Below are 117,814 nucleotides of genomic sequence, written 5' to 3'. Positions count from 1 at the left end.
ATTGGAGTTTAGTATTTAAACAATCGTATCGCCGTTCTAGTTCTAGCGATGCATAACTTCAATGCGAAACCATACAACAGTTCAGAGGAAATGAGAAAGCTCTCCTCCAAGCGATGAAGCTCAACTGGTTGGGGTATCCCACGAACAGAGAGCGCCACCAGCTTTTTGCTATTTTTAGAATGCATGAGTCGTTTGCCGTCTGCTAAACGAAGTCTTTCTATATGCCGTTTAGGTAGAGAACTTGAGTCGTTTAGAAGCCGTTTAGTGGTCGTTTAGTGGATTTGTGGCACTTGGGGTATTAATACGGTCATATGCAATTTTATCGGAAGGCCTGTCAAAATTTTATATGGAATTTGACAGATAACGTCGAACGTGCGATTTCGTCGTACGACGGAATCAAAAATTTTTGATTTCGTCGAAAGCCGCATCCGATTTTTTCTGTCAAACTAAATGTGTGGTATTTTGTAGAAACAATCTCAACTTAATTTGTCATAATCGTTAAACTATTAAAATCATCCAAATAATTGCAATATCATACGAAAAAGCGTTTTGCCGCACGTGCGATAAAATCGCATGAGATGAAGCACATACACGGCCCTTAAGGCACTGGTCTAATCTTGTTGCGCGCAACATTGTTGCTGTTAAAATGAATGGATTTTGACAGCTAGCGCAACTTTGTTGCCGGCCAAATTCAAACCAATTTGATTTTTATCTGGCAACATTTTCTATTTACCTTGGTCCTGATAATCGGGTGCAAGGTGTATGGATATTAGGTGGTGAAGTGCTTTAGAGCAAATTGACATTTCACGACCTGACATAACAATACTGGGTGCTCCGGTATTAAAAACAGGAAGGGCTGGAGGGGGTTATAGAAAATTGTATGCGATTTGACATAACAATACTCAATGATGGCGCCCGGCAAACGCGCTAATAATTCACCTTCTAAATAAACACACCTTGGTACAGTTACCCTGTATAACCTTGGTCACACCGCATTGTTTATCTGTCAAACACAAGGTGTTATAAATGACAAGGTGAAGTTGTTCAGAGCAAAATGACATTTCTCGACTTGACATTTCTCTTCCGGGGGCTCTGGTATAAAAATCGGGGAGGTCTGGTGCGGGATAATGATATTTGTATGCAGAGAGTGACAGATGTCCCCCACAATGTCGCCCAGCAAAAACGATAAAAATCAACCTTCTAAATACATTATCCTTGGTCAAACAGATGCCCAAGCGAGTGAAAAAGTCACTTTTCGGCTGAGTTTTCGATTGATATTTCGTGCACGATTTGACAAACGAAACAGTGTACGAGATTCAGACTTTTTTCGGCACATAACCACAACAGCGTGCAATGGCATATTTGCTATCTGCATTTCACGTTTAGCGTTAGACATTTTGAGGTTAAATAGTTTTTAAATTGTTGGTATTTATATGAATGATACGATACGAAAGAACACAACTGATTTAAATGCAAACTAAACATAGTAGTCAAAAAGAAATACACATAACCTGCTTCAACGCTTGGCTTGGAGAGCGAAATGTTACGAATGGAAGAACCACACATACAATCATATATTGCTTGTCAAATTATGAGAGTGTATGAGTTTTCGTCCGAAAATTTCCGCTTGGGTGATGTTGGCAGCTCTGTTATGGCAATCAGGATTATCAAGTGGATTAAAAATATCAGGTGGTAGATAAGGGCCTTTGGGGGGTCACCATAGTCGAGGGACTTTACGTCATTTTTGAACCGTTAACCATTGGTTTCCGCACACAAAGTTTAGCAAATAGAACAGATTTCTTTCTTATTATGTGCATTTTTGTGTGTCTATTGATTTTATCGAAAAAATGAGATATATTAACAAAAGATTTGATGATTTGTTTATGCAGGAAATTTAAAATCATGTGAGTATGAGTTCTAATCTCAAGTAAATTGTCCATGCGGCTCGTAGATAATAAGGAATCAATGTGAAAATTGAAAAAATAATGGTATTCTTAATTTTTATCTCCAAAAATTTCGAAAACACAATGAATTCTAGAATAAATTCAAGAATAACACAAAATAACACACTTTAATCGATGTTCTAATGTTTAATAAGAACTCTCAAAGTCCAAAATATATTTTTAAAGAATATTTTATCGAAAAAATGGGGTAGATAAATTATATGTGTTGCTACGGATGTAGCTATCTATTTATTATTAGTAGCTTGGTAGACGTTTTTAGAACTGGCTATGTATGTTTCTATTTATTGCGCAGTTTAAAAATTCGTCTGTCCTTTCTGGCTTAATATTTGCTACTAACTACGTTTGGCGATGGCGCCCTGTTCCTCGATCAGCTGTGCTATTTGACCCTATTTGACCTGCTCGCGAATTGGCCCTTATTTCGGAGATCTGGTTGTCGCACAATCTAATCGTGTTATCTCTCTTTGTGAATCTTGTACGCCATCTGCCGGGTATTTTGGATATTTGATCGAGTTGTCAAGTCAGCTTAATGTTTGTAAATAATGTTGTTCCCTGTCCGATCACACGCGGTCGATATCGTGCCAACACCAACACAAAATTGACGTGTCCACGACTGCTACTGTCGCAGGATTCACATTTACCATTTCGACGTTAGCGGGCTCACCAATTTCACCATCACTCACTGCTATCGTACACTGTTTCTGCTTGTGCTGTTGCTGTTGCTGATGCTGCTGCTGCTGTTGCTGCTGCTGCTGCTGCTGTTGCTGCTGCTGCTGCTGCTGATGCTTGATCCGTGCATCGGTCGCAGATCGAATTGATGCCTTTTTTCCTCGAGCTGAAGCCGAATCTTTAAATGTTCGAGCTTGAGGTTAGCCATTTTGAGCTCGTACTCTTTTATGGCCATCTCCCGTTCTTGCTGTTGCACTTCCATAAGCTTTTCGAGTGCCGCTTGCTTAGACCTTTTGTGTTGCGCTGTTGTCGGTGAATTTGCGGTAGGAGGCCTTTTTGCAGCATGGAATGTAGTGGGCTCTTTTTCCTCTGTAGCCAGCTTATTCGCCGAGGCTTCGCCCTCGCTATGTGCTACTCTTTTGGCTCTTTTGTCGCCTTCGCAGCTTTCAGCAGGCACCCCAGTCATCGCAATGGCTTCCTTAGAGGACTTTAGACGGCCCATCTCCTTAGCTTCGCATTTTGCCACCTTCATCACACACAAATTGCACCAAGATTTTAACATCACAGTGACGCCGACACACCCGTAATGGTACCACTTTCTGCACTTTTCGCAAGGCACCATATCTTCCACGGTGTTATGCCGCTCGCAGCCACCACAATCAAATGCGCGCTTGGTCATCGCGAACACTTTTATAACAAAAAACTTGCGTTAGAAAGTTTCGCACGAATTTTTAAATGTTGCTACGGATGTAGCTATCTATTTATTATTAGTAGCTTGGTAGACGTTTTTAGAACTGGCTATGTATGTTTCTATTTATTGCGCAGTTTAAAAATTCGTCTGTCCTTTCTGGCTTAATATTTGCTACTAACTACGTTTGGCGATGGCGCCCTGTTCCTCGATCAGCTGTGCTATTTGACCCTATTTGACCTGCTCGCGAATTGGCCCTTATTTCGGAGATCTGGTTGTCGCACAATCTAATCGTGTTATCTCTCTTTGTGAATCTTGTACGCCATCTGCCGGGTATTTTGGATATTTGATCGAGTTGTCAAGTCAGCTTAATGTTTGTAAATAATGTTGTTCCCTGTCCGATCACACGCGGTCGATATCGTGCCAACAATATGACCAAATTTAATAAATGTAAACAAAGTTTGAATCCTGGGGACCTTACGTCAAGTGACGAATTGTCAAAATGCACTAGAGTCCACCACCTGATATTTTTAAATCCACCTTGCAGGATTATGGCAAAGATCAGTTGATGTTGCAACAATTTTGACATCTAAAATTTAATAAGATTGATGGAAAAGATTCAGAATATTAGTTCAAGCTTTTTATTTCACACTTCACATATAGGTTAATGAGTCGAATGCAGAATACAAGGAATGACGTGGGTATAGAAAAGGACAGAACGTGACGCTACGAAAAGCGCGGACACACTTCTGTCAGTTTGAAGTCCGGTTGATAGTAGGTTTATGGAGTCGGGTTAAAGGATCGAACTGTAGGATATTGTCAATCCTAACACCCCCGCTCAATATCCGGAAGGTGCCAACCCCAGTTTGGCTCGATGCTTCTGGAACACACCGGACGACAAGCCCTTGGTCATCATGTCTGCAACTTGTTCACCGGTCGGGACATAACGAACAGCAACACGCCCCCGCTGAATCTCTTCACGGATGAATCGATGTCGAACATCGACATGCTTCAAGCGCGCTGTATCTCGCTCCTCCTCGACTACCCTTATCGTCGACTGGTTGTCTTCGTAGTAGACCACCGGACCCTCCGGTTCCATGGAAAGCTCCTTCAGTAAACGAACCAGCCAAACTCCATGGCAAACTGCGGTGCTCATGGCCACGAGCTCCGCTTCCGTCGAAGACAACGATATGGTGGACTGCTTCTTAGTCAACCAACTGACGGCACCGCCGCATACTCGGAAGACGTATCCAGTGATAGAGCGTCTATCCACCAGATCGTTCGCCCAATCTGCATCGGCAAATGCTTCCAGTACTGGTACCAGATCCTTCGCTGAAAACACCAAAGCCAAATCCAGCGTTCCTTTAATGTACTGCAGTATCCGTTTGGCATGTGTCCAATGCAGTTCCGTTGGACAGCTTTGAAACTGGTCAGGTCTTGAAGTTAGAGTTACGTACGTGTGAAACGACTAACTACTTTCTTTTTAAATAAATAAATTATTTTTTTTGATGTTACGCCAAACCAACTATAACTTTATTGCACGAGCCAAAACCACCACCAAACCACCTGATAACCGTTACCAAAAAGCCGCGTCTTTTTTTCGCCATCGCGCCGCAAAACCGCTCGATCATCGTACCGCTTCGTCCGATCGCTCGCTCTCCCGGTTTTCGGTTCGCTCGTTCTCCTCTCGCAACTATCCGCAATATTTATTCTCACGGCCGCCCCTTTAGCCGCAGCTACACGTAGCCTTATCGAAAACGGATCGTAGCGGGCAAGGTCGCTACACGTGAGACAGCCAACCAACTCTCGGTAAGGTTTCTCAGTACGCACAGCTTCTTCTCCTCTTTTTAAGTGCAGGCGACACTCCATCGGTGTAGATGCTGGTTTGCACTCAAGCATGTTGAAGCGACGAAGCAGGTTCTCTAGAAATCCCCTCTGGCTGATGCGAAGGATTCTCTCTTTAATTCTCATACCGAGAAATGTGCGTACCTCTCCGATGTCCGTCATTTCGAATTCCTTCGAAAAACATTTCTTGACGGCTTCTATTTGCTTCAGCTGACGACCGACAACAAGTAAGTCGTCCACGTACAGAACTAGGATAACCTGGCTGAATCCACGTGCCACAAGTCTCGCCTTGTTACGCTGCTCACCATTTGCCTCGTTTTGCTTTATTTTGAAAAGCCATTTGCATGTGATAGGTACACGCCCTTTAGGAAGTTTCACTAGTGTCCACGTTTCATTTCGCTCTAGAGAATCCACTTCTTCGCGAATAGCTGTTTCCCATAGATTCCAATAGATCCCATAGATTCATGGCATAACCAGTATATCCCATGTCATACTCCGCTTGCCAGCTGGGATGCTTTCGGTCTCGTTCCGATTTCCGAACTTCGACCATTTCGTCTTCAGCTTCATCTGAACCCTCTCCAGGATCAATTCTGTCTGCACAGCTGTCGAAGGTCTCATCCTCATCCGCATCGTTTGTCTCTGCATCATGTACAACGCCTGATGCCTCCGAGACGCCGCCTGAATCATCGGGAACATCCTCGTCGTTACTTCCTGCCTCGGACTCACTTTCGGATTCGTATCGCACTCTACGAATCGGGAACACATCAGGACTGCAGCTAGGCTTCGGACTATCTTCCAAAATAGTTGTTGTTTCACCTTCTAGGAAGACCACATCTCGAGCTACGACGATCTCCTTGCGATTAGGATTCCATACTCGATAACCATTACGAGCATACCCTACAAAAACCCCTTTCCAGGATTTTGCGTCTAGCTTCTTCCTTCGCTCCTTTGGAATGTGGACAAACACAGTTGATCCAAAAGCTCGCAAGCTTCGGACATTTGGTTTTCTTCCCTCCCACATTTCAAACGGTGTCTTACGCTGATCAAGCGCACTGGCAGGACTGCGGTTGGTCAAAAACGCTGCCGTCTCTATGGCAACTCCCCAAAATACTTTGCTGATGCTGCGGTCCTCTAACATGGATCGAACTTTCTCGACGGGATTCTGTTCATGCGCTCGCCCACGCCGTTTTGTTCAGGAGCATAGGGAACTGTCCACTCGATCTGGATTCCTTTTCGCTCGCAAAAACTCCTAAATTTGCGACTGATGTATTCTCCTCCATTGTCACAACGCAGGCGAGAAATACATGAACCAAACTTTGCGTTTACCAGCGCTTCATACTTACGGAAGTTGTCGAATACTTCTTCCTTTGACCGCAACAGAAACACCATCGTAAACCGACTCCAGTCGTCGACAAAAGTAACAAAATACTTTTCGCCTTCTAGCACTTCTGGCGTCACCGGGCCACATACGTCCGAATGAATCAATTCGAGCACTCGCGACGATTGTCGACCCTCGCGCGCGGAAAAGGGTTTACGCGTTTGTTTCCCGATGAGACACGGCTCACACACGAAATCGCCACCCGATCGTGAAATTTTCACATTTAATCCGCAAACCATGTCATTTCCGATTAACACCTGAAGATTTTTCGCACTGAGATGTCCATATCTACGATGCCACAATTCGAGATTCTTTGGCACTCGTCCACACGAATATAACGCTGTAGACGATGCTTCGTTAAGATGGAAATCTATCACGTATAGTTTCCCGCGACGCATCCCGATTGCTATAACCTCAGAATTTCGCTCGATCTTAACAACACCATCTGCGAAAACAACCTTCAAACCGGCCATCTCAATTTTCCGAACGGATAACAGATTTACCTGCGCTTCCGGAATGAACAACACATTCATTAACCTGATCGGAAACGACTCGCCATTCACTTCACTTTGCACACAAATATCACCACATTCCTTAGCGACAATGAACTGCCCTTCCTTCGCCACTGCGATGCGCATCGGTTCCTTCATCGGGTAAAGCTTCTCGAACAGCTTCCGATCGTTGGTCAGATGCTCTGACGAACTTTGTATATATACACTCGGATTTCAATAAAACTATGTAGTCGCATGCTAGCTGTTCTCGGTGTCACTTCATTTGATCACATATCACAACAGGTTATGGGCCCAGTCACCATGGAAAAAGTTATTCTTGGAATTCCGCGGTATAGCGGTGAAGGAAACTTCGACAATTGGTGTTTCCGTGTAAAAATGGTGATGGATGCAGAAAGTGTGTTACATACACTGACTGATGATGTTCCTGAAGACATAAAGAAAATGGAATTATTCGATGTTGCGGATCGAAAAGCAAAATGCCTGTTAGTGGGGTTTCTAGCTGATCAATGCTTAGAAACAGTGCGTGATGCTAACACTGCGAAGCAAATGTGGACGTGTTTAAATGAAGTGTATGCAAAGAAATCTGCGGTTAATCAGACAATTTTGCGAAAACAGCTTGGGCGACTCAGGATGCATGAAGGAAACTCCATGCGCGCGCATCTTCATAAATTTGAAGATTTGGTACGGTAGCTCCGAACAGCAGGTGCGAATTTGATAGAAGCGGATATCGTTTCGCAACTCTTTCTCAGCTTGCCGGACTCGTATGATCCATTGATCACAGCCTTGGAAAATCTTCCTGAAAAAGATTTAAGCGTTGATTTTGTGAAGCAACGTTTGTTGGCCTAAGAATGTAAAAGAAGTGAACGTCTTGTGAATAGTGACAGTGGGCCTTCGGCGGCGTTCGTCGGACGAAAGGATCAAAAACGATTTTCTGGAAAGTGTCACAAGTGCGGTAAAATAGGCCATATGAAAAAGGACTGTAGGGTCTCGAATGCGCGAGGAAATGAACGAAAAAGTGACGTAAAAAATGATGCGTGTTTCATAATTGGGACAATCAGTGATAGTGAGATAACCACATGGATTGTGGATTCGGGTGCTTCGGAGCACATTACGAATAATAAAGAAATTTTCACTGAGCTTAACAAAATGGAATTTCCCATGAATATTGCAGTGGCAAAAGAAGGAGCGTGCATTACAGCTACTCACCGCGGAAACATTTCGCGCTTAAAAAATGTGCACAGTAAAATTTCTGGTGCAATTAATTTAGAAAATGTATTATACATTCCGGAAGCAAGAGTAAACTTGTTATCGGTGTGAAAAATGGATAACGCAGGTTTTAAGGTCGTTTTCATGAAAGGGGAAATAAAAGTGTTCAGAAACTCCGAATTAGTTTTGGCCGGTGAAAATTGTGGAAATCTCTATAAAGTAGAGTTATATCAAGAAAAATCGAATCGTGCTTTGTTTAGTGGTAAAATTCCGGAAGAATACGATTTGTGGCATCGTCGGTACGGACACCTCAGTTCAAAAAATTTGCAAGTGCTCATGAAAAATAATATGGTGTTGGGGCTACCGATCAGTGCTGTTCCACGAAAAGAAGACAAAGTGTGTGAAGCGTGTATCACAGCAAAACAAACAAGAGAATCTTTTTTCTATGCGGAGTGGACAACAATCGTCAAGAATCCTGGAACTCGTGCACTCGGACGTGTGTGGTCCGATGCAGAACAATGGGGTTAACGGTGAACGATATTTTGTTTCGTTCATCGACGATTGCAGCAAATTCACTGTGGTGTACCTGATGAGAACAAAGGCGGAGGTTTACCAGAAATTCCGTGAGTATGAGGCCATGGTGTGTGCAAAGTTTGGAGTGCGCGTTTCCAAACTTCGATGCGACAACGGTGGCGAATACAAAAGTCGTGAATTTCAATTGTATTGCAAACAAAGAGGCATACAAATGGAATGGACCAACTCGTACACGCCTGAACAAAACGGTACAAGTGAGAGGATGAATAGGACTCTCGTGGAAAAAGCGCGCTCTATGTTGGAAGACAAAAGCCTTGACAAAAAGTTGTGGGGTGTGGCAGTTCAAACTGCAGCTTATTTAGTAAATCGAAGCCCTGCTGCTGCCATTGGAAAAACTCCTTATGAGTTGTGGAATAAACAGAAACCCAACGTTGCGAACCTAAAGATTTTTGGATCGGACGCTTTTGTGCATATACCGAAACAATTTCGTGGAAAGTTTGATGCAAAGTCATGGAAGGGAATATTTGTTGGATATTCCGCAAATGGTTATCGTATTTGGAATCCTCAGAAAAACTGTATTAGTTGCTCGCGTGATGTGATCTTTGTGGAGAATTCTAGTGGGCACTATCCTGACGAAAGTGAAGTGGTTATTCCAAAAGAAGTTAATCCCGTTGTTGTGCAAGATGATGAACAAGAAGAAGAGTTAGAAGCAGATTCTCTTGAAACTAGTTTCAACAGTGCTGATGAGACATTAGTGAACAACAATGAAGAATCTTTTGATGAAGAAGAGGTTTCTCGTCGTGAAATAAAACCTCCCAAGTGGCATGCAGATCTCGATATGAGTTATGCTGGTTATGTTTTCAATGCGCTGAGCTTCGTTAACGACATCCCAAGCTCAATTTCCGAGTTGAAGAAAAGAGATGACTGGGGACAATGGCAATCCGCCATGGACAGCGAGATGCAAGCGATGCAAAAAAACGACAGCTGGACACTGGTAAAGCCACCCAAAGGTAGGAAAATTATATCTTGCAAGTGGGTATTCAAAATGAAACGTGGGAATAATAATGAAATCATTTATAAAGCAAGATTGGTTGCTAGGGGTTTCACCCAGAAGCCAGGTATAGATTATACTGAAACCTATTCACCTGTTGCCAAGTTAGATACATTACGTATGGTTCTGGCATTAGCAAACGAAAAACGAATGCATATCCATCAGATGGATGTTAAAACTGCCTTTTTAAATGGTGATTTATCCGAGGAAATTTACATTATGCAGCCTGAAGGCTATGAGAAGGATAAAGGATTGGTTTGTCGATTGAATCGTTCAATCTATGGATTGAAACAGGCTTCTCAGGAACTCAGGAATGGATTGAAACAGGAACTATACAAATAATACTCGTTTTGTATGTTGACGAAATTTTGCTTGTGAGTGATTCATTAGATCCACAAATAAAACAAAAATGTTCAAAGAAATTCAAAATGAAAGATGATGGGGAAGTCAGCACGTTTTTAGGTACAATATCGGACATAAAGATAGAACCCTGGTGTTTTCAACGCACCATGCACCCGTTGGGCCAGGTTTATGTGTGATTTGTATGTGTTAGTGTGTGTGTGTGTGTGTGTGTGTGTGTGTGTGTGTGTGTGTGTGTGTGTGTGTGTGTGTGTGTGTGTGTGTGTGTGTGTGTGTGTGTGTGTGTGTGTGTGTGTGTGTGTGTGTGTGTGTGTGTGTGTGTGTGTGTGTGTGTGTGTGTGTGTGTGTGTGTGTGTGTGTGTGTGTGTGTGTGTGTGTGTGTGTGTGTGTGTGTGTGTGTATTGGTGTGTGTGTTTGTTTCACAAGTATGTCGTTTCGGATAGATTTGTTTGTGGTTTGTTTGTGTTTTGGGTTAGTTCTTTGTTGTAATTAGCAGGACCACCACCCTTGCAAGCAGTGATCCCTATTCAAAAATGCAATAAGCTCAGTTTTTGATCTTATTGCCGTCGCCCACGATGACATTTATCATGCGTTGACGCATCGACATCACCAGATTCTGGATCGTTTTAGGTGGAATTTTGCTCCACACCTCTTGCATGTGATCGAAGAGGTGATCCAGATCTTCCGGTATGTTTTTACCCAGCCTCTTCTTGAATATTGCCCAGAGGTTCTCAATGGGATTGAGATCCGGGCTAAGGGCAGGCCACTTCATTGTTTTGACATTGTTGTCAGCAAGCCAAGTTTGGACAGTCCCGGAAGTATGCTTAGAATCGTTGTCTTGCATAAACATCCAAGACCGAGGAAGGTTCTTCCTAGCATGCGATAGCAAATGAGTATCAAGAATGTCTCGATACCCAAAACGATTTAAATTACCGTGGATTCGAACCAACGGACCCATCCCATAGTAGGAGAAGCATCCCCACACCATGAGACTACCACCGCCATGCTTGAAAGTTTTGAAGCAGTACTTCGGATCAAGAGCACAATTAACACTTTGACCGCCAGCCTGACGTCACAGTTTTTGAGTGAGCACGTAGCGCATGGCAAGAGAGCGATGAGAGCGACAGTTTCTCGTGCGATTGTTATCACTCTTTTGTTTCATTGCGATAAGCGTCGTAGCACATGTCGTTCTCGTTCTCTCTTTCCTACCTCATTCGTTATCAAGAGAATTGGTGAGCGTCAGATACAGAGCTGAGCGGTGAACAAAGCCGTCATGCGAATTTATATGACACGGCGCTTAAAGTGTTAACAGGGCGCCGAACCAACCTGCGTCCGTCCGACCTCTGTCGATTGAATTTCGACTCGTCTGACCACAAAACCCTGCGCCAATCCTCCTCATCGAAGAACATGTGCTCAATTGCAAATAACACCCGTGCGTTTTTATGCGCAGGTGTTAAATTGGGCACTTTGCGTGGCACTCGCGCGAGTAGCCCGGCACTGACCAATCTTCGCTGAACTGTTCTCGGCGTCACCGCCAATTTCAGTCTGCCTCGGATCTCTGGTTCCGAGCTAAACGGATGTTTCTTCGATATGTTTACGATCTTACGGTCTTCCTCCGCCGTGGTCTTCCGAGGACGTCCGGGTGACTTGCGCGTTTCGGTTGTCCGAAGCGCGTTTGCCACAAACGTGCGCGATCGTTCCATCACGAAATCGATCGTTCTGCGCTTAATGCCAGCAGCCGCCATTCGCTTAATGATATGGCGCTGATAATCGGTACAATGTTTACCTCGACCCATTGTTACTAAAATTGCTTGCTTAGACCGTCAAGAACACACTGGTTAAAAACTTGGACACGACTGATGCCGTGCTCTGCCTGCATTCTGCTTCTATACGCGATGAATCACATCGTTGTCGAGCAGCAAAAAAGCGTATTGATAAAAACTATCAATGAGTAAGCGAGCGAGCATCTACCCATTCAAAACCAGAACAGAATACTGCCGCGCTCAGGAAACAAAACGCCCATTGAAAAGAACACCTGCGCTCTTGCTCAATGCACACACAAAGTTTCCCATGCGCACACAACGTTCAACGCAAAGATGCACGCATGCCTTTCAATGGCGTGCACTGGTGAAACACCTGTGAGGGAATACCGAGTTCATTGCTATTGTGCGCGTTTTCATTTCGCCCCGGTGTCGTATTCAGATTCATGAAACAGCACACCTGCGTTCTCGTCCGAGGAACAAGCGCTGCTGTCGATGCAAACTTTAGCTTTTATCCAAGTGTAAACACACGCTGTTTCACATGATAACACACATAAACAGAACGCTTTCAACGCAATATGAAACCATGTCAAGCTACGTTTCTTCAGACAAAAACCCGCGCACACACACACACACACACACACACACACACACACACACACACACACACACACACACACACACACACACACACACACACACACACACACACACACACACACACACACACACACACACACACACACGCGCGCGCGCGTAAACACAAGTAACGTGGCAAAACAAATGCACGGTGCGTTGAAAACACCAGGGTTCTATCTTAATGTCCGATACTGTACTAGCACACAGCTGTTGGAATCGGCGTTCAATCGGTATACTTAAATTGCCGGCGGATGAGGGGGAGGGGGGGTGGCCACGGGACCCCTACGATCATCGGTCACAGGCCCTAAAATTGTAGTAGCCATGGGGGAAGGGGAGGTGCAAATGGTTCTCCAGCCACGGAGCCCCAACGACCATCTTTCCGGGGGCCCTTATTGCTAATACTCTGTCCAATTGTAGACCGCCTAGTCCGCCTACCGTTAGGTCCGCCGCTGGTTCATGACGGTGTTATTTTTTATCGTGGAGGTGCATCCTTCCCCCTGCCTGCAGCGTATGCATCGAGCAGGAGACAGTGTGGCAGAATGCAAGTTACCCGCTGGATAGGAGCGGTCCCGCGGCACCGCCATCATTCTGCGCATCTGCATGCCCGTCGTGGGTTCTAACCGCGTATGAACCGTCCGGCTTAGCAAGAGCTGACTATACGGCGATGTGATATTCAAGTCCTGAAAAGGCCGGCATGATCGCGTTGGCCATTACGCCAATAATAGTAATAATAATAATAAAAAGAACTTAGCGTAGCAGTCCACAACCGGGTAAGAGTTTGTCTTGACTTTGTTGCTGCCGGGCTACCGCTGTGACGAGACAAATACACGGAATGCACTCGACCAAAACATGAACCTACCGATCCGAACCCATTCCAAGGCAGTGCCGGTCGCACGGCGTCATGATATCGACTCCAAGCCAACAAGCCGCCAGATTCTGGACGGACAGGTGCAGCAGCATACGTGCACCGTAATAAACAAATCCAGAATCCTCGTATGTATGAATTCAATTCAAAATGTTGTTTCCACTTGCGTCCGCTAGCTGAATTAGAAATAAATGTGCAATATATCACACGCACGTTTGCTTAGATCGCGTGTTTTTTTAATACCCCCAACAGCAGAGCCGATCGCAAAGATGCCAATGTCAATAGTTGTGTTGTCTCTCAGGTAGCGAGATCGAAAATGCATGGACTTTGTAGCCGCAGCGGATGGAAATGTACGCATCAGAATCAAAAAGTTTTGGGGTTTCCAAACGCACGCACACACACACGCACACAAACACACAAACACGCGCGCTCAAACTCACACACACACACGCACACATGCATGAACGCGCGCACACCAGCACGTACGCACACACACACGCACGCACGCACGCACACATGCACGCACGCACGAAAGCGCGCACGCCAGCACGCACTCATGAAAGCGCGCGGGCGAGCACGCACCCCCGAAGTCGCGCACGCGAGAACGCACCCGCAAAAAATATTAGATTAATGTTAGACGTTCTCCTACGCTTGTTTTAAATAGGCTTCGTCACCCTCGATTGCCACGGGCATCGAATGGTCTCATCAGCAGCGGCACGAAATAAAATAAACCATCAATACACCGATAACACTTTGAATCCCAATCCAGCTTCTCCCACAGCGTCTCAAGGTCACACACAAATTAATAAATGCTAACACCCACCAATAACAACAATACACAACCGCAATGCACATATGAGTATCAACGCATACACCGCAACAGCCAATCAGCTGGCGGCGGAAGGCACGGGCAGAAGCGCAAGTAAGGCAAGGCATGGTGAGGGAGGGAGAAGAAGCGGACGAAAAAATGGGCGCCAATAATTTTAAATTTTGTTACCGTTTTTTTTTTGCTCCGCCAGCTGATTGGCAGGCCTGCGCAGGAATCGCTGAAGTCCTCTTTTTATCGGGGAACGGGCCAAAATCTGCGCTGGCCAGCGCAGATTTTGGTACATTTCCTGCGCAGGAAACTGCTCGAATTTGCGCAGCGGGGAACTTCAAACGGAAAGGGCCCCAATGTTTGGCAATTTGAGAACAGCATTTATCTACGCCTACATGGCCAATGTTTTTGTAAACATTACGGATAATGCTTTTAATTAATTCTTTTGGAACCATCATTTGCAATTTCTTCTGAGGAGATTCACGATAGACAACCCCATCTTTTAAAGTGTATCCTACGGTTGTCTTATTTTCCAGTTCGGTTTTAAGTTTAGAGATGTCAGGATCACGGCACTGAGCAATTTGCAACTGCGCATCAATGTCCAAATCATCAACAACTCCCACTGTTTGGATACGACTAAGTGCATCGGCATGACCCATAGTCGTTCCAGGTCGATATTGCATGGTATATTGGGCCTGATCGGGAACGAAAGTCGATAACGGAGTGGATAATTTAGTCGATCTGTTTGATAATATTTCAATTAAGTTCACTTTTATTTTATCTTTATACTTCACAGTTGCTATTTGCCTGAACCGCGTGCTTCGCTTTTTATCTTACGTCTAACGCACACATACATTGTCCTCGCTATCGGTCTGACGCGTACACCTGTCCTATTGATCTCGCTGTCATAGCATCCAGCGAGGATGATCGATGTGCGTCTATACCATCGTCCACTCTGACAATACCATCTGCTCCAGAATGTAACTGTATTATTCTACCTAATGGCCACTGAAATGTAGGACAATTGGTTTCCGTTAGCAATACTAATGCTCCTTGTGTAATTGTTACTTCATTTTTCCACTTTGTCCTATTCTGAAGCTCAGGAAGATATTCGACAGTCCATCTCTTCCAAAATTGCTGTACCATTGTTTGTACAAGTTGCCATCTAGACAGTCTGGATAATTTTAAATGTAAATATGATGGTTCAGCTGTTGTTTGCATTGCTCGCCCTATCAAAAAATGTGCGGGTGTTAAGGCTGTTAAATCGCAAGGATCGTTAGAACAAGGAGATAAAGGCCTTGAATTGAGTACTGCTTCTATCTGAATAAGAGTCGTATTCAGTTCCTCATAGGACAATCGATGGCCCCCTACGACGCGAGTAAGGTGATGTTTCACTTGTTTTACACCAGCTTCCCAAATCCCGCCGAAATGGGGACTCCTCGGAGGAATAAATGACCATTCTATTCCGCGGCTGGTACACTCGTAAACGATTCTCTTAGCATTTTCTTCCTCAGCAAACATCTTAGCCAGTTCTTCCAACTCGTTGTGCGCTCCAACGAAGTTTGTTGCGTTATCTGAAAATATTCTAAGAGGAAGACCTCTACGGCTTATAAAAAGACGCAGGGCCGCCAAAAATGCATCGGTCGATAGGTCGGAAACTAGCTCAATGTGTATTGCACGAGTAATCATGCACACAAACAAACAAACATAAGTCTTTATAATCGATGGCTTTCTTCCAGTAGCACTAGATTTGATTAGAAATGGTCCAGCAAAATCTACACCAGTTTGATGAAACACTGAAGCTGGTTGTACCCGATAAGGACGGTAAATCAGCCATCAACTGCTCAATGGTAGTAGGGTTTGCTCGGAAACAAGTAACACACTTCGCAATCACTTTCCTAATAGTAGATTTTACTCTTAGCGGCCAGAACCGTTGACGAACCACTGCTAACAATCCCTTTTGTCCTTGGTGTAGGTTCGTTTCATGTAAATGTCGCACAAGAATCTCCACAAACCTATGGTTTGCTGGTAACAGCATCTGATGTCGAGTATCATACGGAATAAATGCACTTTTCAACCGTCCTCCAACCCTCAATAACTTATCCACTGGATCAATAAATGGTCTCAAGCTCAATAGTTCATGTTTCGTATTACCATTTTCTAACGCTCGACAAACACTCGCAAATGATTCACGTTGAATACACCGCACCTTCAAACTGTCCTCTAAATCTGCACTTGTTGGTAAATCTTTCTTTAAGTCGCTTCCTTTAGACACTCTGTGTGTGCAAAACGCACTATATACACCATCATTCGTAAAAGTCTTTTATAGTCACTGGTAAATTCAAAATTCAACTTTACTCCTTTCATACTTGCATCAATCAACGTCACCTTGCCCTTTAACTCAGGAACCTCAAAATCATTTTCTGGATTCACACTCATTTACACTACACTCTTTGTTCTTAAGAAGGAGGGCCCATATCACCACCCTTCATTAGTCAACAATCGTTTGGGGGTTTCACCACGCGAAATTATATCAGCAGGATTATTTTTCGAAGTTATATACCGCCATGTAAAGTCCTTTGTAAACCCCTGAATTTCTCTAACACGATTCGCAACATAGGTTTGTAATTGTTCTGGAGGGTGACGTATCCACGCTTCTACAATTTGTGAGTCTGTCCACAAATACACTTTGTTAAATGACACATCAATTGCTTCTATCACTTTTACAACCAATCTAGCTAGTAACTGTGCAGCAAGTAGCTCTGCACGTGGTGTTGTGATAGCCTTTCGTTTTTCTATTTTAGTTGGCAATAGGCGCGATTTGCTACATATTAGATTCATTGTTACACTATCATCGTCATTGATGCATCGACTATAAACACAAGCTCCGTACGCATTGTCAGAAGCGTCCGCAAACCCATGGAGCTCAATCACCTTAGTATTAATCGCAAAAATCCAGCGTGGCACTTTCAAATGGTTCAAATGAAACAGTTCATTACGAAGGCAAATCCACTTATTAATAATAACTTGCGGCACTATCTCATCCCACCCAGTTCTAAGCTCACTTACTTCTCGAAGTATTAATTTTACAAACGTTATAACAGGGCCTACCAGTCCTAGCACATCACATATTTTTGCGACTTCACTCAATATTTTACGTCTCGTATTCGCTTCTTGCTGACTACAAGTAACGTCAAATGAATACCAATCTTTATCAGGATTCCACACTACGCCAAGCGTTTTCACTAAGATTGGTGAGCTTTTATCTATCACCTCTAATTTGAAACCCCGATCTCCTTCCGCGATATTTTCTAACACTTCTCTACTATTTGAACACCACTTGTGCGCACCAAAACAAGCCTTTGCTAGAATATTTTCTAAGTCTCTCTGTAACTTGCATGCACGATCTAAATCATTTTCACCAGCAATTATATCATCAACGTATGTATTTTGTTCCAGCACCCTTGCTGCTTCTGGGAACTCATCTTTATGATCTAATGCTGTCTGCAACAATGACATTGTTGCTTGAAAGGGGGATGGTGTCAAGCCATATGTTACTGTTTCCAATTCGTAAACGTCAATTGGATCTTCAGCGCAATATCGCCAAAGAATTCTTTGAAATCGAGTATCTGATGAAAGCACTCGAATTTGCCGATACATTTTGGGTATATCAGCAGTTATGGCATATCGAAAACTTCTCGAACTCAATAATATTGTAAATAGTTCTCTTTGAACCGTCGGCCCTTTCCGTAAAATATTATTAAGTGCTATACCATTCGACGTAGCTGCTGATCCATCTAAAACTACTTTTAGCTTCGTGGTTGTGCTCGACGGCTTCAGCACATAATGATGTGGTATGTAATAGGCATCATTCGCATCGCCTTCTTCATGTTTCGAAATTTTTCTCATATGACCCAATCCTGTATATTCACGCATGAATCTTGAATATTGTTCTCTAAGTTCTGGTTGTTTAGCTAGGCATCTTTCTATTGTACTTAGCCTCTTCATGGCTATCTCTTTTGAATCACCTAACTTCTCGCAATTGGGTTTGAATGGAAGGCAAACCCAAAATCTTCCATCAGCGTCTCGACGATGTGTCTCATTAAAGTGTGTTACAGTTTCATCGTCGTCTCGTGTTTGAACGTATTCATCACATGTTTCTATCTTCAGAAATTTGTAAAATTTGTAAATTTGTAAAATAAGTATATCAGCTAGTGTATCGTTATTCGTTAAACAGAATGTTTGCGCTATTACTTGGACATTAGTATTAATGACTCCTCCAGCTATCCATCCAAGCCATGTTTTGGTTAGTATAGGAAGACTCTTTCCCATCTCAAACTGATTAGGCTTAACCAGATTCCAAAACCATTCTGACCCGATCAATATATCTACCTTTCCTCTCATGTTAAAGGTAGGATCAGCTAGCTCGATATCGGTAGGAATATTCCATTCAGAAATATCAAAGGATCTTTCAGGCAATTCGTTCGTGATCTTAGGAGTGATGAGCACATCAATATTTAACATACATTTTTCTATGCGTGATGCTATGTTGATATTCATATCTTGTACAATACGCACTTCATTTCCATTAAAGCCACTTACTACGCAGTCAATATTTCTTCTTTTTTGTGTCATAATATTTGCCATTCTAGTCGTGATGAAATTAAGTTGCGATCCTGAATCCAAAAGGGTTCTACATGCAAATCGGTTTCCCGAATCATCGTAAATATCAACCATAGCAGTGGATAATAAAATTTGCCCCTTCGATTTTGGAACAGTGCTCGCACTAAGAATTGTTTGTACATGTTCTTCACTTCTACTAATTCCTTCTGTTATAACATTATCTTGTCTCTGTTCCTTTTCTTGGGACACGACTAAGCAATTGGGTCGTTCAATCGTTCTATCAAATGGCTGTTTTCTTAGATCTGTTATGTGCAAAAATGTGTGGTGGCGTTTGTGACATAGGTGACAATTTTGCACTGCCTTGCATTGTGGTACTCTGTGCCCCTTTTGCAAGCAGTTGAAACACAGGCCCAACGATTTAACTGCACCTAATCTTTCCATTACGCTCATCGATTTGAAATTAGTGCAATTTGAAGTATTATGTGCGCCTTGACAAATGCCACAAACTTTAACTGAGTTCTCAACAACGCCAATTGTCAATGCTTTAGATGCTTCACGTCTCTGATATCTTGCTACTACTGGTCATTCTGGAAGTGGTTTTGCCATAAACAACGCTGAGCTTTGATCATCGATAAACTTCAGAAATATGTCCAACTTCATCACATTATCACCTTCTTCGGCTTGCTTAAGACACCACAGCTGCTTTGTTTCAGGATCTAGCTTCTCGATAAGAATATGTATTAGCCAAATATCCCGTCCTTCTTGCTTCATAGCTGCCAGTGCTCGTAGCACTTCGTCGGAAATATCATGCAATGATCGTAAGCCGCTTGCCGATGGTTTAACAATTGCCGGTTGCTTCATGAATCGATCGATATGTTTCACAGCTGCCTCTAACGGTTTTTCGTACCTCTGCTTTAGTTTCTCTAGAGCTGGCTCATAATTGCCGTCTTCGATCTTTAAGTGCGAAATTAAAGCAGCTGCTTCGCCGGTTAGATTTGTCTTCAAGAAGTATAATCTTTGTGCAATGTGCAGCGATGCGTTTTGATGAATAGCGGTTTCAAACAAATCATAAAAGGATGCCCATTTGAGTATATCACCATCGAAAGAGGGTAAATTCATCCGCGGCAGCCTTACATCGATTCTTGGGGTTGTATCTGCTACCGAAGTTGATTCGGCAAGTAGATAAAATGAACACGACAGCAATATTAACAATTCTGTTTGCTGCTCAGCTAACAATTTGATGGCGCCTGCACCATTTTGTTCGTTGCCTTCATTTTGTTCCAACGTTTTCTCTTCGGCAGCTCCCCTAAAACGATTATCAATTTTTAGTAAAGCGGTTCGCATATTTGATGTAATTCCATCGAAAGTAATTTGATGATCCACAATATCCTTTCGATGCTGCTCGTTTTCGCACTCATCCACAATCGCTTCTTGCAATTCCACATACTGCGTGGACAGGTCGTTGATTCTCTTCAAGCACACAGCAACGCTTACACTGTCGTATTCGCTCGCCACCACTTCCTCGACCTTTGTCTTGAGCAGCTGTACTCGTGCATCTATCAGCGAACGAAAGTCGATAAAATTTTCACCGGTGGATAATTTTCTCCACCGATGGATAATTTCTCCACCGGTGGATAACTCTTTCCGATTCGAGTAGCCATTGATTTTGCCTATCTGTCAATCACACTTTTGTTTTTCATTTAGAGGTGTTGTTTTGCGGAATGAATAAAATAGTAAATTTTGCTTATTTACGGACCATCTAGTGAAGAATCCACACCAGGCCTTAGAGAGTACTGACTGTAGGCTATTCAAACAATCCGGGTAAAGTGTAAAACGGGATGTAGGCTGAACAAGTCTAGTTGAAACAAAATCGTATGTACTGGAGGACGAGGTTTGAATCCTTTCTGAGCTTGCCACCTTCACTGACGCTTGTCCTGTGCCATATACCATGTGCGTCCATCAACTCCAGCCACCGCGAACGTTGGATCCGTGAACGTCCGTATTTTACGCTCTCGTGCAAAAATATATTGAAACAACGCGGTACACATATTCCGTGCAATAAGGAGTGTCCGAAACCGCTCACGGTCTCTCGCCCTCGCCAGTCCATTATCCTGGCCTTAATGACTGACGCCTCCAAGTCATCTGGTCACTTAAATTTAAACCTATTACGCCCTCTCCGCAATTGCGGATTTAACCGCAAGCGGACTGATTGGCCGCAGGAGGCTCCGTGGATATAAAGTCCAGCATATATGGTGTGTACAGTAGTCTCATCGTGGACCTCCATGAACGATAGAGGCTCCATGGACGAAGAGACTCAAAGACTACATGGGGCCCATATATGAGGGATTCCGACCAATACCCCCCACTCCCCCAAGAAAAAAATTAAAGTGTATTTGATTCAAAGCCAAGAGATGAAATCTCCCCTCACCCCCTCTCCCTGCACAACGCCTGGGACGATCGTTTCCATGCCTTGAACAAGGACCGTCCACTGAAGCCTCGCGAGCTTGATACGACAATGAGTGTGCTATCACACATACGATGATGATTGCGTCAGATTTGATAAAAATAAAATAACAACGTTAAAATTGTAAACCATGTGATTCAGTAAATAAGCTATGCAAGTGTACATATTCGTTTAAATGGATGAAAAAAAAAATTCATTGGGTGACGCGTTTGTCACGAGGCGTGGAACTTAGCGATGTGTGTGTCAATCCGAACACTACCGGGCTGTACCCTTCCATAAGCGACCCTGAGTTTTTGGGGATAGTCCGGAAGGTACAAGTAGGCACAACACCTCCGATAGGTGCAAAACAACGCAAACGATTCCGACCGGAACTCGCAACTCCAACGGATATGAGTTGCTTATAATTTCTTGTACCTAGTGATAATACTGGTCTTCCCAATCTCGTTGCACTTACGTGTCGAAACCGATTCTAACATGCCATAAGGCCATAACATAAGGTTGGATAAAAGAGAAGGATTAGCAGAAAAGGATTTTTTTTGGTTTCTTATTTCTTAGCTTGACTATAAAAACTAGATACCTGTTATAAACCTAAATTTATGTGTTTTGATTATTTATTAAAAAAAAACAGGTAAATTTATATTTTCTAAAAAATAATTTTGTAGCTAAATCGAGTGATAAAACATCTGAAATAACTCAAACAGCGATAAAACATCCTTTTTTGCAAGCTGTGAAACATGGTTTTTAATATTATTTAGTTTTCCACTGTTATATCAACTGGGGTGGAGTAGTAGATATGGCTATCCGACTGAAATGGTTTTTTTATATGAAGTTTTCAACTGCATATCCCACTGCTCGACTCAAGATCTATTAAGGAGAACAGGTCGATGCAAAGCCCGTTGCTAGGTTGCCATTTTCAGCTCGCTTTTGACAGTTTCATGAAAAAGTGTTTACAAAAACACGGCTAATAGTTAACGTGGAAAAGTGGACGAATTTACTATTAGGAAATTATATTGGTTAAATTTCTTGCGGTCAATCACTTCTGGAGAATAAAGTAGAAATAGTTGCAGTCTACTCTGTATACAGATAACCTCATTGCTTGCCATTCCGTGGCCACGAATCACTACTGTTTGCAACAGTCCTGCTGGAAGAACGAAAAGTTTAACAGGCATAAAATAGCACTTTACATGTTCCAACTGGGTAACAGAAGTCCTATTTACCTTCAATTAAACACTGAGAGTAAAATGAAACATCGAATCGGCACACACAAGTACAATATGCATACCGTCTTCTGCTTATAACCCGGCGACGAATGATAAAAGAGATCCTTGGATTGTATCAGCCATGTAATATTCTAACTGGATTCTACTTCTTTTAATATTCTAATAGGAAATGAGTGCAAAATGTTGAACAAAACTCTTATTCACTCCATAGCAACGTCCATCGCTAAACATAAACAATGTTCAATTTAACTGTCAAAATTTTCCCATGGCTTTCTGTCAATTTACTCTAAGCGCTTCGACCTGTTCTCTTTCAAAGACTTTGGCTCGACTTTTTAACCACGTTGCTATGGCGGCAAACACCATTCCACTCCACTGCCAAACCGATCGGTTAGCGAAGATTCTGATTGAGAAAACGCAATTGGATAACATTGGAATTTTGCTAACCGATCGGCTAAAGTTCACTTTTATTTTATCTTTATACTTCATGGTTGCTATTTGCCTGAACTGCCTGCTTCGCTTTTTATCTTACGTCTAACGCACACATACATTGTCCTCGCTATCGGTCTGACGCGTACACCTGTCCTATTGATCTCGCTGTCATAGCATCCAGCGAGGATGATCGATGTGCGTCTATAGCGGTCGGTGCACTACTCACCGATTACATCCAACACGATAGGTTAGCAAAATTCCAATGTTATCCAATTGCGTTTTCTCAATCAGAATCTTCGCTAACCGATCCGTTTGGCAGTGGAGTGAAATGGTGTTTGCCGCCATAGCAACGTGGTTAAAAAGTCGAGCAGTGGGATATGCAGTTGAAAACTTCATATAAAAAACCATTTCAGTCGGATAGCCATATCTACTGCTCCACCCCAGTTGATATAACAGTGGAAAACTAAATAATATTAAAAACCATGTTTCACAGCTTGCAAAAAAGGATGTTTTATCGCTGTTTGAGTTATTTCAGATGTTTTATCACTCGATTTAGCTACAAAATTATTTTTTAGAAAATATAAATTTACCTGTTTTTTTAAATAAATAATCAAAACACATAAATTTAGGTTTATAACAGGTATCTAGTTTTTATAGTCAAGCTAAGAAATAAGAAACCAAAAAAAAATCCTTTTCTGCTAATCCTTCTCTTTTATCCAACCTTATGTTATGGCCTTATGGCATGTTAGAATCGGTTCCGACACGTAAGTGCAACGAGATTGGGAAGACCAGTATTATCACTAGGTACAAGAAATTATAAGCAACTCATATCCGTTGGAGTTGCGAGTTCCGGTCGGAATCGTTTGCGTTGTTTTGCACCTATCGGAGGTGTTGTGCCTACTTGTACCTTCCGGACTATCCCCAAAAACTCAGGGTCGCTTATGGAAGGGTGCAGCCCGGTAGTGTTCGGATTGACACACACATCGCTAAGTTCCACGCCTCGTGACAAACGCGTCACCCAATGAATTTTTTGTTCATCCATTTAAACGAATATGTACACTTGCATAGCTTATCTACTGAATCACATGGTTTACAATTTTAACGTTGTTATTTTATTTTTATCAAATCTGACGCAATCATCATCGTATGTGTGATAGCACACTCATTGTCGTATCAAGCTCGCGAGGCTTCAGTGGACAGGCCATGTTAAACGCATGGAAACGAAAGAACCAGGTGTTGTGCGGGGGTGGGGGGGTTATTTCATCTCTTGGCTTTGAATCAAATACACTTTAATTTTTTTCTTGGGGGAGTGGGGGGTATTGGTCGGAATCCCTCATATATGGGCCCCATGTAGTCTTTGAGTCTCTTCGTCCATGGAGCCTCTATCGTTCATGGAGGTCCACGATGAGACTACTGTACACACCATATATTTCATTTCATTTCATTTCATTTCATTTATTAATTTCAATCTGTCTGCCTCTGGGGTTGAACATGAACGCGGGCCGTAGTTTGGAGATCCCTGCTATAGTGCATTTATTTGTATTCAATAAGCTCATCAAATTTTCACGCGAGTAACGATAACATATGTATTTTAAATGAATATTCATTCTTTTCAATAAATCTCTTGCTTAAAACTTAGTTAGCCCTATTGGTGCTAAACTAACTGTAACTTAACTAAACTAAGGGGAAATAGAAAAGGATGTAACAGAATGGAAATCCATAGTGAAAGGAAAATAAGCAGCAGATAAGAAGAAAATATTTAAAACAAAAAAGAAATTAAGAATCACAAAGACATAATTAGAAAGAAAAACAAAGAGCCGGAACATAAAATTAGAAATTAAAATCTTTGCTGAATGCTGAAATTTATACCCAAGGGGCCTCCCGCGGCCACTCAGTCCGCGTACCGTTTAATCCGTCATTGCGGAGGGGGCGTAGTAGGTTTAAATTTAAGTGGCCAGATGACTTGGAGGCTTCGGCCATTAAGGCCAGGATAATGGACTGGCGAGGGCGAGAGACCGTGAGCGGTTTCGGACACTCCTTATTGCACGGAACAATTGTGCCGCGTTGTTTCTATATATTTTTGCACGAGAGCGTAAAATATGGACGTTAACGGATCCAACGTTCGCGGTGGCTGGAATTGATGGACACACATGGTACATGGCACAGGACAACCGTCTGCGATGGCGGCAAGTTCAGAAAGGATTCAAACCTCGTCCTCCAGTTCATACGATTTTGTTTCAACTAGACTTGTTCAGCAAAAAACCCGTTTTATACTTTACCCGGATTGTTTGAACAAGCTTACAGTCGATACTGTCTCAGACCATTTCTGATGTGAATTCTGCACTAGCTGGTCCGTAAATAAGCCAAATTTACTATTTTATTCATTCCGCAAAACAACACCTCTAAATGTAAACAAAAGTGTTATTGACAGCTAGGCAAAACCAATGGCTACTCGAATCGGAAAGAGTTATCCACCAGTGGAGAAATTATCCACTGCCCGCTGCGCAAAGCGACGGAAGGCGTTATGGCGTTCTGAGAATTTTATCATGCCCTCTTTTTCTCTCCAACGGCAAATTTGTCGAGCAGCTCGTCGAGCTGCCCGTCCCTGGCTCCGCCTCATACCCCTCGCCTGAGCGCGCTGCCGAAGGTTTGGATGTGTTGGTGCGTCAGACGGCCAATCGCTGTCAGCCATCGTCCGTGCTCTTTCCCTCCCTAGCGCTATCTCATTCTCGCGTTTGGTCAATGCTCGCGAGCTGTTGTGGCGCCTAAAAATGCCGTTAACAAACATTGCGGCGATGAAGTTGCATTTTCACAAATCAAACCAAAAAAGCGCAATAAGTTCAATTGCTGCCACGTAAAAATGACTATGGAATCGCTAGTTCACGCAGGAGGGTTTGCTGTGCAAGTCGCTGAACTCTAATTCGCATTGACACGTTCAGCCCGGCGCTGATTTTCATCAACTTTCCGTTCCACCAGCATCAAGAACGCAAGCTGATTGTGAAACCAGCATCCAGGATGGGGGGCGGGGGGATGGCCATGGGACCCCTACGATCATTAGTCACAGGCCCTAAAATTGTTGTCGCCATGGGGGGAGGGGGAGGTGCAAATGGTTCTCCAGCCACGGAGCCCCAACGACCATCTTTCCGGGGGCCCTTGTCGTTAATACTCTGTCCACTTGTAGAGATCATCGGCAACCGCCTAGTCCGCCTACCGTTAGGTCCGCCGCTGGTACATGACGGTGTTTTTTTTTTTTATCGTGGAGGTGCATCCTTCCCCCTGCCTGCTGCGTATACATCGAGCAGGATACAGTGTGGCAGTACCCCCGTCGTGGGTTCTAACCGCGTATGAACCGTCCGCCGTAGCAAGAGGTGACTATCCGGCTACGTGGTACTCAAGTCCTGAAAAGGCCGGCATGATCGCGTTGGCTATTACGCCAATAATAATAATAATAATAATAATAATAATAATAATAATAATAATAATAAAAATAACTTAGCATAGCAGTCCACACCCGGGGAAGAGTTTGTCTTGACTTTGTTGCTGCCGGGCTACCGCTGTGACGAGACAAATACACGGAATGCACTCGACCAAAACATGAGCCTACCGATCCGAACCCATTCCAAGGCATTGCCGGTCAATCGGCGTCATGATAACTACTCCAAACCAACAAGCCACCAGATTCTGGACGGACAGGTGCAGCACCATACGCGCACCGTAATAAACAAATCCAGAATCCTCTTTTGTATGGATTCAATTCAAAATGTTGTTTCCACTTGCGTCCGCTAGCTGAATCAGAAATAAATGTGCAACATATCACACGCACGTTTGCTTAGATCGTGTGTCTTTTTAATACCCCCAACAGCAGAACCGATCATAAAGATCGTGGTGCCATTTCGATAGTTGTGTTGTCTCTCAGGTAGCGAGATCGAAAATGCATGGACTTTGTAGCCGCAGCGGATGAAAATGTACGCATCAGAATCAAATAGTTTTGGGGTTTCCAAACGCACGCACACACACAAACACGCGCGCGCAAACTCTCACACACACACACACACACACACACACACACACACACACACACACACACACACACACACGCGCGCGCGCGCTAAGGCACCTACGAACGCGCGCACGCAAGAACGCACCCCCACCAAACCCCCCTCCGCTTCCGCTATCATCAGCTATCATATAGCGCATCATCATCCAAAGCGCCGGGCGGGGTGGGGGATCGCGGCATGATAGAGTGAATGGTCACTTTCCCCGCGCTGTGTGTGTGTGTGCGTGTGTGTCGTGAAAACTCGAGACAGATTTCGACACATTAAAAAATAATTATTGCCACTTTACACTGTGCTACATAATGCTTAGAAGGTCGTTGAAGCATCAAACATGTTCAAATTAAAAATATTAGTTTAGTGTTAGACGTTCTCCTACGCTTGTTTTAAATAGGCTTCTTCACCCTCAACTGGCAGGGGCATCGAATGGTCTCATCAGCAGCGGCACGAAATAAAATAAACCATCAATACACCGATAACACTTTGAATCCCAAGCCAACCCAACCAGCTTCTCCCGCATCGTCTCAAGGTCACACACAAATTAATAAATGCTAACACCCACCAATAACAATACATAACCGCAATGCACATATAAGTATCAACGCATACACCACAACACCCAATCAGCTGGCGGCGGAAGGCACGGGCAGAAGCGCAAGTAAGGCAGGGCACGGTGAGGGAGGAAGAAGCGGACGAAAAATGGGCGCCAATATTTTTAAATTTTTTTACCGTTTTTTGCTCCGCCGCCATAAATAGTTCGTCCATTTCGCCAGCAGATGGCGCAAAACTTGCTCGACCCAGCGCAGGAATCGCTGAAGAACAGCGCGGGAGACCAGCCAAAATCTGCGCTGGCCAGCGCAGATTTTGGTGCATTTTCTGCGCTGGAAACTGCTCGAATTTGCGCAGCGGGGCGATTCCTGCGCTGGGTCGAGCAAGTTTAGCGCCATCTGCTGGCGAAATGGACAAACTATTTATGGCGGCGGAGCAAAAAACGGTAAAAAATTTAAAAATATTGGCGCCCATTTTCTCGTCCTTGCCTTACTTGCCGCTTCTACCTGTGCCTTCCGCCGCCAGCTGATTGGCTGTTGCGGTGTATGCGTTGATACTCATATGTGCATTGCGGTTGTGTATTGTTATTGGTGGGTGTTAGCATTTATTAATTTGTGTGTGACCCGACACGCTGTGGGAGAAGCTGGATTGGGATTCAAAGTGTTATCGGTGTATTGATGGTTTATTTTATTTCGTGCCGCTGCTGATGAGACCATTCGATGCCCCTGCCAGTTGAGGGTAAAGAAGCCTATTTAAAACAAGCGTAGGAGAACGTCTAAATACACGACGCGCGTTTCCGCGCCCGCGGAAAACGCGTATAACAGTTCCGCAGAGATATCCAGCTGAGCAACTCTGCGTTTCCGCGGTAGCGCGTTCGAATGACATTTCATTTCTATGGCTGGATTGTTATACGCGTTTCCGCGGGCGCGGAAACGCGCGTCATGTATTTGCGGCCTAACACTAATCTAAAATTTTTTAATTTGAACATGTTTGATGCTTTAACGACCTTCTAATCATCATGTAGCACAATGTATAGTGGCTATGAAATGTTTTTTTAATGTGCCGAAATCTGTCTCGAGTTTTCGGTCTCACACACACACACAGCGCGGGGAAAGTGACAGTTCATTCTATCATGTCGCGATCCCCCACCCCGCCCGGCGCTTTGAATGAGGATGCGCTACAAGAATGCTGAACCAGCCGTTCTACCGAAAAGGTAGCCGTACTCGCTCGTGCGGGAAGGGGGGGGGTGGTCTAGTGGGTTCCCCCCCCCCCCCCCGGGAGTGCGTGCTTGCGCGACTTCGGGGGTGCGTGCTCGCGAGCGCGCTTTCGTGGGTGCGTGCTGGGGTGCGCGCGTTTTTGCAAGTGTGCGCGCGCGTGTGTGTGTGCGTGTGCGTGTGCGAGTTTGCGCGCGCGTGTTTGTGTGTGAGTTTGCGCGCGCGTGTTTGTGTGTTTGTGTGTGTGCGTGCGTTTGGAAACCCCAAAACTATTTGATTCTGATGCGTACATTTTCATCCGCTGCGGCCACAAAGTTCATGCATTTTCGATCTCGCTACTTGAGAGACAACACAACCATTGGCATTGGCATCTTTGCGATCGGCTCTGCTGTTGGGGGTATTAAAAGATACATGATTTAAGCAAACGTGCGTGTGATATGTTGCACATTTATTTCTGATTCAGCTAGCGGACGCAAGTGGAAACAACATTTTGAATTGAATCCATGCAAAAGAGGATTCTGGATTTGTTTATTACGGTGCGCGTATGGTGCTGCACCTGTCCGTCCAGAATCTGGTGGCTTGTTGGTTTGGAGTAGTTATCATGACGCCGGTTGACCGGCAATGCCTTGGAATGGGTTCGGATCGGTAGGTTCATGTTTTGGTCGAGTGCATTCCGTGCATTTGTCGCGCCACAGCGGTAGACCCGGCAGCACCAAAGTCAAAACAAAAACCTTCCCCGAGTGTGGGCTGCTATGCTAAGTTCTTATTAGTATTATTATTATTATTATTATTATTATTATTGGCGTAATAGCCAACGCGATCATGCCGGCCTTTTCACGACTTGAGTACCACGTAGCCGGATAGTCACCTCTTGCTACGGCGGACGGTTCATACGCGGTTAGAACCCACGACGGGGGTACTGCACACTGTCTCCTGCTCGATGTATACGCTGCAGGCAGGGGAAGGATGGACCTCCACGATAAAAAAAACACCGTCATGAACCAGCGCGCGGACCTAACGGTAGGCGGACTAGGCGGTCGCCGATGATCTCTACAAGTGTACAGAGTATTAACGACAAGGGTCCCCGGAAAGATGGTCGTTGGGGCTCCGTGGCTGGAGAACCATTTGCACCTCCCCCTCCCCCCATGGCGACAACAATTTTAGGGTCTGTGACTAATGATCGTAGGGGTCCCATGGCCATCCCCCCGCCCCCCCATCCAGGATGCTGGTTTCACAATCAGCTTGCGTTCTTGATGCTGGTGGAACGGAAAGTTGATGAAAATCAGCGCCGGGCTGAACGTGTCAATGCGAATTAGAGTTCAGCGACTTGCACAGCAAACCCTCCTGCGTGAACTAGCGATTCCATAGTCATTTTTACGTGGCAGCAATTGAACTTATTGCGCTTTTTGGTTTGATTTGTGAAAATGCAACTTCATCGCCGCAATGTTTGTTAACGGCATTTTTAGGCGCCACAACAGCTCGAGAGCATTGACCACACGCGAGAATGAGATAGCGCTAGGGAGGGAAAGAGCACGGACGATGGCTGACAGCGATTGGCCGTCTGACGCACCAACACATCCAAACCTTCGGCAGCGCGCTCAGGCGAGGGGAATGAGGCGGAGCCAGGGACGGGCAGCTCGACGAGCTGCTCGACAAATTTGGCGTTGGAGAGAAAAAGAGGGCATGATAGAATTCTCAGAACGGCATAACGCCTTCCGTTGCTTTGCACAGCGGGTTGCTCGACGGGTTGTGTCAAAAAATACGCAAAAAAATACGCTAGACTCCCGCTGCGCAAAGCGACGGAAGGCGTTATGGCGTTCTGAGAATTTTATCATGCCTTCCTTTTCTCTCCAACGGCAAATTTCTCCAAGACAAATACACGGAATGCACTCGACCAAAACATGAGCCTACCGATCCGAACCCATTCCAAGGCATTGCCGGTCAATCGGCGTCATGATAACTACTCCAAACCAACAAGCCACCAGATTCTGGACGGACAGGTGCAGCACCATACGCGCACCGTAATAAACAAATCCAGAATCCTCTTTTGTATGGATTCAATTCAAAATGTTGTTTCCACTTGCGTCCGCTAGCTGAATCAGAAATAAATGTGCAACATATCACACGCACGTTTGCTTAGATCGTGTGTCTTTTTAATACCCCCAACAGCAGAACCGATCATAAAGATCGTGGTGCCATTTCGATAGTTGTGTTGTCTCTCAGGTAGCGAGATCGAAAATGCATGGACTTTGTAGCCGCAGCGGTTGAAAATGTACGCATCAGAATCAAATAGTTTTGGGGTTTCCAAACGCACGCACACACACACACACGCTCGCGCAAACTCACACACACACACACACACACACACACACACACACACACACACACACACACACACACACACACACACACACATACACGCGCGCGCGCTAAGGCACCTACGAACGCGCGCACGCAAGAACGCACCCCCACCAAACCCCCCTCCGCTTCCGCTATCATCAGCTATCATATAGCGCATCATCATCCAAAGCGCCGGGCGGGGTGGGGGATCGCGGCATGATAGAGTGAATGGTCACTTTCCCCGCGCTGTGTGTGTGTGTGCGTGTGTGTCGTGAAAACTCGAGACAGATTTCGACACATTAAAAAATAATTATTGCCACTTTACACTGTGCTACATAATGCTTAGAAGGTCGTTGAAGCATCAAACATGTTCAAATTAAAAATATTAGTTTAGTGTTAGACGTTCTCCTACGCTTGTTTTAAATAGGCTTCTTCACCCTCAACTGGCAGGGGCATCGAATGGTCTCATCAGCAGCGGCACGAAATAAAATAAACCATCAATACACCGATAACACTTTGAATCCCAAGCCAACCCAACCAGCTTCTCCCGCATCGTCTCAAGGTCACACACAAATTAATAAATGCTAACACCCACCAATAACAATACATAACCGCAATGCACAAATAAGTATCAACGCATACACCACAACACCCAATCAGCTGGCGGCGGAAGGCACGGGCAGAAGCGCAAGTAAGGCAGGGCACGGTGAGGGAGGGAGAAGAAGCGGACGAAAAAATGGGCGCCAATATTTTTAAATTTTTTACCGTTTTTTGCTCCGCCGCCATAAATAGTTCGTCCATTTCGCCAGCAGATGGCGCAAAACTTGCTCGACCCAGCGCAGGAATCGCTGAAGAACAGCGCGGGAGAGCAGCCAAAATCTGCGCTGGCCAGCGCAGATTTTGGTGCATTTTCTGCGCTGGAAACTGCTCGAATTTGCGCAGCGGGGCGATTCCTGCGCTGGGTCGAGCAAGTTTAGCGCCATCTGCTGGCGAAATGGACAAACTATTTATGGCGGCGGAGCAAAAAAACGGTAAAAAAATTTAAAATTATTGGCGCCCATTTTTTCTCGTCCGCTTCTTCTCCCTCCCTCACCCTGCCTTGCCTTACTTGCCGCTTCTACCTTCCGCCGCCAGCTGATTGGTTGTTGTGGTGTATGCGTTGATACTCATATGTGCATTGCGGTTGTGTATTGTTATTGGTGGGTATAAGCATTTATTAATTTGTGTGTGACCTTGACACGCTGTGGGAGAAGCTGGATTGGGATTCAAAGTGTTATCGGTGTATTGATGGTTTATTTTATTTCGTGCCGCTGCTGATGAGACCATTCGATGCCCCTGCCAGTTGAGGGTAAAGCCTAGCGTAGGAGAACGTCTAAGGCCGCAATACACGACGCGCGTTTCCGCGCCCGCGGAAAACGCGTATAACAGTTCCGCAGAGATATCCAGCTGAGCAACTCTGCGTTTCCGCGGTAGCGCGTTCGAATGACATTTCATTTCTATGGCTGGATTGTTATACGCGTTTCCGCGGGCGCGGAAACGCGCGTCATGTATTTGCGGCCTAACACTAATCTAAAATTTTTTAATTTGAACATGTTTGATGCTTTAACGACCTTCTAATCATCATGTAGCACAATGTATAGTGGCTATGAAATGTTTTTTTTAATGTGCCGAAATCTGTCTCGAGTTTTCGGGTCTCGTCATACACACACAGCGCGTAGAAAGTGACCGTTCACTCTATCATGCCGCGATCCCCCACCCCGCCCGGCGCTTTGAATGAGGATGCGCTACAAGAATGCTGAACCAGCCGTTCTACCGAAAAGGTAGCCGTACTCGCTCGTGCGGGAAGGGGGGGGGTGGTCTAGTGGGTCCCCCCCCCCCCCGGGAGTGCGTGCTTGCGCGACTTCGGGGGTGCGTGCTCGCGAGCGCGCTTTCGTGGGTGCGTGCTGGGGTGCGCGCGTTTTTGCAAGTGTGCGCGCGTTTTTGCAAGTGTGCGCGCGCGTGTGTGTGTGTGCGTGTGCGTGTGCGAGTTTGCGCGCGCGTGTTTGTGTGTGAGTTTGCGCGCGCGTGTTTGTGTGTTTGTGTGTGTGCGTGCGTTTGGAAACCCCAAAACTATTTGATTCTGATGGGTACATTTTCATCCGCTGCGGCCACAAAGTTCATGCATTTTCGATCTCGCTACTTGAGAGACAACACAACCATTGGCATTGGCATCTTTGCGATCGGCTCTGCTGTTGGGGGTATTAAAAAGATACATGATTTAAGCAAACGTGCGTGTGATATGTTGCACATTTATTTCTGATTCAGCTAGCGGACGCAAGTGGAAACAACATTTTGAATTGAATCCATGCAAAAGAGGATTCTGGATTTGTTTATTACGGTGCGCGTATGGTGCTGCACCTGTCCGTCCAGAATCTGGTGGCTTGTTGGTTTGGAGTAGTTATCATGACGCCGGTTGACCGGCAATGCCTTGGAATGGGTTCGGATCGGTAGGTTCATGTTTTGGTCGAGTGCATTCCGTGCATTTGTCGCGCCACAGCGGTAGACCCGGCAGCACCAAAGTCAAAACAAAAACCTTCCCCGAGTGTGGGCTGCTATGCTAAGTTCTTATTAGTATTATTATTATTATTATTATTATTATTATTGGCGTAATAGCCAACGCGATCATGCCGGCCTTTTCACGACTTGAGTACCACGTAGCCGGATAGTCACCTCTTGCTACGGCGGACGGTTCATACGCGGTTAGAACCCACGACGGGGGTACTGCACACTGTCTCCTGCTCGATGTATACGCTGCAGGCAGGGGGAAGGATGGACCTCCACGATAAAAAAAAACACCGTCATGAACCAGCGCGCGGACCTAACGGTAGGCGGACTAGGCGGTCGCCGATGATCTCTACAAGTGTACAGAGTATTAACGACAAGGGTCCCCGGAAAGATGGTCGTTGGGGCTCCGTGGCTGGAGAACCATTTGCACCTCCCCCTCCCCCCATGGCGACAACAATTTTAGGGTCTGTGACTAATGATCGTAGGGGTCCCATGGCCATCCCCCCGCCCCCCCATCCAGGATGCTGGTTTCACAATCAGCTTGCGTTCTTGATGCTGGTGGAACGGAAAGTTGATGAAAATCAGCGCCGGGCTGAACGTGTCAATGCGAATTAGAGTTCAGCGACTTGCACAGCAAACCCTCCTGCGTGAACTAGCGATTCCATAGTCATTTTTACGTGGCAGCAATTGAACTTATTGCGCTTTTTGGTTTGATTTGTGAAAATGCAACTTCATCGCCGCAATGTTTGTTAACGGCATTTTTAGGCGCCACAACAGCTCGAGCATTGACCACACGCGAGAATGAGATAGCGCTAGGGAGGGAAAGAGCACGGACGATGGCTGACAGCGATTGGCCGTCTGACGCACCAACACATCCAAACCTTCGACAGCGCGCTCAGGCGAGGGGAATGAGGCGGAGCCAGGGACGGGCAGCTCGACGAGCTGCTCGACAAATTGCCGTTGGAGAGAAAAAGAGGGCATGATAGAATTCTCAGAACGGCATAACGCCTTCCGTTGCTTTGCACAGCGGGTTGCTCGACGGGTTGTGTCAAAAAATACGCAAAAAAATACGCTAGACTCCCGCTGCGCAAAGCGACGGAAGGCGTTATGGCGTTCTGAGAATTTTATCATGCCTTCCTTTTCTCTCCAACGGCAAATTTGTCGAGCAGCTCGTCGAGCTGCCCGTCCCTGGCTCCGCCTCATACCCCTCGCCTGAGCGCGCTGCCGAAGGTTTGGATGTGTTGGTGCGTCAGACGGCCAATCGCTGTCAGCCATCGTCCGTGCTCTTTCCCTCCCTAGCGCTATCTCATTCTCGCGTTTGGTCAATGCTCGCGAGCTGTTGTGGCGCCTAAAAATGCCGTTAACAAACATTGCGGCGATCAAGTTGCATTTTCACAAATCAAACCAAAAAGCGCAATGAGTTCAAACGCTGCCACGTAAAAATGACTAAGGAATCGCTAGTTTACGCTGGAGGGTTTGCTGTGCAACGCGCTGAACCCTAATTCGCATTGACACGTTCATCCCGGCGCTGATTTTCATCAACTTTCCTTTCAACCAGCATCTAGAACGTAGACTGGAAAGTTCACTGGCAGTCCCTGGGGCCTGCCATCGATCTGAACGTGTTAAGCATTAAACATAACTTTGTTACACTAAGCTTTTGCTTTCGTATGGTGTAGATTACACAGATATGCTGAGCTGTCTGCGCATCGGTGTGAGCCTGCGTGTGTGTGCACAACTGTCGCCAAATGTGTTTTCTTCCGGAATGTTATGATCAATCGGTCAAAGAAAGGAAGGTGTTCATGAAAGGCGGAAAGACGAATTGAGGCCCCTGTCAATGGTAACTGATGACCGGGAGGAAGGGGTACTGACACACAGCTGTTGGAAGATTGAACAGTATACTTAAATTGCCGGCAGATGGATGGGGGGGGAGGGGGGTTGGCCATGGGACCCCTACGATCATCGGTCGCAGGCCCTAAAATTGTTATCGCCATGGGGGGAGGGGAGGTGCAAATGGTTCTCCAGGTTCTTCTTTCTGGGGGCCCTTGTCGCTAATACTCTGTCCACTTGTAGACATACGGCATAATACAGACTAGAGATCTTCGGCGACCGCCTAGTCTGTGTACCGTTAGATCCGCCGATGGTTCATGACGGTGTTTTTTTTATCGTGGACGTGCATACTTCCCCCTGCCTGCAGCGTATGCATCGAGCAGGAGACAGTGTGGCAGTTTGCAAGTTACCCGCTGGATGGGAACGGTCGCGAGGCAACGCCATCGTTCCGCACATCTGCATGCCCGTCGTGGGTTCTAACCGCGTATGAACCGTCCGCCGTAGCAAGAGGTGACTATCCGGCTACGTGGTACTCAAGTCCTGAAAAGGCCGGCATGATCGCGTAGGCCATTACGCCAATAATAATAATAATAATAATAATAATAATACTAATAAGAACTTAGCATAGCAGCCCACACTCGGGGAAGGTTTTTGTTTTGACTTTGGTGCTGCCGGGTCTACCGCTGTGGCGCGACAAATGCACGGAATGCACTCGACCAAAACATTAACCTACCGATCCGAACCCATTCCAAGGCATTGCCGGTCAATCGGCGTCATGATAACTACTCCAAACCAACAAGCCACCAGATTCTGGGCGGACAGGTGCAGCACCATACGTGCACCGTAATAAACAAATCCAGAATCCTCTTTTGTATGGATTCAATTAAAAATGTTGTTTCCACTTGCATCCGCTAACGGAATTGGAAAGAAATGTGCTACATATCACACGCACGTTTGCTTAGATCGTGTGTCTTTTTAATACACCCAACAGCAGAGCCGATCGCAAAGATGCCAATGCCAATGGTTGTGTTGTCTCTCAGGTAGCGAGATCGAAAATGCATGGACTTTGTAGCCGCAGCGGATGAAAATGTACCCATCAGAATCAAATAGTTTTGAGGTTTCCAAACACACACACACACACACAAACACGCGCGCGCAAACTCACACACAAACACGCACGCGCAAACTCACACACACACACACACACACACACACACACACACACACACACACACACACACACACACACACACACACACACACACACACACACACACACACAAACACGTGCGCGCGCGCACACATGCATGAACGCGCGCACGCCAGCACGCACGCACGCACACACACACGCACGTACGCGCGCCCGCGAGCATGAAAGCGCGCACGCCAGCACGCACCCACGAAAGCGCGCTCGCGAGCACGCACCCCGAAGTCGCGCAAGCACGCACTCCCCCCCACTAGACCTACCCCCCCCCCCCCTCCACGCATGATCGATTACGGCTACCTTATCGGTAGAACGGTTGGTTCAGCTTTCTTGTAGCATCCTCATTCAAAGCGCCGGGCGGGGTGGGGGATCGCGACATGATAGAATGAACTGTCACTTTCCCCGCGCTGTGTGTGTGTGTGTGTGACGAGACCCGAAAACTCGAGACAGATTTCGGCACATTAAAAAAAACATTTCATAGCCACTATACATTGTGCTACATGATGATTAGAAGGTCGTTAAAGCATCAAACATGTTCAAATTAAAAAATTTTAGATTAGTGTTAGGCCGCAAATACATGACGCGCGTTTCCGCGCCCGCGGAAACGCGTATAACAATCCAGCCATAGAAATGAAAGCAGCTGGCCAGCGCAGATTTTGGCCCGTTCCCCGCGCTGGACTTCAGCGATTCCTGCGCTGGGTCGAGCAAGTTTAGCGCCATCTGTTGGCGAAATGGACGAACTATTTATGGCGGCGGAGCAAAAACAAAACGGTAAAAAAAAAATTTAAAAATATTGGCGCCCATTTTCTCGTCCGCTTGTTCTCCCTCCCTCACCTTGCCTTGCCATACTTGCGCTTCTGCCCGTGCCTTCCGCTGCCAGCTGATTGGTTGTTGTGGTGTATGCGTTGATACTCATATGTGCATTGCGGTTGTGTATTGTTATTGGTGGGTGTTAGCATTTATTAATTTGTGTGTGACCTTGAGACGATGCGGGAGAAGCTGGATTGGGATTCAAAGTGTTATCTGTGTATTGATGGTTTATTTTATTTCGTGCCACTGCTGATGAGACCATTCGATGCCCCTGCCAGTTGAGGGTGAAGAAGCCTATTTAAAACAAGCGTAGGAGAACGTCTAAGGCCGCAAATACACGACGCGCGTTTCCGCGCCCGCGGAAACGCGTATAACAGTTCCGCAGAGATATCCAGCTGAGCAACTCTGCGTTTCCGCGGTAGCGCGTTCGAATGACATTTCATTTCTATGGCTGGATTGTTATACGCGTTTCCGCGGGCGCGGAAACGCGCGTCATGTATTTGCGGCCTAACACTAATCTAAAATTTTTTAATTTGAACATGTTTGATGCTTTAACGACCTTCTAAGCATCATGTAGCACAATGTATAGTGGCTATGAATTTTTTTTTTTAATGTGCCGAAATCTGTCTCGATTTTTCGAGTCTCGTCACACACACACACAGCGCGGGGAAAGTGACAGTTCATTCTATCATGTCGCGATCCCCCACCCCGCCCGGCGCTTTGAATGAGGATGCTACAAGAAAGCTGAACCAACCGTTGTACCGATAAGGTAGCCGTTATCGATCATGCGGGGGGGGTTGGTCTAGTATAGGAGAGGGGGGGGGTGCGTGCTTGCGCGACTTCGGGGGTGCGTGCTCGCGAGCGCGCTTTCGCGGGTGCTTGCTGGCGTGCGCGCTTTCATGCTCGCGGGCGCGCGTACGTGTGTGTGTGTGTGTGCGTGCGTGCGTGCTGGCGTGCGCGCGTTCATGCATGTGTGTGCGCGCGCGCGTGTTTGTGTGTGTGTGTGTGTTTGTGTGTGAGTTTGCGCGTGCGTGTTTGTGTGTGAGTTTGCGCGCGCGTGTTTGTGTGTGTGTGTGTTTGGAAACCTCAAAACTATTTGATTCCGATGGGTACATTTTCTTCCGCTGCGGCTACAAAGTCCATGCATTTTCGATCTCGCTACCTGAGAGACAACACAACCATTGGCATTGGCATCTTTGCGATCGGCTCTGCTGTTGGGTGTATTAAAAAGACACACGATCTAAGCAAACGTGCGTGTGATATGTAGCACATTTATTTCTAATTCAGCTAGCGGGCGCAAGTGGAAACAACATTTTGAAGTGAATCCATACAAAAGAGGATTCTGGATTGGTTTATTACGGTGCGCGTATGGTGCTGCACCTGTCCCTCCAGAATCTGGTGGCTTGTTGGTTTGGAGTAGTTATCATGACGCCGATTGACCGGCAATGCCTTGGAATGGCTTCGGATCGGTAGGTTCATGTTTTGGTCGAGTGCATTCCGTGTATTTGTCTCGTCACAGCGGTAGCCCGGCAGCAACAAAGTCAAGACAAACTCTTACCCGTGGGGGGACTGCTACGCTAAGTTCTTTTTATTATTATTATTATTATTATTATTATTGGCGTAATAGACAACGCGATCATGCCGGCCTTTTCAGGACTTGAGTACCACGTAGCCGGATAGTCACCTCTTGCTACGGCGGACGGTTCATACGCGGTTAGAACCCACGACGGGGGTACTGCCACACTGTCTCCTGCTCGATGTATACGCTGCAGGCAGGGGGAAGGATGGACCTCCACGATAAAAAAAACACCGTCATGAACCAGCGGCGGACCTAACGGTAGGCGGACTAGGCGGTCGCCGATGATCTCTAGGCTGTAGTATGCCGTATGTGTACAAGTGGACAGAGTATTAACGACAAGGGCCCCCGGAAAGATGGTCGTTAGGGCTCCGTGGCTGGAGAACCATTTGCACCTCCCCTCCCCCCATGGCGACAACAATTTTAGGGCCTGTGACTAATGATCGTAGGGGTCCCATGGCCACCCTCCCACCCCCCATTCAGGATGCTGGTTTCACAATCAGGTTGCGTTCTTGATGCTGGTGGAACGGAAAGTGCGAAAATCAGCGCAAGGCTGAACGTGTCAATTCGAATTAGAGTTCTGCGCGATGCACAACAAACCCTCCAGCGTAAACTAGCGATTCTGTAGTCATTTTTACATTGCAGCAATTGAACTTATCGCTTTTTTTGGTTTGATTTGTGAAAATGCAACTTCATCGCCCCAATGTTTGTTAACGGCATTTTTGGCGCCACAACAGCTCATGAGCATTGTCCACACGCGAGAAAGAGATAGCACTAGGGAGGGAAAGAGCACGGACGACGGCTGACAGCGATTGGCCGTCTGACGCACCAACACATCCAAACCATCGGCAGCGCGCTCAGGCGAGGGGTATGAGGCGGAGCCAAGGACGGGCAGCTCGACGAGCTGCTCGACAAATTTGCCGTGGGAGAGAAAAGGAGGGCATGATAAAATTCTCAGAACGGCATAACGCCTTCCGTCGCTTTGCGCAGCGGGTGTATTTAGAAGGTTGATTTTTATCGCTTTTCCTGGGCGACATTGTGGGGGACATCTGTCACTCTCTGCATACAAATATCATTATCCCGCACCAGACCTCCCCGATTTTTATACCAGAGCCCCCGGAAGAGAAATGTCAAGTCGAGAAATGTCATTTTGCTCTGAACAACTTCACCTTGTCATTTATAACACCTTGAGCGGGACTTGGATTTTTTGCTTCTTTCGAGTTGCTCTTCTTTATTTCGTCTCATCTGCCGGTGACAGCTGTCATCGACGAGGTCTATATACACGCGACATGAGGTGTGGTTGGATAGCATTTACACGTATCACGCTCAAGATTTACATTTTCTCATTTGCAAGGTTTACAAAATAAATAAATAAATAAATTCATCGAAAACAACCGCAACGCGCAATTCAAGCGTTACTGCAGCAAAGTGGACAAACAGAGAACGCATAGCAACTTCCCAAGCGCCACAGATTAAGCTTAAACGACTGGAAAATTGAACATCCATAGAAAAAAATGAAAGCTCCACAGCTTCATTGCTTTGATCAATAGATGGCGTATTACAACTCATCATTATATTGCTATCCTTTTCTTGCAATGTGTTTCGACAAGTTTCATCTTATCATGACCTATATATAGCCTTCTAACTTTCTGAGCAAAAATCTATATGAATGGTCGTGTGGTCAGATACGTGGGTATCAATACCAACGACCATTACTCAAATCTCACTTGCTACAGTGCTGGTGGTTTCCGTTGGAGTTTAGTATTTAAACAATCGTATCGCCGTTCTAGTTCTAGCGATGCATAACTTCAATGCGAAACCATACAACAGTACAGAGGAAATGAGAAAGCTCTCCTCCAAGCGATGAAGCTCAGCTGGTTGGGGTATCCCACCAACAGATAGCGCCACCAGCTTTTTTGCTATTTTTAGAATGAATGAGTCGTTTGCTGTCTGCTAAACGAAGTCTTTCTATATTCCGTTTAGGGAAAGAGAACTTGAGTCGTTTAGAAGCCGTTTAGTGGTCGTTTAGTGGATTTGTGGCACGTGGGTTATTGCTTAAAGCGCAGTGTAGGCAAAGATCGACGAACGCACCCGTTCTTTACCTAGAGCAGTTTATACTTTCCAGAACCTTCTTAAAAACACTAAAAGCACGGCTGTTGAAACCTTATAACAGCAGTTTAGGACGGTTCCAACGACCTGTCAATATTATCGTTAGGAAAAGAGAATAGAGGAAAATAGAGGAGAAAGAGAGAGCGAATATGCAACAAAAAAAAAGTAAAAAGGGCTCGAAAGACATACCGCGAGATTATTACCAAATAACCACCGGAATAAAGAGACCAATTTTTTGGCAACATCTTACGAGTAAAACTAAAACTATCCAAGTGTTCGACATTAAATTATTTTTCCGCTTCGTTTTCTAACAGCGGCATAGGCACATAATGACAGACACCTCACTCAGATACAATGTTTAAATTGTACCTCATATCAATAACCTTTAATTACGACAAAAACGTATTCTAAAACCAAATGTAAGAAAATTATTGAATATAAATAAAACCAATTCCGACCGTGGCAAGCCAGATTCGTTCGGACTGCCAAGATAGGACGTTACGCTTCCTAAATGTTATGTTTGCTTAATAATGCTCTTTATTTAAACACTTAAAACTTTACATTATAATAAATACACACGAAATATACATATGTTAAAACGTACGACACTTTACAACGTAGGTAGCGCGCCAGCCGCACCGCGCGCCCCTGCCGAGAGCTCCTGCTCGATCGGCCTTCGTGCACACTCTGCTCGGCGCTCGGCACACACTAAGCCTTACGCGCTTAGTGTTTGCGACAGTGTGCGTGTACACACTGTCGTCCCCCTGGACGTTGACCGGTGGCAGCGCAACTGCCACGGCAAGTCCAGGGGTCGGCATGCACGGCTGCCCACAACATCTACCCCTTTACTTATCCGGAGGGGTCGATCCGACACGGGATATTCCACTGAGGGAATACCGGTGTGGTGACACCCTCCGGCCGTTGCTGCTGAATACTGGGGATGCTGTGGCGCGAGCGCTTTCCATACACACGGGTACCCTTTTCCGCTTCGCTCTCACCCTTTTCGCGCTTGTTCCACTACTGCGAAGATTGCTTGAAGCGGTGGTGATGCTGCGTGTGTCTTCGTCGCCTTTTTCCGCACCACTATCGTCCTTTGTCGTGCTTGAGCCGCGACGACGATGACAAACCTGCTGCGGCGGCGGATGCTTTGTTTGATGATGATGCTATGCCCCTCGCCCTTCTTGCCCCTCGTCTCCTAAAAAAAAAATGCTGTAACCGGGGCGGCATGTCCTTCCTCACCCCCATGGAACAAGACTGCCACCGAGACGTCATATGGTCTCGTCCATCTTTCCACTCACAGTCTTGCACCCAGGGCGGCCTCGCCCTCCTTGGACACTGTGACACTGTTGCTTGTTGCTGCTGCGCTCTGCTCCTGATGCTGATGCTATTCGGCATAGGCCCTCGCCCTTCCTTTACACGTTCCTGCTGCCCGCTGAAGCTGGGGCTGATGCTGATGATGCTGCTCCAGGGCGGTATGACACCCTTGCCCTCTTGGTCACAATGCAGCAAGGGCGGCATGACCCTTCGCCCTTTCTGTGCGCGTTGCTGTTGCTCGTAGTGCTGGGTCCAGGGCGGCATGACACCTTCGCCCTCTTTGGACACTGTGGCTGCCCCCGGAGCGGCATGACACCCTCGCCCCCATAGTTCTCTACGCCGATGATGTAAAAATCTTTTTACCTGTTGCCTCACCTCATGACTGTAATGTCCTCCAGCATGTGCTGGACAAATTTTCTGATTGGTGTTGCCTCAATGGTCTCCGTTTATGTCCTCAAAAATGCTCTGTCATATCGTTTGGTCGTTCATCCCACAAAGTTCTTTGGAACTACTACATTTGTGGCTCTCAACTTGTTCGCGTCTCATCATTGAAAGATCTCGGTGTATGGTTAGACGAAAAATTACTGTTTAATGTACATGTCGAATTCGTCCTAAAAAAGCCAACAAAGCTCTTGGATTAATCCTTCGTTTAGCATGCGAGATAAGAGATCCAATGTGCCTTAAGTCCTTATACCGCTGTTGGGTCCGTCAATACACCGATAACACTTTAAATCCCAAAATGAATCAGCTTCTCCCGCATCGTCAAGGTCACGCACGAATAAATAAATGCTAACACCCACCAATTACAATACACAACCGCAATGTACATATACACCAACGCATACACACAATCAGCTGACGGCGAAAGGCACGGGCTGAAGCGCAAGTATAAGGCAAGGCAGGGAGGGGAAGGGAGTTAGAGGAAGAGGAGGAGGAAGGAATGGGCGCCAATTTTTTTTTGAATTTTTCGGCCGTTTTTTTTTTGCTCCACCGTCTTAAATAGTTCATCCATTCCTTCAACAGATGACGCTCGTTCCGCACCTAAAAACTGCAATAAATACGCTGGCTATCGTAGTTTTGGCTGAAGTCTTGCGTATTTTTTTTGCGTATTTTTGACACAAAACGACGCAAAAAACTACGCTGAAAACTGCTCGAATTTGCGCAGCGGGACTTGGATTTTTGCTTCCTTCGAGTTGCTCTTCTTTATTTCGTCTCATCTGCCGGTGACAGCTGTCATCGACGAGGTCTATATACACGCGACATGAGGTGTGGTTAGATAGCATTTACACGTATCACGCTCATGATTTACATTTTCTCATTTGCAAGGTTTACAAAATAAATAAATAAATAAATTCATCGAAAACAACCGCAACGCGCAATTCAAGCGTTACTCCAGCAAAGTGGACAAACAGAGAACGCATAGCAACTTCCCAAGCGCCACAGATTAAGCTTAAACGACTGGAAAATTGAATATCCATAGAAAAAAAATGAAAGCTCCACAGCTTCATTGGTTTGATCAATAGATGGCGTATTACAACTCATCATTATATTGCTATCCTTTTCTTGCAATGTGTTTCGACAAGTTTCATCTTATCATGACCTATATAACCTTCTAACTTTCTGATCAAAAATCTATATGAATGGTCGTGTGGTCAGATACGTGGGTATCAACACCAACGACCATTACTCAAATCTCACTTGCTACAGTGCTGGTGGTTTCCGTTGGAGTTTAGTATTTAAACAATCGTATCGCCGTTCTAGTTCTAGCGATGCATAACTTCAATGCGAAACCATACAACAGTACAGAGGAAATGAGAAAGCTCTCCTCCAAGCGATGAAGCTCAGCTGGTTGGGGTATCCCACCAACAGATAGCGCCACCAGCTTTTTTGCTATTTTTAGAATGAATGAGTCGTTTGCTGTCTGCTAAACGAAGTCTTTCTATATTCCGTTTAGGGAAAGAGAACTTGAGTCGTTTAGAAGCCGTTTAGTGGTCGTTTAGTGGATTTGTGGCACGTGGGTTATTGCTTAAAGCGCAGTGTAGGCAAAGATCGACGAACGCACCCGTTCTTTACCTAGAGCAGTTTATACTTTCCAGAACCTTCTTAAAAACACTAAAAGCACGGCTGTTGAAACCTTATAACAGCAGTTTAGGATGGTTCCAACGACCTGTCAATATTATCGTTAGGAAGAGAAAAGAGGAAAATAGAGGAGAAAAAGAGAGCGAATATGCGACAAAATAACATAAAAAGGGCTCGAAAGACATACCGCGAGATTATTACCAAATAACCACCGGAATAAAGAGACCAATTTTTGGCAACATCTTACGAGTAAAACTAAAACTATCGAAGTGTTCGACATTAAATTATTTTTCCGCTTCGTTTTCTAACAGCGGCATAGGCACATAATGACAGAAACCTCACTCAGATACAATGTGTTGCGTTCTGGAACATGGTTTGTTGGTTCCTTTCCCCCTTGACGCCTCTACGCCCTACGTTGTGTTTTGTTGTGTCGTCTTCGATCGCCAAAGGAGACAAAGTAAAGAACACGTCCGGCTCGTATCGAGTTTCATGCGCTAGTGCCGCTTTATTCGCACACATACTTAATCACAAATTGTCGATCGGCAGTGCTGCCAGAAAATACATTTAACTTTTAATTCCCAACTGACAAAACAACCGCAAACAATTCAAAATGACCGTTTCATAACCCTTACATTCCAACACAATGTTTAAATTGTACCTCATATCAATAACCTTTAACGTTTGACGTTTGACGTTTAATTGTTCGGCCGCATTTCCGTCGCGCTCCGTGATTTTTCAATAATTCTCTTGTGTTTTCTGCGTCGCATCGCATTGTTGCCTTTTCTACGGACTATTAAACTGTTAAACATCATCGCTTCGTCTTGGCGAATTGTTTAGTTGCATCACAACTGTGGTTTCCTGCTGTTTTTTCCTGCTCGGCTTAGCAGTGTTGTGCTGTGATTACGCGTGATTTCGCGATGGCGGCTATTTGCTTCTCGTGTGCTGAACCGCTAGAGGCCACCGACTGCATCATCAGTTGTGCATATTGTGACGCTACGTTCCACCGCGGCTGTTGCAAATTGCCCCCCGAGCTGATTGACGCAGTATTGTCCAATGTTGACCTGCACTGGAGCTGCATTGACTGCACTAACATGCTTAAAAATCCGCGCTGCCGTTCGGTAAAAGAAATAGGCGCCCAGGTCGGTTTCCAAGCCGCCCTCAACTCAGCTGTAGCAGCTATTGGCAAGCTCGTTGAGCCTATTGTCGCCGAAGTTCGCAGTGGTTTTACCCTCCTTCAAACTGCATCCACGCCTCACAATCGGAACTCTGATCCTCGACCAGCTACTGGTAGAAAGCGGAGGCGTATAATCGAGGATTCGGCATCTCCTGGTGTAAACAAAATTGTAAACAGTCGCGGCAACACCCTTTGTGCCGCGTCATCGCCAAACGCATACACCAACACCACGATTGCCGTCCAGCCGGCACCTACACAACCGCATGAACTGGTGGGAACCGATCCGTTATCATCACCGCTTCAAGCTGCACCTCGTGAGCCATTCACAGATAGGATCTGGATCCGCCTATCCCGCTTATCAACGGCCGTCACCGTGGAACAAGTGGTCGCTTCTGTAAAGCGTCGCTTAGCCACCGATGACGTTATAGCGTATTGCCTGCTGAGAAGAGGGGTTAGTGTGGACAGCATGAATTGGCTTTCATTCAAAGTGAGGGTACCGGCTATCCTTCGAGATGCGGCACTCACACCATCCACCTGGCCCGTCGGTATCGGTGTACGTGAGTTTTTTCAATCCCGTCAACACGACCACCAAACCTCATCTCCTATAGCCACCCGAAACCGCTTTACTACACGCACACCAGCTACTAGTACTGAACACCGCTACACCACACGCACACCAACAACGACTCACCGTTTAGCCGCACGCACGTCTACTCCACCTGATCCTGAAACAACATCATCACAACAGTGTCACCCCCCGGTGAATGATACCTTGGAAGCACCCAACTCAACACTTGTTTCTGGACCGCCCCAAAACCACCGTGCTTCATCTCCGCACCTACACCAGTCTACAATCGATCGCTTTTTTCTCAACTAGACGAAGTTCCGCTCATTGCACGCAACAAACACGCCAAGCCTCATGCTCTGACAACGCAGCTCAATTGACTTACCGTTTACCCGCTTTATCCAACCGCCACAATGACAACGCTACCGCTGAGTATTTAAGCTGCTATTATCAAAACGTTAGAGGTTTGCGTACTAAAACAAAAGAATTTCACTTAGCTGTATCGGAGGCTGACTTCGATCTCATCGCACTCACGGAAACTTGGCTTGTTGACAACATTCCATCTGCTCTTCTCTTCAACAACAACTTCTCTGTTTACCGCTGTGATCGCTCTCTCAGCGGCTCTAGCTCTCGCGGTGGTGGTGTTTTGCTAGCCGTTTCTAACGCATACGAGTCGATAGAATTACCTTCCCGTGATCGTTCTCTCGAGTATATTTGTGTGCGCGTCGCCTGTAATAACGCACATCTGTACGTCATGGTAGTATACATTCCACCGCAGCTTAGCTCCGAGATATCGACTCTTCGCTCTCTACATGATTGTATCAGCAGCTTCACTCTCACACTGAAGCCTTCGGATCTGCTGTTTGTTATTGGCGATTTCAATCAGCCTAGCATAAGCTGGTCCACAGCTGATCCTTCGTCCTCGCCAGCATACTCATCAATCACGCACTATGAACCAACTGCGCGCTCACTGGCCAACAACACCTTTGTGGATGGATTTAAATTTAACGGATTAGTGCAACTTAATCACATCAATAATTCGCACGGACGCATGCTTGACCTGCTCTACGCTAACAATGCTGCAGCTAAATTGTGTTCGCCTGTCTTTCCAAGTGTTGTTCCGCTTGTACCTCTTGACTCCTACCATCCGGCGTTAGACTTCAATATACGTATTAACTCGTCGACCCGACGCAATTCGACGACTCGACAAAACTCGACGACAACCGCATTTTATCGTTATAACTTTGCTAAAGCTGACTATGTGAAACTGAACGACATGATATCAATGTTTAACAATAGCTTTCATTGTTCCAATTTTACTTCACTTGACGAAGCAGTATGTTCATTCTCGTCCTTCATGCTGCAAGCCTTTGTTGTATGCGTCCCAGTTCAGCGTCCTAAACCTAACCCCCCCTGGGCGGACCGCACACTCAAACGACTCAAACGTGTAAAAAGAGCTGCTTATCGTCACTACCAAACGCGCCGCTGCCAAAGATCTCGCTCGATCTACTTTGACACGCACTCTTTATACTGCAGCTATAACAGGTTTCGATATCGCAGATATTTGAGTAAAATTCAACGTAACCCCTGCAGGTGGCCTGACTCGTTTTGGCGCTTCTACAACAGCAAAACAAAATCCACGCATACACCGAAATCCATTACGTACAAAGGAGCAACAAGTGCCAACACTAATGAAATGTGCAATCTCTTCGCGGATCGCTTCGCAGATTGCTTTTCACCGGCCATGAATGATACCGATACCATTGATGCTGCTCTCGTCAACACTCCGGCTGGAGCAATTAACATGAGCACTCCTTTCATCGACAGTGAGATCGTTTTATCTGCCCTAGCGCAACTAAAGCCTTCCTTCGCTCCTGGACCCGACGGAATTCCTTCTACCGTGCTGAAACGCTGTCAAACGACAGTAGCACCTATCCTTGCAAAATTGTTCAATGCATCGCTAGCCAATGGCTACTTTCCCATAGCATGGAGGAAATCTTGGATGGTTCCTATTTACAAAAAGGGCGACAGGACAGATGCCATCAACTACCGGGGTATTACATCCTTGTGTGCCATTGCCAAGGTGTTCGAACTAGTGATATACAAAAATCTGCTACATGCATGCCGCAGTTACCTAAGTCCGTATCAACATGGATTCGTGCCAAAAAGTCGACTACCACGAACCTGGTTGAATTTGTAACCCATTGCACTAGTCAAATTGATGCCGGAGCTCAAGTCGATGCAATTTATACAGATCTAAAAGCAGCATTCGACTCTCTTCCGCACGCAATTCTTCTCGCTAAACTCGATAAGCTAGGAGTTCCCAGCCCGCTCGTACAGTGGCTTAAGTCGTACCTAATTAATCGCACATACATCGTGAAAATTGATAAGCACATGTCCAAAGAAATAGTCAGCAGCTCGGGTGTGCCACAAGGAAGCAACATTGGCCCGCTTCTCTTCATATTGTTTATCAACGATGTTACCCTCGCTTTACCTCCCGACAGTATCAGTCTGTTTGCCGACGACGCAAAAATTTTTGCGCCTATTAACAACACAGGTGATTGTACATTCCTGCAAGACTGCATCGAAATTTTCTGTTCGTGGTGCAAGCGTAATGGACTGACTATCTGCATCGAGAAATGCTACTGTGTGTCTTTTAGTCGATGCAGGAGCCCAGTGACTGGGACCTACTTCATGGACGGCACTGCAGTTAATCGACAGAATCATGCCAAAGACCTGGGCGTTCTGCTTGACTCTAGTTTGAACTTTAAACAGCATATCGATGACGTTGTAGCCAGAGGAAATCAATTACTTGGCGTGGTTATCCGGACAACTAATGAATTCCGCAACCCCATGTGCATCAAAGCTGTGTACAACTGTATCGTTCGTTCGGTTCTGGAATATTCGTGCGTAGTCTGGAGCCCAACTACCGCTTCTTCAATTGCTCGAATTGAGGCGATTCAACGTAAGCTCACGAGATATGCCCTACGCCTACTTCCCTGGCAGGATCGCAATAATCTTCCTCCGTATGCTGCGCGGTGCCGTCTTCTAGGCCTTGAACCTCTTTCGGTTAGAAGACGCAATGCACAGTGTTCTTTCATCGCTGGATTGCTAAATGGCTCTATCGACTCATCGCCATTGTTGCATCGAGTCGATATCTATGCACCATCCCGAACACTTAGGTCTAGAGAAACTCTACGGCTCGCTCAACCCCGTTCCAGTGCTGGTCGGTCAGACCCTATGTTCCGCATGTCGGCTGTCTTCAACACTGTCTCGGATTGCTTCGACTTCGACATCTCAACTCAGTGCTTCAAGGAACGTCTCCGGCTTTTGCCGTGGCCGCAGTGAATTGCGATGCAAATCTTGTTTTTGCTATGTATTTTTTTTTATTGAACTGTTACATCTTAATTAGGCCATACGGCCCGTTGAAGATTAATAAATAATAATAATAATTACGACAAAAACGTATTCTAAAACCAAATGTAAGAAAATTATTGAATATAAATAAAACCAATTCCGACCGTGGCAAGCCAGATTCGTTCGGACTGCCAAGATAGGACGTTACGCTTCCTAAATGTTATGTTTGCTTAATAATGCTCTTTATTTAAACACTTAAAACTTTACATTATATTAAATACACACGAAATATACATATGTTAAAGCGTACGACACTTTACAACGTAGGTAGCGCGCCAGCCGCACCGCGCGCCCCTGCCGAGAGCTCCTGCTCGATCGGCCTTCGTGCACACTCTGCTCGGCGCTCGGCACACACTAAGCCTTACGCGCTTAGTGTTTGCGACAGTGTGCGTGTACACACTGTCGTCCCCCTGAACGTTGACCGGTGGCAGCGCAACTGCCACGGCAAGTCCAGGGGTCGGCATGCACGGCTGCCCACAACATCTACCCTTTACTTATCCGGAGGGGTCGATCCGACACGGGATATTCCACTGAGGGAATACCGGTGTGGTGACACCCTCCGGCCGTTGCTGCTGAATACTGGGGATGCTGTGGCGCGAGCGCTTTCCATACACCACGGATACCCTTTTTCCGCTTCGCTCTCACCCTTTTCGCGCTTGTTCCACTACTGCGAAGATTGCTTGAAGCGGTGGTGATGCTGCGTGTGTCTTCGTCGCCTTTTTCCGCACCACTATCGTCCTTTGTCGTGCTTGAGCCGCGACGACGATGACAAACCTGCTGCGGCGGCGGATGCTTTGTTTGATGATGATGCTATGCCCCTCGCCCTTCTTGCGAAATTGGCACCCGTCTCCTAAAAAAAAATGCTGTAACCGGGGCGGCATGTCCTTCCTCACCCCCATGGAACAAGACTGCCACCGAGACGTCATATGGTCTCGTCCATCTTTCCACTCACAGTCTTGCACCCAGGGCGGCCTCGCCCTCCTTGGACACTGTGACACTGTTGCTTGTTGCTGCTGCGCTCTGCTCCTGATGCTGATGCTATTCGGCATAGGCCCTCGCCCTTCCTTTACACGTTCCTGCTGCCCGCTGAAGCTGGGGCTGATGCTGATGATGCTGCTCCAGGGCGGTATGACACCCTTGCCCTCTTGGTCACAATGCAGCAAGGGCGGCATGACCCTTCGCCCTTTCTGTGCGCGTTGCTGTTGCTCGTAGTGCTGGGTCCAGGGCGGCATGACACCTTCGCCCTCTTTGGACACTGTGGCTGCCCCCGGAGCGGCATGACACCCTCGCCCCCATAGTTCTCTACGCCGATGATGTAAAAATCTTTTTACCTGTTGCCTCACCTCATGACTGTAATGTCCTCCAGCATGTGCTGGACAAATTTTCTGATTGGTGTTGCCTCAATGGTCTCCGTTTATGTCCTCAAAAATGCTCTGTCATATCGTTTGGTCGTTCATCCCACAAAGTTCTTTGGAACTACTACATTTGTGGCTCTCAACTTGTTCGCGTCTCATCATTGAAAGATCTCGGTGTATGGTTAGACGAAAAATTACTGTTTAATGTACATGTCGAATTCGTCCTAAAAAAAGCCAACAAAGCTCTTGGATTAATCCTTCGTTTAGCATGCGAGATAAGAGATCCAATGTGCCTTAAGTCCTTATACCGCTGTTGGGTCCGTCAATACACCGATAACACTTTAAATCCCAAAATGAATCAGCTTCTCCCGCATCGTCAAGGTCACGCACGAATAAATAAATGCTAACACCCACCAATTACAATACACAACCGCAATGTACATATACACCAACGCATACACACAATCAGCTGACGGCGAAAGGCACGGGCTGAAGCGCAAGTATAAGGCAAGGCAGGGAGGGGAAGGGAGTTAGAGGAAGAGGAGGAGGAAGGAATGGGCGCCAATATTTTTGAATTTTTCGGCCGTTTTTTTTTTGCTCCACCGTCTTAAATAGTTCATCCATTCCTTCAACAGATGACGCTCGTTCCGCACCTAAAAACTGCAATAAATACGCTGGCTATCGTAGTTTTGGCTGAAGTCTAGCGTATTTTTTTGCGTATTTTTTGACACAAAACGACGCAAAAAACTACGCAGAAAACTGCTCGAATTTGCGCAGCGGGACTTGGATTTTTTGCTTCCTTCGAGTTGCTCTTCTTTATTTCGTCTCATCTGCCGGTGACAGCTGTCATCGACGAGGTCTATATACACGCGACATGAGGTGTGGTTAGATAGCATTTACACGTATCACGCTCATGATTTACATTTTCTCATTTGCAAGGTTTACAAAATAAATAAATAAATAAATTCATCGAAAACAACCGCAACGCGCAATTCAAGCGTTACTCCAGCAAAGTGGACAAACAGAGAACGCATAGCAACTTCCCAAGCGCCACAGATTAAGCTTAAACGACTGGAAAATTGAACATCCATAGAAAAAAATGAAAGCTCCACAGCTTCATTGGTTTGATCAACAGATGGCGTATTATAACTCATCATTATATTGCTATCCTTTTCTTGCAATGTGTTTCGACAAGTTTCATCTTATCATGACCTATATAACCTTCTAACTTTCTGATCAAAAATCTATATGAATGGTCGTGTGGTCAGATACGTGGGTATCAACACCAACGACCATTACTCAAATCTCACTTGCTACAGTGCTGGTGGTTTCCGTTGGAGTTTAGTATTTAAACAATCGTATCGCCGTTCTAGTTCTAGCGATGCATAACTTCAATGCGAAACCATACAACAGTACAGAGGAAATGAGAAAGCTCTCCTCCAAGCGATGAAGCTCAGCTGGTTGGGGTATCCCACCAACAGATAGCGCCACCAGCTTTTTGCTATTGTTAGAATGAATGAGTCGTTTGCTGTCTGCTAAACGAAGTCTTTCTATATTCCGTTTAGGGAAAGAGAACTTGAGTCGTTTAGAAGCCGTTTAGTGGTCGTTTAGTGGATTTGTGGCACGTGGGTTATTGCTTAAAGCGCAGTGTAGGCAAAGATCGACGAACGCACCCGTTCTTTACCTAGAGCAGTTTATACTTTCCAGAACCTTCTTAAAAACACTAAAAGCACGGCTGTTGAAACCTTATAACAGCAGTTTAGGATGGTTCCAACGACCTGTCAATATTATCGTTAGGAAGAGAGAAAAGAGGAAAATAGAGGAGAAAAAGAGAGCGAATATGCGACAAAATAACATAAAAAGGGCTCGAAAGACATACCGCGAGATTATTACCAAATAACCACCGGAATAAAGAGACCAATTTTTTGGCAACATCTTACGAGTAAAACTAAAACTATCGAAGTGTTCGACATTAAATTATTTTTCCGCTTCGTTTTCTAACAGCGGCATAGGCACATAATGACAGACACCTCACTCAGATACAATGTGTTGCGTTCTGGAACATGGTTTGTTGGTTCCTTTCCCCCTTGACGCCTCTACGCCCTACGTTGTGTTTTGTTGTGTCGTCTTCGATCGCCAAAGGAGACAAAGTAAAGAACACGTCCGGCTCGTATCGAGTTTCATGCGCTAGTGCCGCTTTATTCGCACACATACTTAATCACAAATTGTCGATCGGCAGTGCTGCCAGAAAATACATTTAACTTTTAATTCCCAACTGACAAAACAACCGCAAACAATTCAAAATGACCGTTTCATAACCCTTACATTCCAACACAATGTTTAAATTGTACCTCATATCAATAACCTTTAATTACGACAAAAACGTATTCTAAAACCAAATGTAAGAAAATTATTGAATATAAATAAAACCAATTCCGACCGTGGCAAGCCAGATTCGTTCGGACTGCCAAGATAGGACGTTACGCTTCCTAAATGTTATGTTTGCTTAATAATGCTCTTTATTTAAACACTTAAAACTTTACATTATAATAAATACACACGAAATATACATATGTTAAAGCGTACGACACTTTACAACGTAGGTAGCGCGCCAGCCGCACCGCGCGCCCCTGCCGAGAGCTCCTGCTCGATCGGCCTTCGTGCACACTCTGCTCGGCGCTCGGCACACACTAAGCCTTACGCGCTTAGTGTTTGCGACAGTGTGCGTGTACACACTGTCGTCCCCCTGGACGTTGACCGGTGGCAGCGCAACTGCCACGGCAAGTCCAGGGGTCGGCATGCACGGCTGCCCACAACATCTACCCCTTTTACTTATCCGGAGGGGTCGATCCGACACGGGATATTCCACTGAGGGAATACCGGTGTGGTGACACCCTCCGGCCGTTGCTGCTGAATACTGGGGATGCTGTGGCGCGAGCGCTTTCCATACACCACGGATACCCTTTTTCCGCTTCGCTCTCACCCTTTTCGCGCTTGTTCCACTACTGCGAAGATTGCTTGAAGCGGTGGTGATGCTGCGTGTGTCTTCGTCGCCTTTTTCCGCACCACTATCGTCCTTTGTCGTGCTTGAGCCGCGACGACGATGACAAACCTGCTGCGGCGGCGGATGCTTTGTTTGATGATGATGCTATGCCCCTCGCCCTTCTTGCGAAATTGGCACCCGTCTCCTAAAAAAAAATGCTGTAACCGGGGCGGCATGTCCTTCCTCACCCCCATGGAACAAGACTGCCACCGAGACGTCATATGGTCTCGTCCATCTTTCCACTCACAGTCTTGCACCCAGGGCGGCCTCGCCCTCCTTGGACACTGTGACACTGTTGCTTGTTGCTGCTGCGCTCTGCTCCTGATGCTGATGCTATTCGGCATAGGCCCTCGCCCTTCCTTTACACGTTCCTGCTGCCCGCTGAAGCTGGGGCTGATGCTGATGATGCTGCTCCAGGGCGGTATGACACCCTTGCCCTCTTGGTCACAATGCAGCAAGGGCGGCATGACCCTTCGCCCTTTCTGTGCGCGTTGCTGTTGCTCGTAGTGCTGGGTCCAGGGCGGCATGACACCTTCGCCCTCTTTGGACACTGTGGCTGCCCCCGGGGCGGCATGACACCCTCGCCCCCATAGTTCTCTACGCCGATGATGTAAAAATCTTTTTACCTGTTGCCTCACCTCATGACTGTAATGTCCTCCAGCATGTGCTGGACAAATTTTCTGATTGGTGTTGCCTCAATGGTCTCCGTTTATGTCCTCAAAAATGCTCTGTCATATCGTTTGGTCGTTCATCCCACAAAGTTCTCTGGAACTACTACATTTGGGGATCTCAACTTGTTCGCGTCTCATCATTGAAAGATCTCGGTGTATGGTTAGACGAAAAATTACTGTTTAATGTACATGTCGAATTCGTCCTAAAAAAGCCAACAAAGCTCTTGGATTAATCCTTCGTTTAACATGCGAGATAAGAGATCCAATGTGCCTTAAGTCCTTATACTGCTGTCGGGTCCGTCCCACTCTTGAATACGCTGCAGTCGTTTGGTCTCCACCCGGTATCACTGCCATGGCTAGGCTAGAGAAGGTCCAACGCAAATTTACCCGTATTGCCATTCGTCGCTTCCTTCCTAATCAGTCTTCTATTCCTCTATATCATGTCCGTTGTCGCCTGCTTAGTCTGGAACCTATCCAAGCCAGATATTCTATCATCCAGTCCCTTTTTGTTGCCAATCTTCTCTCCTCTGACCTCGATTCCCCATCTCTCCTGTCGCGTTACGGCCAAAATGACCCACTCCTACGAGCGTTAGCCACCTTCAATGACCACTCCGATCTCTTCGACTACCATATCCCACCCTCCCGTTTCCGCTCCCTCCTTCGCAACACTATCACCCTTCCCACTCCATAATTCGTTAACCCGTACATTTCTTCCTCTCCTTAGTTTTTAAGCAACATATTGTTAAGCCTTTGGCGGACAATTTGATTAAATAAATAAAATAAATAAATAAATAGTACAGGGCAGCACCCGGGACGGCATGGGTCCTCGTCCCTTTTCCACACTGCATCCAGGGCGGCATAGATCCCATACCATAATAACCATAATGCAAATTAAGAAATTGTATACCGAGTGTGTGGATCAAGGTGGATTTAAAAATATCAGGTGGTGGACTCTAGTGCATTTTGACAATTCGTCACTTGACGTAAGTGTAGTGACCGGAGGAGGAAATACGCTTTTCGGATCTCATTAATACGCCACGCACTCACAGTATATGTGTTCCAGCTGACAGTTCTAACTCAACTGACGATTTATTTTCTTCAATTATATTCCTTGTCCTTCTCTCGCTGTTGATACAACTATCCATTTATCTCTTGTCTCTTTTTCTCTCTCACTCTCTTCCTCCCATACCTTATAATCCCTACAGTAAGGTCCCCAGGATTCAAACTCTGTTTACATTTATTAAATTTGTTCATATAATTTATCTATCCCATTCTTTTGATTAAACATTCTTTAAAAATATATTTTGGAATTCGCGAGTTCTTATTTAACATTATAACATGGATTAAAGTGTGTTATTTTGTGTTATTTCGTGAATTTATTCTATAACTCATTGTGTTTTCGACATTTTTGATGATAAAAATTAAAAAAGTGTAAGACATATTTTATTTTCTGCACAAAGCTACAGCATACCGCACAAGTCTTATCTTGCCGACTTCTAAACATCGTATATCTGCCCGTCTGACGTTTTCACCAGTGTCAAAAGTGACACACAAACTAAGGTTATTAAAGTGTGACGTGTGTAGCGAGGTTTATATAAACTAGCGAGCTAAGTTCAATGTTTACAAAAGCATTATTTTTTCAATTTTCACATTAATTCCTCATTATCTACGAGCCGCATGGACAATTTACGCGAGGTTAGAACTCTTACTCACATGATTTTAAATTTCGTGCATAAACAAATTATCAAATCTTTTGTTAACCCGAATAACCAAATCGGCTTTAACCCACTTGTTGTATATGGAACACCCTATGTATGAGCGGTGATGATTGTCATCGCTCCTGACGTGACACAACCTGGATGCCGTCCGGATGCACCCCGACCTGGCATCAACTAAAAGAGATCTAGATGAATCAGCATCGTTGGCTCGTGAACTTCCACTCTTTTATTCTCCTCATTATTACATTCTTTTTTCAATAAAGTGAATTCAATACGCAACATTTTTGGTGTCAGAAGTGGGATCCTAACAAAAGGCGATCCAGTAAAAGAGCGATTAGGAATCTGATCCACAGAATTGCAAAACTGCGTATTGCGTGAATGAGAGAGACAAAATGGCTCCCATCGACAATGAAACAATAGCAACACTTTCAAGTATGATTGCGCGAGCCTTGCAATCCGCAATTGGCACTGCTGTTGGCCAGGCCAGAGAAGACGTCGCAGCTTCGTCCCAGCAAAAACTTCCGCCATTTTCTCACGAGCCATACCAACGAACTGAGGGGATGTCTGTCGCTGATTATTTCGACCGGCTTGAATGGGCGCTCCAACTCAACAACATTCCCAAGGAAAAATACGCCGACTACGCACGCGTACACATGGGGTCAGAGCTTAACAACGCCTTTAAGTTTTTGATAACGCCCAAGAATCCAGAAGAAATTCCATACGAAGAACCTCGCCAAATTCTACAGCGGCACTTCGACCAAGCAAAAAACAAGTTCGTGGAAAGTATCAAGTTCCGGAACATTCGACAACAGAAAGGAGAGACAATTGCCCTGCGAATATGGAACTTTTCTTGACCGAATGTTAATCGAACAAATGCTTCATGGTTTCGATGAACGCGCAATTTGTGATACAATTGTTGCAAAGAACCCTACGACTTTCAAAGAAGCTTTCGACATCGCCATCGCTATGGAAGCCACACACAACACGGCTCGACAAGTAGGCACTGTTTCACCCGTATCAGAAACAACACACCGGCTTGGGTTTGAAAAACCGCGCACACGCCGCACAAACAACAACAACGCCGTATAGCACCTGCTAACCGTAACCGGCAGACGAGCAGTGAATCATCCGATCGACCACCGAACACATTCTACGAGAGCGGCACACAACGTAAAAATTCCTGTAATGGGTGTGGAGGACAACACTTGCGAAGCCAATGCCGTTTTCGCACCGCTAAATGCAACAAATGCAATCGTAAGGGCCATATTGCAAAGGTATGTAGATCTGAACGAAAACTTTTACCAACTGCACAGGTTCAGTCGCAGCAGAACTCCGATATCGACGTGATACAATCGCTACATTGTATCAACAATATGCCGTCCGTAAACAAGAAAATGCTTAACGTGAAGATCAACGGTTTTCCCCTGACGATGGAATTGGACACCGGAGCAACATGCGGCATAATCAGCGAAACCACATTACGTAAAATACTGCCGAAATATTCGCTGCAACCGTCAGACCGCCAATTTTTAAGTTACACAGGACATCGTATCAACTGCATTGGTCGCCTGTTCGTCCAAGTTTCACTTGGAACCACATCTAACAATCTTTTCTTATATGTTGTAGAGGGGGAAGTATGACTCGCTTTTCGGACGCGATTGGATAGCACAGTTCACAAATGAGATCAATTTTCGTGAACTGTTTACTTCAACTGTACCAGTAAACGTACTCTCAAGCATCGAACCAACTCGAGAACAAGCAGCTCAAATGTCGAAACTGCTCGAAGACTTTAACAATATCTTTAGCGACGTTCCAGGTATGCTTGTAGGGCCACCAGCGAAGGTACACTTAAAACCCGATACCACTCCGGTTTTCGCTCGAGCACGAAATGTACCACTCGCTCTTCGAGAACGCTACGCATCAGAGATCGACAAGAAACTTGCTTCCGGATTCTACGAAAAAGTTGAAGTTTCAGAATGGGATTCACCGACCCATATCGTCATTAAAAAGAACGGAGGTATTCGGATAACCGGGAACTACAAACCGACTGCAAATCCCAAAATGATTATCGACGAACACCCAATACCAAAAATCGAAGACATCTTCAACAAAATGAAAGGAGCTGCCCTGTTTTGCCACCTCGACGTAACGGATGCTTACACGCACCTTCCAATCGACGAAGACTTCCGGCATATTTTGACGCTAAACACATCGACACATGGACTGATCCGTCCCAAGAGAGCGGTGTATGGTGCTGCAAACATACCAGCTATTTGGCAGCGACGTATGGAGACGATCCTTCAAGGTTTGACCAATGTTGTCAGTTTTTTTGATGACGTCATTGTATTTGCGAAAGACTTCGAAGAGATGCTAGCAGCGCTGAACGAGACATTGGAGCAAATGCTACGAAACGGTCTTCGACTAAATCGTTCCAAATGCATCTTTGCGACATCATCCCTCGAATGCTTGGGTCATCGCATCGATCGTCACGGCCTGCACAAATCAGACAAACACATAAAAGCCATACGCGACGCTCCAACACCAACTACACCAGAGGAACTACAATTATTTCTTGGTAAGGCAACTTATTATTCCTCATTCATACCCAATCTCTCTTGTAGGGCACGTCCTCTTCGAGATGTACTGCTTATCCCTTTGAGTGGACACAAGCAGCAGAGAAGGCCTACCAAGACATAAAACTTGCGCTAATTTCACCACAAGTGCTGATGCAGTACGATCCATCGTTACCACTGATTCTCGCAACAGACGCTAGCAAAACCGGTCTCGGCGCTGTTCTCTCACATCGATTGAGCAATGGATCAGAACGACCGATCGCGTATGCCAGTTGTACAATGTCGCAAACTGAACAACGATACCCTATGATTGATAAGGAGGCTCTTGCGATAGTGTGGGCAGTGAAAAAGTTTTTCCATTACCTCTATGCGCGAAAATTCACTCTAATCACTGATCATAAGCCCCTTACTCAAATACTGCACCCAGAAAAGTCTTTGCCTACTTTGTGCATTAGTCGAATGGCCAACTACGCCGACTATCTGGCACATTTCAACTTCAATATTGTCTACAGGCCCACAAACCAGAATACAAACGCCGATTACTGCTCCAGAATCCCAAATGCCCCAACAGAAAATCAGAGCAATAGACAATTTTCACACGAGGGAGGAAATATGGATGATGAATTCGATCATTTTATTCTCAAACAGATTCAGCAACTCCCAATTAGAGCAGAACACATTGCACGTGAAACGCGCAAAGACATCCAACTAGGCAAAATAATCCAAGATCTTGAACACGGTAGAGACCTCGCGAGAATGGGTTATAAAGCACCCGAGGCAAAATATACCCTAACAGCGAACTGCTTGATGTTCGAGCATCGCGTCGTAATTCCGGCTTCCCTGCGCAAAGCCATAATGAACGATTTACATGCAGCTCACATTGGAATCGTCAAAATGAAAGGGTTGGCACGATCATATGTCTATTTCTTTTCCTAGGAATTGATTCCGAAATCGAGCAAACAGCTAAATCTTGCACAGAATGTGCACGACAAGCCACAAGTCCACCAAAATTCAACAAACACCATTGGGAATACCCTAACGCACCTTGGGAACGCATACATATCGACTATGCAGGTCCCGTGGCAGGCGCTATGCTATTAGTAGTTGTGGATGCATACAGCAAATGGTTCGAGGTAAAGGTAACCACATCAACTACAACAAACGCAACGATCAGTTTACTGGATGAACTATTCGCAGCTTATGGAGCACCAGTAACGGTAGTCTCCGACAACGGTCCACAATTTGCATCAGCCGATTTCACGTCTTACTTCAAAAACACAGGCGTTAAGTACCATAAGCTGACAGCCCCCTACCATCCGGCTACAAACGGCCAAGCAGAACGGTATGTTCAAACCGTAAAAAAGGCGTTGACAGCTATGGGTACAACAAAAGACACTTTGCAAAACATGGTTTGTTGGTTCCTTTCCCCCTTGACGCCTCTACACCCTACGTTGTGTTTTGTTGTGTCGTCTTCGATCGCCAAAGGAGACAAAGTAAAGAACACGTCCGGCTCGTATCGAGTTTCATGCGCTAGTGCCGCTTTATTCGCACACATACTTAATCACAAATTGTCGATCGGCAGTGCTGCCAGAAAATACATTTAACTTTTAATTCCCAACTGACAAAACAACCGCAAACAATTCAAAATGACCGTTTCATAACCCTTACATTCCAACACAATGTTTAAATTGTACCTCATATCAATAACCTTTAATTACGACAAAAACGTATTCTAAAACCAAATGTAAGAAAATTATTGAATATAAATAAAACCAATTCCGACCGTGGCAAGCCAGATTCGTTCGGACTGCCAAGATAGGACGTTACGCTTCCTAAATGTTATGTTTGCTTAATAATGCTCTTTATTTAAACACTTAAAACTTTACATTATAATAAATACACACGAAATATACATATGTTAAAGCGTACGACACTTTACAACGTAGGTAGCGCGCCAGCCGCACCGCGCGCCCCTGCCGAGAGCTCCTGCTCGATCGGCCTTCGTGCACACTCTGCTCGGCGCTCGGCACACACTAAGCCTTACGCGCTTAGTGTTTGCGACAGTGTGCGTGTACACACTGTCGTCCCCCTGGACGTTGACCGGTGGCAGCGCAACTGCCACGGCAAGTCCAGGGGTCGGCATGCACGGCTGCCCACAACATCTACCCCTTTTACTTATCCGGAGGGGTCGATCCGACACGGGATATTCCACTGAGGGAATACCGGTGTGGTGACACCCTCCGGCCGTTGCTGCTGAATACTGGGGATGCTGTGGCGCGAGCGCTTTCCATACACACGGGTACCCTTTTCCGCTTCGCTCTCACCCTTTTCGCGCTTGTTCCACTACTGCGAAGATTGCTTGAAGCGGTGGTGATGCTGCGTGTGTCTTCGTCGCCTTTTTCCGCACCACTATCGTCCTTTGTCGTGCTTGAGCCGCGACGACGATGACAAACCTGCTGCGGCGGCGGATGCTTTGTTTGATGATGATGCTATGCCCCTCGCCCTTCTTGCGAAATTGGCACCCGTCTCCTAAAAAAAAATGCTGTAACCGGGGCGGCATGTCCTTCCTCACCCCCATGGAACAAGACTGCCACCGAGACGTCATATGGTCTCGTCCATCTTTCCACTCACAGTCTTGCACCCAGGGCGGCCTCGCCCTCCTTGGACACTGTGACACTGTTGCTTGTTGCTGCTGCGCTCTGCTCCTGATGCTGATGCTATTCGGCATAGGCCCTCGCCCTTCCTTTACACGTTCCTGCTGCCCGCTGAAGCTGGGGCTGATGCTGATGATGCTGCTCCAGGGCGGTATGACACCCTTGCCCTCTTGGTCACAATGCAGCAAGGGCGGCATGACCCTTCGCCCTTTCTGTGCGCGTTGCTGTTGCTCGTAGTGCTGGGTCCAGGGCGGCATGACACCTTCGCCCTCTTTGGACACTGTGGCTGCCCCCGGGGCGGCATGACACCCTCGCCCCCATAGTTCTCTACGCCGATGATGTAAAAATCTTTTTACCTGTTGCCTCACCTCATGACTGTAATGTCCTCCAGCATGTGCTGGACAAATTTTCTGATTGGTGTTGCCTCAATGGTCTCCGTTTATGTCCTCAAAAATGCTCTGTCATATCGTTTGGTCGTTCATCCCACAAAGTTCTCTGGAACTACTACATTTGGGGATCTCAACTTGTTCGCGTCTCATCATTGAAAGATCTCGGTGTATGCTATGTGTAGGTTAGACGAAAAATTACTGTTTAATGTACATGTCGAATTCGTCCTAAAAAAAGCCAACAAAGCTCTTGGATTAATCCTTCGTTTAACATGCGAGATAAGAGATCCAATGTGCCTTAAGTCCTTATACTGCTGTCGGGTCCGTCCCACTCTTGAATACGCTGCAGTCGTTTGGTCTCCACCCGGTATCACTGCCATGGCTAGGCTAGAGAAGGTCCAACGCAAATTTACCCGTATTGCCATTCGTCGCTTCCTTCCTAATCAGTCTTCTATTCCTCTATATCATGTCCGTTGTCGCCTGCTTAGTCTGGAACCTATCCAAGCCAGATATTCTATCATCCAGTCCCTTTTTGTTGCCAATCTTCTCTCCTCTGACCTCGATTCCCCATCTCTCCTGTCGCGTTACGGCCAAAATGACCCACTCCTACGAGCGTTAGCCACCTTCAATGACCACTCCGATCTCTTCGACTACCATATCCCACCCTCCCGTTTCCGCTCCCTCCTTCGCAACACTATCACCCTTCCCACTCCATAATTCGTTAACCCGTACATTTCTTCCTCTCCTTAGTTTTTAAGCAACATATTGTTAAGCCTTTGGCGGACAATTTGATTAAATAAATAAAATAAATAAATAAATAGTACAGGGCAGCACCCGGGACGGCATGGGTCCTCGTCCCTTTTCCACACTGCATCCAGGGCGGCATAGATCCCATACCATAATAACCATAATGCAAATTAAGAAATTGTATACCGAGTGTGTGGATCAAGGTGGATTTAAAAATATCAGGTGGTGGACTCTAGTGCATTTTGACAATTCGTCACTTGACGTAAGTGTAGTGACCGGAGGAGGAAATACGCTTTTCGGATCTCATTAATACGCCACGCACTCACAGTATATGTGTTCCAGCTGACAGTTCTAACTCAACTGACGATTTATTTTCTTCAATTATATTCCTTGTCCTTCTCTCGCTGTTGATACAACTATCCATTTATCTCTTTTGTCTCTTTTTCTCTCTCACTCTCTTCCTCCCATACCTTATAATCCCTACAGTAAGGTCCCCAGGATTCAAACTCTGTTTACATTTATTAAATTTGTTCATATAATTTATCTATCCCATTCTTTTGATTAAACATTCTTTAAAAATATATTTTGGAATTCGCGAGTTCTTATTTAACATTATAACATGGATTAAAGTGTGTTATTTTGTGTTATTTCGTGAATTTATTCTATAACTCATTGTGTTTTCGACATTTTTGATGATAAAAATTAAAAAAGTGTAAGACATATTTTATTTTCTGCACAAAGCTACAGCATACCGCACAAGTCTTATCTTGCCGACTTCTAAACATCGTATATCTGCCCGTCTGACGTTTTCACCAGTGTCAAAAGTGACACACAAACTAAGGTTATTAAAGTGTGACGTGTGTAGCGAGGTTTATATAAACTAGCGAGCTAAGTTCAATGTTTACAAAAGCATTATTTTTTCAATTTTCACATTAATTCCTCATTATCTACGAGCCGCATGGACAATTTACGCGAGGTTAGAACTCTTACTCACATGATTTTAAATTTCGTGCATAAACAAATTATCAAATCTTTTGTTAACCCGAATAACCAAATCGGCTTTAACCCACTTGTTGTATATGGAACACCCTATGTATGAGCGGTGATGATTGTCATCGCTCCTGACGTGACACAACCTGGATGCCGTCCGGATGCACCCCGACCTGGCATCAACTAAAAGAGATCTAGATGAATCAGCATCGTTGGCTCGTGAACTTCCACTCTTTTATTCTCCTCATTATTACATTCTTTTTTCAATAAAGTGAATTCAATACGCAACATTTTTGGTGTCAGAAGTGGGATCCTAACAAAAGGCGATCCAGTAAAAGAGCGATTAGGAATCTGATCCACAGAATTGCAAAACTGCGTATTGCGTGAATGAGAGAGACAAAATGGCTCCCATCGACAATGAAACAATGGCAACACTTTCAAGTATGATTGCGCGAGCCTTGCAATCCGCAATTGGCACTGCTGTTGGCCAGGCCAGAGAAGACGTCGCAGCTTCGTCCCAGCAAAAACTTCCGCCATTTTCTCACGAGCCATACCAACGAACTGAGGGGATGTCTGTCGCTGATTATTTCGACCGGCTTGAATGGGCGCTCCAACTCAACAACATTCCCAAGGAAAAATACGCCGACTACGCACGCGTACACATGGGGTCAGAGCTTAACAACGCCTTTAAGTTTTTGATAACGCCCAAGAATCCAGAAGAAATTCCATACGAAGAACCTCGCCAAATTCTACAGCGGCACTTCGACCAAGCAAAAAACAAGTTCGTGGAAAGTATCAAGTTCCGGAACATTCGACAACAGAAAGGAGAGACAATTGCCCTGCGAATATGGAACTTTTCTTGACCGAATGTTAATCGAACAAATGCTTTATGGTTTCGATGAACGTGCAATTTGTGATACAATTGTTGCAAAGAACCCTACGACTTTCAAAGAAGCTTTCGACATCGCCATCGCTATGGAAGCCACACACAACACGGCTCGACAAGTAGGCACTGTTTCACCCGTATCAGAAACAACACACCGGCTTGGGTTTGAAAAACCGCGCACACGCCGCACAAACAACAACAACGCCGTATAGCACCTGCTAACCGTAACCGGCAGACGAGCAGTGAATCATCCGATCGACCACCGAACACATTCTACGAGAGCGGCACACAACGTAAAAATTCCTGTAATGGGTGTGGAGGACAACACTTGCGAAGCCAATGCCGTTTTCGCACCGCTAAATGCAACAAATGCAATCGTAAGGGCCATATTGCAAAGGTATGTAGATCTGAACGAAAACTTTTACCAACTGCACAGGTTCAGTCGCAGCAGAACTCCGATATCGACGTGATACAATCGCTACATTGTATCAACAATATGCCGTCCGTAAACAAGAAAATGCTTAACGTGAAGATCAACGGTTTTCCCCTGACGATGGAATTGGACACCGGAGCAACATGCGGCATAATCAGCGAAACCACATTACGTAAAATACTGCCGAAATATTCGCTGCAACCGTCAGACCGCCAATTTTTAAGTTACACAGGACATCGTATCAACTGCATTGGTCGCCTGTTCGTCCAAGTTTCACTTGGAACCACATCTAACAATCTTTTCTTATATGTTGTAGAGGGGAAGTATGACTCGCTTTTCGGACGCGATTGGATAGCACAGTTCACAAATGAGATCAATTTTCGTGAACTGTTTACTTCAACTGTACCAGTAAACGTACTCTCAAGCATCGAACCAACTCGAGAACAAGCAGCTCAAATGTCGAAACTGCTCGAAGACTTTAACAATATCTTTAGCGACGTTCCAGGTATGCTTGTAGGGCCACCAGCGAAGGTACACTTAAAACCCGATACCACTCCGGTTTTCGCTCGAGCACGAAATGTACCACTCGCTCTTCGAGAACGCTACGCATCAGAGATCGACAAGAAACTTGCTTCCGGATTCTACGAAAAAGTTGAAGTTTCAGAATGGGATTCACCGACCCATATCGTCATTAAAAAGAACGGAGGTATTCGGATAACCGGGAACTACAAACCGACTGCAAATCCCAAAATGATTATCGACGAACACCCAATACCAAAAATCGAAGACATCTTCAACAAAATGAAAGGAGCTGCCCTGTTTTGCCACCTCGACGTAACGGATGCTTACACGCACCTTCCAATCGACGAAGACTTCCGGCATATTTTGACGCTAAACACATCGACACATGGACTGATCCGTCCCAAGAGAGCGGTGTATGGTGCTGCAAACATACCAGCTATTTGGCAGCGACGTATGGAGACGATCCTTCAAGGTTTGACCAATGTTGTCAGTTTTTTTTTGATGACGTCATTGTATTTGCGAAAGACTTCGAAGAGATGCTAGCAGCGCTGAACGAGACATTGGAGCAAATGCTACGAAACGGTCTTCGACTAAATCGTTCCAAATGCATCTTTGCGACATCATCCCTCGAATGCTTGGGTCATCGCATCGATCGTCACGGCCTGCACAAATCAGACAAACACATAAAAGCCATACGCGACGCTCCAACACCAACTACACCAGAGGAACTACAATTATTTCTTGGTAAGGCAACTTATTATTCCTCATTCATACCCAATCTCTCTTGTAGGGCACGTCCTCTTCGAGATGTACTGCTTATCCCTTTGAGTGGACACAAGCAGCAGAGAAGGCCTACCAAGACATAAAACTTGCGCTAATTTCACCACAAGTGCTGATGCAGTACGATCCATCGTTACCACTGATTCTCGCAACAGACGCTAGCAAAACCGGTCTCGGCGCTGTTCTCTCACATCGATTGAGCAATGGATCAGAACGACCGATCGCGTATGCCAGTTGTACAATGTCGCAAACTGAACAACGATACCCTATGATTGATAAGGAGGCTCTTGCGATAGTGTGGGCAGTGAAAAAGTTTTTCCATTACCTCTATGCGCGAAAATTCACTCTAATCACTGATCATAAGCCCCTTACTCAAATACTGCACCCAGAAAAGTCTTTGCCTACTTTGTGCATTAGTCGAATGGCCAACTACGCCGACTATCTGGCACATTTCAACTTCAATATTGTCTACAGGCCCACAAACCAGAATACAAACGCCGATTACTGCTCCAGAATCCCAAATGCCCCAACAGAAAATCAGAGCAATAGACAATTTTCACACGAGGGAGGAAATATGGATGATGAATTCGATCATTTTATTCTCAAACAGATTCAGCAACTCCCAATTAGAGCAGAACACATTGCACGTGAAACGCGCAAAGACATCCAACTAGGCAAAATAATCCAAGATCTTGAACACGGTAGAGACCTCGCGAGAATGGGTTATAAAGCACCCGAGGCAAAATATACCCTAACAGCGAACTGCTTGATGTTCGAGCATCGCGTCGTAATTCCGGCTTCCCTGCGCAAAGCCATAATGAACGATTTACATGCAGCTCACATTGGAATCGTCAAAATGAAAGGGTTGGCACGATCATATGTCTATTTCTTTTCCTAGGAATTGATTCCGAAATCGAGCAAACAGCTAAATCTTGCACAGAATGTGCACGACAAGCCACAAGTCCACCAAAATTCAACAAACACCATTGGGAATACCCTAACGCACCTTGGGAACGCATACATATCGACTATGCAGGTCCCGTGGCAGGCGCTATGCTATTAGTAGTTGTGGATGCATACAGCAAATGGTTCGAGGTAAAGGTAACCACATCAACTACAACAAACGCAACGATCAGTTTACTGGATGAACTATTCGCAGCTTATGGAGCACCAGTAACGGTAGTCTCCGACAACGGTCCACAATTTGCATCAGCCGATTTCACGTCTTACCTCAAAAACACAGGCGTTAAGTACCATAAGCTGACAGCCCCCTACCATCCGGCTACAAACGGCCAAGCAGAACGGTATGTTCAAACCGTAAAAAAGGCGTTGACAGCTATGGGTACAACAAAAGACACTTTGCAAAACATGGTTTGTTGGTTCCTTTCCCCCTTGACGCCTCTACGCCCTACGTTGTGTTTTGTTGTGTCGTCTTCGATCGCCAAAGGAGACAAAGTAAAGAACACGTCCGGCTCGTATCGAGTTTCATGCGCTAGTGCCGCTTTATTCGCACACATACTTAATCACAAATTGTCGATCGGCAGTGCTGCCAGAAAATACATTTAACTTTTAATTCCCAACTGACAAAACAACCGCAAACAATTCAAAATGACCGTTTCATAACCCTTACATTCCAACACAATGTTTAAATTGTACCTCATATCAATAACCTTTAATTACGACAAAAACGTATTCTAAAACCAAATGTAAGAAAATTATTGAATATAAATAAAACCAATTCCGACCGTGGCAAGCCAGATTCGTTCGGACTGCCAAGATAGGACGTTACGCTTCCTAAATGTTATGTTTGCTTAATAATGCTCTTTATTTAAACACTTAAAACTTTACATTATAATAAATACACACGAAATATACATATGTTAAAGCGTACGACACTTTACAACGTAGGTAGCGCGCCAGCCGCACCGCGCGCCCCTGCCGAGAGCTCCTGCTCGATCGGCCTTCGTGCACACTCTGCTCGGCGCTCGGCACACACTAAGCCTTACGCGCTTAGTGTTTGCGACAGTGTGCGTGTACACTGTCGTCCCCCTGGACGTTGACCGGTGGCAGCGCAACTGCCACGGCAAGTCCAGGGGTCGGCATGCACGGCTGCCCACAACATCTACCCTTTTACTTATCCGGAGGGGTCGATCCGACACGGGATATTCCACTGAGGGAATACCGGTGTGGTGACACCCTCCGGCCGTTGCTGCTGAATACTGGGGATGCTGTGGCGCGAGCGCTTTCCATACACACGGGTACCCTTTTCCGCTTCGCTCTCACCCTTTTCGCGCTTGTTCCACTACTGCGAAGATTGCTTGAAGCGGTGGTGATGCTGCGTGTGTCTTCGTCGCCTTTTTCCGCACCACTATCGTCCTTTGTCGTGCTTGAGCCGCGACGACGATGACAAACCTGCTGCGGCGGCGGATGCTTTGTTTGATGATGATGCTATGCCCCTCGCCCTTCTTGCGAAATTGGCACCCGTCTCCTAAAAAAAAAAAAGACATCCAACTAGGCAAAATAATCCAAGATCTTGAACACGGTAGAGACCTCGCGAGAATGGGTTATAAAGCACCCGAGGCAAAATATACCCTAACAGCGAACTGCTTGATGTTCGAGCATCGCGTCGTAATTCCGGCTTCCCTGCGCAAAGCCATAATGAACGATTTACATGCAGCTCACATTGGAATCGTCAAAATGAAAGGGTTGGCACGATCATATGTCTATTTCTTTTCCTAGGAATTGATTCCGAAATCGAGCAAACAGCTAAATCTTGCACAGAATGTGCACGACAAGCCACAAGTCCACCAAAATTCAACAAACACCATTGGGAATACCCTAACGCACCTTGGGAACGCATACATATCGACTATGCAGGTCCCGTGGCAGGCGCTATGCTATTAGTAGTTGTGGATGCATACAGCAAATGGTTCGAGGTAAAGGTAACCACATCAACTACAACAAACGCAACGATCAGTTTACTGGATGAACTATTCGCAGCTTATGGAGCACCAGTAACGGTAGTCTCCGACAACGGTCCACAATTTGCATCAGCCGATTTCACGTCTTACCTCAAAAACACAGGCGTTAAGTACCATAAGCTGACAGCCCCCTACCATCCGGCTACAAACGGCCAAGCAGAACGGTATGTTCAAACCGTAAAAAAGGCGTTGACAGCTATGGGTACAACAAAAGACACTTTGCAAAAGAATCTTAACACGTTTCTGCTACAATACCGAAAGGCTCCTCACATCGAAACAGGAAGTCCGCCAGCAAAGTTGTTCTTAGGTCGAAACATTCGCACGCGCATTGATCTTGTGCGACCACAAGATATCAACACACGGATGCATCAGAAGCAACAATCCACATTCGAACCGTCTTTCCGTACATTCTCAGTTGGACAGAAAGTGTACTGTCTTTCTGGAAACCCACGAACGGACAAATGGATTGTAGGAGTCATCGAAGGCTGCTTGGGTGATCTTCATTATCAAATCAGATCTAACGGAAAGATGCTTAAGCGACATGTCGACCAGATTCGAAGCTTCCAAGGCAACGTCAACTTCGAAGAGACCGATGAAGACGTACCTCGTCGACTGGATTTCTATGCGAACACTGAGACGCAGCAACCACCAATCAATAATGAAGCCAACGAAACAGCAACGTCTTCAGATGAGTCCATTTCATCAGATATTGTGTTTGGAACACCTATGAGCAGCCCGCAACAATTAACCTCATCGTCAAGCGAAGACTCACCACCAGTAGCCCGCAGGTCCCAAAGACAACGTCGCCCTCCTCTACGCTACTCGCCATCCTAGAGTGAACCAGGATCTTCATATAAGAGGGAGGAAATGTTGTATATGGAACACCCTATGTATGAGCGGTGATGATTGTCATCGCTCCTGACGTGACACAACCTGGATGCCGTCCGGATGCACCCCGACCTGGCATCAACTAAAAGAGATCTAGATGAATCAGTATCGTTGGCTCGTGAACTTCCACTCTTTTATTCTCCTCATTATTACATTCTTTTTTCAATAAAGTGAATTCAATACGCAACACCACTGTAAAGCCACTTCAAACCCACGTGGATTAGTGGTGGTCGATTCAGTCATTAACCCACCAAATTTTAGAACAATCGCAGCTGTCAGTTCCGATCATATGTATTGACCTTGCCCGCACTTGGCCCACCTTTTCGAAACATGTTGACGAGGAAAAGATGGATCAAGGGCAGGCTAGGGTCAATATGCTTAACAAGATTTTAATACTTCGATTACTTTAACTCATTCACTTACATCACTGCATAACTTCGGCAATATTATTAATCTATAAACTGTGCAGTGACCCGCGAAATGGATGAGTCCATTTGCAAGTGAACAAACACACAAATATGTTTTACAACAAACGAAATTAAGCCCGCACGTTTAATCGCTTCCTTTGCATAATTCATCATATTTTGGGGTGATACATGTTGAGCAAATGAATTAACAACGTTGAAGCGGCCGCTTCTGTGGCCGTGTGGTTTAACCCATCAAGCTGACAGTGCTTTAGCTTTGTCTGATGCAACTGGATTTTTAGTACAAGAAATTGGTGGCGTTTTCGGTATCTTGGTTATTTGGGAATACATCTAATTTTTTCGATAAAATCAATAGACACACAAAAATGCACATAATAACAAAGAAATCTGTTCTAATTGCTAAGCTTTGTGTGCGGAAACCAATAGTTAACGGTTCTAAAATGACGTAAAGTCCCTCAACTATGGCGACCCCCCAAAGGCCCTAATCCACCACCTGATATTTTTAATCCACCTTGGTGTGGATCCTGAAAGCGGCGCTATAGCTTCCAACGATATGGTGACCCATGACGCCATTTTGGAAAACATGCATATTCCTGCAACACCTCCTGCTGGTGCCATATATGCGTATGTTTAGCCGTATCCTAGGCGTCCTTGAAGTGCGCTCTTCTACGAAAGAGCTGTGATGATATCTGTTGATGAAAATTAACCCATAATTAATCCATGTGTTTTATTTAAAAAAAAACAACTAAACAACATTTTGCACATAGGATTATAGAAACGCTTACCTTGATATTTTAAAACCGGACACCGTCCTTCCGTCTGCAACCGTCGATTAACATGCGCGTGCACCTGTAACTTTTTAGACGACAAGCGTTAGTTGAATATACACACTGAAGCATACACGAGGATAAGAAACTTACCTTAGAAATTTACATGGATAAATCATTCCATAATTGAAGAAGATGGAACACGGTACAAAACGTAAACGAGCAAACTACGGGGCACAAGAAATCACACATCACTCCAAAACATCCTTCCACAGTGAAAGTTCTGGACAGACTGAGGATGCCTAACACCCGGATGAGCGCGATAGCAGAAAAATCATGGGAGATCGAGAGAGATGTGTAGTCTCGGTTCAGCGGAATACGCATGCAGATGCATGCGTGTGTGTCACTCGAAGGATATCGGTTTCCCTTTCTCCCGTTTTTCGTTCATCGGCCACACGATCGGCGTTGTGCCGTCCAAAATCTAGAGAAAAAAGACATGCTCTCTCGCTTTGGCACACAGGAAAGTTTTCCAATAGCTTCGGTTTTGCTGGTTGGGTATCGGCTAATTCTGGCAATTCAGCGATGATATCCTATCGGGACGAGGAAAAGGTTATGAAGGTTACAGTGACGGAGGATGCTGGTGATACGAACAACAACGTCACCGTTTCCAGTAATGACGTTGTAAACAACGCTGCTGCTGATGGTTTTTCTGAAAGTTTCCATGCACTGAAGAGGCGATTGGAACTACTGAAGCTGCGTGAAAAAATAAAGCAGTTGGAACAGCGACAGATAAATTCAGATGGGAAAGCTGTGCATCCCGATGAGTTGAGCAGAATTATTCCAGAATTCTCTGACGGACTGGGTGTAGAGGAGTGGCTAAAGACAATACAGCACTACCGAGAATTATATGGATGGAGTGATGGTGCGACGCTCATCTATGCATCCTGTCGTTTAGCGGGAGCCGCGTGTGAATGGTTTAAGGGATTCCGCACAACATTAAAATCATTTGCTGCTTTCGCTGAGGGTATAAAGAAAGCTTTCCCTGATCATCGTAATGAAGCCATCATACACAAAGAGTTGATGTCAGTTTAATAGAAACAGACTGAATCGTATGCTGCCTATGTATACCGTGTCAATGCCTTGGGACGATCAGGCAATGTGAGTGAAGAGGCAATTATTACCTACGCCATCAGAGGGATGTCACGTGATGCACTTTACGGCAGTCTAGTCACTAAAGACTACAACAACATCTACGAACTCATTGACCACATCCAGGGTTGCGACACGCATTTCCAAATGCGTCAAGCCAGTTCGCAGTACAACCCGACTTCAAGTAGCAGTGTCGTCAGAGTCAGAGATACACCGCCTAGCCAGAACCGTTGCTTCAATTGTTCTTAATTTGGTCACCGTTCCGCTCAATGTCAACGACCTCGACGAACTCCTGGTTCCTGTTTCCATTGTGGAAAAATGGATCACAACTACCGAAACTGTCCGTTGAATCGCGAATCGATTGCCGCAGCTGCACTTTTCGAAGAATCCGAAGAAAAATCACTAGTAACAACAATAGATGCTCACCAAGAGGTAAGTATTGCTATAGGAGATCAAGGGGCTTGGAGCAGGCAAATAATGATAAATGCACTTTTTGACTCTGGCAGCCCTAAAAATTTTGTTAACCAGGACTTGATTCCAAGATGTGACAACAGTGTACGGAAACCTACTCGGTTTAGAGGAATAGGAGGTCAATACCTAGAAACGTTAGGAAACATTGAGCTTCGCATAACTTTTGGAAATCTCATAATCGAAAATACTTTCATCATTTTGCCTAATCATTATATGAATTTACCGCTCATTGTTGGAAGAGATGCATTGTGTAAATTGAATGTTTTTCTTACAAAATTTAGATACAGATATAATAAAAATAAATTGATTGAATTGAAGAAACAACCTATGCCAGTATTAAAAACAGCTATTTGCCAAACGCTCCAAACTCTTGATCTTTACCGGGACTCAGTCGGTGACCAAGCTAGGGAAAATCAGCTAGATCTTTCGTGATATGATTCTAATGATGTTAATACTCCACAAACTCCGACTATAGAGTCACACAATAGTCTTGCTGAGGCATTTTCCGAAATGTGTGGGATTGATGTTTGCGATACTAACAATATTTCTTTGGGTGAAACTTTATCTCACGATCAAATTACGGCAATAGAATCAGCAATAGAATTAAACTATCACAAATTTTCGAGCGATAAAATCATTATTCCGGATCATAGAATGAAAATTAGCCTTATGCAAGATGTTCTTTTTTCTACCAAACCCCGGCAATTATCTTATGCCGAAAGAAACAAGGTCAAAGATATAGTCAGAGATCTATTAAAGAATCAAATCATTCGGCCTAGCAACCCTCCTTATGCATCTGCTCTATTGTTAGTACGCAAAAAGAATGGTGAAATACGTAAATGTGTGGATTACCGCCCCCTTAACAAGATCACTATACGAGACAATTACCCTCTGCCGTTCGTTGAATCATGTTTGGAACACTTAGGAAACAAAAAATACTTCACTCTTTTGGATTTAAAAAGCGGGTTTCACCAGGTGCACATGCACCCTGATTCAATCAAATACACCGCATTTGTTACACCAGACGGCCAATACGAATATACTTGTATACCGTTTGGATTAAAGAACGCCCCCGCTGAATTTCAACGGTTTATAAATAATATTTTAAAAGAATTTGTCGATCATGGAAAAATTGTTACGAAAAAATGGCCAGAACTCCGAATGTCAAAATGTTAATTTGCCATGAATAAACTCGACTATCTGGGGTATAAAGCCAACTCCTCCGGAATTTCTCCTAGTGACCATCACATAAAAACTATAAAAAACTACCCTATGCCACAAAATGCTAAACAAGTACAACAATGCTTGGGACTAGTGTTGGGTAAAAGAGCACAATTAGGTGTGCTGTGCGCACACGCACACACATCTCAGTGTGCGGTGCACATTTCGCACTGTGCGCGCACTCCGCACTGTGCGCGCACTCCGCACTGTGCGCGCACTCCGCACTGTGCGCGCACTCCGCACTGTGCGCGCACTCCGCACTTTTCCCCAAGGATAATATATTTAGAAGGTTGATTTTTATCGATTTTGCTGGGCGACATTGTGGGGGACATCTGTCAATCTCTGCATACAAATTTCATTACCCCGCACCAGCCCTCCCCGATTTTTATACCGGAGCCCCCGCAAGAGAAATGTCAAGTCGAGAAATGTCATTTTGCTCTGAACAACTTAACCTTGTCATTTATAACACCTTGCTTTTCGCACGCTTCGCACAGTGCGCGCACTTTTCGCACACTCCGCACAGTGCGCGCACTTTTCGCACAGTGCGAGCACACTCCGCACTTTTCGCACACTTCGCACAGTGAGAGCACACTCCGCACTTCGCACAGTGGAAGCTTCACTTGCTTCAATTTACACTGTGCGAGCACACTTCGTACTATATTATAGGAAGTCAGGTGGTGTAATACTGAGCATATTTTGACAAACCGCCTTTTGTCGTACAGGTTCTCAAACCAGGTTGTAAAATACGGGGTTTCTCTAACTAACTCAAGCTTCAACTGGTAAAAACCCAATACCGCGCTGTAAATAAACCAGTGACAGTTCGAACATGCGACCTGGGCACTGTGGGCCGCTTCACACTCTTTGTGTCAGTTTCAATTGGTGTTGTTTTCATTTATGGCGGTTTGTTTACATTTCGTTGCGGTTATCATCAGGTTTCCGTGGTTCGATATTCGGTCGAGCTTTCTTTTCGTCAACCTCATTGTGACGATCGTGGTGCTCGGTGGACTGTTGGCAACGATCGAAAAGCATCTCCCCACTGCCATCCGGCAGACGTTTGCTGCCCTCTGGTCGGTGGCCGGATTTGTCGTCATGATGTAGCCAGCGCGGGACTACGTAATCGCCTTCCTCGATACGTTGGCAACCAACAAGCATATGGTGCGCACCACACCTACCGAGACGATGGTTGCCATGACGCTGATCACGCTGCAGTGTTTGCGCCGGTTCCACAAGACCTGGTTCGTGCAGGTGTTCTCGAGCAAGCTGAAAATCACCCACCAGTGGTACGTGGAACACTTTCACAACTATCCGAAGCAAGCTCGTCAGGAAAGCACTCGTCCCGTTCGTTCTGTGAGATCGACGGTGAGGGTGCGGATAATATCGTTCCGGTTGTTGGGCTTTTTTGAGGATCGAAAAAATGGTATGGTTTGTGTCCGGCTTTTTTTTAGGTTGCTGGTTCCCGGCTGATGGGATTCAGCTGGTTTTCCTGGATCGTCTGTGAATGCCTTGTTCCACGGACCGGTCGTCGATGCACTCGAGGTGCACCGCATTGACGAGCGGCAGTAGCAGGATTCAATCGGCGCGGCCGAGCTGGCAGCGAAGCCGTTTCTCGGTGAGCCATTCACGCCGAATGAGGGCGGTCAAGAGCCGGCTGCATACGTTCGATTCGTTCGATTCGATATTCGTTACGCGCACGATTAAACTGTGTAACGATGCCGAGTGTGTCCGGCCATCGCGACTAGCAGCACAGCGGAAGTTAAGTTGCGTCGTCTATTGTGGTGCGATGCGCTGTATGTTCCGGGTGTGCGATTGAGCTTCATGTTTGTTTCTTTTTTGTTCACAGACACCTTTTCATCAACAACTGGCATGACTATCGGCGCACGGTCGGTGGCTCTAGCGAAGGGGAGGGTGCGTTCCAATCGGCTGGCAGGACACAGATCGGATCGGTTAGGACAGCGAGTTATAGTTACGTGCACCATAGTGACACGCTCACCTCACCGCTTGAATTGACCATTGATCCGCTGAACCAGCGGAGAACATCGGACGATCGCGACCAAGAAGAAATGTTAATTATTACTCAAAGTGCGTGCTTCCTCACGAGTATACGTAAATTATTATTTTTTTACCCAAATGGTGTTGCTCAACAAACACATAATTATATGTTTCAATAGTCCATGACTATATTAGCACAATAAAATCTTATATCTAATTAAACCAAACTAATACTAATACTAATCCTATGCTAACATAAAACAAAAGAAAAAAATAAGGCACTGGTCACATTATAAGGCAAAAAGGGAGGTACATGATGCATAAAATAAACTCATCCATTCTATTCCGTTTGGTGAGTGCTTTGCTCAGCAATCTCATTCACCAGATGTTTCATGATGTGTGCGTTGAAGGACGTGCGTGAGTTACTGAGCACTTGCCTGTCACGGGTTAGCATGATACAACATTAATGTTTCGTCTATATGCTTGGCTATCGTAGGATGTTGCGCAGTGACTGTTTCTTACAGTTAGATGAAGGAAAACGAATACCTTAGAAAATGAAATAGAATGTAAAACAAACAAAATAACGTTTAAAAAAAACATAAGAGATACAGTAAAAAGTAAATGAGCATGTGGTTTCTTACCGATAGTGTGTTGTGGCATGTGCACTGAAAAACGATTCTCTATCATTTCGCGTGTAATTCCAACATGTAGCACGAACTCATGCGGTAGGGAACATGCAAAAAAAAAAGAAACATTTAAGTTTACAAATTTTGTTACCGACTTGTACTGGTGATGTGAAATAACTTACCGCAGGGAGACCCCACGATAAGAGACGTTTCCTTTCTTATCGTGATCACTGTCGGATGGTTGGCGTTGTAGATTCCTTTTCCCACTGCCACTTAAATCCGGATCGACGCGTAGGTCGGCGAGCTCGTGCGGCAGGAGGCATGCAAATAGGAAGAAAAATAAAAAATATTAATAAACTGCCTACATTGTCTCTTGCAAACCGATCGCTATGATGTATCAATACTTACCGCAGGGGAAACCCCCTCGACTAGTGAGGTGTGCTACCGTTTCGGGAAATCGGTCGGATGGTATGCGGTGTACTAGATCTATCCCTTATCCCGCTTGCCACTTAAAACCGAGCTCGTGCGGCAGGAGGCATGCAACTAAAAAGTGTTAGGAAAGGAAGGAAATTGGGTTATCATCTCGTGCAAGCCGATCGCTATGATCTAGAATTACTTACCGCAGGGGAAAACCCCAAAAAAAATCGATGTTTTCAACTGCGCTGCCTAAAAAACAAAATCTTAGAAAGGGATTTGTTTTAAAATTTAATTTCTTTTTTTTTTACAAGGAGGGGAAATGTAGAATGCACCTTAGCAAGGTGCCATCAAAACCTCCTCCTTGGGTCCGTTTCGCAGCTAAGCTTCTCTGGACCAAATGAGAATCTGCTTTGAGTGTACCTGCTTAAAAAAAGAAAACTGATTATTAAAAATGTTCGATTTGGTTCCCCAAGGCATCTATCAAGGCGACAAACACATCATCATTGCATTTCCGGAAGATATGCTCAGCAAAATATTTGTCCATGTTGCTTTTAATATTAGTGCCTTGTTTTCTCAAAATGCCTTCAACCATCTCCAAACATTCTCAATCCGTTGTGTATTGATATTGTTATCATATGGATTGAGGAAATTTCTGGAGTGGTTGACACATTCATGGGGATATCCAAGCTCCTCCAGCCCATTATAACCTTTCCAGAGATCGGTCATAATTTTCGTTCCGGGTTCAACATGCCGAACCACCAGATCGCTCAAAACGGCAAGCGAGCGTTTCGGGACACGCTCCAGGAAAATGGCCTTAGTTTCCCGGCATATCCCACCCACAAGCCACTGAGGACCGGAACTACCGACCCGGCCGACGTTGTACTTTCGACGAGTGATGACAGTTTCGTCGATTTCCACCGTCATGCCAGGCCCCCTATCTTCTCTCGTGTACGATCGAATGTTTCCCAAAGAAAACTTCGGATCGTATCGTACCACGAGAGAACCGTGTTGTGGGAGAGGCCAGTCTCCAACGCACAACGAGTTGAGTTGGCCCCATTGGCCCACTCGTAACAACAACGCACAAGGCTCCTAAGCGAAGCCTTGTGGTTGGCAAATATGGACCTGGCCCGGATGCTGCTGGTCCCGCCGCATTTGTAGTCGGGACATACATACCTGTAGCCGTCGATGCTTTTGTAGGGAGTTAGCTTCATTTGCTTTGGATATCTCGGGCACAATTGAACCGGCTGCAGAAGAGCCCGCTTTTGCATCCACTCGATCGCTTGTTCATGGTCCTGAAAAATATCAGAAAGCATATCAGTATTGTAAGCCATTTTCAATTGCCTCTTTGCGCTTTGAAAAATATGCACAAGTGGCGCCAAATATTGTGTATGTGTGCGGTATATCGATGGGGATACAAACCAGGGTTAAGATATGGGTGAACAACGGTAGCACTGCTTAAATTTGCAAATGTAGGAGCTGGTTTAAAATATAATATTTATTGCGGATACACATTGAAAGGGTTTAATAATTAATGCAAAAAATAAATTTATTTACTCAACTATACTTTCGTTATATTTTTATTTATGAGTTTTCAAATATTTTCATTTCATGAACACTGTCCGTCCCACAGTCACCTTTGCAATTACCGTTATTTTTAAAAATTCACATACGCACGCAGGCAATCAATGATATCGTAGTGTACGTGGATAGCTCTCATACTGAAAACGTAAACAAACCATTTCAGTTTGTTTACCACTAGCAAAAAGGTGTTTTGTGGGATTTGTTATAATTAAGCTATTCCATTTTCTTATTATACACTCTTATAATAAGCATCAATAGCTATATTAACTAATTAGTAACGGTGGTAACCTTAGAAATAACTATAATCAAAGTAATAAGTACGCAAGCCACTTTACCTGTCATAAGACCGGTCGTACATGGTTAATATGTTATAGTTTGGTAATTTGTATTTCTTTAAATTATTTTGTTGAAAGTCCAAACCGCAAATCGCTAGGTATTAGGTATTATTACCCTTAAAAGCTAGATCTACATTTAGATCCTGCTCGCGTAAACCTTTACAAGTCGGTGAAGCAGGAGATACAAACAGCGTTTCATCTCGATCTCGATATCGGGGTTCGATGCTGCCGGAACTTAACCCGAAAATGAGTCAACTTTCTATCACCGTAACACAGTTACCTTGAGGTATGTAGTCAGATATATGTTGTGTGTGAAAACCATTTCTAATAGCGCTAACCTCTTTCCCTGAACACGATCATCCCAGCGACGGTTGCAATCGCCTTAGCTGTATCCGACCGGCAGATCCTCCGGACCATCTTTGGCGGTGTGTTGGCTTGCTGAGGATTACAGAGGACTGTTGATTGTGTCGTAATAGGATACGATTACTTTAGCTTATTAACAGCATGCTAGTCTTATATCCCAGCAAGAAAGGTAACCACAATATTTCTCAGTGCGACACGACGTTAGCTGGATGAAGTGTAGCATAACTTGTCTGCGTTACGATGCATACTTCGATGGTGAGCTGCAGCCAGGATCCGAAAAATTTGGCAACCTATAACAATGGCAGGACTGTGAAAAGGAAGTGCTGATTCGAAGGAAAGTGAAATGCTAGTTCTATTCCATTAATTTAAAATCCGTAATTTACAATTGTTTATACTATCACTAAAAGGAAAGGTTATTATTTTGACATTGACATTATTTATTCCACTTCTCTACTAATAGTATGCTTCTCTCCCTTTTGTTTAGTCCTTTTCGGATCTTTGAGACCTTCTGAACAAGAGCTATGGCTGCTCATTTTCAGCGATGTACCATCCAATGCTCAGGCGAACTTTCCTGCGCTGCCGTTACACGTTGTCACCATGCCAAACAACATGCCGACCTCTATGCACCCGACGTCACAGCAGAGCTGCTCTGTTGCTAAGGAGTTTACGAAGGACATACTTGGAGTGTAGGTGTTTAAGGAAGGTATACACTTGATTGCCCACCTGCCTGTGATTGCAACCACCATGTACCATCTGCTATGTACACGTCATAGCATATCTGCTATGCAGAACACATTATAAACCACACTACCTTTTATGGTTTGCAACTTATCACTTATTTATTTTAACAAATTAAATATTACATAAAATAGACGCGTTTACAAGACACGCACTGTACAAGATAAAACGGGACGAGCACGCGCTACGTCCGTCCGGGTCGGCGGATAAAAGATGAAGAGGCCGATCCCGAGCCCTTCATTCGCGAACTTAGCCGAGCAGCGCCGAGCTTAGCCCAACGCGTACGTCAAGCCCTTGTCACGTGGCGACAGGGTTGAGTAGCGGTGCTGCGCTCAGTTTTCCCAACACTACCAAATATAGATTCTTAGCAACACATTTTAATAAACTTAGCAAACTAGTTCAGGTCACACCGTTCATACAAAAACAACCAAAAACACGCAACACAAGCAAAACAGGCGTTACTGCAATTGAGTAAGGTAGACCAAGAACGCATCACATCGTATAGCCAATAGCGCAGCGTAAGGAAAGATAGACACACTTTAACCCAAGGCAGAAACAGCATACGCATTATAACACAACACACTCAAAGCGATATTTCTGTAGTGTAGAGAGTAGCTGTGTAAAGGTTGCTGGTTGGAACAAGACTATATTTCTAGAATCTTACATTAATAATTATAGCCTACTATTTTACTCAAGGCTTGCTCTTCAACACTCCTCCTCAAGCCTCAGAGATACCCATTAACTCGCGACTAATCTCGAATTTAGTCCGTTGCAATGGTTTAGTAAGTCCATCTGCAATCTGGTCCTCCGTGCTAACATATTCTAGAGTGACAATCCCACGGCTGAGAGCATCTTTGATGAAATGGTGACGAATATCAATGTGTTTCGTTCGTGGATGATACCCACCATTCTTCGCGATCGCAATGCAGCTTTGATTGTCACAACGAATTTCAATCACTTCATCCGCATTCGCCAGTTTCGCAGAAAGTCCGCGCCACCATGAGGCTTCCTGTACCGCCGCCGATACAGACATGTATTCAGCCTCACACGTAGATAAGGCTACCGTCGGTTGCTTCTTGCACATCCATGAAATTGCTCCTCCTTGCGCCATAAAGATGTTGCCAGTGGTGGATTTTCGTTCATCTGGATCAGATCCCCAATCAGCATCACAGTAACCGATAATTTTCGAATCTACATTTTTTTTGTAAACCAATTTAAAATTAGAAGTCCCTCGAAGATAGCGCATAACATGCTTCACTCCGTTCCAGTGTTTTTGTCCTGGATTTTTGTTGAATCGACTCAGCATGTTCACCGCGTACAGAATGTCTGGTCGAGTACTTTGTGCCAAATACAAAACTTCTTCTTCACATAGTCGCCTGTGATTGCAACACCAGAATTCTCCATAGCCAAAATCATCGGTCGATACTCTTCCGGTAAACCAGCCAAAAGAATCATTCCTACCCACAAGTCGGGCAATTTGGAAACCAATGGCATTTAGTTGGTTTGCCGTGGATATTACCTGATTCACGTATGAATTCATTGAGCCACATGTATCCAAATCAGACTTAATCAGCTTGTGAAGCAAGCCGATTTGCCTAGAAAGCCCTTTATCCTCAAACGCCATTTCCAATTTGTCCCAAGCAGATCGAGCCGATTCCGCGTCTTCAATATGGACATAAATTGTTGGGTCGAGTAAAAGGATGAGCTTCAATCTGGCTTGCAAATCCTTTTTTTCGTCCACCGTTTCGAAAGTTCCATCCTCTTTTTTCACAGGTTTTACTACTTCCCAAAGTCCTTCGAGTTGTAGAAACGTTTTAGCAGCAAACTTCCAGGATGTCCAATTTTCCCGACCGAGCAGACGTTCAATGGAGGGAATACTTGTCGAACCGACGAAACTTGACGAGGAATTGCTTGAGCTAGGAAGCGCCATTTTCACTAAACTTTCTAAATTCAAGTCTTCGATATTCTGGATCTTTAATCAATTTTCGAGTCTGGGCCCATAACCTGTAGAGAGTAGCTGTGTAAAGGTTGCTGGTTGGAACAAGACTATATTTCTAGAATCTTACATTAATAATCATAGCCTACTATTTTACTCAAGGCTTGCTCTTCAACATGTAGGTCTCCACACACACAAAACTCACACTTTACCACATACTTTGTACTCCAGCACCCAAAACAACTTAGTCCACAAAAACCAGAGTTTTTATTTTTGTGTTTCGGACAAGGTGCACAATAGAGGGATTAGGGACACTCGCGGATCTTTGGTATCAAACACTTATGTTCTAATACAATAAGATAAACGGGACTGTTGTGTGTATCGGGTCATAGCTTATGATCGAGTGCCCTTCTCGGTAGCCCGATCGCTCCCGAAACCCTTAACGGCCTTCCACGATTTCAGACGCTGTCAGTTGCAGGACACGGATCAATAGGAAAATCAATCACCACGTTATAATACGCCACAAAATATTGTACCAAATCAATAACTTTTCGTAGTATAAATAAACCACCACCGATCATAGCAATTTAGATTCGTTCGAACTGCCAACATAGGTCGTTAAACTTCCTAAAACATTGTCAACCAACTTATTTCATGACCTTAGTTTCGTCCCCCTACCCTAGGTAAGGCTTCTAAGCTCAAACGGTTCCAAATGTGCCCTTCCGGGTGTTCGTGAATGCCTGGACGTTTAGATGACAAAGATCCACTACTTCGCTTCGTACCGGTTCACTCTGCCTTTACTGATTACACATAGCATGATAGTCAGTCCTACATATGGGGGCACAGTCCATTTGGGACTTGCCCCATGACGGGCATGTTGTAGTCATACGGCCAACAGAAATGCAAATGCAAATTTTTTCTTCTTCTTCTTTGGCTCAACAACCGTTGTCGGTCAAGGCCTGTCTGTACCACTTGTGGGCTTGGCTTTCAGTGATTAATTGATTTCCCCCCATAGCAGGATAGTCAGTCCTACGTATGGCGGCACGGTCCATTCGGGGATTGAACCCATGACGGGCATGTTGTTAAATCATACGAGTTGACGACTGTACTACGAGACCGGCAAATGCAAATTACCGCACTGTAAATAGCACGATATTTACGTATATTGTCTCATAGCTTATTAGAAAGAGTGTTACGTAGTATTGGGTCAAAAGTATTAGATTCGATTTAAATAGCCATGAACTATAAATGTATACAATGACTTTTTTTAAACAAACTCAAGTATCTTTCGAAAAAAAGACCGCAACATTGTACACGAAGCAGCAGATGCTCATTATTATTATCGTCTTATCTTAATTAAGAAATAAATAGATAAAACGAGCCATATCAAATCTGATCAGTTGTAGCACTCATCAGCAAAGCACTCCTTCGTAGTGCTCATGAATTAAAAATGAAAAGTAAACGAAAGTTATAGTTATAGTGCGATCCTTAAGATAAACGCAAAATGCACCCCGCAATGTGTAGGAAATTGTACCTGAACGCATAAAGTACGAAGGTTTATCCAATTTATTACAATGTTTCGGAGCGCAGAAGTGTTAAAACCGTGGTACGGGGTTTCGTCCATTGGGTTCGTTAAACTATCCATCTCCTAGCGCTAATACTGGCGGCAAATCCGTCGCTGGCGGAACTGAGTCCACCGGAATCACTACCGTCCCATTGATTCCGCACTCTGAAGCTCCGAACCGGCAATCACGTGTGCTGCTCCTTTCTACGTGTGCTTGTACTACTTTTTCCAAACTGTTGATTGTTGGACTGTGGAAACTGTGGAAAAAAGAGAACGTCAGAAAATGTTAAAAATTAGGTGCTTCTTATAGCGTCCATCGATCAATCCCACATCCGTTAAAGCGCTTACTTTGACTTACTTTGAATTGCGTGATTTCCTCTGCGAGACAGAAGATGACCGGGTGATTGTCGGGGGCAGCTTGCCGTTCCATTTGTTCCGCAGCAAATAGTACACAAAGTTGTCGCCAATATAATCCCAAACCCGGTTCGTGCCAAGCTGAAGCACGTCCGTGGGATTTGTCATCCGACAATGAGAGGCAACGTGACCGCCCTGAAATTATCACATCCAATGTAGGTGCGAACGGATTGCCGGAAATAAAATTGAATTTCCCCAGGTTCTTAATGGCCGATGGTGGCAGCACCTCGTCCATCGGCATCTGCTCGTGGTATCTGCTTTCGATACAGCACCAGCTGCTTCTATGTAACCGGGTGATGCAATCACTCGAAATAGAAATTGAGAAATTCAAACTGAGAAGTTATACTGTGTGGTAAAGCTGCGGTCATCAGCCCTACCCGCACACAATAATTAAAATGCATTATTACCATCAATAATCATCAGCTGCTTCATCGGGTTTTGGAGCGAGGATTCCGAGGGGCCCAACATGACCGTTGTCTGGCTGCGAATTGGTCTGCTAGTAGTTCAATTTTCAGCAAGCTTAACGATACCAATGTTATATTAATGGCACACGGAAGGTAATAATCTAATTCTTCCGATAACGCAAGGAAAACGAAATGGAAGAAGGTCAAACACCTGTCGACGCGTTTCAATTCCACACGAGGCACACTGTCATAGTAGATTCAAGTAATAAAATACCGAGAGATAGTAAAAAACCAAACGATTATTGTAATAAAATAAAGCACAAATCCCACAAAACACCTTTTTGCTAGTGGTAAACAAACTGAAATGGTTTGTTTACGTTTTCAGTATGAGAGCTATCCACGTACACTACGATATCATTGATTGCCTGCGTGCGTATGTGAATTTTTAAAAATAACGGTAATTGTAAAGGTGACTGTGGGACGGACAGTGTTCATGAAATGAAAATATTTGAAAACTCATAAATAAAAATATAACGAAAGTATAGTTGAGTAAATAAATTTATTTTTTGCATTAATTATTAAACCCTTTCAATGTGTATCCGCAATAAATATTATATTTTAAACCAGCTCCTACATTTGCAAATTTAAGCAGTGCTACCGTTGTTCACCCATATCTTAACCCTGGTTTGTATCCCCATCGATATACCGCACACATACACAATATTTGGCGCCACTTGTGCATATTTTTCAAAGCGCAAAGAGGCAATTGAAAATGGCTTACAATACTGATATGCTTTCTGATATTTTTCAGGACCATGAACAAGCGATCGAGTGGATGCAAAAGCGGGCTCTTCTGCAGCCGGTTCAATTGTGCCCGAGATATCCAAAGCAAATGAAGCTAACTCCCTACAAAAGCATCGACGGCTACAGGTATGTATGTCCCGACTACAAATGCGGCGGGACCAGCAGCATCCGGGCCAGGTCCATATTTGCCAACCACAAGGCTTCGCTTAGGAGCCTTGTGCGTTGTTGTTACGAGTGGGCCAATGGGGCCAACTCAACTCGTTGTGCGTTGGAGACTGGCCTCTCCCACAACACGGTTCTCTCGTGGTACGATACGATCCGAAGTTTTCTTTGGGAAACATTCGATCGTACACGAGAGAAGATAGGGGGGCCTGGCATGACGGTGGAAATCGACGAAACTGTCATCACTCGTCGAAAGTACAACGTCGGCCGGGTCGGTAGTTCCGGTCCTCAGTGGCTTGTGGGTGGGATATGCCGGGAAACTAAGGCCATTTTCCTGGAGCGTGTCCCGAAACGCTCGCTTGCCGTTTTGAGCGATCTGGTGGTTCGGCATGTTGAACCCGGAACGAAAATTATGACCGATCTCTGGAAAGGTTATAATGGGCTGGAGGAGCTTGGATATCCCCATGAATGTGTCAACCACTCCAGAAATTTCCTCAATCCATATGATAACAATATCAATACACAACGGATTGAGAATGTTTGGAGATGGTTGAAGGCATTTTGAGAAAACAAGGCACTAATATTAAAAGCAACATGGACAAATATTTTGCTGAGCATATCTTCCGGAAATGCAATGATGATGTGTTTGTCGCCTTGATAGATGCCTTGGGGAACCAAATCGAACATTTTTAATAATCAGTTTTCTTTTTTTTAAGCAGGTACACTCAAAGCAGATTCTCATTTGGTCCAGAGAAGCTTAGCTGCGAAACGGACCCAAGGAGGAGGTTTTGATGGCACCTTGCTAAGGTGCATTCTACATTTCCCCTCCTTGTAAAAAAAAAAGAAATTAAATTTTAAAACAAATCCCTTTCTAAGATTTTGTTTTTTAGGCAGCGCAGTTGAAAACATCGATTTTTTTTGGGGTTTTCCCCTGCGGTAAGTAATTCTAGATCATAGCGATCGGCTTGCACGAGATGATAACCCAATTTCCTTCCTTTCCTAACACTTTTTAGTTGCATGCCTCCTGCCGCACGAGCTCGGTTTTAAGTGGCAAGCGGGATAAGGGATAGATCTAGTACACCGCATACCATCCGACCGATTTCCCGAAACGGTAGCACACCTCACTAGTCGAGGGGGTTTCCCCTGCGGTAAGTATTGATACATCATAGCGATCGGTTTGCAAGAGACAATGTAGGCAGTTTATTAATATTTTTTATTTTTCTTCCTATTTGCATGCCTCCTGCCGCACGAGCTCGCCGACCTACGCGTCGATCCGGATTTAAGTGGCAGTGGGAAAAGGAATCTACAACGCCAACCATCCGACAGTGTTCACGATAAGAAAGGAAACGTCTCTTATCGTGGGGTCTCCCCTGCGGTAAGTTATTTCACATCACCAGTACAAGTCGGTAACAAAATTTGTAAACTTAAATGTTTCTTTTTTTTTGCATGTTCCCTACCGCATGAGTTCGTGCTACATGTTGGAATTACACGCGAAATGATAGAGAATCGTTTTTCAGTGCACATGCCACAACACACTATCGGTAAGAAACCACATGCTCATTTACTTTTTACTGTATCTCTTATGTTTTTTTTTAAACGTTATTTTGTTTGTTTTACATTCTATTTCATTTTCTAAGGTATTCGTTTTCCTTCATCTAACTGTAAGAAACAGTCACTGCGCAACATCCTACGATAGCCAAGCATATAGACGAAAAATTAATGTTGTATCATGCTAACCCGTGACAGGCAAGTGCTCAGTAACTCACGCACGTCCTTCAACGCACACATCATGAAACATCTGGTGAATGAGATTGCTGAGCAAAGCACTCACCAAACGGAATAGAATGGATGAGTTTATTTTATGCATCATGTACCTCCCTTTTTGCCTTATAATGTGACCAGTGCCTTATTTTTTTCTTTTGTTTTATGTTAGCATAGGATTAGTATTAGTATTAGTTTGGTTTAATTAGATATAAGATTTTATTGTGCTAATATAGTCATGGACTATTGAAACATATAATTATGTGTTTGTTGAGCAACACCATTTGGGTAAAAAAATAATAATTTACGTATACTCGTGAGGAAGCACGCACTTTGAGTAATAATTAACATTTCTTCTTGGTCGCGATCGTCCGATGTTCTCCGCTGGTTCAGCGGATCAATGGTCAATTCAAGCGGTGAGGTGAGCGTGTCACTATGGTGCACGTAACTATAACTCGCTGTCCTAACCGATCCGATCTGTGTCCTGCCAGCCGATTGGAACGCACCCTCCCCTTCGCTAGAGCCACCGACCGTGCGCCGATAGTCATGCCAGTTGTTGATGAAAAGGTGTCTGTGAACAAAAAGAAACAAACATGAAGCTCAATCGCACACCCGGAACATACAGCGCATCGCACCACAATAGATGACGCAACTTAACTTCCGCTGTGCTGCTAGTCGCGATGGCCGGACACACTCGGCATCGTTACACAGTTTAATCGTGCGCGTAACGAATATCGAATCGAACGAATCGAACGTATGCAGCCGGCTCTTGACCGCCCTCATTCGGCGTGAATGGCTCACCGAGAAACGGCTTCGCTGCCAGCTCGGCCGCGCCGATTGAATCCTGCTACTGCCGCTCGTCAATGCGGTGCACCTCGAGTGCATCGACGACCGGTCCGTGGAACAAGGCATTCACAGACGATCCAGGAAAACCAGCTGAATCCCATCAGCCGGGAACCAGCAACCTAAAAAAAAGCCGGACACAAACCATACCATTTTTTCGATCCTCAAAAAGGCCAACAACCGGAACGATATTATCCGCACCCTCACCGTCGATCTCACAGAACGAACGGGACGAGTGCTTTCCTGACGAGCTTGTTTCGGATAGTTGTGAAAGTGTTCCACGTACCACTGGTGGGTGATTTTCAGCTTGCTCGAGAACACCTGCACGAACCAGGTCTTGTGGAACCGGCGCAAACACTGCAGCGTGATCAGCGTCATGGCAACCATCGTCTCGGTAGGTGTGGTGCGCACCATATGCTTGTTGGTTGCCAACGTATCGAGGAAGGCGATTACGTAGTCCCGCGCTGGCTACATCATGACGGCAAATCCGGCCACCGACCAGAGGGCAGCAAACGTCTGCCGGATGGCAGTGGGGAGATGCTTTTCGATCGTTGCCAACAGTCCACCGAGCACCACGATCGTCACAATGAGGTTGACGAAAAGAAAGCTCGACCGAATATCGAACCACGGAAACCTGATGATAACCGCAACGAAATGTAAACAAACCGCCATAAATGAAAACAACACCAATTGAAACTGACACAAAGAGTGTGAAGCGGCCCACAGTGCCCAGGTCGCATGTTCGAACTGTCACTGGTTTATTTACAGCGCGGTATTGGGTTTTTACCCTTCAACTGTAAGCTTCATTTCCAATTCGTAAAATCCCAATACAACATTGTCAAATGTATGTCGAACGTACACAAAGCAACCAATGACATATCATTAGAGAGAGAGAGAGAGAGAGAGAGAGAGAGAGAAAGAGAGAGAGAGAGAGAGACTGCACTTCATTCCTCGCTCTTCTTTTCCACCCTTTTACGCATGGCAAAAGCGCAGAACGCTGAAACACGCACGCACTGCTGAAATCAATACAATTTAATCATCGTTGGCCCAAGGCATTGGGTAGAGCGAGAAACAACATAATTCTTTGCAAGTGTGGATATGCCGGTGCACGCGCACACCGAAACCGCGCGGAGACATTTGCTGCGAGAATCGAATGCACAGAACGCTGCGCTTGACCACCATCGAAAATCCGTTACACAACCACATGCATACAACACACCCAGACAAAAATTTAAAAGCGCAGAAAACACGATATCAACACACCGGTCCGTAGCCGGAGAAATTATCAGGAAAAATCGGCTGACACCAAGCACGAGTTTCTTTAAAACAACTATGAACTGTGAAGGTCGTAGGTAAACGGCACTCCAGTGGGGTGAGGTTTCTTGCAAGAATCGATCACCGGACTATGCTCGCACTGTGCGAAAAGTGCGCGCACTGTGCGGAGTGTTCGAAAAGTGTGCGCACTGTGCGGAGTGTGCGAAAAGTGCGCGCACTGTGTGGAGTGTGCGAAAAGTGTGCGCACTGTGCGGAGTGTGCGAAAAGTGCGCGCACTGTGCGGAGTGTGCGAAAAGTGCGGAAAGTGCGGAGTGCGCACGCACTGTGCGAAAAGTGCGCGCACAGTGCGGAGTGCGCGCACAGTGCGAAGTGTGCTCGCACAGTACAAAGTGTGCTGTGCAGTGCGCACATTGAGGTGTGCTCGCGCACAATGCCCAACACCACTTGGGACTATTCTCATTTTTCCGTAAATTTGTTCCTTCATTCTCCTTCATTGCAAAACCGTTAACAAATCTATTAAAGGATAAAGTACCATTTCATTTTGATGTATCTTATAAGAACGCTTTTGAAACTTTACGAAAAAAGCTAATATCAGCTCCTGTGTTGGCAATCTACGATCCTAAACGTGAAACGGAGTTACATTGCGATGCAAGTGCTACGGCTTTTGGTTCAGTATTGTTACAAAAACAGGATGATGATACATTTCATCCAATTTCGTATTTTTCAAAAACTACCTTCCGATGAAGCAAAGCTGCATAGCTACAAGCTGGAAACGCTACGATTTACGCTCTCAAGCGGTTTCCCACATATGTGCACGGGATCCCTATCAAAATAGTTACTGATGGTTACTCCCTTGTCGAAACATTAAAAAACTGAAACGCCTCTGCTAAGATTGTACGATGGTCTTTATTTTCGGAGGAATACAACTGTTGTGTTCTCGTACTTTTGTATTTAAATACTTTATTACATACAAAATAAATAATACGACAATTTACAATCACAATGAACACTTTAAAATCACAAGTGCGGTGGCCGCGCACCAGCCGCACCGAGCGCCCCTGCCGAGAGCTCCTGCTCGATCGGCACGCAAACACACTCTGCTTGTGCGCTCGGCACACACTAAGTGAACGATAGCTCATAAACTACTGTGATATTTTTGTGGTTTCCAAAAGTATGTTGCCGAGTCGACTGTCTGATTGCTACTAGTCTTTTTATATTATCGTCATAACCCTGACAGTCCTGCTAACACTTCTTCTTCTTTGGCTCAACAACCGATGTCGGTCAAGGCCTGCCTGTACCCACTTGTGGGCTTGGCTTTCAGTGACTAATAGATTTCCCCCCATAGCAGGATAGTCAGTCCTACGTATGGCGGCGCTGTCTATTTGGGGATTGAACCCATGACGGGCATGTTGTTAAGTCGTACGAGTTGACGACTGTACTACGAGACCGGCTCCCTGCTAACACTAATACTAACGTAAACCTATGTACCCTTTTCCTATAATCTTAAAGTCTATAAATTTGCAGCCATTTAGGCGCCAACACTAAGCCTTGCGCTGCTTAGTGTGTGCGACAGTGTGCGTGACACATTGTGGTCTTCGTGGACGTTGATCGGTGGCAGCGCAACTGCCACGGCAAGTCCAGGGGTCGGCACGGCTGCCCACAACAACTATACGATACAGCATCGTCCAGGCATAGTTATGTCTCATGTAGATGCACTGAGCCGTATTGAGAACGTTGCCACAATAGATGAGGTGGATCTGGATTTTCAGCTTTGTGTGGCTCAAGCGCGAGACCCCGCTATCAAAGCATTAAAAACAGAATCAGAATTAAACCCGCTGGATGGTTACGCATTGCAAGATGGAATAGTGTACAAACTGTCGCCATCTCATACCTTAAATTTATATGTTCCAACATAAATGGTGAATAATCTTATCAGATTTGTACATGAAAAAATTGGGCACCTTGGTGTAATCAAGCGTTGTAACCAAATTGATAAGAACTACTGGTTCCCCAATAGGAAAACAAGGGTTCATAATTTCATTAACAACTGCTTGAAATGTGTGTACTATTCTGCCTCTGCAAGAGTCAACACTAAAAATATGCACTGTATTCCCAAAAAACCTGTACCATTTGACACTATTCACATCGACCACCTAGGTCCTTTACCAACATCTTTGTTGAAAAAGAAGTATATATTAGTAGTTATACATGCGTTCACAAAATTGGTCAAACTTTATCCAACTGCATCTACAGGTGCAAGGGAAGTATGCAATGCTCTTAACCAATACTTCTCGTACTATAGTCGACCGAAGCGCATCATAAGCGATCGTGGCACCTGTTTCACTTCCGGCCAATTTGCTAACTTTTTGTCGTCTCGAGGTATTACACATATATTAAATGCTACTGCATCACCCCAAGCCAACGGACAAGTAGAACGAGTGAACCGAGTAGAACGAGTGTAATACGGCCAATTTTGAGGAAACTCTCACACAGATTTCTGATTATTCTGATTGGGTTTCTCAAATTCATTCCGTAGAGTACGCTCTTAATAACACCATACATTAATCCACACATTTCGCTCCTGCTACACTGCTCTTCGGTATCGAACAACGAGGCCCTATCCGTGATGAAATAACAGAACATTTAGAAGATAAGAATAATCAGCCGCGTAAAGACTTACAAACAATCCGTGCCGAAGCCTCGACAAATATTAGAAAATCTTGGTAGAAGAGAAAATCCAAAACATGATTTTGTAGGCGCTTACAGGCACCCTGGTGAAATTTCAGGTGATATTTTGGCTTAGGGGATTAATTTAAAACAATTGGCATCCGTGTTGGTGTATAAAATGTTTGCTACAATCCACTGTGCTTGCTGAAATTTCGTGGTGTCTGTGAGCGCATACTGAACCATCTACACTTGCAGCGGCAAAATACAGTATAAAAACTGTACAAAACAACACAAAACATGTATGAACATGAATTGAGGAACTGGTAATCTCTAAGCATAAATAGCATAAACTCAATTTAAAAGAAATATTTCGTCATTTTTAATCGCTACCAACTACTGAAAAATCAGTAATATGAGAATTACTTTACTGGGATTTCAGTAAACTAGCTGTCATTTTGGTGAACACCGGACATTACTGAATGATTCAGTAAACATTCTTTTTTCTGAAAGGATTACTGAAACTTCAGTTAAAAAAATTCAGTAAAGTTTTACTGAAGTTCAGTAAAAAAAGTTTTCTGTGTAGGTACAGTCAGTCCTAAAAGTATTCGTCTAGCTCAAGGATAATGTATTTAGAAGGTTGATTTTTATCGCTTTTGCTGGGCGACATTGTGGGGGACATCTGTCACTCTCTGCATACAAATATCATTATCCTGCACCAGACCTCCCCGATTTTTATACCAGAGCCCCCGGAAGAGAAATGTCAAGTCGAGAAATGTCATTTTGCCCATGGTACTACCGTTAGGCTGGAAATAGACGAACCGAGATCATCGCGGTACCGCGAAAATCGCGTATGACTTGAGCTGTCAATTATGTTATAAAATCTGACAAATAGCCGAGATAATCGCGGTTCGTGTATGGAACCATCCGAGGTCTGGTGACGATTGAATGTGCCAAGAAGAAATATTTTTCTATCAATTTGCGAATCAAATTATTTATTTCACATAGTTTGTGCAAAATAAAATACAAAACTCATTTCTTGATACGAGTTTTCACACAAATCCGCCAGAAAAAGTAAAAATAATCGGTTCGCGCTACCGCGAAAATCTCAGCAATACCGAAGTTGGGTATCTCTGCGAAACAGCAGGCGCGATTGGAGGCGCGGAAGATTTGACAGCTCAACTGTTCTACAACTGTTATAAACAAGGCGCGAATTTCGCGGTACCGCGAAGATCTCGGTTCGTCTATTTCCAGCCTTACACGAGATTTGCTGCTGCATCTTAGTAGACTGTTTTCGCTACAGTAGACGGTGGCCGTATGACCTTGACGAGTTAAACTTGTTGTCATATGTTAGTAGAGCCTAGTTTGAAATTATTTTTGCAATTATTTGATGCTCCTTACCAAATTTGGCAACTTTCTGCGTATGGTATTATTCAAACAAAACATTTTTGTAACAACTCAGTCATTCAAGAAATAACATGACCAGCTACGATGAAATACAGCATGACCCATCAACCAAATGTGACCCATATATTTTCCTGATCTTATTGGCCAACATAAAATTCACTAATTCCTGAGTAATATTTGATTTGTTGGACATTAAACCGCTTCTGTCGTTAGATTCACCGTCAAGGATGGCTGCTTACAAGGCAGTTGGTCACACAATTAGTGTGAAAAAATGGCCAAACGTTGATCAAATGAACGAATGAGGCCTCCCACATGCCTTGTAGCCTTCAAAAATGGGTTGGATAGGTTATGCATAGGATTACGATACGATTTTCGTCATCATGCTCGATTAATTTAAGTGCCTCTCTGACCGCTTGAAATGCCATTGAAACAACATGTTGTGTTCGGATGGCCGAGACCACAACACAACATAAATGCATTGATTTAGAAGGAGGTCACCGGCAGATTGATAATGATAAATTTAATTCACGTCTACGTAGTGTTTGGCCAGCGTAAATATTTAAAAAGCTAGATGGACGAATACTTTTTGCGCGCCCATCAAACGATTTTTTTGTGGGGTGAGGTTTTTATCAACCACACCAATTCTAAGAACACCATTATTTTACTTGTCCACTACTGCTTTTCATGCGAGTAGAGAATGTTGTTTGTTGTTTCCTTAGCAAACAAGCCACAGGGCCTCCCACCGGGCTTAACGTGTTAAACAAAGAATTCTGCAAGACCGGAGTTGAGAAACATGGAGAAAAAAGCTTTAGCAGGGAGGGGGAAAAAAAGAAACAAGGAAGGCGAGCAAAAATGACTTAATATACAGTCAGAATTCATTAGTTGAACACTCGAAAGTTGGCCGACAGTTCAAATAAAAAGCGTAAAAATTGTGGCAGGGAATCGAAGTTCAACCAGTGCGTTCAGGCTGAGTTTGATTTTGAGTCCGACTGAAAATCATTTTGAGCACGACTTAAACAAAACAATTTCTTGATTGCCTGGAACCTCATAATGAAACAACCAACTCTAATTAATCCATTATATTTTAACAGATTCAAAGACTTCTAAGGTAATACCATTTCTTACTACGTATAAAACATTTCTACATCTGTGCCTCCTCATCTTCATCAAACAGATCTTCGAAATCTGCAATAAGAATAAAAAAAAATGTGTAAAAACGCAAACAATGCATCGAACAATTTAGTTTTCGTGTTTAATGATAGTCGCACCATTGTAGAAGTCTGAATGTACATCCTTTTCGTTCGCGGCTAAGTCCATCAACAACCCTGAAGATCCTCCTGCCTGGTGATAAAGAGTTGAATACCTTTAAATATGTTCTTTTGAAAATTCTTCAAGAGTATTACCTACCTCTTCTAAGTCCATGAAAGGCCCTGGCCCTTCAGGAAACATTTCATCTGCGACCACAATAGGCTTCATGGCTTCGAAACTCCAAATAATTCGTTGTAGCTATTCTTAAGAAGTGCTCGCGAAACTATTGCTAAAGGCTAAGGTGTTGTAAATAGAAGGCATCATTCAGAATAAATTGACAATTCACGACTTGACATAACCGTTCAAATAGACATACAGCGACAACGTCGCGCGCGACAAGAGTAGCTTTAAATTTCCCTCCGCGTAGATCAAAGTAACTCATTTGGCCCTGTCAAATTACATGCTACTATGTACTACTCGAAAGATTTGAGCACATTTTAAATTATTTTGGTGTGTTTTCAAATATAAAATAAGTTGGTAGACTTAGTCAAATGAGCTACTTTGATCTACACGGAGTGAAATTTTGAGCTATTTTTCGTCGCGAGCGACGTTGTCGCTCTATGTTTATTTGAACAGTAAGAAGACACCTCCTCTACGTTCCACCTTGGAACCTACTTACCCACTTTGTTTATACACCTTTGCATAGATAGAAATTGTCATCTAGTTGTAATCGATTTTCCTAATATCTGAGCTAATATCTGAGAGCCAATACGAAGGACATTCTTGAGATTGTTTTCACCAATACATCATACTCATTGCTTTCGTTGACGGGAAGATGCATCCAAATCGTGGTCATTTTAGTTTTCAAGTGCGGCGCAATCACGTAGTTCAGCAGCAACTAAATGCGAAGGATCAAAGCCGTAGCTTCTCTCTTAATGCGGTGCCCCCCCCTAGTTCGTTAAGCGGGAGACCAGTTAATGCACCTCTACCTAAGCCATGTAATTATAGTTCTGGAATTTCAAAGCACGGTTATCATACTATGGAATCTTTACATCAGCATTCCAACGCTTCTCAATATTCAATTGTTAAACGCCGGGGCAGAACGGAAGACGAGTAAGTAATCATGTTGAATTGCATAATTTGTATGTTGATGAACTTGTTTTGTGTTTCAGATATTTTGACGAAGACGACGAACCTGCCACTCAACAGCTAGAATATATTCCCGCTCCTGGAAGCCCAACAGCCGCTGATGTAAGTTCACGCATCTTCCCTCGTTCGAAACCATACGTAAGTTAAGGTTATCCCCGACATATGCTATTAATACAGACAGAGAACAAACATCAATAGTCAATTTTTATGTAATTTTGGCTGAAGGGATATGATTTAGCCTCTAATTTCAGTGTCTGATATGTTAATCGCGTGTCTTGGAATCTATTTGTGCACTTCAACTGATTTCTAGTTATTTTTTTATTACCCCAATACTCATCATTAGGAAATCCCAAAAAATATATCCGATGAAGAAGATGAAGAAGATCCTTTGGATGCATTTATGGCTGGTATTGAAGCGCAGGTTAAAATGGAAAAAAATAAAATTCCTCAACCTCATCTGGAACCGAAAAAAGGTACACGAGGAGATATTGACGATGAAGATGACGAAGAAAGTTATTATCGGTACGTAAGAACAGGTCTTAAGAAGGATTTTAAGCATATGGTTTGTAATATCGCGTTTTTTAATCAAATATTTTTTCGCCAGATACATGCAAGAAAATCCTCACGCTGGCTTAATAGACGAAGGATCTGATGCAGAAATGGATTATGATGAAGATGGCAATCCAGTTCCTCCACAACGACGACGGGATATTGACCCGTTGCCATCAATTGATCATACAGAGATTGACTATCTGAAGTTTGAAAAAAATTTTTACATCCCTCACGAAGACATTGTCAATTTGTCCCAAGCAAAAGTACAGGACTTGCGTCTAACACTCGGTGTAAAAGTAAGCGGCCCAATGCCACCGCATCCTGTCACCAGTTTTGCTCACTTCGGATTTGATGAATCGTTGATGAAATCCATTCGGAAATCAGAGTTCAGTACACCTACACCAATACAGGCTCAAGCGATTCCAGCTGCTTTGAGTGGAAGAGACATAATTGGTATAGCCAAAACTGGAAGTGGTAAAACTGCCGCTTTTCTTTGGCCGATGCTGGTGCACATAATGGACCAACGTGAGTTAGGTCCCGGTGATGGGCCTATTGGATTGATTCTAGCACCGACCCGAGAATTGTCACTTCAAATTTACAACGAAGCTAAGAAGTTTGGCAAGGTATATAACATAAGCATTTGTTGTTGTTATGGAGGGGGTTCTAAATGGGAACAAAGTAAGGCGCTCGAACAAGGGGCGGAAATAGTAGTTGCTACGCCTGGTCGTATGATAGATATGGTAAAAATTAAAGCTACCAATCTCCAAAGAGTGACATACTTGGTTTTGGACGAAGCGGACAAAATGTTCAACATGGGATTTGAGCCTCAAGTTCGTTCGATCTGCAACCATATTCGACCTGATCGGCAGACACTTTTATTCAGTGCTACTTTCAAAAAACGTGTGGAAAAACTTGCACGCGATGTGTTAACCGATCCCATTCGCATAATTCACGGTGACTTGGGGGAAGCAAATTCTGATGTAACGCAACGTATTATTCTTTTACCAACTATACAAAGCAAGTGGAACTGGTTGTTAACGAACCTGGTAAAAATGCTTTCTGAGGGAAGTGTATTGATATTTGTAACTAAAAAAGCTGATGCAGAAGAAACCGCAAATAATCTGCGGTTGAAGGATAATGATGTCGTCTTACTTCATGGAGATATGGACCAATCAGAACGAAATTTTGTTATCACCAGATTTAAACGGAAAGATGTCGATATCATGGTAGCCACGGATGTGGCAGCTCGAGGGTTAGATATTCCACACATTCGAACAGTAGTCAATTACGATACTGCTCGTGATATCGATACTCACACACACCGTATTGGCCGCACTGGACGCGCCGGTGAGAAAGGTACGGCGTATACTCTAATTACCGACAAAGACAAAGAATTTTCTGGGCATCTGGTACGCAATCTTGAAGGAGCAAACCAAGATGTGCCGGAAGATTTGATGAAACTGGCAATGCAAAGTTCATGGTTTCGGAACAGCCGTTTTAAACACGCAAACAAAGGAAAGAATTTAAATGTAGGTGGTGCAGGATTAGGGTTCCGCCAACGGGCAATTCAGCGTGGTCCAATGGGTCGTTCACTAGATGCTTCAAAGGTTCTTGTAGAAGACGGGGATCCTTCAGGACCATCGCCGGGGTCATCGAAGGGTCCTGCTACTGATCGTTTATCGGCAATGCGAGAAACTTATCGCGCTCATTATAATGCACAGTTTAAAGCATCAAGCGATCGAACCTGGGAAAATACCGTTCCGGAAGGTGGTGTTTTTATTAAACCAGCACAACCAGGGTTGGAATCGTCGTCAAAATCTGATTCAAACCATACATCAAAACATGATACAATGCCGCGAAAGAAGAAAAGCAGGTGGAATTGATATGAATAGATGGTTTTTGAAGCAGTACAGTAAAACAAACTGAATTTGTTCTCTGTAACATTTTAAATAAATAAAAGAAGTCCAAAATATAGTTACGATTGAGCATAAGCATTTTTTATTAATTTTCGTTTCAACTGACTCCCCAACCGACAAGGAAAGTTAGCAATGTGTACAATGAACGAGAATCGCACCGTTCGAACAGTTCGGTTACAGGGTTTACGCTTTATTTCAAGACCGCGGGACCCCTTCCCGAATCTGTCTTAGCCAAGGTGTTATAAATGACAAGGTGAAGTTGTTCAGAGCAAAATGACATTTCTCTTCCGGGGGCTCTGGTATAAAAATCGGGGAGGTCTGGTGCGGGATAATGATATTTGTATGCAGAGAGTGACAGATGTCCCCCACAATGTCGCCCAGCAAAAGCGATAAAAATCAACCTTCTAAATACATTATTCTTGGTCTTAGCCAAAGCCAAGACCGCGGTATCAAGGTGGATTAGTGGAAAAATATCAGGTGGTGGACTCTAGTGCATTTTGACAATTCGTCACTTGATGTAAGGTCCCCAGGATTCAAACTTTGTTTACATTTATTAAATTTGTTCATATAATTTATCTACCCCATTTTTTTGATTAAATATTCTTTAAAAATATATTTTGGACTTTTTGAGTTCTTATTTAACATTACCGTCCAAATAGACATACAGCGACAACGTCGCGCGCGACGACTTCGCGCGGAAAAAGTAGCTCAATTTTGCAAACAGAGCTACTCGTCGCGCGCGACAATTTTGCTTCATCGTTAATAATCAAATTATCTAGTTTTTTACAAGCCAGATTAATGCCAAACGCAAAAAAATAGATTTGAACACATTTTATCCTTTTTTTGTCTGTTTTCAAATAAAAAACAAGTTGGTTGACTGAATCAAATGAGCTACTTTGATCTACACCAAGTGAAATTTTGAGCTATTTTTCGTCACTCGCGACGTTGTCGCTCTATGTCTATTTGGACGGTTAAACATGGATTAAAGTGTGTTATTTTGTGTTATTCCGTGAATTTATTCTATAATTCATTGTGTTTTCGACATTTTTGATGATAAAAATTAAGAAGGCATTATTTTTTTCAATTTTCACATTAATTTCTCATTATCTACGAGCCGCATGGACAATTTACGTGAGATTAGAACTCTTACTCACATGATTTTAAATTTCATGCGAAAAAAATCCTCAAATCTTTTGTTAATATGTCTCATATTTTCGCTAAAATCAATCGACACACAAAAAGGCACATAATAACAAAGAAATCTGTTCTATTTGCTAAGCTTTGTGTGCGGAAACCGATGGTTAACGGTTCTAAAATGACGTAGTCCCTCAACTATGGCGACCCCCAAAGCAGTGTGGCCAGATTATTTTGGCAGTTTTCGGTAGGTGCATCAAAATTTTATCGGTAGTTTTCGGTAGGTTAAAACTCGAAACTTAACCGAAGAGCTGGCAAACAGATTTACACACGTAACCGTAGTAATAGACGATGCGCAGTCTCAGATTGCGCATATATTTATCTGTCAAACGGGTCGGTTTGATATATTTATCAGTCAAAAATAATTTATATATCTCGGACATATAATCTTAAAACTTTATGCGCAATCTTGGCGCAATCTGAAAATGTATGAAAAACACGTTTATAGCTCAGGGTTGGCTACGCCAAATGACTTATGTTTTGATAAAACGAATATATGCGCCATTTGAGATTGCGCATCGTGTATTCCCAAGCGCCACAGATTAAGCTTAAACGACTGGAAAATTGAATATCCATAGAAAAAAATGAAAGCTCCACAGCTTCATTGGTTTGATCAATAGATGGCGTATTACAACTCATCATTATTGTCATAACCAGCACGTACAGCAAGTTATCGTATGAGCCAACTGTGGTGATTTCTGCTCGCCGAATTCTGCATTTATTGGTTTTGCTGCTTTCTTGTTCAGATCAATCACAAGACTGACGATCCGGTGTCCTGTTTCCTTTTTTCCGTGCTTTCTCGCCCCTTTTTCGTTTTCGCTCTTGCTTGATTTATTTTCCTTTGTTACTATTATCTTGCATTATCGGTACTCAAATTAACGTTAACGTAGATGATTTTGACGAATCCTACCGCTTTACTCCCTTATTTAATTTTTTCATATTTTTAATGTATTTTCCTCTTTTTGTTTTTATTATTCCTGTGTCCTATTCCTGATCTCTACATTTTCCTTCTCCCCTACTCTTGTTTATATTATTTGATATAAAGTGGCCTCCCTATATCTTTGTGGTTTTTGAATGACCCTTTTTGGTCTGTTACTATTTCCCGTCTCGAAAGGAGTTGTCTGTTCTATTTCTTCACTGCGATCCTGTACATTCTCATCGCTGCTATGTCTTACGCTTAGGCTTGGCACCCGTTTTACTTCTTTTACATTTCTTGTTAATTTAGTTCCGTTTCCGTTAATTATCACTACCTTTGCACCTTCTCTTGCCAATACGGTATACCTCTCGCTCGAGAAAATAGGGTCGGTTTTGGTACTTTGCGTAATCGTTGTCACTACGTTATCTCCTACGATGATAGTGTCGATTATGTGACTCAACTGCTTGAGAAAAAGTATCAAAAATGCTCATTTTCTATTATGATCCGTGTTAGAGAACTCGATTTGGCTCTTGTTTGATATATCGAACTGAACGAAGGTCATTTGCATTACCTGACTCAAACGGAGACCGTTTTTTGTCAAACAGCTTTCCGTCAGGTTTATGCTACGGAAAGCGTTTTGTTTTACGGTTTAACTACTAAATACATATATTTAAACCACACGAATTGCATGTAATGAAATTCAAAAGGGATTTTTTTGTAATTATTCACTACAAAAAGGGTGGGAATAACAAAATACACAGAAATTAGAAAATCATATCACAAGCGCTACTTTTCATGACATTGCCAAACACATTTAAAGAACAATAATATGCCACACGTAGAAATAATTATAAATTGGTACGATACTTCCTGCGTTACGCGTTGCAGTTTGTTTTGACAAACAAAACCATTTGAGATCAATTTGGCAGCAATGTCTCGAGTCAACGAAAGAAGTCTCTAACAAGCTTGTATAATACCGATTTTGTTTCAGTTCGTGTAGCGCGGTTTTGTTTGATACTTTTCCGTTTGAATCAGATAATCGACACTGATATCGCTCTCTTTAGCCCCGAGATGAGAGTCTGTAAACTTCTTGCTTTGTAATTTGCTCACAGCATCCTTTTCTCGTATAGCTTCTGGGTCAAGTAAATCTTTTGCTTCCCATAAACATGGAAAAGTTCCCCGATAGCGCCAGCCGACCAGCAGCTCGAAAGGCGTTACACCTAACCGAGAGTGGTGTTTTCGAGTATTATGAGTGTGTATTTATTCTTCAATCGCTACTTTCCAAGATTTATTTTCTTGCCTAGCTGCTGCTACTGCCTTGATTACTCCCTGATTTTGTCTTTCTATCGCGCCGTTTGACTGTGGGCTTAATGGAATAGATTTGCTAACTTTCACCCCTTTTTCCTCCCATTAACTTATGAATTCTGCACTCTGAAACGGCGGCCCGTTATCGCTTTGAATAACAAGGGGAAGACCCCAAATTGAAAAAAAAATTACAAAGTGCTAGATTAGTGCTACGCGCATCTATACGTTTCATTTCCGCAATGTGCAAGTATCGTGAATATATATCCACACATAGGAGAAATTCCCCAGAACCACATCTTGGCAAACTCAGAAAATCGATTCGTAAAATCTCCCACGGTCCATTTGGGATCTCTCTAGAAGAAAGAGGAATGGGTGGATTCCTTCGCGAAATCATTAAGCATGCCTCGCAAGCACTAACATAGTCGGTTGCTTCCTTGGCCATATTGGGCCACCAGAAAAATTCCCTGAGGATACGTTTAGAAGCACCTATTCCCACGTGACCGCGATGAGCCGCTTCCATGGCTCTATTGCGTAGGGATGACGGAAGTATTATATGATCGTTCTTAAAAACGATTGGGCCAAGGGACCTCAGGTGTTTCGCCTCTGCTTCGTAGCGAATGAGGTGCTTTGGCCATCTTTTTAAATTAATACACTGCCTAACTTCCTCTAGTTCCTGATCTGTCTCCGATGCTGCTTGGATTTCTGCCCATGAGATGTTCATATCACCAGCATCTAACGAAAAAAGTAGGTGTTTATCGTTTTCTTCATCGAAAGCCTCATCCTTTTGAGATCCACCGATTAATCTGGATAAGGCATCAGCCACGTTAAGGTTACCTGGAACCCTTTCAATCTTGAATCGATAAGGAAGTAGTCTTAACGCCCAAGTTTCTGCTCGAGTAATAGCACGCCTACCGCTGCGGTGTGATCCTTTGAATATAAATTCGTTTGCTTCGGAATCCGTTCTGATTGTGAATGACTTGTTAATTAGATAGTAAGAAAACCTTTCAACACCCCATACGATTGCTAATGCCTCTTTCTGCGTTTGGAGATATCGCTTTTCAGTCTCTGTTAATGCCTTTGAAGCACAAGTGATTATACGTGGTTGTCCTTCTTCACTAAATTGTACTAAAACAGCGCCAAGCCCTATGGGCGATGCATCCACGAATAGCTCTGTTCTATCTTTCTGGTCAAAGTAACCCAGCTTTATAATTGAATTGAGAGCTTCTTCCCTTAAAAAATTAAATTCTTCTTCTTCCTCCCTTGTCCAATAGAAGTTGCTAGACTTAGCTAGTGTTCTAAGCTTTTCGGTTTTTTCCGCTCTGTTTAAGATAAATCTTTCCGTGAAGTTCATTAAGCCTAAGAAACTCTTAACTTCAGCTAATGTTTCAGGTTTACGGAAGTTTTCGATAGCTTTTCTTTTATCTTCCTCCACCCTTAAGCCGTCTCCAGATAAGTTAAAACCTAAAAACTTTACTGTTTTTGCGCCGAAGATACACTTATTTGTGTTCAAGCGAACGTTATGATAATGCAGTTTTTCAAGAGTGATTTTAAGATTTAAGTCATGTTCATCCTTTGAGGATCCGTAAACCAGGATATCATCCAAGTAATTGAGAGTTCCTGGGCAATCCGCGAGAACCACTGTCTGCAAAAGTTCCTGAAATATATCAGGTGAGTTACATAGGCCAAACGGTAGTCGTTTGAACCTAAATGTACCATTCCCAGCAAAAAAGTTAGTAAGGTGTCTACATTTTTCATGCAGTTATACATGAAAGAAAGCACTGGTAAGGTCAATTGTAGAATACCATGTTGCTCCGTTAAGGCGAGAAAGAATTGCCTCCAGTGTGGGCATTTTAAAAGGAGTTCTTATAATAGTTTTGTTTGTGCCCCTAAGATCTACAACGAGTCTTATGTCGTTTTTTCCTTTAGGAACGACAAGAAGAGACGAACAAAAAGACCTTTCCATGGAATCTGTTACTTGCTCAATAATTCCTGCAGCAAGCAGATCCTCCAACCTCTTTTCTGTTTCTGCTCTAAACGCTGGAGGAATACTTGTAAATACATTGCGTGAAGGTGGCAAACTTTTGTCATAGTTGAGTATTACTGGGTCAACCCTAAATTTGGGAAATTCACCCTGTTCCGACAACGTAAAGATCTCCCCTGGTTGTAAGCGTGGTAAATAATTCGTTACATGATCCCTTATTGGTGTGTTCACTCCCATTTGAAGCACGCTATATCTGGTTGATGTGCTCCTGCTCAATAGAGCTTGGGCCCGACGTACGACGTAAAATTTTTCCATAGTTGTTGGCCGATCTTTGGAAATGAAAAGCTCTTCTATAAATGTAGCCGTCACTGGTATATCGTCAATCATTCCATATGCTTTTAATGGTCGGTCGGTTCCGATTACAACACTGTAAATCGGGCTAACAGTTGGGCCGTTAACCAGCAATTGGTTAAAAGTGCTCTCATCGACCGTATTTACGTCCGCTCCTGAATCTATAAGAAATTGTACTGGCACACCATTGTTCCTGTTATCAACCCTTCGTTAAATGTTTCTTGGTCTAAAGAGTACAACTTGATGTCCGGGGTTAGCATTCCGTAATCGAGAGCATCATGTTTATCCTCCGTCGGAAATGTGACCTAAAAATAATTAAATATCATTGCTGTCCGTCAAATATATTACGACTGAGTCTTATGAGCCAAGTAGAATTTCATTCACTACAAGATGATGATGGTTTCAATTGGTATATTATTATTCTTTGATATATTAGATTCACATATTTCTTTTAACGAGTACACCCTCAACGTTACACATTCAAAAATTCAACAATTTCAAAAGATTAATTTGCTAACAAGAGCCAAATAGAATTTCATTCACTACAAGATGATGATGGTTTCAATTGGTATATTGTTATTTTCTGATATTTTAGATCCACATATTTTCTTTTAACAAGTAAACCCTCGACGTTATACATTCCAAATTCAAAAATTTCAAAAGATTAATTTGCTAACAAGAATGTTTGTCCCACGACTAAGAGAATATTATATGATCATTTAAATTGTGAGCGACCGATATTCTTCTAAATTTACGCAGATTCTGACGAGGAGTGATCGCTTACAGGTTTGCTGTCTAGGTTAGGGTCTTCGTTGATGCCAGACTCCGTAACTGCTGCGATTTTTCTGAACTTGCTGGCTTGATTCATTCCGACCTCCTCCTCTGAACGACGTTTAACATTAATGTTGGTGTTTGATTTGCACGCACGCTCAATGTGTCCCTTTATATTACATTTGTGGCACCTTTTATATAAGCGTGACAGTTTTCCGGACGATGGAAATTACTGGTACATCTCCACCATTGTTGACGCTCTACCCTTGTTGAATTTGTTTCGTTTCCGAGTCGTGAAAATTTGCCCTTGAACATGCTTCGGTTTTGTTGCGGTCCCCAATACCTCTGATGATAACTCGCTGAAGTATCGTTCCAATTTCTTGTTGATTCACGCTCAGTCATCCGTCTCGGCTTCGTCTCTGTCTTTGAATGGAATCCATATGACACCGCAGCTACTGAACCCATCGTCGAAGAACCCGGATGATTCTTTGCAAAAAGCCTTTCATTCATCATGTCCATTTCGCAAGTGCGTACTCTATCAAGTAAGTCCGAAATCGATCAATTCTTCCGAAGAATTTTTCTTCCGGCAATACGAACTTGAGAGTTAATTGCATGGGTTTGCAAAACATCGACGACTGCTTCGATCATTTGTGCTCCCAGTCCACACAACTTCGCGAATTCCACCACCCGTTTCACATAGTTGGAATCTGACTCGATGGGGTTTTGAGTCATCGACCGCAACCTTTGTTTTTGTAGAAAAACATAGTCTCTGGAACTATGAAATTGTCCCAGGCGCTCTATTGCGTTTGAATATGGAGCATGATTTAGGTCCGGAGCAGTGTCGTTATTGGATAATCCTTCTAACATGTCAATCAATTTGTTTCCAGCCTTCATCTTGAATGCGTTCATTTTCATTGGCTCTTCACAAATGCCCGCAAACTCCATTGCAGCTTCAAAAAGGTCCTTCCAACGTTCAAAGGACTTTTTGTCTATCTCATCCTCCCCCTTCTCTAGGATTGTATGTTGGTATTTGCAAAGTCGCGAAAGACATTGAAGTCATCATAGATGTCTCATTTGAACGGTGAGCCGACGATTGGATCAATGTTGAAGACATGGGAAGTGGCTCATCCATGAACTGTAAATCTGATGGCTCTTCTAACCAGCTGCTATTATGCCGAACTGGTTTGGCCTTTTTATCACCAGACTTCGCTGACTTGCTGTGGAAGTACATTGAACAAGCGATGCATTACTCAGAAGTGTTTACACTTTATGTAGCCACAAAAATATTTTTTTTGTTTAGAATGTAAGTTATTTCAACAACCTTCCTATTCCGTCACGTTGTAGGGTGACGGGAATATGAGTATTCGTTCAAAAGTGCACAAATCATATCTATTCCCTCGCGTCGAAAACCCTCCAATTCGTGATAATAATACGCTTTAGATTCGATTTTCCACTAACTGTCTAATTCCTGTCCACTCAGGGAATAAGCTACCATTCAGTTCTCTTTGCCATCCTCTCGGAGACGTGAGTTAGTATACTCACCCACTCAGGGGTACCAATATACTCTAACATTTTAACATTTCCTACTCAGGAAATAAGCTACCGCTCAGTTATCTCTTTGCCGTCCTCTCGGGGACACGAGTTTGTATATTCACCCGCTCAGAGGTACCAATATACTTTAACTCGCATTTTCCACTCAGGGAATAAGCTACAGCTCCGTTATATCTTTGCCGTCCTCTCGGGGACGCGAGTTTGTATATTCACCCACTCAGAGGTACCAATATATTCTAACTCACATTTTCCACTCAGGGAATAAGCTACAGCTCAATTTATCTCTTTGCCGTCCTCTCGGGGACGCGAGTTTGTATATTCACCCACTCAGAGGTACCAATATATTCTAACTCACATTTTCCACTCAGGGAATAAGCTACAGCTCAATTTATCTCTTTGCCGTCCTCTCGGGGACGCGAGTTTGTATATTCACCCACTCAGAGGTACTAATATATTTTAACTCACATTTTCCACTCAGGAATAACTATCACTAAGTTATCCTTTTGCAGTCCTCTCGGGGACGCTATTTTGTATATTTACCCACACAAAGGTACCAATATACTCTAACTCACATGTTCCAGTCCGGTAATAAGCTAACAATCAGTTGTTTCTTTGCAGCCCTTTCGTGGACGCGAGGCAGAATATTCACCCACTCAGGAGTACCAATATACCCTAACGCTCCGTTTTTGCTTGAGAATTGCGACCGTCTCGGTTGTCTATTTCCTATAACTTTTGGAAGTAGTGAAGTCAACCAGCTTGGTGTACGGTTAGAAACAGAATGAATTGTATTTCATACCAAAACTTATAATTACACAAATTCATAGGTTACTATGATTAAATTACTCATAACCCAAATACGGCTTACTATAATTCCAATACTCCTCCTTAAGCCGATTGTTGTGTAATTCCCATAGATCGTCGATTACGTTCTTGTTTGATTCGTTGTAATGCTTTTGTAAGACCATCTGCAACTTGTTCTTCAGTGTTAATGTAATGGAGATTCACAACATTTCGATCCAAAGCATCCCTGATGTAATGATGTCTTATATCGATATGCTTCGTTCGTGGTGTATATCCTCCATTTTTTGCAATACAGATAGTGCTCTGATTATCACAAAATATCTGAATCGATTGCTTCTTACTAAATTGTTCTAACAATCCTTTCCACCACGATGCTTCTTGTACCGCTGCTGACAATGCCATGTATTCCGCCTCGCAGGTTGATAATGCAACAGTTGGTTGTCGTTTGCAACACCATGACACCGCTCCTCCTTGCATCAAGAAAATATATCCACTGGTGGATTTCCTATCTTCTGTATCAGCAGCCCAATCAGCATCTGAATATCCAGTTATTTGTTCGTTACCTTTCCTGTAATATTTGAGTTTCATCGATGCCGTTCCTCTTAAATATCGCATAAGATGTTTTACAGCTTGCCAGTGACGCGATCCAGGATTATTGTTGTATCGGCTCAGCTGATTAACTGCAAACAGGATATCTGGTCTGGTGCATTGAGCTAGGTACATCAGGCAACCTACAGCCTCTTGAAAAGGCACCGCTGACATCTCTTCCTTTTCTTCTTCTGTCTGTGGCGACATTTCCTTAGTTAGCTTTATGGAAGAGTTCATAGGAGTAGCAACAGCTTTGCAGTCTTGCATTTTGAACCGGGATAGGATAGTTTCTATGTAGGCTTCCTGGTCAAGTGCAATTCCGTCATTTAAATAATTCACACGAATCCCTAAACAATGTTTAGCTGGTCCCAAATCCTTCATCCGGAACATGCTGCTCAATTTCGTCTTCAGCTGATTCTTCATTTCTTCATTATTACTAAAAATCATTAAATCGTCCACATAAATGGCTACAAACAGCATATTTCCATTGCCATTATAGAAATATAAACATGGATCATACTTCGATTGTTCCAAACCCAGTTGTTTCAGTGCTGCATCTAGCTTCGTATTCCAGACACGACTTGATTGTTTTAGTCCGTACAACGCTTTGTTCAATCGACATACCATGTTTTGCTTGCCAGGCTGCTCAAAACACGGTGGTTGCTCCATGTATATCTCCTCTTCCAAATCTTCTTGTAGAAAAGCAGTTATCGCATCCATCTGATCCACCAAGAGATTATTTCTGGCCGCTAGTGCAAATAAATATCTCAGGGAACTATGACGAACTGAATATGTGAATATGTTTCGTTATAATCTACCCCCTTTCGCTGAGAATATCCCTTTATCACCAAGCGCGCCTTGTAGCGGTTGACTTTTCCAGCCGCATCGTGTTTTGTTTTAAACACCCATTTACATTTGATTGCTTTCCTACCTTCTGGAAGAGTTGTCAATCTCCATGTGCTGTTGTCAATCAACGCTTGATATTCTTCTTGCATCGCTACTTTCCAACGTTCTGAATCGCTACGCGACATTGCATCCTGGTGTGTGATTGGATCCTCGCTTGAATTGTTGCTCATGATCTTTGAACTGGTAACATTGCTGAAAAGACCAGAGCCATGTGGGATTATAGAATCATTATACCTCTCTGGGACTTTACGCGTCCGACTGCTTCGCCTCAGGATTTGCGATTGAGTTGGTATAACGAGAGGTTCGCTGTTCACAGCTGCATCATTATCGACCACTGTTTCGTCAAATTCGTTAGTAGTTCCATCGGTATCTTCAGAAGTTTCATTGTTCGCGTCCGTGAAGTATTCGCTGTCGCTGTCCTCGTCCTCATTTTCACTCAAAACTGCCTCCATTTGTGATGTAGCGTTCGGTGAAAGAGAAACTGTCTCTTCATGTTCAAGGAGAATCATATGCCTTCTGCTTGATTTTTTCTTGGATAGGAACAGCAACACCTTCATTAATGAAATTTACTTCACGACTGACTGTTACTTTCTTCGATCTGATGTTGTACAATCTATACCCTTTGGTAAACTCATCGAAACCGGTCAGAATGCACTCTTCTGATTTAGCGTCCCACTTCTTGCGATATTGCTTCGGAATAAATTTCATCGCTCTAGTACCAAAGATCCGAATATGGGACAAGTTAGGTTTCTTACCAGACCACGCTTCCTGCGGAGTAACATTATGGCCTTTGGTTGGAGAACGATTCAGAAGGTACACAGCAGCAGCCACAGCTTCCGCCCAAAAACTTTTAGAAAGTTTCGCCATGTGTAACATGCACCTTGCACGCTCCACAATCGACCTATTCGCTCGTTCGGCCATGCCATTCTGTTCCGGAGTGTATGCGTTGGATGTTTAATGAACAATGCCGTGCATCTTTAAGTAGTTTGTGAACCCTGTGTTGACATATTCTTTTCCATTGTCTGTTCTGAGTACCTTCAATTTTCGTCCAGATTGCCGTTCTACCATCTTGTGAAAATCCTGGAAAATTTTGTTTACCTCAGCTTCCGACTTGGATTTCAAGAAATATGTCCACATCCGGCGTGATTTGTCATCCACAAATACAATATAATATCGGCTTCCTCCTAGAGATTTGACTTCCATCGGCCCGCAAATGTCAGAATGAACCAATTCGAGTATTTCAGCCGCCCGCGATCCTATCTTGCTAAAAGGATGACGGCTATGTTTGCCCATTGGACATTCTTTGCAATCGGCCATGGTATCTCCAACAATATTGACGCCAGTCACTATTCCATTTGCAAGGCTTCGGACACCGTTGATGTTAAGATGGCCCATCCTTTGATGCCATAGTTCCAAGCTCCCTGTTGAAGAAACTGTCAACGCGGTTTTCTCACCTTCTTTACGTTCGTCAAGCTTGAACAGATCGTTGTCATGGCTACCAGTAGCAATGATATCGCCGTTTCGGTTAACCACTTCGCATCCTTCATTGGTGAACGTAACGGAGTAGCCTTTTTTCACAATTTGATTTACCGATAAAAGGTTCACGGATAGATTCGGGATTAGCTGCACGTCATCAACGGGAATTTCACCTTTTTGGCACGAAGGCTTCAAAACGCAGGATCCCTTCGCGGTGATTTGCATGTTCTCCCCGTTGGCTGCTACCACAGTTCCACTAGATGTTTTCTCATACATCAAAAAATCGCTATTGTTCGTCATGTGGACACTTGCTCCGGAATCGAAATACCATTTTCCGTATTCCGACGATCCACACGTAGAAAGCACTACACAGAACGAATCGTTTCCCTTCGTGCTGTAGCAATCCTTCGCTATATGACCAAATTTCGAACATTTTCGACATTTCGGTCCCTTAGCTGTATTCGATTTTTTAGTTTGCTTACCAGCATTAACGTGCTTCGTCCTTGCCGCAAACGCAGGTTCAACTGATGTGGGAGGAACCTCTTGTAAAAGTTTCGTTTTAATGATGTCCCCAGTGATGACAATACCGGAGTTTTCAAGGGCCATGATCATTGGGCGATACTGTTCTGTTAATCCAGCCAGTAATAGATTTCCGACCCACTCCTCTGAAATCGGGAAACCAATTCCATTCAGTTGATGCGCCGTTGATACAATACGATTAACATAATGCGACATAGAATCGCATGATTCTAGATCTGTCTTGATTAATTTATGCAACAATCCGACTCGTCTTGTGAGGCCAGAGTCTTCGAAAGCCTTTTCTAGTTTGGACCAAACTTCTTTCGCTGTTGTCGCTTCCTTCACATGAACGTAGTTCACTGGTTCAAGAAGTAAGATGATTTTCGCTCGTGCCTTTCGATCCTTTGCTGTATCGACGGATTCGTAGCTTCCATCGTCGTTTTTCTTCGGCTTTACTGCACACCAGAGATCTTCAAGTTCCAGGAACGTTTGCACGGCAAACTTCCATGTTTCCCAATTTTCTCTCCCGATGAGTCGTTCTATGCCAGGAAGACTTGATGTTGAAATGCTACTACCTGCAGCGCTTGAGGATCCGGTGGAGTTCGGGTTCATCTTAAAACTTCTTCGGAATAACGGCGAAAAGATTCTGCTTCAATCACTGTACGCTTCTGGGTTCTGGGCCCATAACCTTTTGGAAGTAGTGAAGTCAACCAGCTTGGTGTACGGTTAGAAACAGAATGAATTGTATTTCATACCAAAACTTATAATTACACAAATTCATAGGTTACTATGATTAAATTACTCATAACCCAAATACGGCTTACTATAATTCCAATAATAACGAACCTGCTGGAGAGACTAAATATGTGACGGTTGATATTTAACGACAGCCAAATATATGAAAATTTGATGTCCCCGAGCAAAATGCAATTTTGGCCGAAATTCTGGATTGCTATATCAAACCCAACTGATTGAACTGAATTATTACTCCAACTGAAGATTTAATTCACGGTTTGGGCCATGCTTACTACAGATCCATCTTCAATTCATTTTAGGCGCTATTAAAGAGCAACTGTAAAACTAATTCGCTAAGTTTCGCTTTGTTTCGCTAAGACGCTGCCTGTGCCCAATTACTATTTCGGAAACCCCCGATCCCTTGGGTTCCTCTTTGTGTCTGTCTAGCGACACATACACACGCACGTTCCACTATTTGACATTTGCTGTATGCACCAATGATGCCTTGATCCTCATGTCAATTATGTTATGAAACTTGTTGTTAAAAAGAAAAAAAATATTAATTCTAATACGTGCCCAAATTTCTCTCGTGTCCCTTTTTTTTTTTTTTGTTTCCCGTTTCGCATTTTAACACAACGTTTACACTTGTGTGACAGTGTAGGTGTGGAACACAACTAGTTGGCAGCCATTTTGTATGGCGTGTCTATTTGCCATACGATCATACTCAAGCACGTTCCGCTTCTCAGGTGTAACCCACGCTCGTGATTCTTTAAGAAAATTTGGCACTCCTTTATGGCCCCACACACTATAAAAAAATATCATTTTCTTCAGCGGCATTTATTCATCAATGTCTTAATATTTTTTGCCGCTATCACTGAGTCGCGCCCGCCTAGCGTTCACCTTATATAACAGGTCCGGCCTTTCCCTTTTCTTTCATTTGCTTCTATCTTAAAGAACAATTGCGGGAAACGACTAGATCACTCGATTTCCCTCTGCATAACGCTCTTAATTTGCTTACCGATTTGCGCCATTGTGGTGATTTCTGCTCGCCAAATTCTGCATTTATTGGTTTTGCTGCTTTCTTGTTCAGATCAATCACAAGACTGACGATCCGGTATCCTGTTTCCTTTTTTTTCGTGCTTTCTCGCCCCTTTTTCGTTTTCGCTCTTGCTTGATTTATTTTCCTTTGTTACTATTATCTTGCATTATCGGTACTCAAATTGAACGTTAACGTAGATGATTTTGACGAATCCTACCGCTTTACTCCCTTATTTAATTTTTTCATATTTTTAATGTATTTTCCTCTTTTTGTTTTTATTATTCCTGTGTCCTATTCCTGATCTCTACACCAACCTGACAGGAGGTAGCTGTCAAGAACCGTCAAACGAGGGAATGGGAGAAAAGTGCGCCAAGAAAAGCAGCGTCACTTTGCACACACGAAGAACGTTTGTAAGCAGAATACCACGGAAATAAAAGTTCATACATCATAATTACGATAAATTGGCGACGAGGAAGAACGAGCATTACGCGTGCTACATTGCTCATAGAACAAAGCCGTACAAATCGAAACTGTGCTGTGTTTGTATTCATGGCATCTCCACCAAAGGAAGCTGGTTCTACTGCTTATTCAATCATCACCCGCTCCGCTGCAAAGGCTGCTGATGCTGATAACTCTACAGAAACTCTTCCACCGATAAATCCAGCGGGCATTGGTTGTTCTTTAGCTGCTGCTGCGGCTGCTGCGGTTGCTACTGCTTCTGTTGATCCTTCTAATACTGGTCTTACAAGATCCGACAATACTGCTGAAATTACAACTGCTACTGCTATAAAGAAGATGTCGGGAATGTTCGTGTTTGAACCATTCGACCCAACAAACTGCAAAATCCAAAGATGGCTAGAAAGACTACAGATTGCTTTCAAAATTCATCGTGTTCCCGAAGAAGACAAACGCGATTACCTCCTTCCTTACATGGGTACGATACGACGTACGATACAAGCTGGGGTACGCATGGGTACGCAACAAGCTAAAGAATGATGAACCGCAAACAAAAACGTTCAAAGAAATTGTTGCCTTCCTCAAAGAGCATTTTAATCCAAATCCATTGGAAATTTTGGAAAATTTTAAGTTTGTAAACCGAAAACAACGCGAAAATGAATCACTGAGCACATATTTGATGGAATTAGAAAAGCTTGCTCAAACTTGTAGTTTTGGCGATTACCTTGACAAAGCCTTGCGAAATCAATTCGTGTTCGGACTTCAAAACCGTGCGATACAATCGCGGCTGCTCGAGATACGTGACCTGACATTGGCTAAAGCAAAGGACATAGCTTTCGGCATGGAAATGTCTAACCAAGGTACAGATGAGATACAAGGCACCGTTACTCCATATCCAGTTCAGCACATCATTGCTGCGAATAAAAAGAAAAGCAAGCCGGCGTCAACTCAACGGAAAGTAACTTTCTATCGATGTGGGGATGGAGACCATCTTGCGGATAAGTGCCGACACTTGAAGACAATTTGCAATCATTGCAATAAGATGGGGCATCTTGCAAAAGTATGCCGGACAAAAGTAAATCGTTCGAGTGTACACACACTAGAATGCAGCTCTGAGCTTCCCGCAGACGATGACGCCAACATCGTGGACGTGTTCAACATGAGAACAATACAAAATATGGCTGGTAAGTTTTTGCTAGAAATGGAGATTTCCGACAGAAAACTTATTTTTGAAGTGGACACTGGCTCTCCAGTATCCCTTATTAGTAACAAGGATAGATTAAATTATTTTCCTAACATAATAACAAAAAAAAAGTAACGTCAAATTGAAAAGTTATTGTGATGGTGTGATAAATGTGCTAGGTGAAATCAAGGTGAAGGCTATAATTAATAGTGTAGAAACTTTTTTACCACTACTTTTTACGGAATCAGAAAGGAATCCTCTGCTTGGGCGTAACTGGATAAAGACTATAAATTTGAACCTAAACGAATTTCTAAAAACCAACTATGAAGTATCCTATTGCTCCTCGGAAAAATCTACTACAAGCTCAAATTTAGAAAACCTATTCAACAAATATCCCAAAGTCTTTAGTTCAGGATTAGGAAAAATTGAAAATTTACAAGCTTCATTAGCTCTACGTCAAGATGCAAAGCCAGTTTTCTTCAAGGCTAGGCCTGTCGCATTTGCGGTGCGGGATGCTGTGAGCAAAGAAATTGATAAACTAGTTTCAGAAAATGTCCTGGAAAAAGTGGATCATTCCGAATGGGCTACTCCTACTGTCCCAGTAAAAAAAACGGGAGGAAATGTTAGATTATGCGGGGATTATAAAATCACAGTAAACCCAAATTTAATAATTGACGAACACCCGCTTCCGACTGTAGAAGAATTATTTGCAAATGTGGCCGGGGGAGACAAATTTTCAAAAATAGATCTCTCCCAAGCTTATCTTCAATTGGAGGTAAACCCTTGTTGTCGCGAAATATTAACATTATCGACACATAAAGGACTATTTCGCCCCACTAGATTGATGTATGGAGTAGCATCGGCTCCAGCAATATTTCAAAGGTTGATTGAGCAAATCCTCCAAGGCATACCAGGGGTGACTGCATTCATTGATGATATTCGGATTACAGGCCCAAATGACGAAATGCATTTACAAAGATTGGAAGAAGTTTTGAAAAGATTGGAAAATAAAATTTAAGAGTAAATAAATCAAAATGTTGCTTTTTCGAAGACCAGATAGAATATTGCGGATATGTAGTAGATAAGCATGGCATACATAAACTGAATACGAAAATTAAAGCCATACAAGATATGCCTATCCCAAGAAACAAAGATCAGTTACGTTCGTTCCTGGGATTAATTAACTGTTATGGTCGTTTCTTCCCACATTTCAGTACAGTTATTTATCCTCTGAATAATCTCTTAAAGGATGAAATACCTTATGTATGGGACGAGCATTGCAATAAATCATTTACCCATGTGAAAAAGGAAATGCAAACTGAAAGAGTGTTAGTTCATTATAACCCTAATCTTCCTATCGTATTAGCTACAGATGCATCACCTTATGGAGTGGGTGCTGTGTTAAGCCATCAATTCCCTGATGGATCTGAAAGACCCTTGCAATACGCTTCCCAAACCTTAAATAAAACACAACAACGTTATTCACAAATTGATAAAGAGGCATACGCAATCATGTTTGGAGTCCGTAAATTTCACCAATACTTATATGGACGGAAATTTACACGCATAACCGACAATAAGCCGTTGTCACAAATCTTTGCAGAAAATAAAGGATTGCCAACGATGTCAGCAATGAGAATGCAGCATTACGCAGTTTTTTTGCAAGGATTCGAATACAATATTCGCCATCGTAAATCAGCATACCACTACAACGTAGATGCGTTTTCAAGGCTGCCCTTACCATCAGTGGACTCGGAAAACAAAATAGAAGAGTCTGATGTAGTGGAGATAAACACTATTCAAACATTACCACTTACAGTGCTCGAATTAGGAAAGGCTACGACAACCGATGCAGAAGTTGAAGAGCTATTACGAGCTCTCAGAACGGGAAAAACCATCCTTCCAAAGTATTGTTTTGGCATTGATCAAAAAGAATTTTCCTTACAGAGCGACTGTATAATGCGAGGCAGTAGAGTGTATATACCCCCCATTTTAAGGGAGAAAGTATTACAGGAACTTCATTCCTCTCACTTTGGAATATCTAGAATAAAGTTATTAGCAAGAAGTTATTGCTGGTGGCCTAAGGCTGGAAATAGACGAACCGAGATCATCGCGGTACCGCGAAAATCGCGTATGACTTGAGCTGTCAATTATGTTATAAAATCTGATAGATAGGCGAGATAATCGCGGTTCGTGTATGGAACCATCCGAGGTCTGGTGACGATTGAATGTGCCAAGAAGAAATATTTTTCTATCAATTTGCGAATCAAATTATTTATTTCACATAGTTTATGTAAAATAAAATACAAAACTCATTTCTCGACACGAGTTTTCACACAAATCCGCCAGAAAAAGTAAAAATAATCGGTTCGCGCTACCGCGATAATCTCAGCAATACCGAAGTTGGGTATCTCTGCGAAACAGCAGGCGCGATTGGAGGCGCGGAAGATTTGACAGCTCTACTGTTCTACAACTGTAATAAACAAGGCGCGAATTTCGCGGTACCGCGACGATCTTGGTTCGTCTATTTCCAGCCTAATATAGATAAGGACATAGAAAATATGGTTATCAACTGCCAATCTTGTCAAGAAACAAGAGCAAACCCACCCAAAGTACCGATCCATTGTTGGGAGAAAGCTGAAGGTCCTTTTCAAAGAGTGCATGTAGATTAAGCAGGTCCTTTCATGGGAAGCTATTTTTTTAACCTAGTAGACGCATTTTCAATGAATAGTCCGAATAGTAAATAACCTGAAGTCCGAATAGTAAATAACATCACAACCGAAACCACGATTAATACATGCAGGGACATATTTAGTACTTTCGGAGTTCCTATAATTTTGGTGAGTGATAATGGCACTCAATTTTCATCAACAGAATTTGCTTACTTCTTGAAGTTTAACGGCGTAATTCATAAATTTAGCGCCCCATACCATCCCGCCACAAATGGACAAGCCGAGCGATTCATTCAAACATTTAAAGCAAAGCTGAACGCTATGAAGTGTAGTCGTTTAGAAATTCCAGGAGTATTGAGCAATATTTTAATGTCTTATCGAAAAATGATACACCCAAGTACGGGATTCTCACCGTCCATGTTAGTTTTTGGACGGCAAATACGAAGTCGTATCGACTTGATGATTCCATCAACGAGTACAACTTCCAAAGAAGTGACCTTAAAAATCAAAGAATTTCAAAATGGTCAAAGAGTAGCAGCCAGAGAGTACATTAAGAATAATAAGTGGGAATTTGGTAAAGTAAAAGAAAGGTTAGGCAAATTACACTACTTGATAGAATTAGATGATGGAAGAACTTGGAAACGGTGGAAACTTGTAACGGTTTTTATTCAAATCAAAACTCCTTTATCTTTTTTATCGCTCATAGAAAAATTCTGAAAAATTTACACAATACGTATAACATACAGTTCTCAAAGCTTTTGGAGCCA

General features: G+C 44.0%; 4 protein-coding genes, 3 long non-coding RNA genes and 1 pseudogene across 10 annotated transcripts; 3 read left to right on the top strand and 5 right to left on the bottom strand.

Annotated features, from left to right (window-relative positions):
* Positions 1 to 67,462: 67,462 nt before the first annotated feature.
* On the top strand, positions 67,463 to 70,657 carry LOC120904388 (uncharacterized protein K02A2.6-like). The gene is made up of 2 exons (XM_040314327.1): positions 67,463 to 67,911; positions 69,753 to 70,657. The coding sequence occupies exons 1-2, from the start codon at positions 67,607 to 67,609 to the stop codon at positions 70,366 to 70,368; spliced, it is 921 nt and encodes a 306-aa protein (XP_040170261.1). The 5' UTR covers positions 67,463 to 67,606; the 3' UTR covers positions 70,369 to 70,657.
* A 646-nt stretch (positions 70,658 to 71,303) lies between these two features.
* On the bottom strand, positions 71,304 to 72,034 carry LOC120902169. Its single transcript, XR_005739385.1, has 3 exons — positions 71,768 to 72,034; positions 71,633 to 71,702; positions 71,304 to 71,536 (listed from the first exon to the last, which is right to left on the bottom strand). It is a non-coding gene; the product is annotated as an uncharacterized LOC120902169 (long non-coding RNA).
* Positions 72,035 to 75,278: 3,244 nt separating this feature from the next.
* Positions 75,279 to 76,671, top strand: LOC120904362. 2 transcript variants are annotated; one of them, XR_005739743.1, is made up of 2 exons: positions 75,279 to 76,212; positions 76,296 to 76,671. It is a non-coding gene; the product is annotated as an uncharacterized LOC120904362 (long non-coding RNA). The 2 variants fall into 2 exon arrangements; XR_005739742.1 differs by having other exon boundaries at positions 75,279 to 76,230.
* Positions 76,672 to 83,960: 7,289 nt separating this feature from the next.
* LOC120903727 lies at positions 83,961 to 84,711 on the bottom strand. The gene is made up of 2 exons (XM_040313326.1): positions 84,363 to 84,711; positions 83,961 to 84,261 (listed from the first exon to the last, which is right to left on the bottom strand). Exons 1-2 carry the CDS (start codon positions 84,524 to 84,526, stop codon positions 84,078 to 84,080), a joined length of 348 nt encoding a protein of 115 aa, XP_040169260.1. The 5' UTR covers positions 84,527 to 84,711; the 3' UTR covers positions 83,961 to 84,077.
* Positions 84,712 to 87,744: 3,033 nt separating this feature from the next.
* LOC120904430 lies at positions 87,745 to 88,647 on the bottom strand. The gene is made up of 3 exons (XR_005739752.1): positions 88,594 to 88,647; positions 88,185 to 88,514; positions 87,745 to 88,120 (listed from the first exon to the last, which is right to left on the bottom strand). It is a non-coding gene; the product is annotated as an uncharacterized LOC120904430 (long non-coding RNA).
* Positions 88,648 to 88,650: 3 nt separating this feature from the next.
* LOC120901054 lies at positions 88,651 to 89,144 on the bottom strand (annotated as a pseudogene).
* Positions 89,145 to 94,802: 5,658 nt separating this feature from the next.
* On the bottom strand, positions 94,803 to 95,307 carry LOC120903938 (COP9 signalosome complex subunit 9). The gene is made up of 3 exons (XM_040313615.1): positions 95,146 to 95,307; positions 95,007 to 95,079; positions 94,803 to 94,923 (listed from the first exon to the last, which is right to left on the bottom strand). The coding sequence occupies exons 1-3, from the start codon at positions 95,212 to 95,214 to the stop codon at positions 94,880 to 94,882; spliced, it is 186 nt and encodes a 61-aa protein (XP_040169549.1). The 5' UTR covers positions 95,215 to 95,307; the 3' UTR covers positions 94,803 to 94,879.
* A 413-nt stretch (positions 95,308 to 95,720) lies between these two features.
* On the top strand, positions 95,721 to 98,672 carry LOC120902823 (ATP-dependent RNA helicase DDX42). Of its 3 annotated transcripts, XM_040311858.1 has the most exons (5): positions 95,845 to 95,984; positions 96,044 to 96,099; positions 96,159 to 96,273; positions 96,479 to 96,657; positions 96,740 to 98,672. In XM_040311858.1, exons 1-5 carry the CDS (start codon positions 95,964 to 95,966, stop codon positions 98,568 to 98,570), a joined length of 2,202 nt encoding a protein of 733 aa, XP_040167792.1. In that variant the 5' UTR covers positions 95,845 to 95,963; the 3' UTR covers positions 98,571 to 98,672. The 3 variants fall into 3 exon arrangements, with proteins under 3 accessions (XP_040167790.1, XP_040167791.1, XP_040167792.1); XM_040311856.1 differs by having other exon boundaries at positions 95,721 to 96,099; XM_040311857.1 differs by having other exon boundaries at positions 95,722 to 96,099; positions 96,159 to 96,237.
* Positions 98,673 to 117,814: the final 19,142 nt, after the last annotated feature.

Source organism: Anopheles arabiensis, chromosome 3, assembly GCF_016920715.1.
Source record: "Anopheles arabiensis isolate DONGOLA chromosome 3, AaraD3, whole genome shotgun sequence".
NCBI classification, from domain to species: domain Eukaryota; kingdom Metazoa; phylum Arthropoda; class Insecta; order Diptera; family Culicidae; genus Anopheles; species Anopheles arabiensis.
The sequence above is the reverse complement of the archived record's forward strand: the minus strand, read 5'-3'. Positions and strand labels throughout refer to the sequence as shown.

Coding starts and splice junctions, on each gene's coding strand:
- LOC120904388 (XM_040314327.1), top strand. CDS start 67,607: ATGCTATTAGTAGTTGTGGATGCATACAGCAAATGGTTCGAGGTAAAG. Junction 67,912..69,752: donor ATGGGTACAACAAAAGACAC/TTTGCAAAACAT, acceptor AACAAAAGACAC/TTTGCAAAAGAATCTTAACA.
- LOC120903727 (XM_040313326.1), bottom strand. CDS start 84,526: ATGACAAATCCCACGGACGTGCTTCAGCTTGGCACGAACCGGGTTTGG. Junction 84,262..84,362: donor AGGAAATCACGCAATTCAAA/GTAAGTCAAAGT, acceptor TTTTTTCCACAG/TTTCCACAGTCCAACAATCA.
- LOC120903938 (XM_040313615.1), bottom strand. CDS start 95,214: ATGAAGCCTATTGTGGTCGCAGATGAAATGTTTCCTGAAGGGCCAGGG. Junction 95,080..95,145: donor CTTTCATGGACTTAGAAGAG/GTAGGTAATACT, acceptor CTTTATCACCAG/GCAGGAGGATCTTCAGGGTT. Junction 94,924..95,006: donor ACATTCAGACTTCTACAATG/GTGCGACTATCA, acceptor TTCTTATTGCAG/ATTTCGAAGATCTGTTTGAT.
- LOC120902823 (XM_040311856.1), top strand. CDS start 95,822: ATGCATCCAAATCGTGGTCATTTTAGTTTTCAAGTGCGGCGCAATCAC. Junction 96,274..96,478: donor TCCCTCGTTCGAAACCATAC/GTAAGTTAAGGT, acceptor ACTCATCATTAG/GAAATCCCAAAAAATATATC. Junction 96,658..96,739: donor GACGAAGAAAGTTATTATCG/GTACGTAAGAAC, acceptor TTTTTTCGCCAG/ATACATGCAAGAAAATCCTC.